Consider the following 118,559-nt stretch of genomic DNA (forward strand, 5'->3'; position numbering starts at 1 on the left):
CATTATAGCAGGCAGCTGAACTGCACAAGCACATTTAGAAATAATTGAGCAGCTCTGTTTGGTACTTCAGAGCTCACAATCTATGTTGGTTCTTTGCTTACTGAGAGTATCAGCTCAATTGAGTGACTTCTGTTATTTAGGTTTCATTCTAGGTGTAGGAGACTTTCATGGAAAATAATAATTGAGAATGGATAGAACTGTAAACCTTTGAGGACTTACTCAATATAGATGATGTCTTTACATAAGTCTGAAACAAAAGCCCAGATACGGCCATCCTATTCGGAGCAGTCTGGCTCCGACTTTGCTCTGTTTACAGTCATTTTTTTTTCTGCTATTTTATGACTGCTAGGTATTATATTATGAATGGACTAGAGAAAGAGAAGTGGGACAGGTGTGGGAAAGACAGAAATACGACTGGGTTAGGAGAGGATTAGGACACGGACTGACCTATCAACACTATAAGCAGTGCAAGGTACTGACCTGTATTGTGAAGAAGTGCCTAAGGAAATCCTCAGATTTCTTGTCCATGTCTGCTTGAAGGTTTGACACATCTACAGCCACCAACCACCAGTGTTTGTACAAGGGGAAAACCCCAGCAAAGAATGACCTGGTTGTAAAAATTAGACTTCTTATGGCCGTGTAGGACAAGTGGCTTAGCCCCCAGAAGGCAGGCTGCAATGGAAATGTGGGGAAGAAAGAAATGTCTCAAATTATTAAAAAAAGGAAAGGTCCAGTTATCCTATGAGTTGCATTTTGTGACTGGTTCTGGGCTCCTCAGTACAAGAGAGATATGGGCGTACTGGAGAGAGTCCAGCAAAAGGCCATGAAGATGATTAAGGGATGAGAGCATCTCTCATATGAGGAAAGGCTCAGAGAGCTGGGACTGTTGAGCCTAGATAAGAGCAGGTTCAAGGGGATCATATCAGTGTATATAAATACCTGAAGGGAGGGTGCAAAAAGGATGGACCCAGGCTCTTTTCAGAGGTGTCTGAACACAGGACAAGAGGCAATGGGCACAAACTGATACAGCGGAGGTTCCCTCTGAACATCAGATAACACTTTTTTACTGTGAGGGTGACTGAGCACTGGCAGAGGCTGCCCAGAGAGGTTGTGGAGTCTCCATCCTTGGAGATATTCAAGGACACGGTCCTGGGCAACCTTCTTTAGGTGACCCTGCTTGAGCAGGGGGTTGGACCAGATGACCTCCAGATGTCCCTTCTAACCTCAACCAGTCTGTGACTCTCTGATTCTGAGATCCACTGCTACCAAGCATGGGGAGCAGTCAGTTTGTTCTGCAGCTTTCCTAACTTTATTTAGGAGTCATGCCACAGAAAGCAGTGAAGTAGATCACAGGTGAGAGAGACCCCAGTTTCTTGAATTTCAAGCTGACAAGGCTTAAGAGCTACGGAGACAAAAGAAACACAGCAACCCTGCAGATGATTAAGGGACAACCCAGATCTGTTATCAAGAGTCTTACACAGTTCTTGCCAGGTGACTGTAAAACATCATTTTGAGATCATTATTTTAGCCTGCTATTCTGAGTAGGACAAATGAAGCTAAAAGTTCAAGGCTGTAAACTTTCTCTAAAGAAATCAATGGGAATGTAGAGTCTATTTACACTAGATATTTATGCAATCCCCATTATGGCAGTATCACTACTCTTCCCAATATTTAATATACTTCTCTTCACAATAATGCTGTAAGGTCAGTGAATCTGAAACTGCACAGTCAAAAATATAAGATTCATGAACCTCAAGAGAAAATGCTGTGATAAGACTCAGTAAATTAATCATGAAGGGTAATCCAGTGATGAGATATCTCCTTGGAAGAAAGCATGCATGATCTCTAGGTCCTGCTTTTAACATTTCAGATCTGCCAATATCACTGAATCCAAATATATTGGGCTGACTGTACATGCACAGATCAGCTGAGCATGTGCCATCAGTTCAACACAGAGCATGACAGGCGTTGTTAGACAGTTACTGAGCTGGTAATATGCACATGTGCAGCTACTGTCTTACGAGTTTTGGTCGTCTGACAACAAGACATTATTTTCCTGCTGTCTGAAACAATAGCAATTACCTGTAAGAACACACTGTTCTGGAAGGCTTAGCAGGTATGTTGTTTGCCTATTTTATCCAATGAGTGATTACATATAAAGTAGATACATAAGCCTGGAAGCACTACTTACTTAGGCATGCACCTAAACAGCTGAACTTACAAGTTAAATAACTAAATGATTTTATGCATCTGACCCTAAAATGACTTACCAAAAGCCACAGAATGAGCAGTCATGTCTCAGTCCTAGGCTCTCGTCTTAGTCTCATGACTGTCTTTTCTGCCTCATTATCTCTCTCTATGGTCTGATTTTTCAAAGAAAGTAACTGCAAATATAGAAGAATAGAAATCCAAGACCGGGCGTGCAAGGCAGAAAAACATCATATGGTGAACATCTCAGCAAGGTTTGAATGTGTTTTTTCATCTTCACGTCCCTGGCTGTAATAGAAATACACTACTAGTAGTTCCCAGTTAAAAGATTTCTCAAAGTGTCTGCCAAACCGCAATGTTACTTGTCTTTCTATGTTATCAAACGAGGATCCAATCCTGAAGCACTTCCAAAATACAAATAATACGTATGTATTTTATATATATACAAATAATAGGTTGTACTTTTCTGAGTGTCCTCACAGGTGTTCCATGAGTGTGAACCACTCACATGAAGAAGGCTTTCGAATCAGATTCATACCTCACAGATTACATTTAAACCAATACTCAGAGAACCATGAGATAATATAATTTGTATTTCATTTTTATTTTGCAGAGGATTTATTTATTAAAAAGTAATCTGTAAGAAAGCTGAGTTTCAGCTTTTGGAAAAGAACAGAAGCAGAGTTAAGCTACATCACATATTCTAGGCTTGAGAACATTTTGCATGGCCATTGAGAGGTCAAGTTCTTTAGAAAGTCCAACACTAATTTCATCACAAAATCCTTTCACAATGCCAATACCAGCATACTTTGGAACTGAAAGGCAAAGCCTTCAGGCAATCCAATTCTGCCAATACAAATGCCTTCCCGAATTTAGTATTAGAGAGAGAGCATCTTCCTGGGCATGAGCTCTGGAGCCTACAGCACCAAGTAGGGAAGGGAGTGGGATGACAACTGGCAGGAGAAAGGTCTGCTGCTGGCACAGATTTCTACATTTGTGGAAATTCAACCCCCACTTTCACCACTGTAGTTCCTGAGAAGCAAAGAGGTAACTTAGAAAATATCAATGCTGGAAAGAAATTCCAAGTGTTAAACTGAAAGTATGCGTAATAACTTCAATTTTATGAGCATGGCCCTGGATGGTGTCATTTTAACATACTTATGCAGATTTGGTGCCCCCTGCTGTCTTTTCTTTTACTGCCAGAGTGACCCATGAAAAACACCAGTCAGTGCTAAATGCACTGAACTGCACAAAACACCCCCAAAGGGCAAATCAAGCGCTCTGCTCAAAAAGGCACATTTAAACTAGAGTGTGAGTCCACAGACTGTTTTGGTGAAGCATCCAGGAGCTGAGAAAAGCAGAGCTGTATGTTGGTAGAGTAATGATCACAAACAGGGGAAAAGCATCGAGTGCACCATGGCCAACGGGAACCACACAGAGACCTGAGCTTCAGCCTTGGCACACCTCCATTGCTTGAAAGCAGGACCACAGAAAAGACTCAGTCTTTTGTGGGGATAAACCCACGTGAAATCCTTGTGGTCTCTCTTTCCTCGCTCAACGCTGGGTCTGCTACATTCCTGCCTCTCACCCCCAGAGAGTTTAAATAGAATCTAAATACGTTAATATTGTGGTAGCACCTAGAGGTCTCAAAAATATTAGTACTAGTGGTACCCCCAGGTACATACTGGGTACATCTGCATAAGCTTTTGTATCAACTACACTGGAAGATGTGCACCAGGAGCATATCCAAGACACCAAGCTCCTTCATGGGACAAGCCTAGAGCTAACCCAAAGTAAAACCCCTCCAATGCACACAGCACAGCTGTCGGGACAGCAGCACAACCTGTTTCTCTCTACAAAGCAAATCTTCTCGGTACTAGTACCAGAGTAAAAAGTAGATGTACCCACATAAAATGAGACTTACCTGCTGAATCTCAATGCTGCTGGGGGTGGTTGTCTAACCTCTCCCTCCCTCTAGCTGCTTGTTCCCAGTCCATCCATTTCATTAGCATCAGCAACTGTCTGGCGGCACACAGGGCTTGCCTAACTTCCAGGTTCAATTAAAAACTAATCTCTCTCCCCTCGCACCCCCACCCCAGGGCTGGTTTTCCATTGGATCAAGTTATTGTATGGTCATGTGGGTGCCTGGTCTGATGTAAGAAGGGGGAGGAACGTCCTTTTGGCAGCAGTACAATCTTAGATTGGCTTAAGCTAATCATGAAACTTCTGGCCTAAATAAAATAAGGGCGTGAGGTGCCAACAGGTGCAATGGCTTGTCCAAAGTAGTAGAGCACATTTCTAGCACAGCATCGTGGTTTAACCCCAGCCAACAACTAAGCACCACACAGCTGCTCACTCACTTCCCCCCCACCCAGTGGGGTGGGGGAGAGAATCAGGAGGAAAAAAAAGTAAAACTCATAGGTTGAGATAAAGACAGTTTAATAGAACAGAAAGGAAGAGAATAATAATGATAATACTAATAATAACAATAATAAAATGGCAATAATAATAAAAGGATTGGAATATACAAAACAAGTGATGCACAATGCAATTGCTCACCACCTGCCAACTGATGCCTAGTTAGTTCCTGAGCAGTGATCCCCCCTGCCAGGCCAACTCCCCCCAGTTTATATACTGGGCATGATGTCACATGGTATGGAATACCCCTTTGGCCAGTTTGGGTCAGCTCTCCTGGCTGTGTCCCCTCCCAGCTTCTTGTTGCCCTTCCAGCCTTCTTGCTGACTGGGCATGAGAAGCTGAAAAATCCTTGACTTAGTCTAAACACTACTTAGCAACAACTGAAAACATCAGTGTGTTATCAACATTCTTCTTGTACTGAACCCAAAACATAACACTATACCAGCTACTAGAAAGAAAATTAACTCTATCCCAGCTGAAACCAGGACACACAGCTGGGTTGAAATCCTGCTATAATCAATGGCAGAGATTTTATATCCCTAATCTTTTTAATTTCTAATTTAATTTTAAAATAAATTTTAAATTTTAATTAATTTTTGAGGAAGAATGTCCGTTTAAGTGATTTTCTACTGTAAATCAACAGTAGGCTAAAACCTGATAATTTTGTCTGTTTATTCTCAAAGACATGTCTTTAAAGGGGCCTTTGTTCAGTAGTCACAGCAATGAATCAGTCAGTCAGTTACTTCCTCCCTTGGCTATCTGTGCCTGAAGATGAAAAAAAACCCATAAAATCTCCACAGAGAAGGGACAGTCCTGTCTTGCTGCAACAGGGGTGTTCGGTGACTGAGACTGGTGCCTGTATTCATGAAAACACTGGTGCCAAGACAGCATTGTGCTGTACTTCAAACAGACATGCAGCAGAGGATGCTTCATCATTTCATATTCTCCTTGTCTTGGAAGGCTTTTAGGACTGACATTGAAACTACGAGTCACCGACTGTTCTGGAAAGGCTTTCTGGTGAACAAGATGAAATTTCTGTCATTTGTAGGGTCTGAGAAGGTTTTTCAACTTCAAGAGAAAAGAATTTATCTAGCTTCTCTGATGCTTATTTATACACACAAGTCCTAAATGGCCATTTTCAACTCTTGAACTCCTGTGACTTAGTGAGATGGTATCATCTGCATTACATCTGCTGTAGCAGTACTTAAACAACCATCCTTTATAAAATCTTGCCCACTCCCACCACCCAGAAATCCTATTTTGTATTTCACACATTTTATTTTTATTCCTCAGCATTCAAAACACCAGAAGGCAGGAGTTGAGCCTGGTAATTATTAAATGTTGCACCCTGATACAAAATCAACTTGCTCACTACATCCTTTATACTTGTTATCTTACTCAGTGTACCGGCTGCAGGGGCTGAGTCTAAAAATGCACTTCTATCTCCTCTGACCGCTGTGTGGGTCAGTGGTCTGTCCTCTTTTCACCTCTTTTCAGGGTGAAACACAACCACACACGGCCATGTCAGGGGTTGTGCAAGATCATGAGGGTGGATCCACTTGTTTTGATCTCCGGACAGAGCATTGTGGCTCGCCCTGCTTCCAGGTTCTGGGGCTGCTCCTGCAGCCGCCTTCTTGCTCTTTTTCCAGTCCTAAGCTCTCTTCTTTCTCCCCCCCTTTTTTTTCCTCCCTGTAATTAATAAATTAATGTGCGCATTGAGCAGCCACCACTTGCAAAGAGCCAGGCTTTGATTCTCTTGAGAGTGAGGAGCTCATTTTTAACTATTGAAATGAACTTAAGTGCTGGAAGAGCTGGTTCGTCCCAGAAGGGTGGTGTGAAGAGGGATGTGCGTGGAGGTTTAAGTCAGAAGGTCTTATTGCTAGACTTCAGGGCACTGGCTAACCCTTAGGGGTGTAGCTTTATTGGGAAAAGTGTATTTTATGATATTTATGTCTGTATCTGAAACGTTTGGTTTTGGTGAGACATCAGAGACACTTCATGAGCCACTGGCATGCTATCATTAAGTATTGGAACACATTTCTTCCAGCTAGCACATATCTGGATCTTCTTTTATCTAAAAATGCAGATTTGCACATTGTGAGCTGTAACTTTCTCCTCATAGGATAAGAAAACACTTTTAGAATAAAGAATACAGAACTGGGCAGCAAAAACCCCAGACTCAGTTCACAATGTAAACAAAAGATCTTGCACTTACTACACTTGTTAGACATCCTGTCTAGAATAGGATGGCAAATTGCCTGAGGCTTTGTTTATGCTGGCTACCAAAAAATTCTATAAACAAAGTAGAAGACAAACTGGTTTCTAACATGATTTGTCCAGTCTGTGAGGACTAGAATCAAAATTTTTAAGGCTAAAAAGCAACAACAACAACAACAAACTAGTGGGAGGATTGAAATGAGCTACATGTGATATAAAAACCAGCCAAGAGCAGGCATCTATGACCCAGAGCCAGAATTCAAGTACTTCAAATATAGAATAAACAGTGGAGGCACACTAAGCAAAACCGAATTTCTGTAGCAAATATCCATATTTCAGGGTTACTTTAAAGAGCAAAAGATCTCTTCACAGTCTCCTTCCAGAGACTAGAGTTCTATGAAGTGTATACATATGTTAGTATATCAGTAAGCACCAGTATATATTCTCATGTTAGAACAACATTATATCACACACTTTTATTCTTACCAGAAGCTGGAAGGCAAAAACACTCTTCATCCTTCAGTTAAGAATACCAGGTGACAATCTATTATGCATTTTATGAAGCATTATTTAATTTTCTTAGGGTGCACCCTTCTATCTGTTTCCATTTATTGTTACCTGTGGAATCTTTAGACTGTAAGCTTTTGAGAGTTAGAACTAACTTTTTCTTTGTGTCCTTGTAAAGATCAGGACAGCAGGGGGTGAAAACAGGACTACTAAATATTACAGGAATCCAAGTAATGATGTATAAAAACTCTGTATTTTTCATGATAAACCAATTTAGCTCCAACAAGTGCAGTTGTTTTAAGTATTTTTATCTTGAATTCAGCATTTAAGGATTTTGGTTATGACAATTAAATATTTCATGTGATCCTTTTAAATATTAAACATTGATGGTCATAAAAAAAAGTGTGAAAAATTTAATATCGATGTTCTTGGAAAGTAATGCTGTAACACAGCCTTTCAGCTTGTGTGTTTGTGTGTCTGTCTGTCTGTCTTGGTTCTTTCCGCACCCTGATAGGAGTGGACTTACCAGAATGTCTCATTGCTCCCTTTCTGGCCACAGTTTCCCTGCGTGGAAACTGGGTAGGGTAGAGATGAATAAATGGTGGGAATTCAGATGTCATCCCAATTCTGGATGTAGACAGGCCACATGCACTCAGGGAGCTGAAGAGCACTCCTGAGGCACACAGTATAGCCGCAGCTATCGCAGCCAAGAAGAGAGCCTTAGGCAATAACTGACTTTGCAGCTCTGTCTAATCTCCAGGTTTGTAAGTGGATGCCTTCTGATGTTGCTCCTTTTGCTGTTTAACTCTTCTTACCTGTAAGAAAAAGCTTCGGTAGCTCCATGAGACATTCCCAAACAATAGATTATAACAATGTATATAACAGGCATGTGCTCCTTGGTCCACTGCAATTACATATTGTGAACTCTGATGGTATTCCTTTATTTAAAACTTGACATCAAGAGTAAATATTTTACGGTCAGTGAACTATAAACAATAGAATTTAACTTGTCGTTTACCAGGTATATGGGACTAAATCTGTATCCAGTGCTCTGTAACAAAATACAGCTCATAAAGTAATATTATGCTTTGGAATATAAATATGATGCATTATACACAGAATATAATTTAATCATTCTTGACTATGGCATAAATGGTTGGAGGTGAATGCCACTTAGACTAATACTAATTACACCTTGCACCTTTACGAACATACTGACCAAAGTACTTATCAACCATGCACACAAGTAATTTGCTCTAAGCCACACAATGAGTCAGTGGCAAACAAAGGAGGGGAAACAAGGTCCCTTTATCTCCCAGACTTCTTCTGAGCCAGCTTCTCGCCAACAAGAATTAAAAGTCATTTCATACTTCATAGCGATAAAGCAACTTGTTGTCAGTCAACTGATGTTTTATCGGAGTTGTAAACTCAGCCTCACAAGGTATTGAAAAGCTTTGTACAAGTAAATACAAATATATATATATTTGTTAAATATGGTAAAACATAAACAAAAGGGATGAAAGTCTTACAACTCCTAAAATAGCTTGGTTTTACTATCTGTACACATTACCGAGGAATAGAGTACTACTCTTAAACTCACACATTTATTCTGTAAACCTCAGTATTTTGTGTAGCTTTAGGTTCACTGCAGTCATTCTGTACTACGTTTTTATGGTTCTTTAAATGACCACTGGGTGTCACAGTTATCAACAGTAAACTCTACACTTGGAGGACTTTTCCAGGTTTGTTTCAAAACAGATTCATGTCACCAGAGATTATACCAATTCCTATACCCATAATATTAATAGCCACTTCCATTCCAAGACGAGGAAATGGTTTCCTCAATAAAAATAAAAATCAGTCAGAGTTAATACAAACTGTGTTCTTTTAGAAACTATAGCAAAATGGAGATTTGTCTTTCAAATTTAGTCTACAGGCAAGATTCTGTCATACTGCACATTTGTGAAGTATTTTCACTGCTAGAGTGGAATGAGGCAATTTTAGACTTCATGGACTTGAGGAATAATTTCCATAGGCTTTCTCTTTCAAAAATTATGTGACAGGATAATCAATGATTTCCTCTCCATTTTTTAAGAAACCCATTCACTCAAAGAAAGTCTAAACATTTTGGCAGCATACATAACACCATAGCCTTATGCATCAGGTCCCAGTTCTCAGAATAGTGCAACTAGCAGAAGAACATGAGTTTTCATGCTTTTTAATTTAAAAGTAAGTTTGTGGTCTTCATCACAGAAAAGAAAATATGACCCCAGTATAATCAGTGCCTCTTCAAGTTCTCAGACAACAGCTTTAAATCATGTGAACTGCTTCATGGTTTTGTTCAGCTGCCAGCTCCAAAGGGAAAAGCCAGTGTTAACCCCACAAAGGACCCCATGAGATGAGGAGTGTATCTGGACGGCTGGTTTCACCCACCCATGTGTATACCTTACACCTGGAGTATTGGAGAGCTGCTCCATACATCCAAAGCACAGGCAGCACCAAGTAAATTATTTGTAATCATACAGGCTATCATACTACACCATTTAAACCACGTAACCGTAGAGCTTCAGTTTAGACTCCATGCACTCTGAACAAATACCGTCAGGAAGGGCTGGTACGGCTATGGACATTTGGGAGAGGACACAGTGGACAGTGAAAGTGTGTCACGACAAGCAGGCTGGTGCTCCTCAGTAGCGGGGGCCACCACAATGTCTGCAGGATGCTGAGGAAGCCTCTCTAGTAGGTGTGCTAAGGGATACCAGTCTGGAGCAGGTGCTGAGATCAGTCAGGGATTCATGTTTGGGATCATTCTGGACAACAGAGGTTTGGGGATCTTTGCCAGGACCTGTAAGATGTGAAGAAGGAAGGAGGAAGGTATTTCCTGGCATATATTGGAGTTTGACATTTGAGGGCTGAATGAAGCAGTGGGGGCCTAATTCTAACTCCGTCCCCCACCAGCTGGGCAACTTGTAGCTGCTGCCACATTACAAGTTTTCTCATGCCCTACTTTTTCTTACCTATCTCTGACTTCAGAAATGAAGAGAACTAAAAATGGAAGCAGAGAACTAACTTAATCCCTGAAAATCAGGCTCAACAGAAGCACCTATGGTTCCTGGCCACAGTTCAGGTGACGGGTGAGATGCAGGCTGAGGCATGGGCAGGTGAGACAGAAATGCCAAACAGGCACTGTCATAAGAGATGTGAAACACATGGCAGGCACCAGCCTCTCTCTTATGCGCTATGTTTAGGGCCCCAAATAGCCTTAAGCAAATCACCCTGCCCTGCCCAGCATTTTCCAATTCCTCCATTTCAGACACTTGCTGTCTGATTGGCTAAAATGACTGTCTCAGCTAGAAATGGTTTTTTTTTTCTTATTTTTTCCTTTAACCTATTTTCATCCAAGTCCAGAGGTACACAAAAAGGCACACTCTGAAGAATGTAAGCATTATGAGATACATAAAAGATGGATGCAGAGAGAAAGAGAATTAAGCTGTTCTTCATGCCAGCACGGCACGATAAGAAGTAATGGGTGTAAACTGCAGGTGGGAGGTTTAGATTAGACATTAGAAATGGCTTTTTAACAGTAGGCATAGTAAAGGACTTGAATAGATTGCTTGAGGAGGCTGTGAAGGATTTAAAAAACAGGTTGGACAAACATTTATCAGGAAACATATTGGTATGCATGTTTGCAGACTGGAGCAAGGAATGGATTGCTCAAAGTCCCTTCCAGTACTGTTTTCCTGTGATTTTATGATGCAAGGACATCTAATGGCCTATCTTCTGCTAGGGATTGGTCTTAAACAAAACTCACAATCTTAAAATACTGCCAGCAAAAAAATAGGAAGGATTTTTTTTTTAATTAACAGTATTCCAATTCCCTCTCTCCTTACTCAAAAAGCCCTCCCACTCTTCAACACATTCAACAGCAAAGCTGAATACAGCCAGTAAAATACTGAAAGCATTATACTAGCAGCACTGATAACACTGTGGCAATAATACAGCAAGTGATCTGAAATCTGTATTGCTTTTGACAAAGTTCTCGCCCCTTAAACCCTTCTCTCCTCCTCCCCACCCCAACACAATACCTAATTTTCTAAATTACTGGAGCTATTATGCACACTTTCATTAACATAGCAGGTGCAGTTATTTAGACCCTTAATGTCCTAGCAGTAGTGTAAGTTGGGAGTGACCCCACTGCAAATTCAGACACAAGAGGTGAATGGTGCTTTAAAATACAGCTGGAAGTCTTCCACTGTACCCAAACAGGACTTGGTCCAGGGTCCTTGTCTGAAAGCTGCTCCCTTGACACAAGTCACTTGAGTTGGAGGAGAAAAGCGTTACAGATTAATTCTGGTTTGTGGAGAAAAGAGGCTCTTTTTTTCCAGCTGACCTTAAAAGCTGCCAGCAAGCATCAGCAACCTATTTGGAAATTTTGGACTGACTCCTCATGTGATTTGACCACAGACTTTTTCTCCCCTTGCTATTATATTATTTCAATGAAGTCAGTTACCAAAAGCTTCTCTGATTCAAATTTATTCTTTCTGCGCTTTCCCTTCACACTACTGTGCCACTCTTTGTCTTCCCTTTCCCCTTCCCATCTCTTCTCAATAATAACTTTCTTTCCAATAGTTCGAAAGACTGATGCCGACATTAAGAAAAAACCTACAGTGGAATCCTCCCTATTCAAACTGTTCTGTTTATGTTACCTTCCCATTTTGTCTCCTCTTTCTAAACTGTAAGCTTACTGAGGCATGGGCAGACATTCATTTTATGCATGTACTAAATAGCTACAAAAATAGGGTTCGTTTTGCCTGGGCCTATAGGGATTACTGGTACATGGATGTTACAAATATTGCATTTATGTACTGTAAGTAATGTAATGTAATGTCGGATTGTGGCTACTACCACGTATCTTCCTAAGGAAACAGAAAAAATAACCTCCAGGAATTCTCCCTGAAATATTACCAAAAAATTATGAAAAACAGGAGATGCAAAAAGGGCAGTATGATACATCATATTGAGAACGCTCCTGTGCTGCTCACAACCCCACATGTCAAACCACACTGACAATTACTGAACACGGGACTGGCCACGGAGCGGGGTCCCACAGTGTTTGTATGGTTTTTGCATCACCTGTGCTACATATTCTGAATAATTTTGGTTTAGCTACCTGACTTATTACTCATATAAACCTATAGTTAAATATAGGATATGACTGCACAGCTCAGCACAGCACTCCTACCAACTAACTCCAAAACAAGGTTCTGTATAGGTGTGTCATCAGGGCACTCCACCCTGGCTAATTAGCACGGCAAGCAGCTGGCAAGGCAGGCTTCGGCGGGAGATCTGCGGCTTCCATAGTCCCAGCCCACAGTCCAGTGTCCCGGCGGGAAGTGGAATGAGGAGTAGGCCAAATGTTAGACCCGTCTCACTTCCGAGACTTTAAGAAATAGCCTTTTGATGTCTATGTAGAACATACGGAGGTAAAGATAAGACCTGTTTCTCTTTTAACTGAGGGACATCTTTAAGAGAGATTCCGCTCCAGCTAGACACAGTTGTCCTTCTTGTTCACAGCCACCTAAATTGCTCTTCTTCCGCAGAGCTACAAGGATGGCATTGTAATCAGAAGTTACAACAAGTTGGTTCTTATGCTGTTGTTGATTAATTACGTCATTCAGTAAATGCCAATTTTTTCAATGGACCCTACCGTGACCTCACACCAATAAGAATTACAAAAAACCTGCACTGAAGCCAGTAGAATTACACAGGTGTAAGCCAGTCTTAAACCAATGTAAATCTCATTTAAGTAAACAAGTAACAGGCCCAATAGATCATCTACCTGAACTTACTAAAATAGAAATCTATACCAAGTATTATTTGGGGTAATCACCACGGGTCACATCCAGTGAACTTCATTCTGATATTACTTATTCTTCCTCACATAAAACTTCTGCAGTGTAAAGAAAGCAGGATTAAGCCAAACAATTCCATGAAATCATTAGCTTCCCACCACAAACACAAATCAGACACGCGTAAGAATAAAAAGCCAGTTTGGCAAGATACCATAATGCCAAGTCAGTTCAGTCAGGTTATAATAATTTCTAATTAACACTCTTCCAAGTTTCAGTGTTATTTATTTGCATGTCAGTGTCACTCAGAACAATACGATACACTTTTCTGCCAATAAAAACCTCTAAAAAAACTGAAAGAAAAATTTGCAGCCTGATCTGTACAAACAGAAATCCGATGTAATGACAAATAAAAATGACAGGTGAACTTGACAACCCTTGATGAAAACACCTTTAGAAATGAGAAAACTGATGTATGTCCACTGATCAAAAAAAGAAAAGCATAAATCAGCGAAGGTTGAATACCACTGAAGACGTGATTTCTGCATCTTATTTTGATTATGTTTATCCATGCAGCAAAACCTCCCCATCTCAGAGGCTTTATATTGCCTTGCCCCTGAAAATGCTCCCTTTTGAAACATGAAGTAATGCTGTTCCCTAAGGATTACAAAGGTCTGACATACAATTCAGCAGGTTGAGCCTTCTAAAAGGCTTCATTTAAAAATTAATTATTTTAATTATGTTTGGAAAATGCCTGATAGTGCAATAACTATGCAATATTATTCAAGAAGACTTGTTTCAAAAGCAAAGTCATGGAAGCAGTACTGTTGACAATCTGAACCTACCTCAACTTATTGTATTCAGAATATCTGTAGCTGAAAAAATTCAGACCAAATATCCATAGGGTTTGTTACATACATTAAATTATTTACAATTTAAATTAATGTTTATAGGTATACACATTATGTAAGTAAAAAGATAGACACCATTAAAGGTGTTAAAAGGCATAGCTAAAATTGTTATTTCTATGACAAACTTTAGAACATACGTAAAGTAGCATAGCCTTATTTTTCACATAATAGTGGGCACGTATTTTGTTAACATTATTAATTAATATTTTTATAACAATATTGATAAAAATATTAATATTTGATCAATTATAAAAGTAAGTTGTACAGTAATATGTAAGACAGATTAAGGATGTTTTAGCATCAAATATCTCATAAGACTTCAATGAAGTCATAATGTGTTAATACCAGACATGTTAAGGTATCTGAATGGTCGTCAAGCTTTTATAACAAGTAAGTAGATGATCCCAAGTCTGTTCTCAATGTTGAAATAATGTTACTAAAGTATTGTCAAAGAAGGCGTTGCAAGTATCTCTTATGGGGTAAGTGACCTTATAAAATTTAAAAATTAATGAAAAATGAATGGGTTTAGTGAACAAAAGGGCATATTTTAGAGTTTTGTTGGGAAAGCTTTATTGCCAAGATGAGATACCTGATACCTGTAATTTTTCTTGTTCTTACTAAGGAAAAGAGATTGCGAGAATATTGAGAAACTGCTGGCAGTTTTGTATATTCAGAATGCTTACTGCATTTAATCAGTAAAGGTTATTAAGCTTTCATCTTGTTTTTTGTTCCTGTGCAAGTATCATAATATTTCCATAATAAGTTTAATAATGTGCATAAGCAACAAAACTAATTGAGCAGCAGTGACCACCCTTTACTATCTAACGAACTGCATATATTAGATTCCTGCTAGGCCCAAGGGTCGGAAGACACATACCCTGAAGAATCAAGAGGATGGCGAGCTCTGGGAGCAGCCTCAAGGTATGAGGTAGTAGGTCTAGATCCTCAGAGATCCCTGAAGGTCATTCTAGGATCTTTCCTGAAGATGTCCTTAGAAACCTGATGCTTCTTTAGGTGATCTGTGAATAATGGCCTCAGCATCCCTTCCTGGCTAGTATTCTCCCGCAGCCGAGTATGAGGAACCATTATGACCTTGCAGACAGATGATGACGGATCACCAAGAAGCGATGTGACAGTATGGATCCAACTTGGCTTCTGAGCTGCATGCAATTCATGGGCCACACGTTGGCCTCCCAGCAATATGGGAGTAGGTGTTCAACTGTCATAACTTACTGTGACTGTCAATGGCACATTGGCATCTTTCACCCATGATGACACTGTTTGCATTTTCAAATCTACCATTACAGTGGTAGAATTTAGGCCAGAATTTACCTCTTTTGACTCTACTCACCTACAAGTTAGTGACGTAGTCTAATGTAGTTGGGCTAGGCCTCCCCCGATGTCAATGCAGAAAGACACCAGAAAGCGATTCACCCCATCCTAAGGTAAGTAACTGGGATGAATCACCTTTGTAGGTGCCTCTATCTGTCCAGAGGAAGCCTGGAAAAATAGCTTGGGCTAAATGCTTAACTTAGAGACATATAAAGTCAGGCTAGGTGAATATCATGAACCATGTTTTTTAAAAACAAAGTTCTATCAAGGTTTCCCTGCTAATACTGTTGTTACAACAATAACAGCAAAGGAGATTTGTCAAGATACCTACTTTGCATTTGTGTCAATGCTCCTGGCAAAATGGAATTTGTTCTCTTCAGCTGTGTCTTTGGCACTACACGTCTTTGATGGTGGACTTCTAACAACACATGGGGATTCTTTTAGCTTCAGGGACAGGAGCCTTTGTTTTTAGGAGAGAAAGCCTGAGCTCATTTCAGAATGTACTGTGAGGTTTTGAGTGGCCACGGCGTGCAATATAGTTAGCTACTTCGAGGTGACAGATTTGTTATAATTCATAATACCAGGTTCCAACTGTGAAAATGCGGCAAATAGTGCTATCCATGGAAGTATGTCTACACGTGCACTGAAATACCTGAAAGACCAAGCCTTTGATCTTAATTTTACAAAACTTCCCTTTCCTCCTTCCAGCTGGAGCTACTTCCCACCATGCCTCCCAGCTCTGAGTGTATCCAGCAGGACACGCTCCTCTCTCAGATGTTCTGAAGAAGTGCTTTTAGATACGAGATGCTTACAAAGAAGGTGTTAGTATTTATAGAAAACTAGGAATTAATTCAAAAATTCTAGAGATGTAATTGAGTATATTGTAACATCTTGTGCTGATGGATAAAAATAGGAATGACAATAAAAAGGGTGTCCTTCCCATTAGTCAAACTGGTAATGAGTAATGTAGACAAATGAATGTCAGTAAAGCCTACCTACCACGCCATGCTTCAGAAACCCTTGTGGCACTCTTCTTTAAGAGAGAAACCACAAAAGCATAAAGGTTTAATCTGCATGTATTTGAAATTACTATATTATTTGTGAGGCAAAGATTCAAATAAGGTATATTGGTCACCCCGAACAAGGGTCAGTAAAAACTACCTCTGCCTATATTCCACAGATTGTACCCTCTTCAAAAAAACAAGTATTTTGGAAAATTTGGGGAATGTTACATTTTCTGCTTGAGAAATTACTTTGATTTTGTACCAAAGACCCAAATACATGAGTCAAAGACAAAAAAATTAAACTATAAGATACCAGGAGCCTTTGGAAAATGATATGAATGAACTCTTCTAGAAATCATAATAAAACATTTAAAGGTCATCAGATCACATGGGTTTAACATCTTACTGCTTGCTGTTAGCTACAGAAGAACTTCTGTCTTGCATGAGTGTCTTTCTGAGAGCTTGAGTGATCAGCCCTCAATACTGTGCAATGCTGTTGTGCCATGACTCTGTTTCCCCCTCCAGCACCTCAGGCCAGTATGGTTCTGGAACAACACTCTTTTTCAAGAGGTATTTTTGTGCTGGGTTACTGGTGGCATCTTGGGTTCCTTATTATGATAGCCATTTGAAACTTCATGAGGTCTTAAGTATACAAGTAAGTGCCAGAGCTGATGTACTGGAAAACAGTTACAAATTAGATGAAATGGTGAAGACTTTTTACTATGTAAATATATGGACCCACATGAAGGAATCTTTTCTTGAATTTTGTGGCGCTCTATTTCTGATGTAAATACTATGCACCAACAAGGATGGAGAAGCTTGTACAGAAAGTTGTATTTTAAGCAAAGATATAGTTGCAACAAAACCTAGTGTTTTCCTTTAAAATAAGGGGCTCTTAAATAGTAGTGTAATGATGTTCTTGTGACACTAACCTTTAATCTCTTGTCCAAAGCAAGTAAGGAGGGTCTGGCAGTTCACTTGTTTTTTTAAACAAGGACTTGGGAAAACCATATATTCCTGATTAAGAAGGGGAAAAAAATTTACTAAGTAATCCCAGGGCTCCAAGGAGCTATTCACAAGCTTAATGTTAAGATGTAATCTGCTGGTGATTACGTAATAATTTCCCCTCTCTGCCCATTCCAGAGTGGATATGAGATACTACAGTCTACATGCCCAGTCTTGAATGTTTAGTTCGAGGTGTAAGAGCTCATTGCAATATAACCCTCCAGAGAAAACAGAAAAAGCAGAGAGAAAGGACTAGCGTACGTGTCATTCTGGGAGAGGCAGGTCCCAGTTCAATGGATAGGCAATAGAAAGTGGTGTGTTACCCCACTCAGGGTTAGGCTCTAGGAGCTATGTGGGAGTTGGCAGACACAATTAACAAGCCTGAAATAACAATTGCCTTGAGACCTAGCAAGAAGTAAAAGGCAGGGGAGCGGCCCTCCAGTAGGAAAACTAAAATAACTGCAACAGTAGGATAAATCTAATCTCACACGAAAACACTGATAACCCATCTGAGACCCGGACATGAAACCAACACGGTAATATTAAGGAACACAGAATACAGGAGGCACTCTAAACAACAGGCTTGGAAAGCCCCATGGGACAAAATCAGTCCTATGCTTTTCTGTGGAATACCTGCCAGCTCCTGCTGCACACAATGGTCAGAAGAGGATTTAGTAAGTGTTAGAGTGAACATTTATGCCTATCAAGATGTGGAGGGTAAAAAAAAGTCCAAGCACACTGTTATTCTGTCTGTTGCAAGTGTGGAAACATTTCTTTGAAGCACTGACACGGTGGCCTACCATCTTTCCAAGTTCTGGCTACACATAACTTCCTAATATATCTGAAAATGACTGATATACCCCAGTATACACAGCCAGATTTTGCAGGCTGATATCTAGGATAGTCCCAGACAGATAAATCATGCATGCAGAGTAAGTCTGACATGTCAGATTCACAGCATATGCAATAATGTCTTGCTGTACACACTCAGAGAAGTTGCACAGTAAGTACCAGTCTGGCATCAGACCTCTTGCACATGCTTTTTTTATCTGCCCATGCCGAGAAGTCTGACTTCTCCCAATACACGGCATCCTGCGCATCCAGAAAGACACCTATGGCAACAGAAACCCAGGGAAAGCCATGTCATGTATGAGAAATTGTATTGACCATATAATAATATGACACACCTTGTTTTAAACAGGACATTCTGTACCTCAGCACTTTCTGACATTTATTTTTCTTACCACGCCATGCTGTGATTGGCCAGGAGAGTGCAGAGGTCAACATCAGTGTATGTACATGAATTTGGCAGACAGAAGACACGGTGTGATTACCTAATATTTAATTAGGTTACAACAATAGCGCTAATGCCCTTATCCTTGCCACATGAGCTCATCTACAAGGCAACGTGATGTCCCCACTGAAGCTTTGGGACATAGTATCAGTAACCCCTGAGACTTGACAATTACTGAGTCACCAATATTGTTCCCCCCACACCACAGGGATTCTTCTAGGAAGTGTATTTATAATCACAGCAAAATTAAAGTTGGGCAAGATCCTTTGCAGGTCACTGGTTCAACCTCCTGCTCCAAACAGGACTATTTTCAAAGCTAAACTAGGTTGCTCAAAACCTTGTCCAGTCTAGTTGTATCTCCATGGATGGAAAGTCCACAGCCACTCTGGGAACGTGTTCCAGTACGTGACCACTCTCACTTTGAACTTTTGTTTTCTTATACACAGTTGGAATTTCTCGGGGTGCAACTTCTCATTTTTGTCTCTTGCCCTGTTGGTGCACATATCAGTGAGAAGCTTTGTGCCATCTTCTCTGTAATTCCCCCCGGGAAGGTGAACACTAATTAGATGCTGCTGTATCCAAACCCACTTCCTCAGCTTCTCCTCGTACATCACATGTTCCAGCCCCTACCACCTTAGCAGCCTCTGCTGAACTGGCTGTTGCTGGAGGACCCAAAACTGGACAGTGGATATCCAGTGTTACCTCACCAGTGCTGCACAGAAATCACATACCTGCTGGGTATATTGGTAATACAGCCCTGTAGGTGTTGAACTCCCATGATGAACTTCTTTTGTCCACCAGGATGGCCAGGCGCTTTTCTGCTGGGCTACTGCCAAGCCAGTTGGCTCTCAGCCTGTAGCGTTGTATGACGATAGTCTGTCCTGCGTTCAGGACTTTGCACTTGTCTCTGTTGACCATCACAAGGTTCGCACTGGCCCATTCCTGCCGCTTGCCAAGGCTACTCTGAATGGCAGCTGTGGCCTCCAGTACGTCAGCTGATCTCCCCAGTCTGGCATGGAGATCAGCTGAAAACTTGCTGAGGGTGCATTCTGTCCCACCCCCTGAGTCATTGATGAACACATCAAACAGGACTTGCTCCAGCATCGAAAACTGATCCCTCCTAACTGGGCATCGGTCAGACTTCAAACCAATGAGGTGCTACCCTTCAAGCCTGGTGGTACAGCCAGTTTCTCACTCACATAATCTGCCCACCCCATCCACACGTCCCCAGTTACAAGGTTACTGAGGAAGACCCTATCAAAAGCCCTAATAAAGTCAAGCTTAATTGGCATACTCTGCTTTCCCCTTGCTTACTAAGCCTGAAGTCAGTGACATTGGGTCAGACACAACTGAACTTAAGGGTGTAACATTTGACTTTCTTCAGTCATCAGCAGTCTTCTGAATGCCACAGCCTTTCAAATGTCATAGGGAGTGAGTACACAATAACACTGGCCAGCTCCCTCAACTCTCAAATGCATTCCATCTGGTCCAGTAGACTTATATATGCCCAGTTTGATTCAGTGGACTTCAACTTGATCCTGTTCTACTGTGGGTAGTCTCACTCTTCCCCAAACTCTGCTACCAGCCATAGAAGCTTGGGACACGTGGAAGGGTTTATTTCCAGTAATGGCCAAGGTGAAGGAGGCCTTGAGCATCTCAGCCTTTTCTTTGACCTTTATCACCAGGTCAATCACCCAATTCTGCAGCAGGCCCACATCTTCCCTTGTCTTCCTTTTGCTGCCAATGTACCTGTAGAAGCCCTTTTTGTTGCTCTTCACGTTCTCTTTCCGTTGCAACTTCGGCCAAGCTTTGGCTTTCCATATTCCACTCCTTTACTAAAATACCGACCATCCTCTGCATGAAGTGATGGAACCACAGCCCGGTGTAATCTGCTTACAAATCCTCCATCTGTTGAATGCTTTCTAGAAATGCTTTTTAAGAAAGGTGGTGGTTTTTCATCCATATCTCAACTTTTGAAAGTTGCAAGCATATGCAGGTGCCTGTTCAAGTGTTTATTTAGCTGGTACTGCGGAAAATGCCATTGTTCTAAATTATTCTTTATTCCTTTGTTCTTTGTTGTTAGTTGGTTTGTTTCCAGTAACCTCAAATTTGGTGCAGAAGAAAAGGAAAAGGAAAAGCATACACACATACACATGATAGGAGGGAATCAAACGATTCATTACCTTCATCATGTGGCTTTGACTGCTAATCCATTTCTCCAGGATTTTCTCTAATATTTTGTAATATTTCAGCTCTGCTGAAGCAGCCTCACATGGTTATCATCAAAAAAACCCAGCCCCTTAGTGAAAGAGTTCCTGCCTATTATTCAGATCTGGACTTCCTGCCCCATTCTCCTCTAAAGCAAAATGAAAAGTGGAAAGAAAAAAAAAAAAAAAAAAAGAGATAAATTAGCCAAAGTTTTATTAGTTCTAGTCAGCCCATAAATGATAAATTCAAGGGTGATTTTTCTCTTTTTAAACTTTCCAGACCTAGAAAAGGGAAGTGTTTCTTGCTGTTCAAGCATTTGTATTTAGTCTAGAATGTCCCAAGACAGTTTTCTTACACAGAAAGATACCACTCGTTCAACATATTCTGCACTTGGTCATTTCATTGGTTGTTTTTGATATGGAGTGATTGGTCTCTTCAGTCTTCTAAACTTTCACAATAACTAAGAAGTGTTTCTGCAACATTTTTCTATGGGTCTATACAATAGAAGTTGTCTGAATTACAACATAGTCAGAATTGTACACATTCTGCATAGCTACGTATCACCTCTCTACTTCAGTAACATGGTTGACATTACAACTGTACTTAAGGTTGCCAAAATTTGTCTTTAATATTCCTCTTCTGGGTGTTTGTAAGTTTGTCAATTTTTATTGCTGAACTGTTGCATTTATTCTCTACTTTTGGGAAACTTTGAAGATGTCTGAATATGATGAATGCATACTTCTGTTATTATAATAAAGTCCTCTGTCACAAGTGAGATGTGTTTTGTATTTACCAGTTGATTTGTCTAATTGCTCAAAAAGCTGCACGCTTATTTGGATTGTCATTAAATCTGCTCTCTCTCATAAGGGTGTGGAATAGAATCAGGATCCAAATCGGGGATCAGCTGATGAAAGACTGCCAAAGCATGGTGCCACTGCCCCTTTCCTGATTCTCTTTTTCCTTGCTGCAGCATAGAGAGGAAGGTCTGCCAGCCACAGACCTGTCTCTCAAGACCCCCTCCTAGTGACTAGGAAAAGCCCAGGTGAAGGAAAAACCTTCCCTATGACTAGGAAAGCCATAGGTGACAAAGGAGGAAAGGAGCAGGAACTGCTCCAGGAACTTTCCACGTGTGGGTTAGGATCTGGCTGAGGCATGATCTTCACACCTGGGACTCTGAATCATTCCCCTTCTACACCTTCATGTCAGCTGGGATCCTGAAAAACTTTCAGATGTCTCATCCCAGCTCCCCCTGGCACAGCAGCCGGGGCCTGTACCATCCCAGCAATACTGAGCTGCTTCTTCCAGCTCTTTGTGTTTTGGCTGGGATATCTCCTCCTGCAAGGAAGGAGATGGAGGGGGGAGGGAGCCAAGAACTTTCACTGCAATTAATGCAGCAATATGTACTTCTTAAAGGTTATCTTTTAGGTTCTTTTCAGCTCCAAACACTACTCTTACTCCCTGAGAGTATTTAATTGAAATGAATGGGGGAAACTGCGAGCCTGTGAGACCCTTCTCTACCACAGATGGGTACATAGAGCTGCTTGCCCACAGATATCGTTCAGCTGCAGGAAAGGGATTCTGCATTTCTTTCATCAGAGATATACTCTCCACAGAGTCATCGAGACAGGGGCTGATGCACGGGAGTGGCAGGCTACATGCAGTTAACAAAAGCAGTGACTGACTCGGGAATGCCAGGCTCTCCAGGTGGTGTGAGAGCAGAGTGGCAGGGCAAGCAGCTGGAGGGACAGTGGCACAAACTGGTATGGCGGGAAGGGGTTTTTACCCCCACCCTGGACACTGAGGCACACGGCAGGAAAGAATGATGGGCAACTTCACCTTCCTGAAAACCCTATCTTGCTCTTTAGGGTTCACTTTCAGGTGCCTTCACAGGGTCTCTGTACTGTTCCTGTCATCTTTTCCCAAATCTTTGAATTATAGATTCAGTGATGGCACCTGGGGAGCGGGAGGACTGAGAAAGAACAACTCAAGAATGCTGAAAAGGCAGAGCGATGGAGATGAGAGGAGCTACGGCAGTGGTGAAGTGGCTACAACACAAGCACTGTGTTCTCTAGCAATGGCTGGTGAGCTAAGGAACACAAAATCCGCACGCTCCTCCCTCCGGAAGACCAATGTTAAATGTAACCCTGTGGCCACACCTGGGCAGCGCTCAGTGACAAAGCTCTTTCCAACCTCTCCCTCTGGTGTAAGAGTGCTTCGGCTGTTACGGGTCAAACACCTTCTGAGGCCTCTAAACAGGGCCAAGGTAGGGTACCTACTTCAATTGGCTAGGCCTCCATGTGGTCTCAACTCCTTCTCTGGTTTCATTCCTTTCATGGATTTTGTCTCTTCACAGACTTCTCCACCGGTCTTGGGCCCATGGTTTCCCTCAGTCAGGCTTCTTCAAAGTTCCATTTGGAAGAAAGCACTGTTGTCCAAACTTACCATTTTAACGTAAGTCAGTTAACATTCAGTGCTCCTAAAACCTCAGCTTCTGAAGGGGAAGATGATGAGATGTTAATCTCAGCTTTCATTAAGAAAAAAAAGGTTTTGTTATTTCCCTTTGGGTTTTGGAGAAAAGCTTGGGAATACCAAAGATGAAAATTCTAGGCTCTAAACCAAAGAACACACAAGGTATTATTTCAAGACGCTGTTTCTAAAGACCAAGATTTCACTCATCTCGTGACTTTTGACCAGAGGCTTGGCTGAGGATTTGAGTTTCCCCTCCATCGCACAGGAGGGGAGAGGAGGGAGACAGCTTGGGGCAGAGACTGGAACCCCCAAAACGCTGTGTCTTCTGACAGCCTGCCCTGACAAGCGTGCCCCAACTCTCCAACACTCCTGGAAGATCTATGGCAAAAACTCCATTTCCCCCCGGCTTCTGTGCCAACGCACGCATTGACTATGAAAGACAAGACCAGCAGCGGGTCTGAACCCTTCCAGTAACCAACCCAGGCAACGACAGGATGTGACTTCATTGAGCATTTATCCTTCTTTTTTTTTTTTAAACCCCCCCCCCCCCCCGATTGCTTCAGGAAACTACCGTAACCCTCCTCTGCCCGGTCACCCCGTTACGGCGACGGCCAGTCCCACCGAGACGTGTCCGGGCGGTGCGCGCCCACCACATGTCGTGCGTGCCCACCGCGCGCACCTTCACACGTCGCCGCCGTCGAGCTCTCGCCCCAGGACTGACAGGTGCTGCCACACGCCGGCCACACGCCCCGGACCCCGGGGTGTCCCCCCGGGCGGGACGCCCTACGGCCCCCCCTCCTCCTCCTCCTCCTCCTCCTCCTCCTCCTCCTCGGCGTCGGCGGACCCCCGCCCCGGAGGCCGGGCGGTCGCAGGAGCGGGGCGGCTCGGCGGTGACCCGGCAGGCCCCGGCGGGGCGTCAGCCGCGACCCCGGGGCCTGCCCCGCCGCCGCCCCCCGGCACCTATAGGGCCCATACCCCACCCCCAGCCCCGGGCGGCGGAAGTGTGTGTAGGGGGCAGTATAGGAATTTCCTGTGACGTCCCGGCCCGGACTCCATTAGGCTGCAGCTGGGCTGAGAGGAGACAAACCCAGCGGGCAGCCAGCGGAGCGGGCCGAGCGCCTGGGGCTGCCGGGCGGGGGCTCAGGGCAGCGGCGGCCGCCATCGCCAGAGGGAGCCCCGAGCGGGCGGCGGCGCTGCCTCCGGGACCCCCGGGGGGCACAGGGCCCCGCTCCGCCTTCCCCTCACCCCCCCCCCCCCCCCCCCCGCCTCCCCCTCCTCGCCCCCCCCGGCTTCCCACCACGGCCGCTCTCGGCGAGGAAACTCTGGCCTCCGCTTCCTCCTCCTCCGACTCGGACACCGGCGGAGCCTCCCCGCCCCCGCGGAAGAAAGCCCGGGCCTCCCCGGCGGCGGCGGTGGAGGGAGCAGGAGAGCCCGGGGCTTCCGCGGGCAGAGCAGGCCTCACCTCGTCCCAGTCCCCCTCGCTCCCCGCCGGGCTCGCCCCCGCCGCCGCCCCGCTCAGAGGCAGCAGCAGCAGCAGCGGCGGTGTCGGCAGCGCCATGCAGGCCAACGGGGCAGGAGGGGGCCAGCAGCAGCAGCAGCAGCAGCCGCCGCAGGGGCCGGCCGGCCCGGAGCTGGGCTGCCTGGGCGCCCAGAACGGCGAGGCCTCGGCGGGCACGGCCGCCGGCGACCAGCTGGCCCACGCCAACGGGCTGCTGCCCTCGGCCAACAGCGGCGGCGGCAGCCCCGGCGGCCTCAGCGTCAACAACGGGGTGCCCGCCGCCGGTGGCCCCGGCCCGGCCGCCGCGGAGCTGGGGGGCAGCGGCGGCGGCGGCGGCAGCGCCCTGAAGAAGAAGAAGCGGCTCTCGCAGTCCGACGAGGACGTGATCCGGCTGATCGGGCAGCACCTCCACGGCCTGGGCCTCAAGTAAGTGGCCGCGGCCGCGGAGGCGGGGAAGGCCGCGGAGGGCGAGGGGGAACGCAGCTGGGGCGGGGGGGGGGGGGGGGGGTGTCCTTCCCCCTGACCGAAGGGCCTGCGTGGGGCCGGGGGAGGCCCCGCACACACGCCCCGCCGTCCTCCTCTCCGTCCGCGGGGAGGGGGCGGCAGGGTCGGGCGTGGGGTCGCAGGAGGCCGGTGGTCCTCGCGGAGGATGGGCAGCCCGAAGGCGGGGGGGGGGGGAGCAGCTGGGGCGGAGGGAGAGGAAGGGACCTCCGGAGAGGGGGGGAGCTGGGTTGGTGGCAAAAATTGCCCTGTCGCAGTCTGGTAGTCCCCGACGAGAAGAGACCAGTGCCTGGGTGCGAGGCAGAGCAGTGGGGCAGGCCCGCTCGCAAAAAAAAAAAAAAAAAAAAAAAAAAAAAAAAAAAAATGGAGGCGGAGATGTGTTTTCCAAGCCTGTGCCGGTCAGCTCGGTGTCTGCGGAGGGACAGGCCGGGAGTTTCCTCTGCCAGGGATGGCAATATGGAAGTCGAGTTGCACACCGATAAGGGTAGATCAATACAAATGTGTTAGTGGGGGAGAAGTTATCTGGTAAACATAATGGAGCCCGCAGCTGGGCGTGGGGGGGCGGCTTTTTGCAGATGAGCTCTAAGATTTGTCTTGTCAGCTCGGAGGAAGCAAGCACAAACTAAACTGCCACTTAAAATAGGCTGTTTGGTTTCACTCTGACAACCTTCGTCCCTGTAAATGGTGAAGGCCTCTGCAGATTTGTGCTGGATGCACGTTTTTGATAATAATGTTATCTGTAGACTAGAAATGAGTATGTTCGCTCTTTCTTAAAATAAGAATAGGGAAAATAATTTCCCAGTGGGGTAGGGGAAGTCTAAGAATTTAACCACAACACTCCCTTTGTGAGTAAAGCTAAAGCCAACACGTCACAATTTTTGAAGGAGGCTAGAGAAGTCCTGTAAAGTCTTCAGGTAGCTACCACAAAAGAAGTCTTCAAAACACTGTGGAATGGGTCAATTACAAAGAACTTGGCACATAAAATAAATTGCCTCTGACACAAGAGGCAGGTTTACAGCAGCAGACAACTCGTGACTGTTCATAGACGACACTACAGTAAATAAGCTATTTTTAGTGTAAAAGGGGGAGGGCTACAGGTTCATGAGTTTGTTTATTTTATTTTAAGGAGTCAGTCTTTTAATGCGTGATGAAGAAGAAAAAGTTAGGCCTGTTGCAGATGTACTAGCTCTCTGTGTTCTTTTATTGGTGGGGGGGGGGGAAGGAGGCAGGGGATAGTAGCCAGTAGCTAACAGCTTTCTAGTCTGTATCTTCCTTCATGAAGTTTATCTTCTGTGCAGGGATGGCTGTTTGTGGTGGCTGGTAAGTCACATAATTCATGGTACTTCAGTGAAGCTTTTGAGCTCATTGACAGCTTGCTTTAGATATAGGTAGCTGTTTACATGTCTCGGGCAACTGAGATGGTCTTTTTGGACAAGCATCTGAATCTGGTCATAGTATTCCTACTTCATTAAAGTTACTTTTAAATATCGTTAACTGTTATCATAGCAGGCGGTATATTTGTGAGGGTAAAACTGGTCGGGTTTTTTTACACTGTATCTCTCCTGCAGCCAGACTGTTGATCTTCTCATGCAAGAGTCAGGATGTCGTTTAGAACATCCTTCTGCTACCAAATTCCGCAATCATGTCATGGAAGGAGAATGGGATAAGGTAACGTAGGGCTTATAGGACTGTATTAACCACTGTTTAAATTTATAGTATCTGTGAGAGAATTCAAAATCCACCCTCCTTATATACTTTTTTGTTTGTGTTTTTTTTTTGTTTTGTTGTTTTTTTTTTTTTTTCTTATGCCAATTTCTGCAGGCTGAGAACGACCTGAATGAACTTAAGGCCTTAGTGCATTCTCCGCATGCAATTGTGGTAAGAGGCACACTTGAACTCTTTCAGAGCTGTATAGTTGGACTAATTGTAGTGGTGTAATCTTTCACTATGGAGTTGGTTGTCCATAGTTCTTGTTTTCTTTTTTGTTTACTTTAAGCAGCTTGCATGCTATCTCAAACATCACACTAATCTGAACTTTTTTTATTCTTTTTTAGAATGTGAGATAGGAAGCCCTAAAGTATTGAGGCTAATATTTGGTGTACTGAATGTTTAAACTTTGCTAAACATACTTAACTGATAAAATATAAATCCTGTAACAGTCCTAAAATAGGTCAGTTTCTGTAGAAACGGCCTATGTTGAATACTAATTTCAAACTTGAAATACTTCTCACAATCTCTGTGTTTATGGGAGTTAGGTTTTCTTGAGGGAAGAGAAGTTTAGAAATAAAATGCAGTAATACTAATGTGGAGTTGGCATTGTAATAACACATTACAGGAATATAGAGGCTGCTATAGACCATGAACAATACTGTTGCTTTTCCAGATGGCTTCTAAAGAGCAAATGCATTTGTATTGCTGTTCGGGATTTTTAGAGCTTTTTCTCTTTGGCTGGCTTTTTTTTAAAGGTGAACCTAGAAATGAAGTGTTGGTAGATCCTGTGACTTGACAATTATGATACGTGTTGTTATGATTTCAGGTACTTTGAGGAAAGTGTTTCTTGGTTTGATTTTTCTATCTCGAGATGAAAATCATTACTTAGCTCTTCAAACAGCTTGTTCTGTTGTGTTTAAACGTTTATTTTAACAAAATGAAGTTAGAACAGCTACTGTCACTTAGCAAGAAAACAGTAGCAAGGCTTTTTGAAGTGTCTGTCTGTGACTGTAAACAATGAAGAATCAGCTGATGGCTGCTTAGCTCCACTTCTAGCTGATTCATTTGTTGTCAAGACAATTTCCTGTCTGGTGGGGGAGGGAGAGAAAGAGAACAGGAAGTGAAGTAGGAAAAACAGATGTTTAGCAAAACATCAGAGGGTACTTGAGAGAAGTTTACATTCTGTTCTATTAATTTGGTCAAAGCTTAGCACCTCTTGGTTAGACTAGTAGTTCACTTTCTCTTTTCTCAAAGACTTGATATACGTAAGATTCACTGTTCAAATAGTTTAGAATGTTGTATGCGGCTTTCAGTAGTTTGTGGAGACTGAAAGTATGAAACCACTGTATGTGAATATAAACAGTCATTTGAAGCAGATTTTCTCATGTTTCTAACTTCTGAAGTTATCAAGTTTCTCTGTAGTATTAAAGTGTTTTACATGTCTGGGAGTCAAGAGGTTTAACTGTGTATTAGCATTGTACTTTTTAGAGAACTTGAGGGAAAAGGGGGACATTTTCCTTCTGTTGTTTTGGAAGGCTCTGAAAGCATGCTGCTCTTTAATGTTGATGTCTAACTGCCTGAATAAAAACTTGGTGCAATAAAATTACTTGGTTTAGACTGCACTTTACCTGAACCAGATATTAACTATTTTCTTTTTAAAGTTGTTCTCCTTTTAAATAAATTTCATGTAATTTAAAACGGGTAACAGTATTAAATGTCTTACATGTGTGTTAGTAAGACAATACTGATTTGCAAGGATAAGTTGAGCTTGTGCGTGTTCCATTGCATGCACACCGTCTCCACCTCCCTCCCTGCCTGGCTTTTTTGTACATGGTTAAGATCATGGGTGGGTATTAGTATAGTCAGCACCTGGAAAACTAGTGAAAGATCATTACAGGTAAGGAGGGATGCTTTATGCTCTGTAGGTAATCCCAGCTGCAACAAAGTCAGAGCTAATGAAGATTATAAATGTCTTGATCAGGGAAAGTCCAAACAAAATGCTGCTGCAGGTAACTCTTTAAAAACAGAAAATTAGATTTCGGGTTTCCTGACTCCTGATTTGTGACTCATACTGTATGACTAGATGTTTCAAAAATGTGTGCATACAAGAAGAATGGGTACCTAAAAGTTTAGATGACACAGGGTATTTAACAAAGTAGGGGGTGTGTGTGTTTGGTGGTTTGTTTTTGGCTTGGTGTTTTTTTTTTTTTTTTTTCTCCTTATAGTTAATATGACCTGGACAAAATAACCAGGATGCATAGCTGCTTTTGAAATGTGTGGTCAGTGAAGGGGATACGTATGTATTTTGAAAATTCTACTCCTGTTTTAATTTCCTTATTTCTGCAAAGTGCTGTAAGTTCTACAGATGAAAACACTAAACATGAAATGGCTGATCTCAATTTGTAAACCTTTGATGCTCTGTGTTGGTATGTTGGGGGGGGTGGCCAGTCTGCTATTTCTATTTGTGTCAACACAACTGAGTGCTATATACTGTGTGATTAGTCATGTTTACTTTTCTAGCATATAAGATACAGCTGTCTTGAGACAATCTGTAGAACTTTATAGTTGATTCAAGCATGTTATTTTCCCTTGACTAACACTTAGAAAATATCAGTTTCAAGCCAGCCTGAGGTTTTGCTTACTTTAGAGCTACTCAAGCATATTATGGCACCTGTCTTGGGTAACTAATTGAACCTAGGAAGAAATCTGGAGACTATTCCTCTATAGTCATCTAGAATATACTTTCAAATTGTCCTCTTTACTTTTTATTTTCGTTTACTTAAATGGGACTTCCCCCCAGTTCTGGAGGTATACAGCCCACAGCAGGCAATACAACAAAAAAAAAAAAGGGATTTGTATCTTGTCGTTTGAGCAAAGTGCTCCACCTGCCTGTATGGTGTCCCTCTTGCTACCAGCATTAAGGGCAGTTCCCTCTTGGAATGAATTACTCTTTAAGTGACAGGATTTGGTACGGTTGAAGTCTTATTAAATTCTATAGGCCAGAGTATTTTCTGCCCTTTACATATCAAATCTTACATTTAAGTTTTGGATGGTTTTTAAGTGCTTTTATCAGTGTTTTACAAGACTCTCAAAGTAATAAAGACTACAAAGTAATGAAAATTGGGGTCCTAGTTCTGCAGGCTATAAACAGATAGCTGCTGTGTTGAGTTCATCTTGAAACATCAGCTGATAATTTCAGCATGTCTTTTAGTTACCTTCTTCATCTTGGAGAAGAGTTGTTTCAGCAGTGTTTACTTACTTTTTTGAACTCTTAGTACAGTAATAAAACTGTTGTGGAGCTTGTTAAGATATGCAGCTCAAAAATAACAATAAATCTAATCCTAAAATTAGGTTATGCATTTTATTCTTTAAACTTCTGAAGATTTGCTACTGTAACCAGTGATCAAAATGGCCCAATTTCTTGACTGTGGTAGGATGCTTGTCCTTCTATTTTCACAGTTGCATTGCTGAGGCTTTCACCTTTTGGTTACCCTAGTGCTGGTGAATCATGGTGCATGCAAAACTTCCTAGAATTTAAGATGCTGCAAGGGGCTTTCCTACTAACAATTAGGATGGTGAAGGAGTAAAGTACTAAACATTCATGTTAGTAATCGAAGGCTGTAGTTTGAAGAAGGCAAAGTGCTAATATTACCTTAAAACAAACACCACCACCACCACCCCCCCTCCGTAAATCTATTAACTCCGTCTTAGTTTTGCCCCAGGGTGATCAGATGTTCAACTTCCACTTAAATAATAGCTTCTAGAAACAGCAAAGTAGTGCGCTTTATCCTCATTCTCTCTATAGAGTTGAAATACAGGATGAGGTGGTGATAACTGAACAAAACCAGCCAGACTGCAGTGCTGAAACTGTTGTATTGGACTCTTCCATGGGTCGTACAGGGTGAAGAATCTTTGCTATAAGCTAAGCAATGGTGGTGTCTGGATTTAAACTGTGCAACAGTGAAGGGTGTAATGATGTTGAATTTCCATTGCAAACACTGAGATGACAACAACAAATCCCAGGCACTTCTGTATGTTGTACATGGTATAATTTGGTTTATGATAATTTTCATTTCCCTTCTTTGGAAGGGAGCTGAAGAATATGGAGAATGAGTAAGCTGTTCTTGTGGGTGCATTGTGTCAGATTAGTTTTATGCTTGTTCTGTTCTATTTAAATAGTGGGGTTTGTCCTTTTACTTTACAGTTGCCAATATTACAAACAGCTCGCTTTCCTTCTAGAAGAGGTTGTTTGGGCTCTAGAAGAGAAGATGTACTCTAAATGGTGTTGTCCACCATAACAAGGTGGTACTGGAAGTAATTAGCAGTACTATTAGTAGGGCATATAAGTAGTTGAGAGAAAATGAAGACAAAATTCAGGTGTTCAGTGAAATCTATTTGTCAGCAAAGTCAATAGTTGCACAAAAATAAGTAGTAGGAGGCTGTGAGCGTCCTGATATAAAAAAATGACTTGAAATATGTCAGTGGAGTGTGACTTTTGCCTTAAGGAGGCTGTATTCATGCCATTGTTTATGTATGCTGTAGGGCAAGTTTTGGAGCAGTTATCAAAATAGCTTAGAAAATCAATTTAATTTCCCTATCAAGACTTTACTCTAGTCCCTGCCTTTTGCTAAAGATAAGTTACAATTTAAAACTGTTTATCTTTGATTCTAATTCTCTGTTATGTTAACAGTAGACTCCTGCATGAAGTGTACAGTACCATGTTATTCTGGCAGCTTTTATATTCCTAATATGCCAAAGTCACACATGGTACTGAATTTTTTTTTTTTTTTTTTTTTGGAAATTATACTTTCTAACCCAAAACTGAAGTTACACCGCTTTGGATAACTTGGCAACAGCATTCTGCATGCTGAACAGCAGTGCTCCTGTAATGCTTCCATAGAATTTTTGGGACTGGCATTACAGAAATTGGGTTTTTTAGGGTTTTCTGCTCTTTTTACTTTTCCCCTTAAAGAAATTAAATTAACATGCCAAGTCCTAAAAGCAGGGAGGGAGAAAGATTTAATTAGATACAGTTACGGTTAGCACATTTAAGGGAAAGATGATACAAATTTAATAAATATTATATTCAGTGAATGGAGAAGGAAGAGTTGGAGGGATTATAGTTTTTATTACAAGCTGGAAATATCAGGCTATTTTTTATCTGGTGGTGATTGTCAGTGGGAGGTGAGCAAAAGGAGTGAAATATGGTATGTGACTTACTACCTGAGCATCTTCATGGGTCCTTGTGAGCACATGCATAGTTGGGAGAGGAAGCTCTTATCCCTCCTGCTGCTAGTATATAAGCAAACAGCATGAGGTCTGCTGGCCTACTGCATGGAACCAGCCACTGAGGTTGTAAATAATTGGGATATATTTCTTTTGGTTTTCTACATGTCAGACACCAAAAAATGTTGTCTCACCTGTAAAAACTCTACAGTGATGCTCTAACAATTCCAAGTTCAAATGAACTAGGGAACTGGATAGGGAATGTAATATGGTTTTGCCTGTCACGTACGTGACAATAGAGTACTACAGACATGAACATAAATCATCTTTACCATGTAATGTTTTATGCTTCACAAAGCTGTGTGGTAAGTGAATAGCACTGTATGTGGAAACTTTATTCTTTTTGAAGAACTGAACATCTCTGGAAGCTAAAACTGCTTTATGTTTTAACTTTAGAATTTATATATAGTAAGCCTTAAACTTTCATGTAAACTTTACTAGGACAGGAGCATCTTAAATTTCCCAATTATCCCTCTACTTAAGGAGGCTAGCAGTGTGTTTGAAACTCAGTAAACATTGACCAAATATGAGCATGAAGATAGTGAGGTGCCTGAGGTCTGACAAAGCAAAGGAAATCGGTGATTGAATTGGTGGGGTCTTCATTAGAAAAGCAAATGTAATTTGCTGCCCATAATGTTCATTCTGTTTCTCACTGATACGTCTAAGAATGTACATTTTCCTCTTTAACGTGATGAGTCTTGTGGACCAGAAATGTCTTTTCTCTCTGATAACTGCTAGCACTAGCAGTAAAGATGTGCAAACACAGAATAGTTGGTTTCATCCAGAAACAATCAAACTGTGTTTCTACAAAATTGGTATTAGAAATTTCTAGGACTTAAGGTTTTTGAATATAGTAAATGAATGCCTGATTTTCTTTTCTTATCCACAGACATTTGTCGTTAGATTAGTAGGCTTGATTATTTTTTTAAAAGAAGACAACCAAAAACTGTAGAAGATGAAAGGAATGCTATGAAATAGCAGTGATTAATTCTGAGAAGTGAAATGATTCCTAAATATAGGAAACTATATTTTTTTTCTGTAATCCTGAAAAATGATACAACACCCAAGGAAAACAACTTAACATGGAACTACAAAACAAAACCTCAGGCAGTGTCAATTTGTTATTGCTCTATGTTATGCAGCTGTGTGATCCATGTCAGCTCCTATGTAAGCAGTATGAAAACTTGTTGAGTTGGCCTGTTGTGTTCTGTGCTGTCATGCAGTCTTAAATATTTGATTAGCTGCTTTTGGGTGGTTTTCTTGATAGAATGTAAGATTGAGAAGCCTGTCTAATTCAGGGTTTGAAGAATGGTGACTGAAAAGGGAGTCAGTATGAAAATGAGACACGTTGAAGGGGGCCCCGATCTGAGAAATGAGGTAGGAAGATACTTGGAGCCCCATAAGGCAGGAATGAAATTCATGGATAACTTAATTGCTGCAATGTTGTTGAAAACCCAGCGAAAAGAGTAATTGAGTAATGAAACATTACATATAGCTGTATTTCTGAAGGGCATAGTAGAATGGTTTCTACTGTTCTGTTTAGGCTCAAACGTTTTCTGAAACTTCAGTCAACCTTTTTCCCCTGACTGCTGCTTTCTGTCATGTCAGAGGATGAAGTTTTTGCTGCTGCAGCAGAAGTACCTGGAATACCTGGAGGATGGCAAGGTCCTGGAGGCACTTCAAGTTCTACGCTGTGAACTGACACCTCTGAAATATAATACAGAACGCATTCATGTCCTCAGTGGGTAAGTGTTTGGACTCTGAGAGCTCTTTCAGTGGAATTTGCTAAGGAATTCTATAGCTTTTGGTAGCTGACATTGTAAAAACTCAAACTGTATTGAAGGTAGTATCCTGTTGATTAATAAGCTGTAGTGACATATGCTAAAATGGTGAGTAAAGACTGTTCAGCAGACAGTGTTCTGTTTCAGATGCTTGAAAAGAACCTGATTATGATTTACTTTTATAGTACTAGAACCCAAATTAATACATGCATATGTATGTCACCTGATTGTGAGAATTATTAGTCTGTTATGTTATAATTGAATAAGTAGGCGAATATAGTCTGGTTTGTTCATAGATGAAAACAAGACATTTCTACCTTCCCTGAAATCTGTTTGTGTTTTGTTTTCTTTTTCTATTGCCAATTTGTAGATGTGTGTTCTGAAGAAGATGCATGTTTGTGTGGAATAGTTCCCTGCCTTTTTTCCTGTCAGTCTCAAGCTTAAGTCACCTGTTTCCAGTTCATTAAGAATGTTATGATATATATTGTGCTTAAAAGTGAAAAGAATGATTCCAGAAAGACTTGGTCTGTTGGTGTGTGTGCACTTTTTTTAAACAGGTATCTGATGTGTAGCCATGCAGAAGACTTGCGTGCAAAAGCAGAGTGGGAAGGGAAAGGAACAGCTTCCAGATCTAAACTTTTGGACAAACTCCAGAGTAAGATGTTCTAGTGTTTAGAATTTATTCCCACCTCTGAAAATCCAGCACATCTTATGACATATCCCAGGGAATTGGTTTTAACTGCATTTGCCGGTGGTTGTTTTTTTATTTCTTGGTTAATGGGGATGCCTTTAGGTGCCTTTACCCTTTGGTATTCTGTGTCTAACCTTTTGCTGTCTCTGATAAACTATTTGTAATAGGAGCTCTTATTTCGTAGCTCTGCTGCATACAGTAATAGTATAACTTGGTGATTAAATGTGTGGTTCAAGGAGGGGCGGGGGTGGTGGTGTTGTAAATGCCAGCTATACTGAGAGGTTGAAACTAAGTGTGGCCTATAACCACTAGTGATACTAGTACTGGTTGATAGTGGTCTCAGACTTTGCTCTGAATTACAGTTTCTCCTCTCTCGTGGCTGGTGTAGTACTATATGTATCAGAGTTGTAAAATTCATGGTATTCTTTATTTTGATAGTGTTAATAGAGAATTCCTTAAATGAACACAGCTGATACTGTTTTATAATTTTACAGATTTTGTTAAATACTGGGTTTTGAGTTAGCTTGTGTAAATGGTGCTTGTTGGCCAGGACAATATATACTGTAACTACAAATACCTTGCATACAACTCTGCTTTCCAGAAGTTCATGCTTCTAATTCCAGATGTATAGCTGTAAATTTGACAAGGTGTGTGCACTCTTTTCCTGTAGCTTTTAAGCTTTATTTACGAAGGTCTCTTCCAGAAACACTCAAATCAAAATGCTCTTACTTGCAACTTGGTTTTGATACTTTTTTTTTTATTTTTTTCTTAATAACTGTTTTAAAGCGTACCTACCCCCATCAGTGATGCTTCCTCCAAGGCGTTTACAGAACCTGCTACGTCAGGCTGTGGAACTACAACGGGACCGGTGCCTATATCATAATACGAAACTAGATAGTAATCTAGATTCTGTCTCGCTGCTAATAGATCATGTTTGTAGTAGGTAAGAAACCCTTGCGACTTTTAATATGGGCAAAAATATCTTTTCTTTGTTTTTTAAAATAATCTAACTGTACCTACTGTTAAAAGGGACATGAAAACTATTCTGAGTTGGTTTAACAGGAGTTGACTGGGATAACTCAGTTCTTATTAAATGAGTAGTGGTGGGGAGTCGAGAAGGTATGTATAAGAGACTTTGGTAGCTGGATATGGGGTAGTGGTATCAGACTGAAGCTTTAAAATTTTAATCAGATGGGTATGAATAGAATATATTACTGTGCTAATCCTTAGCCACTTGTTTCTTGTGATTTTGGACAGCCAGTCTGTTTACATCAACATGGGATTGCTGTGTTTTTTTCACTGGTGAATCACTAGTGCGTTATTTATCCAGACTCTGCCTTCAAGCTTACTGGAATGCAGAAAGCCTACTGAAGCAGACTTCATGAAGTCAGCTTTCAGCTTCAGCTTCTAATAGTGGACAGTGAGGTGCTTTTAGACGCAAAGGTTAAACCAGAGTAGAAGTGTGCAATAGACATTTCTGTTTTACATAATATATGAATGATATAAAGAACTATTTTCTCAGATCTGTAAGGTAGCAGGAATTGAATGTCTCTTATACCTACATATATTAGGTCTTAAGACTGTCTGGATAACTTTTTTAACAAAACCAGTGCTGCTTCTGAATCTTCAGAATGCCATATTTTAGTAGATGTGAAGCAGGAAGATGTTAGTTTTTAACAAATGACTGACTTGAGTGTTTTTTCCTCATCCAGCAAAACTCGGCTAAGGACCTAAAAACTCAGTGTAGCTTTTATGGAAAACTGCTGTGCATGGGGTAATAAGGGAATGAGGGCTAGGACACCTAGAAAATAAGGGCTGTATATGATAGCCTTATATGTTTGTTCATGTAGCAGGCTAACACTTGGGCTTACAGGGGAATTCTTTTCATGTTAATGTTAGCTTGTCTGAGGAAGTTAATTAAATACTGATAAACTTGCTTATAGAAACTTTCTGAACTCAGCTGTTTTGACTTGTGTTCTTGGATTGCTTGGAATGTGTTTTTAAAGATGCAGATTTCCATAGTACTTCACTGTAGCCATTTAAGGTTTTAAAATTAATATCTTCAGCACTTCATGTATTCAAGTAACTTTTTTAGACTATTGTGATGTAGCAAAATTACAAGCTAGACATTAATTCAGCAGTTTTGTGTGTGTGCATGGTAATTTGGCTGTTTCCCATTTGGAGCTATTGGAAATTATTAGATACTGGAATTGTGGCTTCCCTACTTCAGAAGTGAGTCTTAAAATCAGACTAACAGAAAGAGATTTAACTTTAGTCTTTGCACAAGTCCATAAATAACATTGGATGTTCTGTAGGGGGTTTGATGTGATTAATCAAACCCCAAAGAGCATTCAAGCCAACTGTAAAAAGCATGGTTTACTGAAGTTGGCCTAGGTAGAGCTGGATATAAAAGATACTAGATGCAACAAATCTGGACTTGAATTTCACCCATCTGAATCTATTTGCTGACATAAAAGTTTGGCCATAGTTTGGGTTTGTTGGGGTTTTTTTTTTCACCTAATGTGGTACTTCCTAAGCTTGAATATTTAGTATGTATACATACATAAATACTCATGACTAATAAAAAAAAAGGCAAAAAACCCCCACTTCAGAATAAAGGCTTCCATTCTGTCCTCAACTCAACCTATTGTACCTACCTATTGCAGGGGTCTGAGATCAGTATGTGGTGCGCTGTACATGCTGCCATGCTTGGGCATAATGAGGTGAGTTAAAGACAGTGGAAGCCAAATATTGATTAAACTGACAGAAGTAACAGTAGTCTATAGTTTAGACAAGTTCTGTACTACTTAAATGATAGAACACTGACAACTTTACCTTTTTTAGTTGGAACTAATCTGTTTTGGACTTCTGGCAATATTTTGATCAAGCATGCTTGAATTGCACTAATAGGTAAAATGTTTAACTAAAACTTAATCACTTCATAAGAGTGGGAGGTAAGAGGGAGAAACTGCTGGGAATGAAGGTGAGGTATTTCGTCTTACTGTGCCAGAGATTTTGATAACAGAGAATTGATGCTTTTGGGGGTGGTCATTCTTGGTTTTTAGAGCCTTCAGCCTAGTTGGATGTTTTGTTTGGGTTCCCCCTGGAATTCTTTTGTCTTGCTTTCATGTAAATAAACTTTAGTCTGAGTTTACAAACAAACAGTGAAGCCCAAATGAGAGGTGAATGCTGCTGCTTTCTAGGTACTAGCTTAACATGGATTTCTGAAAAAGAATCATTGCAGAAGTTGAGGAATAAATCTGCCATTGTATGTACAGGGAATAAAAAAGTAGCTGTTTGTTTTATTTAGAATTTTGAACTTCTGTAAATACAACAACAGATAACTTTATTAGATACTTTATTTCAGCATGTGAACAGCATGATTCAAGTGTGTTGTGCTGAAGAGAAGAATTTGTAATGAAACACTTCAAAAAAAAGAAGAAAACCCTTTGAGCTACAATAATATCTAATTAGCAAAACCAGAAACGGTTAGACAACTGGTTTGGGTTTCTTGTTTTGAGACTGCTGCTATTTACTTCTGCAGAAGGTTATTTAACGTATGCTTTGCTATCTGTGAAGTTGAATTTGCTGGATTGTATGTTTCATTAGTTAGGTGAAGAGAACTTTTTGTGAGAGTGCTCTGATCTGACTGGATTGTGAATAGTGTAATTCAATATTGGCATATGCCTGCAGCAGCTATATCAACTGTGCCTGTTACCCTTTTTAGGAACCTAAAGGCCTTACTATGAAAACTTTATACTCCAGAATTATACTGCTTGCTTTTCATTTCTACAAAACCTTGGCTGCTTTTCTTAAGCTTTAAAATACAAGAGCTATTGTTCTATAGAGTATTTTTTAAACTGAAATATGCTGAAAACGCTTTCCTGGGACACACTGAGCCCCTTGTACTTTGTGTGAGTTATGGATAAAGACTCTTTCACCTTCTAGAGCAAATTGCTGCTCTGAGGAAAAACATTAACCTATTACAATATGGCTAAATAATAACAAAATGGTCTTCCTGTAGGTACACATATCTGTGTAAGGGCTTGCCTACATTCCTCTAGACTCCAAGGAAAACAAGGTCTTCTTTCATGGGTGGGGCTTTTTACCTTGGGCTCAGTGTTGTTCCAGTGGCAACTAGACAGCTCCTGGTCAGCTTAAAGTAGGAGCAGAACAGACTTGTGTTTCTCTATAAGCAACTAAGTAGACATACCCAAGGAAGCCAACTACAGATATTTATGTATGTACATTTTGTTTATCCTCCTCTACCATAAGACAGGAAACGAGGGGCTGTGTGGTTGTTTAGTGCTGCTCAATAGCCTTTAAGCGTGGACTAGGAAGCATCTTATAGCAAAAGAAAATGGACTGAGGGGGTATAGACACTGTGTTAAGCGGAACTTTTTCTAGCTTCTGGTAAGTAGTAGTTTTTCAGGTATCTGTCAGCCTGGCTGCCACCAAACTGTATTTTTAAACACAAATGTAAAGGAAGTAAGGTGGGGGTTTTTTAGACCAGTTTATCTCCAGTTATAAGTACAGCTGTACATTCATGGAGACTGTCATTGTTACATTAGTACTGTTGTGTCCCATTAGAGTTGTGCTGGTTGCGCTGGGCAACATAAAAACTCGACATAAGACTAAACCACTTAGGATCCCTGCAGTTCAAGAAAAAATGTCTGTGGTTAGAGACTACCCTTTAGTGCATCTGAACAATGAACTTGTAGTTACTCTGGTATTGCTTATAAAAGCAGCCATCTGCTGTAAAAGCCTACATTTACTTTATATTAGCTCTCAAATTCTTATACAGTATGCAAGCTGTAAATAAAATAAAACTTGTCTCCAGTTCTTACCTAACTTAATATTATAACTGTTAGCTTTTCCTCAGTGTGTAACTAGAGTATTAAATGTTAGCTATAGAGAAACATTTAACTCTTCTCCAGTAGTTTATCATATAATATTTTGTTTGCTAAATGCTTAACGTTTTACAAAATAATGTAGATTTTGTGAGGGAGAACAGTTCAAGTTGAAAGCTCATAATGATGTTAGTTATGCTTAGATATTGTACGTGGTATTCTGCAAAGAAAGTGAAAAATGGCACAAAATGAAGGCAAAGAAACATCTAACTTATTGCAAGATCACATTCGAGAAAACAAAATAAGACTTCTTTTACTCAGCTTTTATGTAAGAATCACTTCTAAAGTCTTGGTAAGATATAGCTTAGTGAGTTAGATACTTAGAAAAACCTAACATGTAAATAAAAGATTGCACGTAGGGTTCAAAGAGGTTTGGACTCCAGTATTTTCTATACATCACAGAATTGTATAGTAATAAGCTGTTACACTCTAATGAGGTCAGTTTTATTCCAAGTTATATGAAAGCATAACAAATTATGTGGAAAGAGTGGCATAAGAATAGTTCTGTGTTCTTATGATTAGTTATAATAACTTGGTGGTGTGAGCTTTTTACCAGATAAGGCACTTCATTCTGTACTTATTTGAAGCAGCTATTAATAGAGGAATTTTCTAAGTTGTCTGGTCTTGCATTTAAATAAGTTTGGTTTAGTTTTTACTAGCTTGATTTAAAAAAAAAAAATCTTACCGCTTTCTTATTAATCTGCGAATACATCCCTTTCTTTTCCCAGGAAACAGTTCCCATGCTATACACAGCAGATACTAACGGAGCACTGTAATGAAGTGTGGTTCTGTAAATTCTCCAATGACGGCACTAAACTAGCAACAGGATCTAAGGACACAACTGTTATTATATGGCAGGTTGATCCAGTAAGTGTGCAATGTGTTAAAATGTGTATGACTTGTCTTTCCCTTCCCTCTCTGCTTTTTCTTGCTAGTATGGTTTGAATTTTGTGGGACAGGCTAACATGCGCTGTAGCCTGCTGACTAGGGTATTTCTCTGGGATGTAAAAGACTGAAGATCACAGTCAGTGTAAGTTAGTGAAGGAGGACACTTGAAAACCTGATGCCCAAGTGTAAGGCTTGAACTGTTGGCTGCTTGGGGCAGGAACTTTTTGTGCCCCTAACCAGTACCATGGGGTAGAGCCTGCTGGTGCCCTCCAGGGGAGCTTCTCAGCTTGAAGGCCTTGAGAAGCATTGGGTGAGAGTGGAAGGAGCATGGCAGTGAGGAACCTTTCTTCTAAATCACTTAGAGTACTTCTGACCCATGTATGTGACTAACCCCTTTCTGTTACCTTGTTGCTACTAGTACACTTGGATTTAAATACTCTGTCCACTTCACCATTTAGTACTTTATTTCTGAGTAATAAAATGGTATGTGCTAAACTGAAGTTGTATCAGTATACCACTTCATGCTATTTGCTGTTGTAAGATTTGCCTTGGCTTGAGATGAAGATTTAAACACTTGTCAGAATCCACTGACACATGGAAGTATACCCATCCATTTTCTTACAGACTGCCGTTTTAGGTTTCGATACTGATGTATGGCACTGTTTCTCTTATATGAAATATCCTACAGCTACAAGATTTATCTTTCCTACCCATATCTATTCTTATGTAAATAAAAAGATTGAGCAGTGAATCTAAGACTGTTTTCATTGACTTGTAGAAGTGATATGAAAGTATGTCCGTATAGTTCATAACAACTGAAAACTGTGAATAAACTTGAACATATGCACACAATATTTGAAGTTGTTAATGCCTGTAAAACACTATCAGAAATAAGATTCTTACAGTCTTTTAACCACACAGCTGCAAACTGGTATGCTAAGTGGAATATGAAAGGTTTTTGCAGTTCCATACTGGCTTTCAGTAGGATTTGAGAGCTGAACTTAATCCTTTTCTTCAACTACAGGTTAGGAAGCCATATAATTTGAGTCCTTTAGGCTGTTAAGAAGATGGGAGAACTTAAAACCCTTCTCCATGTGCATAGTTGCTATATGGGCCTTGAACTAACAGCAAGTGCTATGGGTTTTTTCAGGCATAGAACTGTTCTGGTTTGTTTGTAACTGGAGCCAGTGTGCTGTGGGCCAAGAGATGCATAGCAGCATAAGATGACTTCTGTTACTTAGTTAGAAAATTATCTGTATTTTGTTTTGTTTTGTGTGTTTGGTTTTTTTTTTTAACAGAGTAATTCTGAGTAAATTAAGGATCAAATGTTTTTGCTGGTGATTTGTCACTTGATTGTAGAGGCACATCTTTCTTTTATATTGATCGGTTTTTAATGCTCGACATCTTGATTAGCATATTTTATAGTGAATTGTTAGCTAATACCTGGTTAATCAAGCCAAATAAATGTTTTGTGAGTGTTTTAGGCTAACCCTTTTGGCCAAGGGTGGCTAAAGGAACAAAATCTCTAATAAATAGTTAGTGGGAAAGCAGCTTTGTAGAGTTTTATCTTCTGTATTTAAGTACTTAAAAAAAAAAAAAAAAATTGAAACCCTTTCAAGGAGGTGGATGCCTAAATAACATTAGGCCACATAACTGAAATGGTTCACTTTCATATTTGCCAGAGCATGCTTCTTGCATTCCCTGCAGCAGTTGACAGTGTCTTTTGAACCATAAGTTTAATCAGGTTTTCAAGGCTTTGGGTATTTAGAATTATTCTAATCTGTATGTATAAACTATAGGGAAACATCCGTCCGACTGTCTGGGCAAGTGATGGGAGAACACTGTTTTAAATGAACTGTGTTTCTTCTTCCACACACACTTCATTTGTCTGAGAATCCTTCATTTCTCCCTTTCTTTTCTTCATCGCCCCTCTTGAAGTGTAATGATGCTGCTTCTGTGTGTTTTCTTCAGTTCATACCATGAATTTCTTATTTCTTTTTTAAGACCCAGCTACATGCCTAAGCTGTCTTAACCCATGCTTCTGTTTTCAGTTTCATTTGTTCATTTCAAAGTTCTTATGTGGACTCAGCAGCATTAACTAATGTCTTGGGTGAACTAGGTGTGTGTGTGTGAAATGCATTATTTGACTGTTACTAAGTGTGGCAGAATCTCTAGTGCACAAAGGTTAAGCACAGTAGAGGTATCGCCTTGACTGGTATGCATCTTCTTTGGTAGAGCGGTCCTTCTTGTTCCTCACAGAAGCCTTCTTTTTTTCTGCACTTTCTAAAAACTGTTGACAGGTTTTTGGCTTTTCAGCCAAGGAGCTCAGCTACTGTAGACTTAAATTGATACCTGAATAGTTGTTTCTTCTACATAACAAAAATCTGGGAAGCTATATGTAAGGGATAGAAGTGCTGAGATTTCTTGTGGTGGTGGGTGGGAAGCAGATTGACTAAATTTGGGGACATTTTCCTGAAATACCATTGATTGCTGTTTTAGAGCAAAACATGGTGTAGCAGTTTTGCTGTGTTTGGAGAGAAATGAGAGCAGCATGAGAGATAGAAAAAGCCACAAAGTCCTGTCATTAGAAGAGGAATATCCTATGTACCTTGCTCCTCATGAGTCTCAAAGGTGATGCAGGAGTGACAGGCTACTTTAATCCTGATGTAAAAAGAAATCTATCAGTTGCAGGCAAGCTCCAGGATGCAAGATGATGTCAGACATGACTCGGTTTCCTTGCAGATCAGTTTAGCTACAGACACAATAGTGTCTAATGCAGAGCAGGAATAATTAGAATGGAAAAGGGGCCTTGAGGGAGGTCCATTCATTTGCCCCTCTTTGTGCTTTGAAGGTTATTCTTGGCCCACTTGCTTTTGAGGAATTTAGTTGTTCTAGCCAGCAGAACCAACAAAGCTGCAGGCTGGCTGAGAGTCACCAAATCCCTCACAGCTGATCCGAGGAAACAGTCCTTTGTGTCTCTCTCTTCTTCTGTTGACCATGTTCTTTCTGTTTAGAATCAAGAGGTGCTCTGCTGATTAATACTAAAACAAAAGGAGAAGGGACAATTTGAGAAATCAAGCTAGGTTTTCAAATGAGTCGCTCTTTGAAGAGAAGTAGGAGGTATAAACATCCTTCATGCAGCAGGGTGGAAAAAGGGGGAGGGAAGGGAGGGAGGAAAATCTACTTGCCCTTTTCCAAGAGGCTTCACAAAAATTGTCAACAGTTTAACAAGCTTGGTTCTACTTTCTGTATATGCATGTTGTTGTCAAGAGTCAGTGCTAATACTGTATTGAAGCATGTTTCTGTATTTAGGAAGCCAGTGTATGGTTGTTTCACAGTATCTAGCTGTACTATTTATTTTGATAAGCTGCTTGAAAGTCAAGTTCCTCTGACAAGGCAGCAGTAGAACAGTTGTAGCAGATACAAGATACTCTGCGTGAGCGAAGTATGCTTCATTCAGTAAATCTGGCAGAAAAGATGCAACAGCTTGCTGTAAGCAACACTTCTGAAATAAGAACACCTCTCAAGGAAGCTTTTAAAAATATCTTTCTGTAAAACTTCTTTCTTGAGCAGCACATGCAAGATGCACTCAAGTTTATAAAAACATTGGCACTTGGAGGTTTTCCTTTCTCAGCATACATGAAGGTTTTGGTTCTCTGTTTAACCATAACAGGCTTCCAGCATGTCTTTACTTTTAAGAAAGTAACTTAATTCTGTAAAATATGGATAATGGTACTTTTGTATTCTAGTAGATGTAGAGAGAATTGACACTACAGAAAATCTTCTATACTAAAGCAAGCGTAATGTAATGTACAACTCTGCATGCAACAGTATTTTGTGAGTTCCACATTCAGAACCACGGAAGGTTAGAACAAAAATACCTACAAGTGTTCTTGTTTTGCACATTGAAACTTAGAAGCTTTCATTTTATGGTCCTACTCTATAAAGTAGCAACTGCTTTTCCAGTAAGAACCTATTCGTACGTCTTGTAAAAGGCAGGTGCCAAGTTGCATAAAGCAAACTTGCCATGCTGTACTTGGACACACTGTATATGTGAAATCTAGTAGGAGTTCATTTGCATTGTGTCAACAGAACCTCTCTTGTTTCAGGATACTCACCAGCTAAAACTACTTAAGACGTTAGAAGGTCATGCCTATGGTGTCTCTTATATTGCTTGGAGTCCAGATGACAACTATCTTGTTGCCTGTGGCCCAGATGATTGTTCTGAGCTTTGGCTCTGGAATGTACAAGTAAGTGGTGACTAAAGAGTAAAAAAATAAAACTTTGTGGTCAGCATACTGCTTTTGTTTCAATATCTAAATATGTTAGCGTGAAAGAAGTCATTTCTACAAACTTGCTGTGCAAAGGTGTGAAGGTGTGCGTGTAAAGAAGATGCTGATCTCCTCCCTGCCCCCCCCCTCCACAATTTGAAAAAGTGACTATGGCAGCCCACAAATTCTGTACTCAGTTTGTATAGAACTGAAATTAGAGTTCTAACTGTGTGGGACTGTGTAGCAATTCTAGTGTATCTGGTTACTGATCATTTCTGAGAAGGGATGGTGTAAATCCATAGGACCTTAGAGAGCTACTGAAGAGAAGAACAGTAAATTAATCAAGAGAAACAGGACAGAATTATCATCTAAAGGGAGCAATTGCTCATTGAAGGTTTTAACAAGTAGCAAAAGATACAAGCTATTTTTACTTTGTGTAACCCTCCCAGTGATATTAGTGGAAGATCCACAGAGGCTTAAGTTTATGATTTCAGAACTTCATCTTTCAGTCAGACACTAGGGCATTTTTCCATTTCCTCCATGAACTTGAAAATCCTTTTCTGCTGTTGATTTTTATGGGCACTTGAGTTGATATAAAAGCTTCCCCTGCCTCAGTTGTGGGCTGTATAGTCTTTCTTGGGCTGCCATGGACTCTGAACTAATTTAGTTTCCTAAAACAAAAACATATTCCAGGGGTGAAAAGAAGGAACTTTTCTTCTGTTTAATTGACTAAATTGGCTCAGTGAAGAGCACTAGAGCTGGCACAACAGGATGGAGAGAAGCCCTTACTGTTTTGACAGTGGTAAGCCACTCATTGGCACTCTGTCTTGTGAAACAGTAGCATTATAAGCTGGGGATGAAGGCTGAATTTTGGCATGGAGAGCTCCAGCTCAGAGAGGAAAAAGTTCTAAATGCTCTGATACTCCCAACTTTTTGCTGAAATGTATTTATCATCTCTATTTTCTTGTCTCCTCCTGGCTTTCCATGTTTGGCTTTTTTCATTTCATGTTGCTTCTCTCTCTCATGTGTTCTTCCAACTTATTTTAATTCTTTACTTTACTCATAATCTTCCAATTGTCTGATGCACCAACTAGTCCATCCCTCTTGATTTGAGGGACAAAAGAAATTGTCCCAAATCAAGTCCAGGGTCACTGTAGATGCTGAAATAGTTCTGCCTTTTTATTGCATTATTCATAGGTTTGGTTGCTTTTTAATAAATATGTGGAAATATATGTACTTCCAAACACTATGTCAGATAAAGTTATCGATGCCTTTTTGGGAAAGGGTTCTGGTATAAGGCCTTGCTGCCTTTGTTTATTTTCCAGACTGGGGAGCTGAGGACAAAGATGAGCCAATCTCATGAAGACAGTTTAACAAGCGTGGCCTGGAATCCTGATGGGAAGCGTTTTGTAACGGGAGGTCAGCGTGGACAGTTCTATCAGTGTGTAAGTTCTCTGGATCTATCCCATTGAAAACAAAGCAAGAAGTGGAAGTTTTGTCATGGTCAAATCTGAGTTTCATGTTTTTTCATGTGTACGTACACTAAAACTTCCAATCCTTTGTAATTCAAAGCAGCAATACGTTGACACTAGTATTTCAGCAACACTTCTGTATGTAGCAGTTAGAAGGGTTCAAGCATCTTTTGTCTGCCTAAAGGAGGATCTGTGGGCTGGGAATTTTTTTTCTTAGCTGCTCTAGAAAATACACTAATAAACAACAGTGGCTTTGTCCACAAATATTGTGTATTCCATAGAGTTTTGACTGTGTCTTTCATAGTTTTTGCATGCTGTCTTTGCTTAGTGTAAACAGAAATTTGAAACCCTCATTACTTGACTGGTGTTGATTTTGGGTGGTGGTCCACAGTCTCACCCTACTCTTGATTATTTGTCATCTGAATTGGTGCCCAGAGTAATAGTGCAGTATGCAAGCCTCACTCACTGTAAAGGTGAGCTCTGTGATGTGATGTAGATTGCACATCACGTGTGAGAAAATAAGCGATGAAAGGGATTCTCAGCTCTCCAGGACAGATACCTACAAAAGCCCTCGGTTAAGACAATCAAGTCCTAGTTCATTAAGTCTCTTTTACAGGGTAAGATTGCTTTCTGTAGCAATTGTCTGAATAAAAGGTGAAAAAGATACTTGTGTCACACTCCTCAGTCTGAGACTAACAGTTCAATATTTTTTTTTTTCTCCTCATCAGGATTTAGATGGTAATCTCCTTGACTCCTGGGAAGGGGTGAGAGTACAATGCCTTTGGTGCTTGAGTGATGGGAAAACTGTTCTAGCATCGGACACACACCAGCGAATTCGGGGTTATAACTTTGAGGATCTTACAGACAGGAACATGTAACTACCTCTTCCTTTGGTTTTTAATTCCTGGTTCTTAGTGTCAGAAGAAGATTGAGGAAGGGTTTGTGGGGCAGGATAGGAAACAAGTTATTAAAATGCTCTCAGTATTAAAAGGAGAATAACATGGGACAAGAATTAGTGAGTTCCAGTTGCAGCAAAAAGCATTAGATTAATTATTAGAAATAACTTCCAAAGCATTGGAGTAGGTTTCTGGTGGATGTTTTGACATTTCTGTCATCAAGAGTTGCCATCTTCTCAATTCCTGGCATATTTTAGTAGGTCCTGCCTTGAAGTTAGAAGCTGGATTTGAGGTCTGAAGTCCCTTTTGGTCTTGGCATTTGTCATAAGTACAAGCAAACTATTGCAGACCTGGCTTGTATTGACATACGGAGACATACCTAACTTCATAACTGTCTCTCCCTGATAATATTGCAGAGACAGTACATGCTTTTTGTCTTGGTGTTGCATCATTGTTTGGTTAAGCGTACTCTTAACACTGATGTGTCTTATCATTTCAGAGTACAAGAAGATCACCCTATTATGTCGTTTACTATTTCAAAAAACGGCCGTTTAGCTTTGTTAAATGTAGCAACTCAGGTGAGTTGGTGATGATAAACAGAAATGCAAATGCAAATAAATCTGCTTGCAATTGCTACCTGTTTTTAAATATTTTGATGCGAATTGGAATGTTTGATAGTAACCAGTTGTATTTCATGTAATAAGAAGGCCGTAATATTCATAAATATAGCATGGCCTTCTCTGACAAGAAGGCAATCTTATTCTTGAGACCGATTTTTTTGACTGATTTATAGTCAAGAGTTTCATACTTTGAAACATGTACTATTAAATGTTAATATCTGGCTATTGCATTGAGAAGCCAGGTACAGCAAAAATTGTGGCAGGCTGACATGTCGGGGGGTGTGAGCATTAGGTTTTATTTATTCTACTTTTGGAACCTTGGGTAAGAATAGGAGCTTTCAGAATGGAAGGGACCACGAACTGGAAATTTAATCTAGAAATTTGGTGTATCTTTACTGTCTTAATCTAGTAACAGTACTGAAGTTGGCTGAGGTATTGTACTTTCACCACGTTTAATTTTTTTCTGGTGTTTCAAAAGAATGCAATGAATTATGTTTAATGATAAAATAACATTCTTTATACTTCTTACTCCCAGGGAGTTCACTTATGGGACTTACAAGACAGAGTTTTAGTGAGAAAGTATCAAGGTGTTACACAAGGATTTTACACAATTCACTCGTGTTTTGGAGGTCATAATGAAGATTTCATTGCAAGTGGCAGCGAAGGTAACATCATTCCCCATTGTGCAGAAAACTGGAACACTGTATCCTTCCTATATCTTACTTTTATAATGTTGTTAGCAATTGTCATCTATAAAAGCAAGCAACTGGTTCATTAAATAAGTTTGAGGAGCACTGAGATTGTGGCATACTTCAAGAAATAATTGTGTGCCAGCGGAAAGGATCTTTTGAGAGGATGGTAGTAGTAGAAAGCATTAATAACTCTTTTGTGTTGCTTCTCTAAAGCAAAAGCATCTGCACAGTTTTAATTAGAAGTGGGTGGGGTGTTCTTAAGGCTTTTTCTTTTTGTGGTATGATACTTAGGCTTATGTTTTGAATCAAAAATACTTCTGAGAAGTAACAGCTTCATTTGCCTGTTGAGGATATAGGTGTGGTGAGTTTATTTTAATTTCAGTAGAGTTATCATCTTAATTAGGACGGAGTAGTCTCAAATTAAGCAGTTGTTGACATACCCTGGTAGGGTTTCTTGGTGATCAAAGGCTTTGTGGTATGTTTTTATTCAACTGTCTGTGGCAAGAATAGAAATTAGTTAATGGTTTATATCTTGAATTCGTTCAGTTTTGTCACTGATGTAATGCTGTCACCTCCTGTGGAAGTCACTTAAGATTCAAGCCTATGCAGGGCTAAGAATTACACTTGGTATGTGTAAGCAATCACTGTTAGTACTATGTAACTCACAGCTGTTAGGAAATAAGGTTGGCCAGGATACTTATTACTATCCTTTTCTGGAAACTACCAAATATGTCTAAAATAAAAACCAAATTTCACCCTCTGACCAGACCCAGTGGAATATGACTGAAGGACAGCACCTCCAGTCCTCCAATCCAGTGTGAACCTCTTTTCATGGTTGAACAAGGTCCTTGGTTTGAGACCCAAGTACCTGAAAGTTCAGTATTTGTGTTGAGCCATGCTGATGTGCATGTGTAGGTGTACATACTACAGTGCACCAGTCCTTTTTTTTTCGCTGTTTTTATTTATTCTTTGTTATCTTCATTGCCTAAAAATTACTGAGCAGTGGTTGAAACTGATGGCACTCTATTTAATAGATTTGGCCTGTCTGAAGCTGTTGCCTCTCTGTGCTGGATTGTCGCAAATGTGGTTACTGAGAAAGTCTATGTACAAAACAAATAACATCACATTGTCAAAGCCTTTTTAAAAAAAATAATAGATTGATTATGTTGTCACAACCTCTTAAAGTATGTTGTCAGCTAGATAGGCTTTTTTCAAACACTTGCATCAGTAAGAAGAAAATGGAGGTCTCTTTCTGAGATGGAAATTGACTGCTGCCTTTATCTAGCTAACTTGTTTTTTCCAAAACAAAATACAGGCATTCTGACAAGCACCAAAATACTGGTTTGTGTTTAGGCTTTGATTCTCCCAGACAGCAGAGGCTTGCGTGTCCAGTGTTTAAGCAGAGAGTGAATTGTGTTGTTTGATGAATAGCGTGGATATGTAGTCTCTTGAAATCGTAAGTGGAATGTAAACACAACCAGAACATTTGCATCAATACAAGTATATATAAAGGTGGTACACTCAAATGAGCTGATTCAACAGAAGACAATTCAATTATCACATGGTTCCATGATGCTATTCTAGCAGGTAGGTCAGAGAGCGAGTTTGTTTTGTGAGGGGCTGGGAAGAGGAATAGAGGAAGATTGGTTTGTTTGCTAAGCCTTCAGAATGACATCTGCACTAAAACCTTTCAAATAGATTAAAATACTTTAATTTGATATGTTAGACCTAAATACTAGGCTTTTGAGTAATACTAGTAATAAATACTTGTTCAGTTTGTATAGCTCTGTTTCTAGGAATGTCTTTGGAATATTCCAGAGGACAATCCACAGACTTGTTAAAGGCTGCTAGTCTACAGTTGGCAGGGGCGGGGTGGGGGGAAACAAACACCTGTAGTAATTTATTCTTAAATATGGTCGGTTATAAAGCAGTAACACTTCTCTAAAAATTGCAGTGGAGTATCTGACCAGTTCACTATTCTATTTCTAGCATGTTACTAGAAGTAATTAAAAGCTTCCTATCACAAAGTAAGATCTGTAGCATTGTTTATTGCATCTACTTTAATATGTACAAATTCATATCTTTAAATACCATACAAGAATTAATTGTTGCCAAAGACAGTAATAGCTCACAATTTGAGACATTAAGCTTCGTTGCCCTCTCCCATTTGCTCTGTTTGCACTTTCACTGGAATGTTTTACATCTTTAGTATCAAGATGTATTTCATAAACTGTAGAGCTGTGATCTTATCTAGTACTCATCAACAGGTGGTAGTTGAAAATATTCTGCCTTGGTACTCATGACTTTATAATGCATATACTAATCTGTAAATACAATTGTTGGAGGGGAAAAAAAAATCTGCAAGACTTCCTTTTGAATAAGATTACAACTCTATATCTTTAATTTAAGACCAGCTTGGTTTTTCTCTTTAGTCATGTATTGGCTTATTTACATTGTAGTCAAACGTTTTTCTTCAAATACCAAGCTTAGTAGACTTGCAAGTGTTAAAAGGGAATGTTTGTCTTAGTGCAAGAGCTTTACCCATATTCTTTTGATCACTTTTAGAAGAAAAATGTTGTTAGTGCTATTGCACATTCAGCAGACATGGGTTTTAGACATGGGTTTGACAACATTAATGGGTTTTTTAGTTGCTGAGAGCTTGTGTGAAAGTGCTATTTGATATGACAAATTGGTCTGTGCAGAGCACTGTTTCTCACTATGTTTTTTTTGAACACATATTTTATTTAGATCACAAAGTATATATTTGGCACAAGCGTAGTGAGCTGCCAATTGCGGAGCTGACGGGGCACACACGTACTGTTAATTGTGTGAGCTGGAACCCGCAGATTCCATCCATGATGGCCAGCGCATCTGATGATGGCACTGTTAGAATATGGGGACCAGCGCCTTTCGTAGACAACCAGGATATTGAAGGTAAAAAACAGAGCGTGTGTGTGTCTGTTTTCTAATTACTAAAAGCTTACATCAAAGGGAGTTGGTTTGGTGGATTTTCTTTACCATAAATAGGATAGAAAAGTGCTTTTAACTCTTGGGTTAGAATAATTCGTTTTACTAAAAAAGAAGTTACTGGGTTTTTATGCATGGCTGTTGATTTTTATCTAAGTTATTTATATTTGTGAATAAAAAGGAAACAACTGGTACTTCCAAAATGATATTCAAATTTCTGACATAGCCCTATAGAAAACTGTGGTGTCACTAAGACCTCAGGATTATATTAATTTATTTATGTAGACTTCTTAAAAATCTTGCCTCCAATTGCTTGAGGCTTAATAACATACAATGTTATTAAAATTTAAATAATGCATTCTGACCACACTGCAAATTGAATAATGGTATTATAGTGCTTACAAAGGGAATCTCCAAAGTCTGGAGAGAGTGAAGTTTCGCACCATAAAATCTGTATGCAATCGATGCTTTCCTAACCATCCGCAATCATCTGTGTCCAAGAGAGACACACAGTGCAACTTTTTTCGCTGCCAAAATGCACAGTTGCTCCCAATCCTTCTTGCCTCCCCCCCCCAGAACTGTTAACAAGATGACCAGTGGGGGTTGTTCTGCAGTTTATAGGCTTCTGTCATTACACATTCAACCTTGTGGTAAAGATTTACAGTAGACATTAAAATTAAATACAGTATATCCCATTGCCACAGGACCTCGTGTCTAGTATGTGTGAACACGAGTTCAAGGGGAACCTGGACAAAGTAATGAAAGAGAAACCCATTGAGTGCTGCTAGATAAGTAAACACCTCTAGTTCAGAATGTCCCTTAGGTGAAAATGGCTGAAAGTTGGAAGGATATTAGGAGGAAGAATTACCTCCTCTCCCCGCTCCTGTGCTTTCTGATGCATCTGCTTCTGGTCTTGGACTAGGTGGACCAGCTTGGCCAATCTCCTGTTTGTAATGCCTTGAATGCACCATAAGGACTCACAGCCTATCCTCCAGTTGGTTTTACTTGTGGTTTTGTTTGTTTTTCTCCAATTAGCTGCTTGCTCACTCTTTCTTACTTCCTCCAGAAGATGAGCTAGTAAATGCCATAAAAATAAAAAAAATAGAAAATTAATTTCTCACAGCAGTGCTTCCACAAGAGGTGTAGGTGCATGGAATAATACCTAACACCTTAGGAATCTTAAATGGATGACAGACAGCTCTGTAATTAGCACACTCCCCCGGGACTTGAATGCAAATGTGTGTTATTTCTTTTTGGAAGAGATGCTTTTTGAGTACCAACACCTAACGTGCTAGATTAATCTCTAAATTAATATGAATAATGAATCTAAAATAAGTAATTTTTAGCATGGGATTTAGCTACAGCATAAGATCCACTAACTAATGCATGTTCAGTAAAACTGTAAATACACTGTATTAATGACCTTATAGAAATATTAACTATTGATAAGATCTTCAAGATGTGATTTCTTTCTCTTTTGTTTTTGCTCAGAGGAATGCAGTAGCATGGATAGTTGATGGCGAATTTGGAGGAGACGACTTCAGTTTAACTTAATTAGTCGTATTTTAAATGGCTTGGGATTTGGTGCAAACAAACATGATTGATAGCTGGACAGACATGCTCGTCATGAAAAAGAACCATTTCTGAAGCCCGGTTGGGGCCAAACATTTACCACCTTGCTTCATAGTAACCAGTCGAGATGAAGCACGTCGTTAGAACGTTGTTGGACACCGTGTTGAAATTACCCCCCCATCGGTTGTGAAGAACTGTGCTACATTCAGGCTAACCATTGAACTCAGTATATATATTTTTCCCCCCTGCCTTTTTGTCTGGCAGGCTACTGTTCTTGTTGCTCTTCTGTGTAATGAAGTTTAAATGCTTGTTTGGAACACTTTATTTAACAGTTTAGAAGGCTTGATAGAAAGAGTGCTTTAGTCTGAAGAGTATACATTGGATAGGAAAGTATTTCCTTCTCTTGTTTCTCAAGTCTCTCTCCGCCTTACTTAGCTTGAGATCTTTGCAGCTTGGTTCATGGATTCTAGCCTTGCCCGTTGCGCAGTATATATAAATTGAGATGATAAACCAATGAACTATGTCAAAAGCACTCTCAGTATCACATTTGACAAAAAGTTTTGTACTTTTCACATAGCTCGTTGCCCTGCAAAGGGGTTAACAGCACAATTTTTTAAAAATAAATTATTTATAGGATTAAAATGACTTCATTTGTATACATTTGGAATTAAAACAATGCAGGAAGTGTTGTGAAACACGGTATCACTGATGCTTTTCCGGAGTGTCTTGAGACCCAATCAAAAGCAGTGGCTGGAAGGAGCTTTACATAGGCAGTGAAGCTTGTTTTTCATGGAGGAACTCACTGTTCATCTTAACAGATAAGCTTTATTACTTAGAAAAAAAAAATCGTTCAAGTGTGCACCACCAGACTAAGTTTAAACAAGACAAGGTCTTTTTGGTTTTTTTAATTACATAAATATATGCAGCAATGCTGGTGTAAAAGGTAGACTACACCTCGAGGGAAGAATGTGTTGAAAGTCCTTTCTTCACAAAGTCAACATTTTGTAAAAACAATTAACATACAAAGCATAATTAAACACTTGTATTATGATGGAAATTTTTCTTTATTTGATAAACAAAGGTGTATAGAGTTTCTTTTTGAGAATATACTTCTAAGTTTGCAGATTTAAATGCCTCTGCCAGACCTTGTTGCAAGCTGGTGCTGTGAACATCTAGACAAATCTAGGAATAGTTCCACTAATACCCCATGTTAAGAAAAGAGAAAGACATTTATAATTTAAGTATTTATTCTTTTTGATGTAAACAGATGGCTTGGCATCTCTGTGCTTCTGCACTACACACAAATTCATTATGGGATGGCACTGGATTCCCTATTGCCACCTTGGGTGGAAAGGTAATGTTGGTACTGCTGTAAAGTAAAGAGGGAGCAGGGAAGGGCATGTCACCAAGAACGGATGTGAACAAAGTGTGGACTTCATCCTTTAATGAGATAATAATCTAGTGTCCTTATTAGTCATGTGTGGAAGAAGGGTGGGGGAAAGTTTGCCAGAGTTCCTGGGAGAAGCATAGCCACTTTGATGAATGGGAATGTGGTGTTTAACATAAACAGTCCCTTTTTTCTTTCCCAGAAAAACAAAGTGAAGCTTAGCAGGTTAGATTTTTTTTTTTTTCCTAGATTCCAGGCATCAGGTGGTGGGGGTTTTTCTCGCCTTGTGTGTAAAGTTAAACATGATTTAAGATTCTGATACTTTGGTTGAGACCAGCCCTGAATCTGACATACTCCTCTTTTAGTACCTCCAAAATGAAGTAGGAACTTAACATTCTTATCTTCAGTCTAGTACATTTGTCTTAAAATTAAGGTGAATTTGTTTGATAGCAATTACTGTTCCACAGTACTGGGAATACATGGGTAAACTTATGACTACAAATCAGTTCCTTCTTCCATTAGCTAGTTCTAGAGGAAACTGTGTCTCTTCCTAGTTACAGACAGTGTAAGATTAGTCAGTCTTGTTCCTGTGGCATCGGTGTTGCAGGGAAACAGACAATTTCCTGAGGTCAAATTTGACTAAGCTAAACCTTTGGGTTTTAAATAAAAATTAAGTATCTAAATTGTAAACAGTGTTTTATATGTTCAAAACATGGTATAATTCATAAGCAATACCAGTATGTGAGTCTTTGGAAGCTACCCTAGTATTGTCTTACTCTGGAACTTACATTTTCAAACAAAACATTATTTAGGGAGAGTAAAGAGAATAATCCTGGTTTTAATATCTCTTAAAGTCTCATACAATGGTCTGGCACTACTTGCTTACCTCATACTCATGGGACTTCAGTGGGAACTTTAGGCAGGGGGTGAAGGCTGGATCAAATCTCAAGTTTAGATTTAAAGTCTCATATGGACTTCAGCAGGCATTTTTAATGTGGTGGCCGTATCTAAACAAAGTGAGACTCCTTAACCTGGTACAAACTGTGCATGGGCTGATGCCTACTTTCTGCTGCAATGCATTGTAATTAGAAATTTAAACTTAGTACTTTTACCAAAATACTGCCCCTCCGTTCTGGGGTTTCTCTTCTGGACTTGGTTTGTACCTCTAAAATACACTTCAGGTATTTAGAAGCAGAGTTAGGGAGCAGCACATGTTCTGATATCTCCACTTTAGTTTTGTGGTGCAACTATGCAATGTAAAGGAAAGCTCCATAGAGGTGGCACTGTGTCCAGAGTGTCTCAGTAACGGCATATTGCATAGCTGTCTGCTGCTCATGGGTGATGAGCAGAGATGAGAGAAAGGTGAGGGTAATCTTCATTTTGCCACACTACTTGGTCCCACAGTAAACTGACATTATAGATCTAGTGGTAATGACTACCATTCCAACCTGTAGATCAAAGAGGAACCTGAACTATTTCTACCATGTCACGTATTCACAATATGTGAATTGAAAAGTACCAATACTTTTTGTACACTGACTATAAAATGAGGCTATGGGGGGGGAAAAACCAAATAAGTTTGCTCATTTGCAACACGTTGATTTCCATGTGCTTAAAAATGTTCATAGGCTGGAGTCTAAGGCTGGAACAAGTACACACCCACAATACATCACTGTATTTCTAGTCAGCAGACCTGTGGTTTTAGAGAGGAAAATACTGTAAGCATGTACTCCTTTTGTAACTTTCTCTGGTCAACTGTTGGCTTAAAATATTCACAGTAGCCCCAGGTTACTGTCAAGGCAGATCTTTAAAAAAATTATGCTGAAGCATTTTATTATCTGAATGTTCTTTAGCTGTTCAGGTAAGTAATTTTCAAGGCACAATGGAGCACAAAAGGGAAAATGCTAGATCTGTCCTTGTTTTGGAGGGGAGGGTAGTGGGGGGAAATGACACCTTTGTTTTAAATTCCCTCTGTCTTCTAAAGTTCTCCAACTTTAAAGTAACTTCTTTTTATGATTAGAGCAAAGATGCAAGCTAGAAATCTGTCCTGATCTTGCCAGTTACTTCTCAACTTGGCTTCAAACAGGTAATGTTTAATAAAACACAGTATATTGTTGGGAGTTTGTGTCTAGCTGTATACTTTTACACTGCTGTGATACTCCCACCCAAAATCAGTTTTGAAGGCTTCCTTAGCAGGAAACTGTGACTCCTACAATTAGCTGTAGTTTGAGGGGAGGTGTTCTAGACCCAAATGGGGAGGGAGGTAGAGAAAGATGGATGGGATGGATGTAAAAAGCAGGATTTACTGACCAACAGACAAACTACTGTAACTCAAGGGGGAGGAGGAAAAATGCACTTTCAATAGTTTGTCCATATTTTTAGCTACAAAATAAACTTGTATCTAATTTTTTTTGAGACAACTATTAAGAGGAACACCCATCCCGTAAATGGCTAATGCTCCTTTTGACCTCCTCCTGTCTTTTCCACATTGGCTTAAGTCCATTTTCAGCTGCCATACTTAATTTTGAAAACTACTTTTAATGATGTTTAGAAAGAAAAAAAATCATTAACTCTGACACTTTTTAAAACAGGGTGGACTTAATTGAAGTGTGCAGTGTTGAACTACTGCTGCAGTAGCTGCCTCTAGTTGTCGAAATAAACTGTAGACAAGTTTTCTGTCTATTAATCCAGATAATCTGGATTCAATAAAACGTCTGTGAGAGTGTTGCTCCCATCTGGTATGAATGTGTGTGTGCATGTGTTCCATGAACAGACAGAGAACCAAATGTTCTAGGTACTTGTCATGTCTTATTGCATACTTTAAGTCGTGTGTATGTGAAGTGTCCTTTGACCGGAAGGTTTTGGTTAATATCAGTATATTTTTATAAATTTGAAATTCATTGTGCCCCATCTTTTTTCTTAAACATTTTTCATTGTTAGGGTATATGTGCTAGATTTGAATCTTTAACATTTTTAGGCACAGATGGAAAAGTTATTGGCTCCTTGAAAACTTATGGGACAAAATGGATCCTCAAAGCATGTATGTACTTACAAACCAAGCTGTAGAGATCAAGAAAAGAACTTTATTGTTGATCTCAAGATTTCTAAATTGTCAAGATTTATATGGAGTTGTGGTGGAACTAGTTAACACTTAGAGCTTTTGGTATGTAATGACTATTTGCTATGGACTGATATTAAATGTTTCAAAGGATTGCGTTCTTAAACTTTCTGGATTTTTGTTACTCCTCGGATTATATTAAGTAGTTAAAAATTTCTTTGCTATATTACATTAAAAACATAAGAACTTTGGGTCTCGTATTTATTTTCACTTGTTTTACTAATTATTTACAGAACACCGTTTTAACTTTTTTATTTTATAAACGTGTAGTATTTTAAACATATCTTTAAAAATTGTTCAATTGGAACTACATTAATTTCTGATTTGTTTTTATTAGGATTTTTAAAAAAAAAAATACACTTTTTCCATGTTGGTGCACAGCACTTAACAGAAATGTTTGTATTCCCTTTCTTTCAATTCAATAAACAGAATAAATAACTGGAATGAATAGTTCTTAGTTTCCCTAACTTCACTTATGACTGACTTGGATGTTAATTTCTTGATCATTAATTATAGATTTCTTCCATATTTGTAGTATTTCACTTCCTTGCTAGGAAAATTAATTTGTGGCAATTTAGCTGCAGCTGAATTCAGTGTTGTGTGCAGGCTTTCCAGTTTTTTATGTTTGGCTCTAATCTACCTCACGCTTGTGTTTTCACTGTACCTTTAGCAGTTGACTTGCCTGTGTCTCGTTCTGTGCTTATCTAACTTGTTGAACATCTGCTCCTTTGAGGCTCCATGAACACCTCGATTCCTTAATGCTGGAGCTTGCTTAAATACCGGACATGGGTTGCTTTAGGTGATTGGTGGGTTTTGTGGGGTTTTTTGATACTTCATGTTAAGAAGGTGCTCCTGAAGTACTTGCATCTGCTGCTTAGACTTCTCTTAAACTGGAGATCAGGGACCTCCAGACTTCTATCTGAAGTTGACCTAAGCAGCTTTTGTGGCTGAGAGCTCTCAAAGCTACTTCTCAACTGTTGCCTTTGTTCCCTCCAACTAAGCCTACATTCTTGTCCCTCTTCCCTGTGCCTTAAAACAGGACCTCATCTTTGTCCTGCATTTTAGGCATTTTTTCATTTGGCTCTAGCTAATGTTCTGTTAAACAAAAAGCTGTGCCTAAATTTGCCCTCCCCTTCCTGTAGCTTTTCCAAACTCAAACCTTTTGCTGAAGTGCATTCAATTTTTTAATTCTTTGAGCTTCTATATTGATTAGAAGAGGTCTTTACTCCCTCTAGTAGCACCTTTGTATTAACTTTATTCCCTCTCTTACAGTTTAAGCAGTGTATAGATAATTACGGCTTAAATGCAGCTGCAAACAGAAGGGGCATGCCTTACTCGTTTCCATGTGCTGCTTCCCTTGGGTACTAGGATTTGCAGGAGGGTTGATAGATTGTAGAACCACTTCAGCCATAAATGATCCACACAGCAGATAAAGTAAGTTAGTTTTTTGGCTCGGTTTGTTACTGTGCTTCATCTGCTGTCCTGTGTCTGCCTTTAACTGGTGGGAAGAATGCAAGAGAAGCAGGTATATGATTTCTATTGAACTGAAATTTCAGCATATGTAAGATTTAAAATTAATTGTAATTTTTTTTTTAAACCTTTCAGGTTATTTAAAAGAAATTATGTAAGGAACCTGATAGTAGATGAGCATTTCATAATGAGCTTAAATCCAAACTCTGCCTGAGGCTGGGTGCTTCTCCAGAGGGGCAGTTTCTGGTTTACTCTGTCACTTTACACCTTGGCCTATGCTTTCCATGCTGCCTGATGCATCCCTCTGCTACTTTGCATGTGTTGCACATGCTTAGGGTATCAACTCATTACAGAAAGATGGCAGCCTTCAAAAGACCTATAATGGTCTGAAGAGTAATCACTGAAGTTGGTATGTCTCCAATGTTTCTGCCAAAGATAAGGTGGTTAATATACTGATAACTGCATGGTGGTCCATATAGCCCAAATTTTTGTATCACTACCTCTAATCGCATCATTACCATATCCTTAGAGGCAAAAATGGTCTGGTCTTAGCATTTGTACAAAATCCTAGAGAGTTTCTTGTGAGAAAAAGCTAATAAAGCTATGCTGCTACTGAACAGATAAATATTTGCTTCCATGGGCTTATCAGGGTTTCAGATTGGTTGTTAACCTGCATGTAGAACTGTTCTTAGGACTACTAGTCATACTATTAATCCCACTGATTTACTGTGTTCCATAATACAGAACTATTTCAGAAAGAAACAGTAATTTACTAAGATGAGGCGATAAGTATATTCTTTAATAAAACAGGCTAAATAACCAACAGTCTTTAGCTAATGATTTATTAGGGGAAAACATGCTATTGTACATATTTTAATTAATCCCCCTCAAGTGCAGTACTGTAACAGCCACCTAATGTCTCTGAAAACTGTTGAATGACTAGTATCTTAGCAAGTTGACCAGGCTCTAGCCTGTGGGTGAGGAAAAGAGCTTGATAACTTTTTTTAAAAGTTAGAATCCCTATAGGCCAGGGATTTTCATAGATAATTTCATCAGCTTTCTATAAATCATAGCTAATCATTTGAAGGAAAAGCTAATGGTCCCCTCATGAAGTTATACTTGGATACCTCAGTTCCAAAGGGAAATACATTCTGGTGAGTGACTAGGACAGAATCTGTTTATCATAGTGATAAAGTTAAGTGAATTTTTATTTAAAATCAGTCTAAAGTTTGCAATTGTCTTAAATTCTGTATAGTAAGTTTGGATTTAAATTGTGCTGTTCTCCCTTGATGGAGACCCAGAAAATAGGGAGTTTGTTTTGATTCTTACTACTATGAAATTTCTGTGCATCTCCCATGAGATAGATGACTGTAGGATCCCTATTTCCAGCTAATGAACTACATTTTAGCAATTACAAATACATTTTCCCTATTGCCAACACTGAGCTCTGTGAAGATCTCTGTTAAGGCAGGAAATCACCCTGTACAGTAAGGAAGGCTTCAAAATTACCAGTGCAATTACTCAGAATTGTAGTCTCTGGAACATGCTACTGAGGTTTTTACAACTATTATAACAAGTTGTTAGCTATGAAGGAACAGAGAATTTATTTATATAAACAAGTGGGGTGGGAAGTTTGCATTCATATAAAAAATTAGTATTTGACAACCACCACTTAGAACACAGATCTGGGTTTTTTGTTTTTTTTTTTTCTTTTTGTTGGCCTATCATGGTTAATAATTCACTCTTGAGGAAGGAAGTGGGGAGGAATCCACAATAACATACCTCTAGGCCAGGGATATAAATTAAGACAGATGCTACTCCCATGTTTTTTTTGTTTCCCAGATATGTTCTTTTCCCTTACCCTTCCCTGTCCTGCTCCCTTCTCTGAAGAAACACTTCCCTCAGTAGAGGAGAATAGAAGCCTTTCATAGTGAGTGATAAATTTTACCAATTCCATTAGGGAAGGGGTCTACCCTATCTAATCTCATCACTGTAATTCCAAGATGCTGGTAGTTAGAAATCATTGAAGACAATGTATCTTACAACCATTCTCATTAATAATAAGCTCTTATCACAAAAATCATGTCTTTAGTATAAGATACAAAATTGCTTGTTTAAGTGGTGGACTTACAGATTAACGATTACGTTTCTCAGTGTGAAACATCATTAATGAAAGTTATCTACTGTTAGTGCTATGGCAAGGACTTAAGCAGCTTACTAACACTGCTCTTTCTTCTAATAAATAACACCCAAAATATGTGTAGTATGGGTTTTTTCACATACAAATAAGATAATTTAATTGCCTACCATATAAGCTGCTGCAAAAGTTGCTGACTTTCCTTTCTTCTAGTTTTATTTGCTCTCCTTTTTCTAGACCTACATCCTGTCTGGGTTTCAGCTTTATAAGGCAATACTTTCTGTAGTTTGACTTTTGTGGTGTTGAGTAGTCAGTGGCATGCAGCTGCAGTAGCTGTTTCCTTAGCTATTTTTTAATTAGCATAATTTTCAGCACTCTTTCATCTTTGCAACAGCTGAACTTGGGACTCCATCCGTCATAATTTTAAAGCCAAACTTTTCCTAGAACAAACATTGAACACAAGGTATCTAGAGAAATCAAGCTTCAGTGTTGCCTTTTCACTGCTGGCCATGAAAACAATCTGTTAACTACAGCTGTACACCAAAGAAAAGTAGTTACAAAGGAAAACTTCCTAAGTTTTAGGACTTAAAAAATACAGTTCTGTAATCAAGTGTTTCACTTGATGTGTTCGTTTCAAAAAACCTGTTTCTGTGCACATATAAAAAATTTAAGGACAGTTATTGGACAGTGAGGGTACAAACTTGGGTTTATAATACTTATCACTGATGCAAAAGCTGCACAAAAAGAACTTAAGTTTGCTGGTGTTTTTAAAGCAAAGTCACACCAGAATTAGATATGGAAATAGCAGGTTCATGGGGTAGTGACTGCAGATAGCCTTTTGCTCTGTAACCAACTCCAGCCCTGGTGCAATATGATGTTTACTTTGTATGGAGGTCTATAATGTATTTCAATAACAAAACAGGAGTTAAAGGGAAAAAGCAAGTATTAATCATGTTTCTTATCTGTTTTTCAGTCTTACACATAAGTGCCACTTTCACCAAAGGGACCTTAATCCATCCAAACACAAGACTTCATATAGGTTATTGGAGGGAGGGATGGAAAGGGAGAAAAGCATAACTTTTATTCCATTGCTTTTTAGCTGGAAAAAACACTGACACAAAGATGCAAGCTGTGCTACGGTTCCACTTTAAAATCTATATTCCAAGTGCTGCTTCAGACTACGCTCTAATAGGACAGCTTGACAGCCAGAGGCACATCCTGACACCTTTCAGTAAGAAGCAGACATGATTGCTGCATTTAAATTTGTTCTGGAACTACCATATTACCAGCCCACACTGCTGAAATGAGTTTCCCTTCTGACCATTTAATTCCTATGAGATCAGTTCTGTAAGCAAGGATTTCATCTTACAGAAGCAGCAGCTCCAGCAGTTTGGGTTGTAAAGGAACAAAAACAACTGCTACACAGATCCAATGTCTTTTGAAAATATTTTATGTTAAAAATACAGAAAAATACTTCTTGTTCAAAGAGGAAAAATATACTGCATGACAACACTTATCTAGGTTTGTTCGGAAGGTGTCTGTGGCTCTGCAACCAGTCACTGGAGTGATGACCCAATTTGGCAGCTAATGGTTCTTTTTCAACTTCTCAATCGTTTATCAAAGCCAGAATCATACTGTGACAAAACAGAAAACATGATACCAGTGGATTACTGAAGCATGTGCAAGTAGGAACAGCTATCGTTTTCATGAGAGAACTGCACTTGATTCTGAAATAGAAAGTCAAAGCAACCATGTTATGTGCTTTGCTTATAAAGACAAGGACTGCAGAAGTAATACTGCAGCAGAAGAACAGTAGTTCTTCCATCTTGTAGTTAGTGGCCCCATCACAGAACTCATCTGCAACTTAGCCAGATCAACTTTATTTTCTAAAACAGAACTTGAAAAATAAACTTGGTCCTCAAGATTATTTCCATTCTAAATAGGCCACTTATTCTAGGTGCTGAAATCATGTAACTCTCTATATTGTAAAGTGGTTTTGAGATTAAGGAGTAGTCTGAGTTTCCAAATAATGTTTGATGAGAAAGAATAAAGGCATATAATGAGCCCGCAGATAGCTGTCAAAATATATTATTGAGGCTTAGCAGGATGCAAAAGGTAACATATGAATACCAGCAATTACACTAGCAGAATAGAGGAGATAAAAATAGCTGGCAAACAATTCCTTTGTTCCTTGGGAACAATTTTTCAAACTAACCTGTAAAGGTACATGAAGAAACAGAGCAGATGAAAGCCTAGTTTAATCATGGCTTCCTTCATGTGCGATTTCAGTTGTCCTCGGTTATGGATCTCTGTGGGATCAAATACCCCCATGTTTCCACTTGGCACCATAATGTACCTGAAAGTTTAAGAACAAAACAAAAACAAAACCAGAAGCATAGTCATCAAAACATTAGGGAGTGTTGGGAAGGGGAGGGGGAAAGCTTGCACAGAAGGGACTTTCATCTACAGACACATTTCACAATTCAACATAAGTAAGCTCTCTTTTAATTCTGTTTCAGTTTCAGGATATTGCGTGTATCTCTGCCACTACAACCCATGAACAAAGAATAAGAGGACAAGAAGTACTAAAAGCATCAGCCCAGCTTCCCATGTATAAATGGGAGAATTTTCAGGTAATAGCCAATTCCAGTTCATTTTAATTGCTGTTCATGGTTACTCAGTGTTGCGAAGGAAACATCCACCCACAGTGGAAAGATGCATTAGATGAAAGGGACTAGAAAAGAATTAATTTAGATAAGAATTAGTGATTTATTTACCAAAAAAACCCATATAGATAATCACAAACTCCAGTGGACAAAATGAGATAGCATAAGACAAGACAAAGGATCTGCGTATTATTCCCATCTTTGTCACAACCATCCTGCGTTATCTCAGCAGAGACACTGAGGCTGACGGGATGAGAGATTGGGCAGAACTGAAGTAGTTATGTACTGCTGTCCGAACCCAAATAAGAACAAAAGCTGAGTGAAACAAAGCGAAACATAAGCAAAAGGAATAATAAAACCAGCAAAACGAATGTTTATGTCCTGTGAAAATTCAACAAGCAGCACATTGTTTTGTCGTAAGCATCTCCCAAGAAAGCAAATGCAACCATATGAAGTTCTCACTCCATCTGAGCTTAGTATAGTACAGTATTGTTATTTCACTTAAATGTCACACAGGCTCTACCTTCCTGGAATAATACTCTTTCTACACTGGAATTTAACTCCCCATCTTACACCTGGAGCAGAAGCCAGGTCTCAGAACAGAACACTTTTGGATTTTCTTTATATACTTGAAGAATGGCACCACTTGTACTCCAAAAGGCACTCCCCCACCTCTTACAGCATTCATTATTGTGCTGGTTTCAGCTGGGATAGAGTTAATCTTCTTCATAGTAGCTAGAATGGGGCTATGTTTTGGATTTGTGCTGGAAACAGTGCTGATAACACAGGGATGTTTTAGTTATCGCTGAGCAGTGCTTACCCAGAGCCAAGGCCTTTTCTGCTCCTCACCCCACCCCACCAGTGAGGAGGCTGGGGGGGCACAAGGAGTTGGGAGGGGACACAGCCGGGACAGCTGACCCCGACTGACCCAAGGGATGTCCCAGACCATACGATGTCATGCTCAGCAGATAAAGCTGGGGGAAGAAGAATGAAGGGGGGGATGTTGGGAGCGTCTTCCCACGTCACCATTACATGTGCTGGAGCCCTGCTTTCCTGGAGATGGCTGAACACCTGCCTGCCCATGGGAAGTGGTGAATGAATTCCTGGTTTTGCTTTGCTTGCGTGCGCGGGTTTTGCTTTACCTATTAAACTGTCTTTATCTCAGCCCATGAGTTTTCTCACTTTTACCCTTCCAATTCTCTCCCCCATCCCACTGGGACAGGGAGAGAGCAAGCAGCTGCGTGGAGCTTAGCTGCTGGCTGGGGTTAAACCACAACAATTTTAATAATAGGAGGGGAAGTAAGGGAACAAGAAACAAGGATGTTTTCTAGCAGGAGACGAAAAAAAAAAGTTAAGACCACAGTATTTGTCTGTCTTTCACACAGGCATTAAAAAACACTGCAGCATATTTGACTAAGAAAGACAATTATGTCCCATTAAAAATAGTTCACGTGAAATACTTACAATTTGAAATTCTCTTCTAAATTTGAAGTTTTAAGCGATTGTTCTATTTTTAGTATTACAACACAAATGATTGTCCATTTACTGGGAATGTAATGCATTTTATTGGAATAAAAGGAAGAACACAAGTTTCCTGTACTAATTTATCCTAGAAATATAGTGCATAGTTTCCTTATATCTCTAGGATATGAATGTCATAAAGGTAGTATTTATTAATTTTGCATTTTAAGAAGAATGATAACACTTAAATGATGCAACTTAATTGCGGAACCTGGGACATAGGTTTTCGAAGAGGCCCACAAGCTTTTATTATACATCTAAGGAACTGTAGTCACGGACACAGCAATGCTAGATGCTGACAAACCCAACTCAAGCCAGTTGTCATACTCTAAACAGGAAAAAACTTCTGCAGCAAAGCCACACAGAACAAGAAAACTGCCAGCTTTAATGAACATACACACTAGTGCCTCCAGTAGCTCCATTCAGTGGAAGCTGTGCCACAGCAACAGGGCACTTCCCTCCAGATTAGACAATTTTGTAAAGGATGTGGAAGTCCCGGTAAGAATTTTCATTGTATTTTAAAGATTTTTTTTTTTTTTTTTTTTCTACTTGTTCAGTTTTAAGAGGGGTATGATCTACTTAAAGACATGGCAAGAATCACATCATTTGGACGTATTGTCTCAAGCAGGTCTATACAACAAAGAAGAAAGGGAAATGTTCAACTTTTTTTTTTTTTTTTAAGAGTTGCTTTCATTTTGCCTACTCACATTCAAAATTTCCTTTGTAATTCTTGCTTCTTTTACATAGTAGCAGGTCTAAGAAATATTTAAGAACTAAAAAAAACCCCTATTTTGAAATATGATTATATTTCAAGTAAGCTGCTTTAATATCTAGTTTTAAAGCAAGGATAATGTGAGACAGTCTAGTTTTGTCTCACATTCTCTTGTTTTAAAACTAGTTATTCAAGCAGCTTATTTGCTATGGCTCACTGGAGATTACTGAAATCATTGAGACAATTAGTAAATTAAGCCAGCACTGCCTGTAACTGCCATTTACTCATCAAGATTAAGCAGGTTTTGAAGGAAAGATAATAAGGGGAAGGGATGATTATCCTACCTTTCTCTCTATTATCACTTAGATATACTACAAAGCACAGACTTCTTCAATCTCAACACAATTATTTTTATTTCTGTACTCATCTTGGAGTAGAATGATAATCTTAAACCTTTCTGAATTCATGTGCAGCAACATTTACTCCAGAAATTGGTTACTGAAACTCTGTAACATATGAAGAAAAATTCAAACACATTCAGCTGATGCTAAAAGTTTGCAGCTCATGATAATGGGTTCACACTTCATCTGTTCCCACTTAATCCTAGTTTAGTAACTGACACCTTCTCCTCTCTTCAGTGTATTCAAACTACTTTACAGTCCACCAGTTTTCTGACTACCATACCTTTTGTCCATTGATCATTGAGTCAAATGTAAGTTCTATCCCAAAACATCAGATTTCCTTTATAATGCTAAACAACTCTCTTGCTTTCGCAGACCTCTAACTCCTTCACTACAGATAGGATAGTCCAGGCTATTGATGTGGGTGAAACTCCTCGATCCTCAGGAAGAAGGTAGGATTAGTAATACAAGCTTAACGTTTTGACTTCTTTTGGCAGGACAGGCAAAGTATCATATTGTCATATTCATTTACTGCTGACACCACAAATCTAAAATTGAGGAAACAATCCTGGATTTTAGGATATTCAGAATGTCTACCCCACGTATGACAAATATAAAATGAGAGCTGTCAATTCAACACAGCAGTCAAAGCTTACTGCCTGAAGTGTGGAAATGGAAATAATTGTATCTTTTTGAATTCTCTCTGACCAGGTTTAGAAGGGAAGGCAAGTGGCTACTTTAAACATTAACATAAGTAAGCAGAAAGAAGCAGCAAAGGGGTAACCAGTACAAGAAATCTTCAAAGCTTCAAAGAAAATGCATTCTTTCTCTAGCGTCTCTGTAGAAACAGTCTAGCCTAAATGAAACATCAAATGCAAATTCCATACTTGCCAGCAGATACCAAAGGGAATACTGGTCATTTTATGCAACGGTGTATAATACAGCACTTACAGGTGGCCAAACAAAACTATCCCTATGTGTGTGCATTTAAGCACTCAAGTTACACTGTCTCATACTACTCCAGCTCAGAAACATCTGAAGGCTTTGCTAGCAGTTTTGTAGAAAACAAGGGTGATAAATGCATGGTTATTTTGCCCAAGAACAACAAAGTTATCAGTAAAGGGATCCTCAGCTTCTTTTTAATGAGAGCTATGAAACCTCTTGTTTAATTTTAACAGCAACTCCACCTATCCCTGCAAATAGTTAGCCCTAGCAGGTTCAGGCAAACAAGAATTACAGCCAACTTTTCATACCTGTATGTTTAAACATTCGGTCTTTTGGACTTCCCATAGTATAGTGATTAGAGACAATTTGTGACAAATCCACACCCAGTTTTCATTAGCATAACACCTGCAAAGGTTCAATTCTCTGCACATCAAATGATACAAAATAAAAAGAACATTTTTGCACCGACAGTCCCAATGTTGCCACATGGAAATCCCTACTGGTAAGTAAACCATTTCAAAGCAGTGGACAGCCCAGTATACAAAGACCAGTAACACTGACAGCTGTCATAAGATGAAAAGTCTGCAAACCTTTCCAAATACAAAGAGGCAAGATGGGGGACCAAAAACAACACAAATAAGGGAGAGAGACAAGACAGTAAATGAAGGAGGGCATGGGGGATAACAGCACAAACATGGAGGATAACAAAAGGCTGAAGAGAATAACTTTTTATTCTCCCAAATCCTCCCCAACCATCACCCATGCTGACCTAAGTATTTTTACGTGGATATCACTATCAGACATACAGGCACAGCATGAAAAACATTAACAACTATGTTTGCAGTACTACTTCACAATCCCAATTAACATACTATTATTTCCTGTGAACTTGGGAATGACTCACAAATCAAGGTTCCTGGGCACTAGAAAGAATGCAAGGAAAGGCCAAAAGTTTCATATCCTTTACACTGTTGGGTTTCTTGTAATTTTAATTGCAAGGAGAGGAGAGTTTTATGTTAGTTAGATCCATGAAGACAGTTAGCAGCTCAAGAACGTAACTGAAACATCTCATCATGACACATTATTTATCTTCATACTACACTTAAAGCTAAACTAGTAACAGTGGGGAAAAAAAAAGCACACAAACCCCTTTGCACTTACCGATATATATTCCATGTTGCTACTGGCAAATTAAGGAGAAAGATGAACCAGTGCAATGAAATAAGCATTAATACCGTTACAACAGCATGGCCAATCACCTCAGGGACCACCCACTGTAAAAAGGGAAGAAAAGAAAAGAGTTATATGCACAAATGTAAATTCCTTTCTGAAAGAGAGATCTATATAGAGTTATCATCTGATTTTAATCATGTAAAACTCAGACAGAAAATTCATACCAGAAGCATGCAATTTCATCACAACGCGGGGAAATTAAGACCTTCGGACAGATTCCACGTAAGCAAGCCAGAAATCAGGCCCTAAGATATTACAACAGAGGTACTTTATCCAAGTATTACAAGAATTTCTAGAGAGAAGCACAGCAGCTGTTTGAACACAGCTATATTACACAAGCACTTAAGAAAGCAAGTTAAGAAAGTATACAGCGCTCATTTGAAATCACTGCAGAGAACAGTGGATTTAGGAATGAGAGAAGCAGATAATTAAAATCTGCACAAACACAGGACAAACACCCTTAGGCTTGGAACAGACAAGAAAGTTGATCAATATGAAAACTGGCATAGTTAAATTGGGTCAGCCCCTAGCATTAACACATTTTTGGCTTGATAGTATCCTGTAGCATTCTCTCTTACATTAAGAAAGAAAATAGCTTTAAATCAAAGTGAACACCCATGCGGAAAGGCCACACTGATGTAATGAAATCAGTTTTAAGCAGATTTGTTTAAAATAGTACTTTTCCTTCTCATAGTAAAACTCTCTACTGTTCAAGAGAGGTTAGAAATTATACAGGAGCATCAGAGAAAGTTGCTATAAAGATCTGAACAGTCACGAGTAGACAACCTTGGCGTGGCACACCTACAAGAACGAAAGCACAGAACTCAAGAGCTCTGCGAAGAGTTAAGCCTTAGTCCCAGGAATTCAGAGTAGCAGCCCATCTCAGAGTCAGAAGAACAGCCTTTTGTGACTGAATTTGCTCAAAGACGGGTATCCGAAAAAGACAAGCAGACTGAAATAAAGGATACATGCAAAATATCACCAGTCAAGGCCATTCAGATATACATTACACCCCTGTTATTTGTGATGTTAAGATGAAGGACTGTTTTCTTAAACCACATTAAATGCAAAGAAGAATAATTTACTTTATTGAGTTTTGAGCAGCATGATCTAGCATTAATGTAGTCACATTCCAAATCTGATAGTGTAATTATCTGGAGTCCAAGATAAGGAAAAATTGTATGGTAACTCAGAATACACAAAGCTTTATTTTTATCCAATAAGTTGGGGACAGCACTCTGCTCTCAGTGTAGACTGTCTTGTTCTATAGCTGATCTGCCAAAGGCACGTTTCAATTATTTACAACTCATTCCTACTTTAGGGAGAAAGTTAGGCCAGGTTTTATCTCAGGCCAAGTGATTTTATGATGTTTTTCCAACGGCAACTGTTGCACAAGTGCTAAAGTTCAGTTCAACACTTAGACCAGGGAGGCAAACTCGGTATTTTTAGTATCAGAATTATTACTACAGCACTTGAAGCCAGAACTTAAAAGGAAGAAAAAGTTAATGCACTTTTTAAACTCTCCTCACAATAAAGCTAAACAGTGCAGTTTTAAGAAGTGGATCTACTTTTTTTACATTTACAGCAACATTGGATTGATTCGTACTTTGCTAGGAAATAAGAGGGTAACATCATTAGCAAATGAACTTTCAGCAACTGAAACATGAAGATTGCAGACAGAAAAGTCCTTTCAAAAAAGGCTGAGGATGCACGTGTGCACATCATCATGCTATGTCCTGTAAAGCTCATACTCCTTTTCTCCAAGGAAAAGAAAAAGCATGAGATTTTTTCCTATCCCTAAAAAAGTCCTTTCATTTTTCAACAAATAGCCTATCCTTCTAGGATTAATTTCTTTCAAGTGCTTCTGTATTTCTTTTCTGTTAGGAGAACTGGCTAGATTCTGAAACAGCACCAGGATTTGAAAGAGTGCGAGAGCCCATTCTCTTTTATTCAGAAGAATAAGAAAAGGAAGCCAAATGAGTGCTTTTACATTCTAACAATGCCAGAGCAGCGAAGACTGCAGGCAAGTTTGTAACAAAGAATATGGAAATTCTGTTTGTCAGGGAACTCAGTCTCCCAGCTACCAGCTCACACCTGAAGTAAGAGTCAGGTATCCTTACAATTAAAAGGCTATCGCGTGGCCACATTTTTTGAGGCCTGGCTAGTTTCTGAGGGGGTGAAGCATGCTTCGACACCCCTTCCTCTACACCAATGCCGAGCACACGCTGCTTCTGCCGAAGGACCGTGTATTTTCCATGGCACCGGCCGCACACGCCCGTGGCAGCCTGCAGCCCCCCGAGCTCCACCGCCCGGAGGAACGAACGTATTTCGGGCACCGAATCATCCCCCGCCAGCGGCCATTACCCGGCACAGGCCCTCACGCCCCGCCGCTCTCAACCCACCGCCAACCCGGCGGCCCCGGCCCCACTCGCCCGCCCGCCCTCAGCGGCGCCTCAACGGGCCCGGCCCACCTCGGTCCCGCCAGGCGCGGGCACCGCCTCAACCCTACCCACCCCGGGCACCCCCCCCAGCCGAAGGATACGAAGTAGACGGAGAGGAAGATGAGGGCGCAGCAGTCAATCAGCGAGAAAATGAAGACCACCGACTCCATCCCGCCACGGCCGCCGCCCTCCCGGCTGCCGTACGCCCTGACTTCCCCCGCCCCCGACCGGGCAGGGCCGCCCCGCCCCGCCGCGCGGCATGCTGGGAAATGGAGTCCCCGCGGCAGCCGGCTCCGGAGCCTCCTCAGGGGTGACAGCCGGGGCACGTCCCTGCTCTTCGCGAGGGCGCTGCCGTGGCGGTGCCGGGGACCCCGCGCAGCCCTCACCGAGGCGGGGAGGGGCTCTATTTTGAAGCTTAATCAGCGGCCCGGCGCGTCAGAGGCGGGAGAAGGGAGCGCGCCCACAGCAAGGCCCCGCCGCCGGTCCAGGCGGGCAGTTCGAAGGGGGCTGGCGGCGGTGCCGCCGCCGCCGCTGCTGCTGAGGCGCCCGGCCGCTGCCTGCGCGCAATTCCCGCCCGGCCGCTGCCTTGCGCGTAGTTCCCGCCCGGCCGCCCCGCGCAGGCGAAGCGGTAGGACAGCCCCCGGGCCGGCGGGGAGGCCCTCGGCCGGGGAGGGCGGCGAGCCGCCATGCGGAGCCGGCCGGGACGCTTCGTGGACCCGCGGCTGAAGCAGCGCGTTAAGCAGGTACCCGCCGCGGGCAGGCAGCGGCGGCCGGCCGGCGGCCCTCGTCCCCGCGGGGCGGTCAGCCGGTGGCGGTGGGAGGCACGGCGGGGGCTGGCGTTTCCCCCTTCTCGCTGAAAGGGGCCTTGAGCATCCGGGCCGCTGAGGTGCGGGAGGGAACGGCAGCGAGGACCAGAACCCGGCCTGGTCTCTCAGGACGTTAAGGCGGCCTCTGAAAAGGTCTTTTTCTTAAATTTTATTTTACTTTTTTTTGTTTGTTTTGTTATTTTCTTCCGTCCTCTTCGGTACTTCCAATCCTGAACCTGGGTGCTATTTCAAGTGTGAATTGAATAGTAAAAAAAACCCTAAAACTCACACTTTGGGCAGATGTAGGCAAATTGGAAGTGTTTACGTTTGGAAACGTGTGCATCGGTTAATTAAATGTGTGAAGAAAGGGAAAAAATGTGATTATTTCCATAATGTACGTGTGAAGAGTGGGGAGAACAGTGATTCCTTCAGGTGGCTTAGTGCTGTGTTATATTTTATGAATATTTATGGTGACTTTGCAAATTAAGCACCATTTTTCTGTGTCTGTGTAGAAGTATACTCCGCTTCTAATTCCTAAAAATGTGAGCGGCTCCTTGAGAGAGCTTGGTTATTTTCCTTTGCAAGGTCTTGATTATTATGAAATGAAAGAGCCAGCTGGATTTATGGTAGGCTTGATATTTTCTGCAGGTCAGTAGCTGCCCATGGGTGATGTAGTGTAACATCATGTTAAAAAAAAATTCTGTATTCAATTTTAAGCAATTTGATTGTTTTACATAGAGATACTAATTTAAATGAGATTTTGAAATTCTCCTTGTTGTGACATTTGTGATACTATATCTTTTAGGGATATTCTTCCTCTCTGTTTTCTTTTTTTAAGAAGGAATCCACCAGTACTGTATTGAAGCTCCTTCTCACTCCTAATTTGGAGAGTGGGGGAAGAAAGGAAATGGAGTACAGTTGTACCTGAAATTTAGTACATTTTCTCACACTTGAATAATTGTGGTTTGAAAATGGGTTAGATCAGCTGCTGTCAGAGAAATAAAAAAAGGCTTGATAGAATTCACTTTCATTTATATAGTTTTCTATAGTATTCTTTGAAGCATCTTGCAAAGATTAAAGTTCTTATTATGACAGTAATAATCTACTGTCATACAAATGTACTGTCTACAATCCATACTGATTGATGTAGATTGTTTCATTTTTAAGGTAGGAGATCTAAAACAAGGTGGTTAACTGAGAGAAACCAAGAACTTTAGAAGGATTGACAGTAAGATGGTGTGTGGGTTACAAAGTCATCTTTCTTAATAAAAACAATGGAGTTGCACTGGCAGAAATCACCGAAGCACCAAAATGCTTTTCCCCAGGAAACGTAGCTAGCTCGTTATCTGTGTCTTAATAAGCGTTTCCCATTTCATTGGGAAATACTGTCTAGTGTGTTCCAAGGCAGTTCAAAGCTGTTTCTGATTTTCATTTTGACTTCTAAGAAGGGTAGAGTTTGAAATAGGCATATTTGATCTAGCTGTTCTGGTGAAGTGATTGACAAAGATTTTATTCGCTGCTTTCTTCATTTCAGTATCTTGCAAGTAGTAAATGTGGCCAGTATGTTGACATTGGAATTCTAGCATCTGATTTGCAGAAAACCTACAGGTGAGCAAAGATTTGTATTCTTATATTCTACATTCAAAATATGGACTATATTATCTTGTTACTTTGCATTTGTGTCTTTTTAATCAAAATTTTAGTTTTCTTTATGTTAACTTTATTACCGATTGTTGAGGTTGGTTGAAACAATAAGATCATTTCCACTCCAGTGTTTTCCTCTGCTGATATATCTAGTAACTGATATTTTATTAATGCATTGGCATTGCAAGATCTAGTTGCGGTTCATTTTTTTGTGGGTTGCTTTTTTTAATTAAACAGCTACAGACGCATTACATGTTGGTCCTTAACGCAGTGAGCTTAAAATACGAGGGAAAATAACACTTCAGTGCAGGCAGCTGGGGGAGATAGAGGATTCAGTAAGACACTAAGTCTTGCTCAGTTGCTCAGCAGGACGGTCAGTCTTACCTAATTATTTTTAGGTTGTTACGCTTTTCTGGGTGGGGAGCAAGTCTGTGTTTCTGCAGATCATTGGTGGGTGTTGGGGGTTAACGAAGGTGGAGAAGTATATTCATTCATGTTCGCGTGTTCTATTTATTTGTGCCTTGTTAGAGAAAGGGAGCCAAAACCCTTGCTTAGGATGCTTACAGATCTTGGGTTTTTGTTTTGTTTTTCCTCTGTCAGCTATTGTATAAAAGCAAATAAATAAAATATACCCTCAGTAAGTGAAAGTAAAAGGTTGATGATTTTTGTTTGCATTTAAGGATGCTCATTGAATCAGGTTTTCTCATACTGACCATTATTAATTAGCACAGTTATTCCTCACTGGACTGTCGTTTCTAGACTGTAGTCCTGTGTCCATATGTTCTTGTTTGAATAAAAATTTAAAAATGGGTCATGGTGTGAAATAGAATCCAGTGTGTTCATTTGAACATTGCTGCTTCTCTATATCTACAGTTAAAGAGGACCTTAATAATTTTTATTAAAGGTCCCTTTAGAGACCAGTGTAGTTTAGTGGCTTTGCTTCATCCCAATGATTGAGCTATTCCAGGCTTAAGAAAAAACAATCACATTCTCACATATTTTTTTTTTTTAATAAGAACTTGTGTAGAAGCTCAGGTATCAATTTACAATGTATTTTTTCCACTGAGAATGACAGTATGTTGAGGGAAAAAGTAGTTGGTGTAACCTCTTTATTTTGTTTTTTCAGTGCAGAATATGGACGAAGAAAAAGAAATGCTTTTAGAATACAAGTTGAAAAAGGTAGTTCTGTTAGCATTATGTCTAAGACGGGGAATTTTTTGTTTATGCTTTGGCTGTTTTCTTAACCTGTTTGAACTTTTTCTTTCAGTGTTTGGAATAATCAGTAATGAAAAAGAACACGAAGATTTAGCAGTTTTAGAAGCTGAACATGTGGCAAAAAGAGCAAGACAACAAGAGAAAAATGAGTAAGAAGAATTTTTACCATTAGATTACTTCAATAATGCCTTTAGTATTATAATTTTTTTAAAGCTTTCTGTCTTCATATTAAATTTTGGTAGTTTCAAGATTACAGATAGATCCTTGATTTCCCGTAGGCTTGTCTTCATCAGAAGTTACCTGTAGTTAATGGAAGCACTTTTTTCACTGAAGACAAATAGATACTAGAGCCAATCATGATTTCTCTGTTATGGGGAACATACAGCCCTGAATTAGTGGATATCCTTGGGGCTTCCTTGATAGTTTTTCAAGGCCCCAGTCCTCATGTGATTCAGTTACTTTGTTTTGTTTTGTTCTTAATCTTTCTTGGGGGTGAGAGATACTAGCTAAAACCGAGAGATAAGACTACAGGACAGGCTGTTCAGAGTAAATCACTGTTGGCTATGAGATTGGAATTAAGATCTCCTGACTCCTAACCCAGTGCATAGTCTCACGGATCATTCTGGTTTCTCTAACCTGTGATAGATATTAAGGGTCTCGTGGGAAATAGGACATTGTTGTCAGAAGGACTAGTCTAGTTCAGCAGTGGTTTGCTACTACTTCCCTTGTGCTAGCATTGGTGATTGTGTGATCTCTCAGTGAACTGAATCAGATTGATCCTACATCACTTTTTTTTTAGGACTGTCTTCAGCCAGGTTGCCAGATTAATCCAACTTGTCACAGACTTGGAAAGGATGCATTTTTTAACTCTGCAAAGGAGTAAACTTAGAGCATGCGAGTCAGGAATTTTTCTCCAGTCTTAGGCTACATATCATGGTTGTGGGGAACCTCGTTGTGGAAATTGCATTTGTTTTGTTTTGTGGATGTCTCGCAGTTCTGCTCTGATACATTAATAGTTTTTGTCTTCCTTCCATGTAAAGGACTACAGGAAGTGCCACAGATGACTCTGATTATGATGATTATCCAGAAGATCTAGTAAGTTGGATTTTATTATGATCATTTGTGTTTGTATAACACATGATTCTATGTGGTGAAATTCCAATGCACTTGGAGAGTTTAAAAGTGGAGGTAGAGATGAGTTATAGTCAGAGTTGGTAATTCCAACTGAGAATCTGTAGAGCTAAAAGGAGGCTATTTTCTGAAGAAAAAGGAAGAACCTGTGGTAGGGAATCAATTTGAGGAAAGCACACTGGGGGCCTGAAAGACATGGCATTCAAATGAATGAAATGATTGGAGGAACTGACATACCTGACTGGTACTAAAAGAGGTGACTGTCAATTAGCAGGGGTCCTTTCAGGGTAAATCGCAAAGGCTGTTGCCTCCTTAACCAGCAGATGTAGTTTTGTATGCAGTCATTTGATTTGTAGAGGAGTGGGTTGGAAGATGCATGACTACTTTCTCCAGCAGGGATAATGCTAAATGATGTTTATGAAATAGTTTTCATTGGCCTCTTAATATAAATACTCCAAGTTGTAACCTGTACACTTTCTTTTAAAATACATGAATCTGCAGTCTACAAATCATATGAACAGTTCCCTGCTGAGCTTGTACAAGAAAGGAAATCCTGATTCTGTTCCAACCACTCCAAAAAATGAACCAATGGAAACCCCCCCTCCTGTGCGAACGGCACCTCAAACAAGCACCCTCTCACCAGGAACAAGAGTTGAAACACGCATCTCTGAAGGGGGCTGGTTCATTGATAAAACTCCGTGTGGAAAAGACTTTTTCATTGACCTTTCTGAGGATGGAGAAGGAGATGAAAAGAAGCTGATTTCTGAGGTATTGTGTTTTACAAACCCAATGTGATTTAAGTAGCAAGTATGAATATAATTCCCTGTGTAATTTGACAGGCTTTTAAAGGGTGATACTAAGACCAAAAGGACTGTCTGTCTTTCTCTCTGGATTTTTAAAATATATTATTTTTATTACAAACATGCATGCTGTGTTTAAAGATAGTGAACATGTTAGATAGAAAGGGAAGATTGACCAGTGGAGTACTTGTTTTTAGCTTGGTTTCTGAAGAATGAAGGGCTTAGCCCATTGTTCTGCCATGTCAGAAGTGATTTTTGAACCTTCTGGCCTGTTTCAAGCATGTTTGTATGGGAGGTAAAAAGTCACAAAATCATGAATTTCTTCCACATTTTTTGAGGAAGATGTAGTGCTCAGTATTAGGGAGATCCAGATTAGTGCCCATACTGGGAGAAAGGTAAGTGGAACTTAGCTGTTAGTTATTCTGTTTGCTAGTGACCAGCCTAACTAGTCAGGAAGCATGTGGCTTGCTATAGCCATAACATGTGGTCTCCCTTAGCCAGTGGTTAAGTGCTTAGTGAGCCTGGGGAAAGCTGAAGTTTTTTGGATGGACAAGGGTTGGGGAAATTGAAAGGAAATTGCATTAACTTACAAAGCAGTTAAAAATAGGTCCTACTCCCCATCCAGATATATTGCCCACTTTGTGATACTCTCCTCCCCGCCCCAGTTTTTCTTATTTAATAAAAAACAACTTTCTTTAGCTATTGAAAGCTTTCCATTTATCTGTGGGAGATTACACTTATGTTGTTTGGCTGACCAGACGTTTTGGCAGGACGCTCTTTTTTTATGTGAAGGAAGAACTACATTTACATCTACCTTTCTGATTACACAAAATGCTTACTGAATAGGCAGATTTGACAAATCATCCCTTTATCCTAGCAGTACTTCATCCTCTTATATAGAGAAATTGAATAAAAGGGAGATGTTCAAATTGTAAAAAGTTTGCAATACTGTATTGTAAACAAACACAACTTTCACCATTGAACCTCTTTTTATTTCTTTTCTCCTGTATTAGTCCTTTTCTTACATGCAGTTAACTTGTGTCAGCACTGAATAATATTTTCTTACAGCCACTCGTGAGTTACTAGTAATAAAAATTGTTTCCATTGGAGTAAATACATTCATACGGTTTTATTCATCCCCAAAGTGGATTGCTCTATGGTGTGCAAATAACTGGTGCCTGATTTTGGTTAGTGGTGTTGGGGTTTGGGGGAGCGGGGTTGTTTGGGATTTTTTTTGCTTCAAAGTATGTGATCTTAGCAAAAAAATTACTGGTGTAATTAACCCTTTTAAAAAAAAAAGGCAAATCCTAAGTAAAAAGGCTTTTCTACAAAAAGAAGGGGTTAAATTCCTGCTCGCTTGTCTTTATTCATATGATGTGTGTAAGTTAAACATCATAGACACTGACACATTTTGTTCTTTTAAGTATTTGCAGAAATTCACTGACTTGGAAAGTTTTGTGTATATAATTCTGGTTTTATGCCCTTAGAAATCAACAGAATTTTCTGTCTTGGAGGGTGAAAGAAAGAAGACAAAGGGTAAGAGAGCAAAAAGAAAAAAAGAAGAATTTCCAGATGTAGATGGAGAAATTGATTCCATCTTACTTAAAGAGAAAGGTGAGAAGTTATTTTTGGTGTGCTGCTCCAAACAAAGAGATGGTACTTGACCGTGGAATCCATTACCAGAGAAGTGTTTTCTGAGGTGTAGAGAAGTGACCTCAAGCATTTTGTTAAGAAATTTAGCCTTAATGTTGTACTAAAAAAAATTCCAGTCCTATGCATACTACCAAAAAATACTACTCCATGTGCTTAACTAACTGTTTAGGCTGAATACTTTTTTGTTCAGTGTTAGCAACTATTATTATGCTGTGTCTAAATTTGCATGACTTTTCCTCCTTAACAGTTAGAAGTAAGGGACCAGAGCTTTACCGCCCTTCAGTGAAGTTTGAGAATGTAGGAGGCAATGATGAAACTTTAAAGGTTAGTTAAAATTTTATTTGTGGGATACAGAATGGAGTGAATAAAATGTTGCATGAAAAATAACAAAGAAGAAATCTGGCAGAATTCATGTGCATGGCACTGAGAATAGCTGCTTATACTAACAGCAACAAAATTTTGTTGTTTTTTTTCCTTTGATTAATCTTTCTGAAAGCAGTCACTGAAATTATATTAATAAACAGAACTTGCTTTATTTTGGCCTGTCTACAATATTAGCAATCTATAATACTAATTTCTGCAATTTAAATGGAGGTCTCTCTTGTTCTCAACAGGAAATATGCAAGATGCTCATTCATGTCCGTCATCCTGAAGTCTATAACCACTTAGGTGTGGTTCCACCTCGCGGTTTTCTTTTACATGGACCACCAGGATGTGGAAAAACACTACTTGCACAGGCAATTGCTGGGGTGAGATAGATTTAGATTTACAGTTTCTTCTTTTTCTGAATTATATTTAGAGAGAGAAAAAAAAAATCCTCCTTCATGATAGACTAGATCTTTCCTCTTTTTTAATCTCTTTTTTCTCCTTCCTATCTTAGTCTAAAATATATTCATCTTCACTTCCTTTGTTTATATTCCATCTGAATCTGTACTTGATAGAACCTCATATATGAAGAGGGGACATAGTGACAGGATTTTGTTTGACTTAATTGTTTTGAGGCATTCCCAGGACAGCAATGTAGGCACGGGTATTGAGAAGGCTATAAATGGAAGACACTTTTGGTTAAATTTACCACAGTGTTTTAAGTCTGGATTCAACCTTACCATCTTTTACGAGGCATTACATTGATTCTGTTGGGTGGCATCTGTTAAACAGTGATTTCTGAATTCCAAAACTGGATGTTGTCATATGCTCTGAAATCATGTTTGACACAGGCAAGGCATTACTGGTGTTAGTAGTTTGGTGTGTGGTGAGGCTGCTGTGCTGCTATGTGCCTGTTTTGGTTATAAATCTAGTGGCTATTTAGGGCTATTCAGTGATAACCATGGATGTTTCTTTTTCTTTAGTACAGTTGTTCCTTAAATGTCACAGATTATAACCTTAAATTTACATACATGTGAATTATGAACTTTTGTAGTGCAGATTTTATCTTTGAAAGAAAATACTGATGTTTATTCCTTAAAAGTTGATTAGAACCTTCTGACACTGTGTTTCAAATGTTTTAATTAAAAAGATTTGGGTTTTTTCTTTTTAATGCCTTACTGTAAAAAGGTACCCATTGAATGAATCTGTGATATTTAATACTTCAGAGGGTATTTGTATCCTGGAAGCATACTAAATTTGGGGAAGAAACATGACACAAGTAAAAAATTTTCAGAGATGAGATAAATTCAATGACTACTCCCTAAATTATTTTTCTTAAATAAGACATTTTCAGTAGTGCTATTTAAGGCAAATTATCTGCTCCAAGGCCCAGGTAGTGCCTCTGGTAGCCTTGATTTGTATAAACTAGGATTTTATTATTTTTTTTTTAATATGTAGTTCAAAAAGCTTGAAATAGTCTGCAACTACATGTAGCACTACTGTGCTACAGTCTATTAAAGTTACAATTTTATTTATTTAATTTTAATAGCAGAAAACCTTGAGTGTGAGCTTTACACTTATCTTACTGTACAGTCCTGCTCAGATGCTTCTGGAGCAAGACTAAGGGAACCAAACCTGTTGGGGATCTCTTTCACACTGCTAAGCGATGCTTTGTTACAGATGGAGAAAGACAATTTTCTCAAAAAGGGAGCCCAAGCATGAACTGAAATATATGTGTTGTGAAGGATTGGGTTGGGGACTGTATTGGGTGGGTCTGTGTGGCAAGGTTTTGGTAGCGGGGGCGTTACAGGGGTGGCTTCTGTGAGTAGCTGCTGGAAGCTTCCCCTATGTCTGCCAGAGCCAATGCCAGGCGGCTCCGAGACGGACCTGCCGCTGGCCAAGGCCGAGCCCATCAGCGACAGTGGTAGCACCTCTGGGAAAACATATTTAAGAAGGGAAAAAAAAGCTGCTGCGGCACAGAAACTGCAGCTGGAGAGAGGAGTGAGAACATGTCAAACAACCCTGCAGACCCCCAGGTCAGTGCAGAAGGAGGGGAGGAGGTGCTCCAGGCGTTGGAGCAGAGATTCCCCTGCAGCCCGTGGTGAAGACCATGGTGAAGCAGGCTGTCCCCTGCAGCCCAGGGAGCTCCACGGTGGAGCAGATCTCCACCTGCAGCCCGGGGAGGACCCCATGCTGGAGCAGGTGGGTTCCCAAAGGAGACTGTGACCCCGTGGGAAGCCCGCACTGGAGCAGGCTCCTGGGAGGACCTGCGGATCTGTGGAGAGAGGAGCCCACGCTGGAGCAGGTTTTCTGGCAGGACTTGTGACCCCGTGGGGGACCCACGCTGGAGCAGTGTGCTCCTGAAGGACTGCACCCTGTGGAAGGGACCCATGCTGGAACATTTTGTGAAGAACTGCAGCCCGTGGGAAGGACCCACATGGGAGAAGTTCATGGAGAACTGTCTCCCGTTGGAGGGACCCCATGTTGGAGCAGGGGAAGAGTGTGAGGAGTCCTTCCCCTGAAGAGGAAGGAGTGGCAGAGGCAACATGTGATGAAATGACCATAACCCTCATTCCCTGTCCCCCTGTGCAGCTGGTGGGGGGAGAGGTAGAGAATTCAGGAGTGAAGCTGTGCCCGGGAAGAAGGGAGGGGTGGAGGGAAGGTGTTCTGAGATTTGGTTTTATTTCTCACTACCCTACTCTGGTTTGATAGGCAATAAATTAAGTTAATTTTCCCCAAGTCAAGTCTGTTTTGCCTGTGACAGTAATTGGCTGAGTGATCTCTCCCTGTCCTTATCTCAACCCACGAGCCTTTTGTTATATTTTCTCTTCCCTGTCTAGCTGAGGTGGGGGAGTGACAGAGTGGCTGCGTGGTGCTTTGTTGCTGGCTGGGGTTAAAACACGACAGGGACTAAGGCGGAAAGCTATTTGGCAGTGCAGTCATTCTCTAACTGAATTAGGGAAACCTGGGTTTTTGTATCCATTTCTGTTCACTTAACCAAATGTCTCAGACCCATTTTAAGTTGGAGTATGCTACTTATCTTTTTAAAAATCTCTTTAAGATTTAGTCTTGATTTCATAATCTTTGGGTATAAAAGATGTCTTATTGGAAAATATTTGTCCTCTAGGACAGCCAGCATTTCTAACCTCTGGGTATATCATACAGTATTTCTTGTCTCTTTCAGGAACTTGAGCTCCCGATGCTGAAAGTGGCAGCAACAGAGATGGTGTCTGGAGTGTCAGGGGAATCTGAGCAGAAACTGAGAGAATTGTTTCAGCAGGCTGTGGTGAGAACGCCTGTTGGAAATAACACTGTGAATTGTTTGTCCTTTTCTTTGTAAAGATTCATACTTTGTTGCTGTGGTTTGAATTTGAGTGAATATTAGTGAGTGAATCTTTATACTGCTGCACACAAGTCATAGTGTCTCCCCTTCTGTGACCAGAATTCCATTGTACTAAGTGTCATGCTGTCATAGAGCACAAAGATTACTATTCTGAAATCTTAACAAAAGATAGTTCGTCGTATCAATGTAAAGAGAGCAACATACATTATTTACCTATTTGGAGCTGCTTGGCTTGATATATAAAAATAAAAAAAGATGTAAGAGCCGTTCACTGTGCTTTTTTGTTACAGGGGTTTTTTTCTGGTTTTGTATGGCATGGAATTTGAGTGAATGCGAGAGACTTAAGCCTTTGGGGGTTTAGGTATAAAGTAAGAGATTTGGGACAAACATCATAAGAACAGGAGTCAAGTTACAGTTGAAGTCTTGCTTTGCTGTGACCTCCAGACTTAGTAAGAAGCAAAGAGAACCAGACAGGTTGAGATAATTTTACTTTAAACAAATGCAGATTTTTCTTTTTTTAGTGTGTGGTTAACGTTTTACTTCATGAGGACAGTTTTCTGTTCCTGACCTCTGAGAATGTTCTGGTTTTCCAACTTTATTCCATTTTTCTACTGTCCCCCACAACTGTATATAGGTGTTTAGAGTATGTTCCTGTAAAAAAGAATGCTAAACAGTGCAAAAAGATTGATTGTGAAACTGTTAGATTATTATGTTTCCAGTTCATACTACATTTTAATTTTTAGAAAGTCTTGTTAAGATGTTGTTTAGAATAAAATTAAATAAGTGATTGCACAGAGTTTTTAGAAATTACATATCTTCTGTATGTATAGTGATTGAGGGGAGGTTGCTATAAAAGTTATTTTTGAAGAAATTAAATGTATTGCATAAAATACATTTAAAAATAAATTCTGTTGCCTTTCTTATAGTCCCTCGCATTCACTTAAGTAGCTTTTGCACTTGGTTTTTGTACCAATTTTTGTGTAGGGAAAAAAAGATGTAGTTCCACCATACCTTATGCATGTACTGTGGAATCTTTATAGCTTAGTTGCATTTTTTCCCCTCTATCGGATAGTAGAAAAGTGAATGACAACTAGATGGCGCAGTTGCTACCTAATAACACAGAATGCGTGGGTTTTAAAATACTGGTTTTTTTAGATGATTCTAGTAATTTTTTGAAGATGATTCTAGTGTTTTCCTTGAGTATTCCTTTGCACTACTAGTGCTTTTTGAGAATATTAGTAACCTTATGTCAGTTAAACACTATTCTATTAGTTACAGTAGTTATTCTGTATTAGTGTTGACTTTTTATGAACATGAAGTACATGGAATTTTAGAACACTTGTAGAAGTTGATCATTGCTCATTTTTACTCTTTGAACATGGTCAGGCTGTGCAGTAATCTTGAAGTTGGCAGATCATTTTTCATGACCACCTACTGCTCCTTTTGTTTCATTATGTGTGTCAATAATACTAGCTCTTGGAATTCCACAGCTCTAATGTCACTAACAAAACAAACAAAAAAGCAAATCAGACCTTTCTTGCCTGATTTTCTTTTTTGGACTTAAGCAAGTAAGCAGTCACAATGGAATATTTATGGAAATCATAAAGGTACATTTAAATCTTAAACAATATATAGAGACATTTTGAATCTCATGCCTTAATTATTTCACAGCCTCAGTTCAGCAGAGTTTCATAGTCTGGTGGCTCTCCAGATACTCAATAAGAACAACAGAATTGTTCCTGGACAGGTCAATTGTGCAGCAGACTTAGAGTAATAATTATAGAACAGAAAATCTGAAAAAATTATTTCTTTCTTGTAATACACTATGTCAGTATAATTTTGTAATTATTAATATTTCATGTTCCTAGTCCAGTGCACCATGTGTCCTTTTCATTGACGAGATTGATGCAATCACCCCAAAAAGAGAAGTTGCATCGAAGGACATGGAGCGGAGAATTGTTGCTCAATTCCTAACTTGTATGGATGGTCAGTTTCAGGAACATCTGTGCTAAGCTAAACTTTCTAATTATCAGGCTTACTGTCTGCTTTTCTTCAGTAGTGACTCATGGTTACTTTAGTGGAGATAGTGGTAATAATTTTTCATATTTTGGCACCGTTTACCTGGCAGGTGGTGGGAAGATTCTAATAAATTTGAGGGGATGTTACTACATTATTTTCACAGTGGTCTGTACAGCATTATATATGCCTGTCTGTTGTGTAAACAGATAAAATGGGAAAATGTGTCAAATGTAATTTGAAATGCTTATTTTTGTTTGATTGCACAAAATGCAAATTCTAGGTAGTGGAAATAAGGATGAACAGCAGTTTAGTATGAGTGTTGGTTAGTTTATCTCTGCTGTTCTGACTGCTATTGTGTGCTACAAAAACGGAGTCATGTAGATATCAGATCAAAGTTGAGACAGTGAGTATAAGTACTAACTTCCTTCCTTCCTTCCTTTAGATTTGAATAACGTGGCTGCCACTACCCAGGTCCTTGTTATTGGAGCAACTAACAGACCTGACTCATTGGACCCTGCACTGAGACGAGCTGGGAGATTTGATAGAGAAATTTGTTTAGGGATCCCAGATGAAGCAGCAAGAGAAAAGTATGTGTTATAAAGTTTAAACTTCTTTTTGTTGAATTAATAACTAAGGAAACAATGTGTAAGTTAACATACAAATTAAGAAAAAGTGCTTTATTATGTTTAGTCCTATTTCTGCCTATACACACCTATGGATCAGCACACACTGAGAAGTGCAGAAGCCATTAAGTGTACATCTACTCTTTGTCTTGGTAGCTGTGTCTACATTTGGGGTGGTTTCCTTTCTTGTGTGCCAATCTGCTTTTAGCATTATGTTAATGGGTTTTCAAGTGCCTTAACAGTATAGATGATGGAATTAAATATGTCTTTTCTGTTGTTCCAGGAGGTTAACGTTCTGTCTTCCGTGCTCCTTATGTAATTATTAAATTAGGAACATAAATTAATTATAGCCTGTTTGTTAGTCCTCTCAAGCACATACCTTAAGCAACAGGCCTGGAGTCTTCCATTCCATTCCTTGTGGAAATACACCAGTCCAGGCATTAAGCTGAGCTGCAGTCATCCTGTTTTGTGTAATTGGCCCTTCTTACTCCAAAGATCCGTGATTGTCAGATGAAATTAAAAAAAAAAAAAATTTATATTTTTTATTTTTTAATTAAAAAGGAACTGTTACTCATTTCCACAACAGCAGAAAACACAGGAAGGAAAGTTTGAAAACAGCTGTGGCTTATCTTGTTACAGGAAGGAAAGAAAGGTTCTAGCTCAATTAATCTTATTTCTAAGTTGAAAAAGCAGACTATTCTGCTTGCAGCATTGCTCACTTTATGTTGTCAGCACTACTGGCCATTATTCCACCCTTTCCCACACACCCCACTTCTGGCCATGCTTCCACTTTTTTTTTTTTTTTTTTTTTTTTTTTTTTGGTCTTCTTCCTCCAGATCTACAGCCCTGTAGTAATTATGTTCCTCTTGGTTGTAGGAAAATATGCAAGTAGAGGTAGAACTAAAGAGTTGACTGATGAGAGTTCTGATTCTATGACATTTCTTAGGTTCATGTTAAAAATACAATATTCCCAGAAACAGCACTATTTCAAAGGATAGGAGTTGTGAATGGGAGAGCCATCATAGTGTGTAGAGACTGTTCACAAGTTAGAGTGTAGTCACATTCGTTCATATTGTTTTGTACAATTGTATGTATTTGTGTTCCTGGAGGTGTAGGCTTCCAGGAACTGTTGATTTTTATTTTCTTTTTTAAATTATCCCCTCCCCGCCCTGCCCCCCCTGCCGCTTTTCTGTTTTGTTCTGGGTTTGGGGTGGTTTTTGTTGGGGGATTTTTTCCTTTTTTTAAAATAAAAGGATCATATAGAAACAGAAGTCCTTATAGTGTGCTGATTTACCACATAATAAATCAGTCTTGCTGAAGGCATGATTTGAACTGCTTAGCTGTGGTTCTACAGCCTTAGGGGGGTGGAGTAGGATGAGGAGGTGTACTTGGAGATCTTGCTTTACTTGCAGTGTTTTCTTGTGCATGTAAAACACATGAAGGAAAATAATATATGTAGGACACAAATTCGGAACGAGCCATTTACAGTTCTTAACTTTTTATACTTTAAGTCACTTGATTAGCTACAGTTGTCAGGCAGGTTGAAAAATTCTTGAAACCAAGCTAGTATCACTAATAAAGATTAAATGAGAGATGATGGAACTTGTTAGTGGGGGAGGCGAACAGATGAAATGTATTATAATTGCAGAGTTTTGAATAGTTTAGTAACTTGTTCTTTTCATAACTTTTCTGTAATTACATTACTTGATCTGGAAATAATTTAAACTAGTTTTCATTGCAACTAGAAAGTATGTTAATGATCTTCACTTCTTTGGTTTGTGCTGCCTTTTTAAAATATTTTCCCAATGAAGTGATGTTTTGCTGTTTTTAAGCAAGTTGATTTGATCCCTCTGCTCAGAGTTCAGCGCCAGTATTTGTGTGGTGACATTGGCTTTTGTCTTTTTTTTTTTTTTTTTTTTTTTTTTTTTTTTTTTGACTATTCATGTAGTTTTCAGTTGTTCTTGGCTTAGAATAACAGCAGGAAGTCTTGGTGGTGGACCTTGAAGGAGGTTTTTAAAGCTTCAGCCTTGATACAGAGTGAAAAAACTCCATTAAAAAAAAAGAGTGTGAAGCATAGCACTTTGCTGTCAGTTACATAGAGCTGTTTTGTATTAGTGATGGAACTGCATAGGTAGGTATAACTTCACCTTTTGAATGAGGATGAGGTAACACACAAGGTGTACAGATAAGCTGTGTGTTGCCTATTGGAAATTTTACTGGGGACGCAGGAAATACCTCCAGTTATATTCCACTGACAATAGTAGGGGAAAGATACTAAAGATTAAAAGACAGAGCTCCTCACACAGTCTGATTTCATTAGCTCCTTGCAGAATAGTTTGTTGTAGGTATTCTTCAATAAATAAATAAAAGTGGGATGGAACAGAAAATGCAGACTAAGGTTGTTAGGAATGCAAGGTTAAATATTTCAATGGATAACTTGTGTGCATCTCTGTGGTACACTCTGAGATCTACTCTGTCAATTTTGAATCATAAACTAAGTTTTAAAGAATCTATAATATTTCGATCCACCAAAACTAGCTTTTACCCACTGATTGACATTGCCTGGCTGATGCTGTTGATTTTCCCTTTTAGAAACTGAAAGGAAATACATAGCATAGTTTTGTGGGTTTCAGTGTTGATTGCTTCCTAGTTTAATGAAAACTGTTCCCACTGTAGTACTTCAGTTCATGTGGACTGAAAGAGACCTTAAATCAGTGCTGTTTGTTTTCATATGAAAATAAAAAAAGCCACAGCTTCATCTTTATTTTCTTGTTCTTCCTCTCCCTACTCGATTAGAATTCTTCAGACTTTGTGTCGAAAACTTAAGCTCCCAGAGTCCTTTGATTTTCATCATTTAGCACGGCTGACTCCAGGCTACGTGGGTGCTGATTTGATGGCACTTTGTCGTGAGGCAGCTATGTGCACAGTGAACAGGGTCCTGATAAAATCTGAGAAGCAGAAAAGAAAACACATACATGCTGGAGAAAACACAGCTGAAGAAGGCATAGGAATAGGAACAGACATCCTGGTGGGAGAAGATACCAGACAACTAGAACTTCTTCCTAAGGTATTTGTTCCTTAAGTACGTGTGTCTAATATCTTAAGAATTGAGCCATTTTATAGTTGTGAAAGTCATTCCTCATAAATCCTTAAACATCTATGGCCAATGTAATATTAAATTTAGATTTAGATATATTGGCTCCTAGAACCAGAAGCTTCACTCCTAATGACCCATATGAGTCTGAATAAGTGGCTCCCAAAACCCACACCTTCAAAAATTGTGTTAATGTTTTATACAAGGTGTGGGTTTTTTCCTTGGGTTTTTCATTGTTGTTGTTGTTTGTGTTGTTTTGTTTTCTAGCAGACCATTGATTAAAATAGTGGCTATATCTCTCTTCAAAAGTGTATCAACTGTAAGAGAACTGTAAGAATATCAGACTTGCACTGAGTTTTTACCAAGCTGTTTGCTGTGCCCTCAGTGAAATATCTATTGTGATGCCTGGGGCTCTTCCCCGACCTGGTATAGTTAGTTAGCCAAAGTCTAGAAGTATTTATACAGTCTACATTTTCCCTCCAGCTGTGTGATTGTTTGGGGTAAACCACATGTGGTGTCTAGCACCTATAGCAAGTTTGAGGAAGATGTATCTATCCAGTAGAAAAGTTGGGTTAGCAATGTGACTTGAGCTGCAGAGAAAGTATCTGTTAATGTGCAGTACAGCTAGAACTCTGTTGCAGAAAATGGCATTTCCAGTGCCGGAATTATTCTGTGGCCCAAGCAACACACTGATCAGTGAACCAGAACATCTTTATTATATAGAAATTCTTGGCCCTACTTCTCAAAATTTGGGGTGTGTGTGCGCCTTCATTCTGAGTAGGCTTCCTAAAGATTTGTCTGGAGAAGTAAAACAAAGGGGTTTTATATCCACATTGTACTCAGATTCTGGTTTTAGAAGGACTGTCAAAGAAAACTGTTATTGTAATTAACAAAAAACAGTGTAAAAAGCTGTAGTAAGCCTTCGTATTAGAGTAACTTAATCATACTGCATACCTCCCAGTGTTTCCTGGGGCCTGACGTAGCCAAAAGAAAGTGGGGAGGGTCAGGTAGTTGCAGTTTTTATCAACATCACCATGATCAAAGGGGTTATTGAGGAGGAGGAAGTCTAATCTTAACAGAGCCATGTTTTGATAGCTGGCAAGAGGTTGACATAGTCTCTAATACAGGGTATTGCCATTAAAACCACTCTATTATGTTTATAATGGAAAAATAAACATACAAAACCTTTAAAAATAATTCACACAATTCAAGTAAACAAACCCAGTGGTCTCGGCTATTTCAGAGCTTCTCTTAGTGATTCTGTTAAGCCCTCCCTCCTCTTCTTAAAAGGAGTATCAGGCACTATAAACACTTTTCTTTCTTTGTGGTCAGTTGTAGAGCTATCTTAGTTGCAACAAATAGGAAGTGATACTTTTCCCATATACTGCTGTAGGAATAATGTGGAAACTTTAAGAGAGTTTTTACCTCCTTCCCCCCCCCCCCCCCCCCCCATCTTATAATGAAAATCCTGGTATAGTTTTACTTGTGGTGCGGTATCAATTTGCTTTGATACTGCCTTTCCATATTAGAACTGGGATGTATTTATGTTGTGAAAGTATAAAGTTCTTTGATCAAGTATTTTCTCAGATAGTTTCCCCAATAAGGAACTGATTGGGGAAATTGGAACATACCTGCCTGGGGTGCCGTGGTCTGCAAGATAGGACAGTCCTGAAAAGCATTACACTGTATGTCTATTCTGTTTGCCCAAACTTTACCAGAGCCTGGTTACAAAACCAGGTCTAATCAGCCTGAGGACATGAGTTGATGATTTGAAATCAGATTATGCTAAATAAAAGTGTATAATCTAAAAGTATGTGTTAAGAGTTTTAAAGGTTTATACGTAACTGAATGTTCTACTAATTGCTGAAATTGTGCTGTTCAGCTGTGTTGTTCACTTTCTCTTGAGAGCAATTTCATATTAAAAACAGAATCATTACATGTAATTAATACATATTTTGGAAATTTCAGCATGGAAAGAACTTTCTCCTAATCAGTGTGGGAGAAGCAGTAGGAAGAATTTGAACACAAAATACATGTACTATCTCTGTTTCTCTAGTATCTAAATCAAGATTGTAGTCTGTCAGCTCAGTGCTTTCACAAGTGTTAAATGTACATAGTGCTTTCCTGGAATTTTACCATTAATGTTAATTGTTAATGTTATTTTTAATGTTGTTTTACATATTTTATGTGTATTGTACATAATATTTTGTTTCATAGTAATTAATATTACAGTTGAAGAAAGTATTGCTTTGAAAAAGCCCTTAAAAAAATGGTTCTTAAAACCTAATCCAGTGCATAATCTTTTTCTCTCCCTTTCTGTGTACCCTAAGGATGAATTGCAGAGACTTTTGGATTTGCTGAAGAAGCAAGACCCCTTGCCTGAGGAGCAGCTGCAGAAGCTGTGCATTGAGATGAATGATTTTATTGTTGCACTGTCATCAGTGCAACCCTCTGCCAAGAGAGAAGGCTTTGTCACAATTCCTGATGTGACATGGGCAGATATTGGAGCCCTGGAGGATGTTCGGGAGGAGCTGACTATGGCAATATTAGTATGTCTTAACCTTACTTTCAAGGATTTTTTGCATTTCCTCCTATGCAGGAAATAAAACTATGCTTGTTTGGTTTTTAATATTTATTTAAGGTATAGTGTGCTACCCATGAGTTGTAACATGCTACAAACTAGAAATTTTGCAACATCTTCATTTAAAATAGTCAAGACTTCTATAATTTGCTTTCAGATTTTTTACAAGTCTGGTGCATGTATTTAACATTTCACTTATTGTAGTCATGCTTTCAGTTTTCAGTATGTTCGTTATTGCTGAATCTTAAGTATTCCACAAGTTTTGTACCAATAACCTTAGTTACACAACTGCCACACAAAGAATTGGAGACTATTTAACTGGAAGGTTAGCAGTCTCGCTGCCAGTCAGAGGGATATTTAACACCTTAAGATGAGAACTTAGGTAAATAAGGTAATTGCATCTGAATAATACTAGTCTCCCATTTTGGGGTACTTATCAGTGCAAGATAATAAGATGCTGATTGACTGTTTATTCTTTCAGCCTGTAAAAAACTGGAATAAATAACTTGCTTATGAATGATTTTTCATCTAACTGTAACTGAAAAGTTTCGTGTTAGCTTTTTGTCACAGATAACTATGATAATTTCTTTTATAGGCACCTGTGCGAAACCCAGAGCAGTTTAAAGCTCTGGGCCTGACGACTCCAGCTGGTGTCCTGCTTGCAGGGCCTCCTGGGTGTGGCAAAACACTGTTAGCTAAGGTAATACATTTTCTAAACACGTTTAAAAATACTGAAGAATCTTCTTGAAGTGGATGTTTTTGTAGGAATGACTGAGTCTGGATGATACTGCCAGAAGTTGGGCTTTTGCACCTCTTCTCATCAGAAAATTAAATTTGGGCCTCTGTGCTAAAGTTATTTGACTTTCTTATTATAAAGTTACAATTTTCCTTGAATTGAGAGGAAATTACTGCAGAAGTTGAAGGACTGAAGTTGGTTAAGAAGAAAGTAGCAAAGATGGAAAGAAACTCTATTAGATAACCATTTCTATGGAATATTTCACTGGAACTGAATTATACATTTGGAAGTAGTCTACACTCTATTATATTTACCTTACTGAAAATACTTCTGCTTTACTTCTGCTTTCCTCGAGCATTTCAGTTCTTGTGGCCTCCCCATGTAAATGTACATAATCATGCAAGTTTCCAGGTTGTCACTCATCTTTGTCTTTAAATGCTTTTACGTAGTTTAATATCTCTTTAACTCCCACTAAATATCGAGAATTCTTCAGCTAATGTGGGGGAGGGGGGTGGGGTGTAAATCTGGACACTGCCTCATTAGAGAGAGAACACCTTGCTAAATTCCCTGCCCCCCTCCCACTCTTAATTCCACATAATTACACTTTGTACTGTTTTCTGTATTTTACAAACAGTTGCTAACTGTGTTCCTTCCCTTAAGTTTGTTTATTGCTCCATGGACAGATCCAAAGAAAACATGAAAAATGTGTTTTATATATACATCTGTCTTTCCTGTTTTGATAGGCTGTGGCAAATGAGTCTGGACTGAACTTCATATCTGTGAAAGGTCCTGAACTGCTAAATATGGTATGCACTAATCATTGTGCTTTTGTTATTTATGGAATTCTTGTCCAAACTGTGGGGCAAGCAAAATTCCTGTTAATTACGTAACTGATACTGGTGGAACTGAAGTTGACTCATTTAACCTCTGCTTAAAGTTTTTAGCAGTGAAGTTGTTCATGTGAAAAGGGAAAAAGCTATCCGGGTAGTTTAAGTATATATCTTAGTTTAAATTACCTGGCAGATGGAGCCTCCTTGACTGAAGTAGGATTTCTGAATGACCAACTACATGCGTCATTGCTTTTATGTAGACTGGAAAAAGAACAAAAGTTCAAATCTACAGTGAGAACAATTGGTGATCAGTAACTGCAAATCAGCAGCTTTCACTAAGCAAAATAAAATTTTCAACTTTCACATTCAGAAATGTGTTCTGTCAGTCATTTTAGCTTCTTAATGGAAGTTTGAAACCTTGGAAAGCAATGTGGTTTTTTAGTTGATCAGAGTGATTTTTAAAGATTTTAAATGTTAACAGATAAAAGTGCTGTAGTCTGAGTTTTTGAAGTACTGGACTTAGAAGTGTTGTGATATAACTTCAGTCTCTTTTAGAGTTAAAAGAATGTGTTGAACTGAGCAAGATGGCTGCAGCCCATATCTCGTAAGACCATGGCAGTTATCTGTTTATCAATAATGTGGAAGCTGGTATTTGATTATTTTTTTCCCAGACATTTTTTTTAATGTGTACTTCAAGTACTGATACAGGCAGGAAATACAACTCTTAAGTTAATTAGGAGCCCTACTTCCTTGTGGAGTAAAGAGAAAATGTCTGGCTGTGATTCAGAGACTGTGTTAAGACATAAATTGTATCAAAACATGTTTGTTTGGAAAAAATGAAGTGTTTGCATTTACAACTTGGCAACCCCCGCCCCTGCAATTTGCCATTCAAAGTGAAATTCTGGCTTACTTTTCAGTTCCCTGCTGTCAACCCCCTGTCTTCAGGCAACTAGTATATGAACTTCAGATGTTCGTTGTGTTCAAATTGCTCACTGGGTTTGTTTATGAACAGTTGATGAACAACAGCGTCCTTAATGAAGATTGTATTTGTTAATTCTCATCAGTGGAATGATGGCAAGTTAGATTTATTCCCCAGAAAGTAGGAATTCTATTAAATTCTGAATGTACTGCAAACTGTCAAAAGTGAGCTAGTGACAACTAGTTCCCATGTAAGTCTTGATCAGTAAGGAAGTAGAGATAACAGACTGTTATCAGAAGTAAACTGCTTAACAAGTTGTACTTCTCCATTGCAAAGCACCTCAAATACTGTTTAAAACTGTGATTATTTTTTTTTTTAAGCAAAATCTTCATGACTTACATTGTTTCACTGTGATTTGTCATTTGTTTTAGTATGTTGGTGAAAGTGAACGTGCTGTACGTCAGGTATTCCAGCGTGCCAGGAATTCAGCCCCCTGTGTTATATTTTTTGATGAAGTTGATGCTTTGTGCCCTCGGAGGTCTGACCATGAAGTGAGTCTAGCTTTACAATATCTCCATAAATAATCTCAGTTGCAGCTTTTGTGGCATTGTGCTAGTAACAGAAGTACCTGGAAGGGTACTACGTTCAGTATCTCCCAAGAAAAACAATCTGATAGGCTTTTTCATATTTGAGGAAAAATACGTTTGTCAAATTTTATAAAGCTTAATACTTTTTTTAGTATGCATGTGTAGAAAAAAATATCCAGAGAATGTGTGTATAACCACCAACTTGGCTGTGTAGAGCCGTAGGAAAAGATGGAGTGCAGTTTAATACCACGTTTAATTTATGGCCAAATCCTGGCACCTGTATGCAACTGTAATGCTTGCATGAAGTATGTACTTATTTGAATAACGTGAGCTGGGTCATGAAAATATTTGAGGCAGGAGCATAAGTGGAATACATTAGCCTTCAGAGCTATTCCACCTGTGAAGTTTTCTCTGCCTTGATTTTTGTTGTTGTTTTGGAATACGAACTACCTACATCTAGGATTAACTTCTGCTTTTGGGGGGGGGCAATATTAGCGCAAACTATTAGTGTGTTGAAAGGAAAGCTGCTCTGTTTTTTATGTAGAGGAAGTGCCTCTGTTTTATGATACTGTACTGGTGCATATATGTTGATGGTTGAAAGAAAAGATGCTTTTTTTTCAACAGACAAGTTGAGTACAGTACGGTTCAGGTATTGCCATCAATGACTTTAACAGAAGGACTGCTGTAGTTCTAGTTCATAGGAGAGAGGAAGTTTGATCAACTGTTTCTGAATTGTACCTTGTCTTCTGAATTTGCATACTTCACTTCCTATGAAAGATAGCCAAGCTGAAAAGTTCATACTTGACTTCTTGAATGTCCTGAGGTGGTGGTTCCCACAGAGCCATAAAAGGTGTCCAATACTAGGCACCACAGTACGCATAGATGGTAGCCAAGGAGAGGCAACAAGTCTGCTTTGGCCTCACTATATTTCACTTCTGTGGTGGCAGCAGCAGGCAGCAACTTGGTGCCTAGAAGCCCACCCCTGCTCTTCACAGCCTCATTTAACTGTGTAGAGGTACTGTCTGGGCAGGACACTGGTGACTTTATTACTCAGGCTGTGATACTGGTGACAATCCTTGGGATTCATAACTGAAACTCAGGGGCGTTTGGTGTTTCCACTGGCTCTTTGAGACCTATGTGCATTTTCACCGCATCTTCTAATTTTCCATATATAGATTTATATTTTTGTATGTTTAAAATAAAACGGTAACACTTAGAACAACATTCTTCAAAATCATCAAGCAGTTTTACTGCATAATTGAACTCTTGTTCTCCAGTTCCTCTGCTTTCTCTCTGTCTCCCCACCTCTAGAATGAAATTCAGATTAAGGTATTGAGTTTGGTTATAGGATATCACTACTATGGAGTTAACATTTAACTCTGAGTAGCTCACCTGCTGAATCTGTTGTTTCAGAGGTTTCAATATTTGGAGAGACATCCACCCCCCCCCCCCCCAAAAAAAAAAAACAAAAAACACCAAAAAAACCACCAAAACCCAAACCACCTGAATATTGAGAAGTTTTGGGTGTTCTTGTTGAGATAGATGAGAGAATAATTAGTATAAATACCTATATGTACTTCTTTGAGTCCTTCATTTTTAATGGGAGAGAAGATGTTTGCCACATGTTAAAGTGTGTGGCAGGTGTATAGGTAGCATGAATTTGAGGTGGAACTGTGCTAAGAATATGGGAGTAGAAATCCAGAATGCAGCTACATTGAACGTGTGAAAAAGAAACTTTTTTTGTTGAGTAGTATTTCGGAGCAGGGAGTTAGTAGATCTTTTGTTTCTTTTACTTTGAAATATTCACATTCCCACTGTTTCCTCAATTTTGTTGACAAGTTTCTCCTTTTAAAGTCAGGAGCCAGTGTCCGAGTAGTTAACCAGTTACTCACAGAGATGGATGGTCTGGAGAATCGTCAGCAGGTTTTCATTATGGCTGCCACAAACAGGCCTGGTAAGGACCCCAAAATCATGAACAAGAGAAATTGGACATCCTTGGTTCTCTTGTAATGAAATCGTGTGTTCTTACGTATTTGAATTCTATAACTAACCTTGTTCTGTAGTTAAAATTACGGTGTCTCCTCAAATTCAAACCTTTTCTGAGAAATTAATCTGTTCCACATTCTTGTGACAGCGTGAGATGAGGCAACCTCTTTAAAATGTGTCTTAATTAGCACCTGATACCATTGCTGTAAAATGCTTTGAAAGACTTTGACTTAATTGGACTTTAGATTATGTCCTTGGAACATGAAAGAACAAAAAAGAACTGAAACATAAATTATATATTTTTTGCTGTTTGCATTGATTTTCTATCCAAAGCAACCTTATAGTTTTCTGCTATTTTTAATTTTTTTGCCTTGAGACATCTGTCTCATGTGAAATCATTTTTCCATTTGCTTATCTTTTGCTTCCTGGGTTTCATGTTCTGAACTCAGTTCCCTCAGCCTGAAGTTATTCTGCTGTTCCCTCATGTTCTGTCAAGCTTTGATATTGACAGCTGTCTGTGCTCCCTTGCTGGCTTTTCAATTTTTGGTAGCTTTTGCAGTTCCTGCAGCATCTTCGTAGTTAATAAGCTAAACACTGACATCTGCTTTGTAATCATCATGTGGTTTACAACCAACTTTCTGCCTCTTTTCTTCGTAATACAAAAAAAAAAAAAGAAGTCTTGTGTTTTGTACATACCAAGAAACTTGTCTTTTCCTGAATTTGAACTCCATCTAGATGCTGAGCGTTAGAAGGAAAGGAATTTGTTCTCAATATAGAAACATATGCGTATGAAGATTTTGCACTTCCTTGGTTATAAGCATTGTCTGAATATTGCAACTGAAATTAATTACAGGGTTACTAGTCTATCTTGGTAAAACCATACTGGTGTAGATACCAGAATTTTGGAAAGAACCTTTGCGCCTAGAGCATGTATTTGGCAAATTACTGGTAACAACAAGACACAGTTAGTTGATTCATACCTGCATGTATTAAGTATGGACAAGATGTAGAATTCTGATAAGAAATGGCTTAACAGGGAAAAATAGTAGCATAGCTACTTTGATAGTAGCATAGCTACTTTGGATATAAACTGGAAGATGAGAAAGTTAAAGACTTGACAGATTGCTTGGGTCCTATAGATTAAGGAAAATTTGGTCTGAAATCACCTAAAATAGGCAACTATTTTTTTTTTTCCAACGGTCAAAAAATTCAAAGATTTTGAGGAAAATTTTCCTCTCCTTTGAATTCTTTGCACCGTGAGAGACTATCAAGCCTTCTACATGGTGAAGTATGGCAGTAGATGCTTAAATCTATATCTGCTTGTAGAAATTCTTTGATTTAAAGTGGTAAGTTTTCCTGGCATGAGCTTGATGATTCTGACCTATTTAATCTAATGTAGAAAAGAGAATAAGGTTATGCAATGTAGCACATCTATATATAGGTACAGTTGGATGTACCAAGAGTGTTAGTACTAGTGTCATCAAGTTGCCTTAGGAAAGAGATCTCTTGCTAAATTAGTTATGCTAGTGCAAGTATTTATATCAAGCAGCCTTTTTTGTTAGTGTTTCTCAGGGGCTTCGTATCTAATTGCTGATGACAGTAAAATCGTCATTATCTCTGACTGGTAGTGTGGGGTGTGAATTCCAACACCGTTGAAGTTGAGGAAACATCCAGCTTGACTTCCTGCAGTGCCACCTCAGGTGTACCACAGGTATACATGGGACGAATACTTTTAGGGCCAGTGTGTGTATGTGGCACTGTTCTGAGGTAACGCCTCCTCTCGTAGATCTCATTTTCATGCATAGATGAAATAGACAGCTGTGCAGTTGTTAATCCATCTCTTTATAAGCCTTATACTGCATGAAGTTTTATCATTATGTTGGTATAAAGTACCTCTGTAATGGTTTGGGGATTTTTTTTTTTTTTTTTTTTTTTTCCAGTTTAAAAAAGTCACTGTTGCCTTGTTGAGCTGCAGTGGTAAATGTACTGTTTTACTATACTGGAATAGTTAAAATTACAAAACTTTCCTGGGTAATGAAGGCTGAACTAATATTTGAGGGAAGCTGGGAAATTTGTAAGGCATGAACTCAGCAGTGTATTACTAGCCAGTGACATGGATGAAAAAAGTGAATTTGAGGTAAAATGCCAAACGTAAAGATAATGCAAAGGCAGGCATAACAAATGTAATCATCAAATTGAAGAGTATAAATGTATCTGCAAATTCTGTAAATGGAAATGAATGGTATCTTGATAAAGGAGTTGTTTTGCCAACACGATAAAATAATTTTTTCTGAACAGCAAAGCTTGATACATCCAACTTTTGCTAGAGGAGGCAGTTATTTATACAGTTTGGATCTCTTGCTTCAGAAGGATATCAGCTGTGTGTATGAATAATGCTTTGGATAGGTTTAGACTACAAACTTTTGCTGTGATATTTGCATTTGTCAGTGTGAAGAAATAGAGTTTCCAATTGATGCAGCTTTTATCAGAACAACTTTTACTGAAGCTGTAGTTAAATTGGGGAAACTGATTTTCCTCGTGTAGTTTATTTACCGTTTATGGGGCTTAGGAAGAGGCAGTGTTCACCAAACTAAATTTTGCTAGCATGGTCTGGGTAATTAATAGGAGCACACTGCCGGTAGAGAACAGTGAAGTCTGTGCTAGTAAAGCTCTCTTAATGCCATAAGAGCAAAATGTCCAAGCAGGGACCTGTGGGAGAACCATAGCTTATACTGGCTAGTATATTTAAATGATTCCCACAAACAATAAAAGTTGTGGTGCCTGAAAAGCTCTTGTGCTTATAAGTCTGACATTTGTATGAAAGATTTTTCTGTCATAGTTATCTTGAATAGAGGTGCTTGGAAGTTGTGTAATATAAATCTAAATAATAGAACTTCCTGGAATCTTCCACTGGGCCAGTATTGTGAAGTGTGAGATCTCATCTTTTTTTAATCCATGTTAGTATAATTTAATGGAAGAGAAAATGGCTTTTCAAGATGCTTAATTTCTAGAGTGGTTGCATGCATTCTAGCTTTTACAGTTGGTTGCTGGTACTGTTCATGACTGTTAGTGTATGTTGAGAGCATTGTAGTGTCAGAGACCATCATGCCGAAAGAAGAGTCTTCTCTCCTAAAAACATCATTATTATAAAGAATAATAGTACTAGCACTAAGGTAGCAGTGGCTCAAACAGTTTTGGCATCAAGGTATGTTCCTGGCACAATTGTTCCAGTGAGGTGTTAGCACCTGTGACAAGGTATTATTGTGAAATGGTGGTGTTTTATATAACCCGTGGCTGAAGACTGCCAAATTCTTTTTTTTATAATAGCCTTTAAGGACTTGGAACACTCTAATTCCCATTTTGCCAACAGGGCAGGCACAATAGATTGGTTCCTTTGTTTATCATATACAGTCTGCAAGTGGTAATTCTTATTCTGGCAGTGCTGAAATAAGCCTTTGATCTGTCCTTAAAAGCAGGATATTTGAATGTTTTTTGCACTTACTCAGTGACTTTGAAAGTCCTCTATAGATCTTTCTTGACTACTGCTAAATTAGCAGGGATGCAGTATTCCCAACTCAATCTCTTTCCACCTAAATGCAGAACCAATGTCAAACTTTGTCTGAAAAGGACTAAACTTTTAAAGCACTCAATGTCATTAAAAAGGGGGGGGGGGGGGGGGGGGGGGAGGCAGAAGTGTCATGTCCTGCTAGAAACTTTATGGGTCAGAATAATTATATTATTTTTCAGTCTACTTCCTTCCCAAAATCCAAGACTAAATACTTAAAAAACAATCAAGCACTACTGTTAACTAAGGTCTGTAATCTCCCACAATTTTCTAGTTACCAGTGTGAGTTTCAGTATTGGATACTGCTGCTTTCTGCTCTTGTCTTACTTCCCCAGGCTGTGAACATTCATAAACTCTTTAGAGAAATGCTGACCAAGGCATCAGCAGCATTTTCCATGGGATCTAAGGAACTGTATGTAACCTGAGGAAACAGACAAGAAATCAGTGAAACACTACAAACTGATAGTGATTTAAGGTTGACATAAACTGTGATGATGTCTTTGCTTTTATTCATGGGGTTTTTTCCTAGCTTTTTAAAATTCTTGCAAAATTTCCCTTCGACTGTTATCTTAGAGCATGGTCCTAGTTTCAGTGAGTTCTATTTTTCTTTAGCAAGTTTATGTTAGTTTTGTAGAGCTATTCACCTGAACCACATGTTTTGAAACACAGTAAAAAAAAATAATCTTCAGTCTCTGACAATAGTTACAGTTTTGGTTTGTGTTTTTTGTTTGTTATGTTTATACATGTTGCTGAATTAAAGGCAAGATAAGATCTAAGAAAAGCACCTAATATGTGAGGCATAGAACAATTTCTTTCATGATAGTTCTAATTCACACAAATTATACTTCTGCATTTCACCAGTCCTTGAATGTTATCTGTCTTTTACAGTAACTTTAGTGAGTTTGTTTGTTGTGTAGGGAGCAAATTTGTTAACTGCAGTGTTCATCTGGACAGTGTTCACCTTTTAGGGCTTCTGAGCCTTCCTTCCAGAACGTCACAAATGTGGGGGCCTAGATCTTGTATGCTTCAAATATAATTTTAAAAAGCTGTAGTGAGTATAGGAGAAGTTTGATGGACTCAGCACAATAGTCGTTGTTGCTGGTATGCACTGAACTTTCATAAACATTGTTGACTCCTGTACAGTTGAGATAAGACATGAATAATCAACTGGAAATTAGTGTGAGGCTAATAGATTTTATTATAGGACAAAAGAATGTCACATTATAGGGATACATGTAAAGATACTTTCAATAGAATTTAATGAAGAGGATAGAATTTTGTAGTTTGGAGAGCAGTATAGCAAACTGAAATATTACATAATTCTCTAGAGGCTAGTGCCTGTTTTAACCTTTAAAAACATAGCAAGGAATGGATGTACTCTAAATGTCTTAATATGTAATTTTGCCAAATTATTTGGAAAATGGTACTACTGTCTTCTGTCGACATAGTCAACACCATTGACTACATCAGAAAGCCAAGGCAGAAAATTAACTAGACATTTCTTTTAATAGAAGTATATTCTCTCTGTGAGACAACTGCTTGGAAAAGAAATGCTCTGTGTTATCACGTTTCCATGTTTCACTTTCAAACTTCAGAGGTAATGATAGGCTTTGAAAGAGGTTTCTATGATAACTACCTTAATTTCATTAAAATGTTAAATGTAGCTAAAATTAGTTGACTCTGTTTAGATAAGTTTTGAGATAATAGATATGGAGAGAACATTATGATTTATCAGGATGGAATGCTTTGAAATTCCTGAAAGGGGAGCATTATTCAATTCTTTTAAACAGATATGAAATGCATCTAATGAGTGAGTTTGACCAATGAGTAAATACTAATTTTTCGTGTTATGTGACTTGGATTTTCAAGAACTTCAGGCCCACCCAGGTCTGAATCAGCAGAGTGAAGTGAAGTGACTCGTAAGGAGATGGGGAGTGTAGATCTATGTGTTAAACTTTGGTATGGTCTTATTGTAAACCACCATCACTGCAGCTATTGAATTAGTACAAGTTGTGGTAACTCTTTGAATGTGGGCAATGTAATCTTTTATATACAAACAGATGAATTAATCTTTAGACTGTATCGCTAACTTTGTATCATTGGACAGATAGCGTGGCAAGTGCCGTGCTCTCAGCATGCAAAACAGAAATAGTATTTTCCATATCAAGCTTAGTATTTTTAAAGAGCTTTTCAAACTTTAGAATGGGGAAGTTATCAAGTGCATGGTGTTCTAATGCAATCCCTATTGAGAGTATTTATTTTGATGTTTGTAATTGATCTGTTGAGTGAACTTTGTCATCTCATCTTAATAATGTGGCAAGACTTCCGTCCACAGAGACACAAAACCAGGAAAGTGCGCTTGTGCCAAAAGCAAGATAAAGTATCATGTAGCACTATGACACTATGCACACACATATAAGAAAGATGTTTTTGTCTGGGCCTGCCATGGCAGGGATTCTGTTTAACTTTTGGTTCATCTGCTCTGGATTAAATTAATACATCAAGTTCTTCCTTTTTTTCTCACCATTCTTGTTGCATTCACAATAGCTGATTTTTGCCTACATAGATGCCTCTGGCCATGACTGCTGTATCTTGGGAAAAAGATTTGCTTTTGTCCAAGAAAAAGACAGTGGAACAATTTTTAATGTATGCATCTCATTCTACTTTTTGTCCTTGTGTGTGACACCTTGAGGTGAGAGAAACTTGAACAAAACTATGCACATCTTTAAAAAGTGAATCAAGACTACCTTGTGGTAGGATTGGGTAGTTAGAGTCTTGACAGAGTTAAGCAAACTTTTTTCATTTGCAAAAAAGGGATAGCTGTGCTTCTGTGCCACTGTTCTGGGGTTTGGGTGGTGGGTTTTTTGTTTTGTTTTCTTTTCTTTTAAACATCTGTACAGTAGGGATTAACCACTTAACTTTTCTCAGTTCTTCACCTTTAATATACATGAATGCATGTAGTTTGTCTGCTAGCTACATTTTGTGAGGAGGATGTAAGGATTGTAAGGGTGTTGACAGCTTCATTTAGAGTCCTTGATAGTTTCCAGCTTAAGACTTAGGTGTAACTTTGAACTGTTATTTTTGGATAGCTTGCAATAGCTACTTACCACATCTATATAACTTACAGACTTCAAAAAAGTACAGTTTTCTTTGTATCTTCTGTGGGTGCTTTTGTGACTTTGCTGTTCACATTACTGTAGTATGTAGGATATCATAGAATCATTTAGGTTGGAAAAGATCTTTAAGATCAGTTCCAACCCTTAACCTAACACTGCCAAGTCCACCACTAAACCATGTCCCTAAGTGCCACGTCTACATGTCTTTTAAATACTTCCAGGGATGATGACTCAAAAGAATTCCTTAGTGAAATAGAGCAATACTGTCATCGGTTTGGATAGATGGGGAAATGGGGCATCAAGAAGCATTTGGATACATAATCCAGGCAGTTTCTGCTGAAATACAGACAGGAATTGAGGTCTTTCCCAGGTTATATGCCCTCTTTGTATCTCTTGTTACACCAATATTCGTTAGTATTTATATCCTGACTTACTGTTTGTGGAAGTTCAGTATTGAAGCCTGTAGTGCTAAAAGGCTGCTAGACATTTCTATTACATTTAAGCTTTGAATGGTTTTCTAGAAACGTTTGCAATGATTTTTGGTTTCTTAGTTCTCCACATGTAATAAAATTTGGAGTCTGTAGTTCTTCCTGGGAGACAAATTCTGTACTTTGCAGCTGCATATTGTGGTTTCATGGGTTTCCTATTTTACCACTTAGAAAATTAATAGGTAGTAGAAATGCAAATGTCCAGTAAAATTAAGTTTAGATACTGATGCTTATGATTGGCCCTGTGTACTTGTTATTCTTAATTTATCACTGTGCCTTTCAAGCAGATTTGCAACAGTTAATATGGGTAGAGTTCCTTCCAACAGAACAAACTAGAAGCATTTTTTTCCCTTGTTATGAATTAATGTGGAATTCCTCACTTGACCATGCTAGGTATGACAGTAAAAATGTTCTAGTACTGTATTGCTAAAGATAGAGTTGTCTTCATTTGTGAAGAGATGAAACTAGTATTTATGAGCCACCTTTGAGCAGATGCGGCTTAACTGTACTGGGCAATAGAGGCTCCTACCTGACAGAGATGAAACTATTTCAGTCAGCTATTTTAATGCTCAGAGCTTCATGGCACAAATGCTTCTTTGAATCTTGGTACGAGTATGCATGTATTCCTTCTTGTCTGTACACTTTCCTAAGGGTGTATCTCATTTCAGGATAATTTTTTCTTTTTTTCTATTTTTTTTCCCCTCCCTAAGATATAATTGACCCAGCTATCCTGCGTCCTGGTAGACTGGATAAAACACTCTATGTGGGTTTGCCACCACCTGAAGATCGACTTGCTATTTTAAAGACCATCACCAAAGTGAGTATTTGGAAATAAATCCTTATCTTGAAGCTCAGTGGAATGATTTAAGATAAATTAAATTTTACAGAGAATTGCATAATCCTGTCTCATGAAACACTTTCAGATATTACATGAGGTCATAAAAATAAACCATCAGCCACATTTGCTGTTAAATTTGCTCTGAGACTGCAAGGGCTTGATAGATCTTGAGTGAAACAAACCTGTTAAACATAGAAGCTGCTGCCTTTACAGTCACAGTTTGAACAGATTTAATTAAAAGATTCCTATCTGTGTGAGTAATGGGCCTAGAAGTGGTTTGTAAGCTTTTGGGGGGGTGGGTTTCCACACATTCACCAAAATGATTCACAATCTCCAGCTGTGTTTGCTCAACAGTAATTGTGACACTTAATTGCCTTTAGGATTAAAGGAAGCTTGTGATGATAGAGGTTGTAGGTCAAAGTAAATGTGAAAATGTAAAATACCTGCCCTCGTCGGTCCTCCCTGTGGTTAATGGCACATTCTGCCATTTCAGAGATTTGGATTATAGAATTCTATTTGAGTATTTCTCTTAAGTACGGTACAGCAGTAATCAAGGCCTTAAAAAAAGAACATACAAAGCATTATGAATTACTCAGATATTTCCTACTTTTTCCAGTAGATCAACATTGATTGTTAAGAGCAGGTGTTCTATCAAGCTGCAAAGGAGACCAAGTCTTCAGTATAGAGAAAAGATAGCACTGTATTATGGAAAGTGTGGCAAAAATTATTTAGCAAATTTGTAAAAAGATAATTCAGACTTGCATAAGCATAAAGTTGTGGTGTACACAATAGTTAATCCATAGGAGAATTCAGAAAGTGAGAACTCATTCAAGCATGTTCCTTCATGCCAAAATGATTGTTCAAAAGTCAGACTCATTACAAATTCAGGATGGTAGACTTTCCTTCACTTGTTCTATGCATTACTTCATGGAGGAAAAAAAGTAAGTATGCCCCCATTTGCTATGAGCAGTAGAACAATTTATTGTTTCTAAGTTTTATAAAAATAGTTCAGTTAAAACTTTTTACAACCCTGTTCTTAAAGATGGTTGCTGTTTGAAAGACCTAGAGGGAATTTGAGTGTAACATCCATGAGTCATTTTTCAAACATACTGTAAGGAATTATGTTTTTTATTTTACCAAATTTATTTTTAAAGATAACTCAAAGTGTTCTTTAAAAATTGGGGTTATATGATTGTTCTGACTTAATACAACCAACCTTGTTCTTCTGGAAGAAGTGGGTAGTAAGGGTCTAGTCTAGTGACTGTCTAATCAGAGCAGAAGGATTCTGGTACAGAGTTTACATCTGCTCTGTTTTTTAACGTACAGGTGTTGAGCCTTGCTCTACCTAATTTTTGCCAGAAAATCTTTGGAGATTTGTAACTGTCTCAAGTGCTCTCACTGTAATTAGTGGTGTAGGAAAATAGTGCAGCAAAGCTTGGTGCAAGACTTCATGGGAGGGGAAGGTGGTATTAAACAAACTGATTTGTCTCACACTGTCATAGATTTCACTTGCTAACGCTCGTCACAGCCACATATAGTCACCAAGATGCATGCATCCAAGTGGTAGGGCCAGGATCACTTGTGTTGAACAGTGAGGATAAGAAACTCTGTGTTGAGGCCTCATTTCATCTCTTGGCTTCCCCTTGACTGGCAATGACAAACTGGTTGTTAGAGAGAACTGTTTTCTGGATTCCCTTTAAGAATTAAACAGTTCAGAATCATGCTTACTTCAGCTGCCATAAATCTTGGGCGAGGTTGCGGAAAAGTGTCTTTACTCCCTCCTTCTGGGAATCTTTGTGGCTACAGTCTATCTTCCTATTGGGATAACACCAAGAGGAGTGGCACACTGGATGTGCTAACCTTGTCATTATCCTGTTATCAGAGTGTATTTGTCTTCTCCTGACAAGCCATCTTTGCTGTGCCCTTACCTGATTATGGGTCTTTTTGTGATGTAAGCAATGCATTGCATAGTGTTTACCAGCTTGGTTCCTGTGGATCCTGTCCTTAGTTATCGGGGCATGTTATTTTTGGAATGCCAGATACTTCCATGCATACTTAATTCATACTAGTCTTAATATTTTGGTTACAAATCTTTGTAGTGAATGAGGTGTTAAGTCTTTAATGGATTTTTTTTTTCTCAGTTCTTAATTAAGAGGCCAGCAGAAATGAGATACAAACACTCTCAGTCTTTTCCTTTCGTGTTTCCATGTTCATTCCATGAGGAGAGGAGGCTGGTGCTGTTCTCACTTTACTACTTCTGCAGTCACCAGAGTTCTCGTAAAGCTAGGCAAAGATTTGTTTCTAGTGCTAAGAACAAGAAATAGGTTGTTACTTTCTTTAAAAATGTATGGGAGTTATCTGCAAGAAGAACTTGGAATATGGAGAGAGGAAAATATGTTAAATTAACTGAAATGCCTTTTTTTTTTTTTTTTTTTTTTTTTTTTTTTTTTGTCAGACTTCATCCATGCATTCTAGGTAAGGAAATTTGAAAAATCTGTGTACAGCAACACTTGGTTAAATATGTGCTCAGGGCTAGATAAAACAAAATGTTTGGTGCAGATGTGGGTGGCTTCTGGGTGATGGTATGCATTCCCAGAAATCTCCAAGGAATACATGTACAAGATGTAGAAACTGCGAGTTGTTGCTAAGGGAAAACATGGATGCTTACAAAGGCAGCATGAGGAGTAGAAAAGGGAGTTAGGGGGAGGAATATGTTGTAAGGAAGACAGACAGCTTGAACGTAGGTTGAAGGCTTGTTGTGAAAGAGTTTTATTTCAGTTAACTTGTACAAATCAGTCATTTTCAAATTGCATATTAATTATGTAAGAGAAGCATGTCTTCACATGTTCAAGTTACTAGTGTACTTACATTCCTGCAAGCTGTATCAAGCTTCTCTGGTGCACATACTGCTGAGCTTGTCTCCAGAGTAGGCAGATCATCCCACTCAAAAAATGGCCAACATATGTTGCTACTCAAAGCAATAGGTAAAACATTTATTTTTAGCAGAGGAGGTGTCTCTCTGGCTTGCAGTCTTGTACAACAATTACTAAAATCCCATATGAAATTGTATGAGGCTTCCTTGTTTCCAGGTTGAAGTCTCTGCTTTCAAGATGTTTCAAAATCAGGCTGTTCCTTTGTCTTTCTGTTGGTTTTTGGTTTTGGTTGGTTGGTTTGGGGTGGGTTTTTTTTTCCCCTTTCTAACTGGTATTCTACCAAAGATTCATCCAAGATTGCTCCCTTACTCTGCCTAGTCCTTGATTATTCTACTGTCTGTTAAGTATTCAAGGGTTTTAACTTGCCAGTTACTATACATTTTATTTTTTTCTCTTGAAGGTATTGTAGATATGTGGTATGTTAGTTCACCTGAAGAAGTCAGAAAAGAATTATAAGAATTTGTACTTTTCTGTCAAATGAGTTTCTAGCAGAAATACATCAATTGTACCAAAAAAATGCCCTTTCATTTCTAAACTCAGATATTGTTTGATACTGTAGACATCTAGAATCTCTGTACTACCAAGATACTACTTTACTGTTGTCTAAGGGTAATAGGGAGATCTCCATGCTTACAGTGTTTGAAAATTTTGTGGGCTAGTTTCAAATATAATTTATAGTGTTCAATATTTTTTGCTGTCGGAGATGCAAGAATAATAACAAAAGAAACCACTTCTGGGATCTTTGTGGAGGAAGCAGTAATAATATGGAAGAGTAGTGTCAAAAGTCTACAGGAGTATCTACAGTATATGTAAACTTTTATGAAATCCAGAATGGAAAACTACTAAGTTTGAAAATGTATGTCTAGAACATAAAAGATATGTAATTAATTCAGTCTTAAAAGTGAGATAAGACTAAATCTACATGCTTATTGCTTAGCTATTTGATTTCAACACATAGTAAAACTAGAGGAAGTTCAGCTAAACAATGCTGTTGATGTAACCAGCTACTTAAGGCCTGTCCACATATGGAACAGTGTCAGTGTTACATTGCCCTGTGACAGGCTGGCCATCATTTTGTTAGAGAAAATCTAATCTGTTGATGGGAAGTTAAAATTTAGCATTACTTATTATTTCATAATTAAATGTTTTTAAGGCTGGTTGTCCTTCTTGCTGGTTTGAGATTAAAAATGTTAATATTTGTGGATATTTCAGGGAATTTGTCAGACCCCTATATGATTCCTGATTGGTGAAACTTAAACACTTTGGGGAAGGCATGTGTAAAAAAAAAAAAAAAAAAAAAAAAAAAAAAAAAAAAAGAAAGAAATACCACCAAAAACCAAACAAAAACCCCACAAACAAACAAACAAAAAAAAACTACAAAAAAACAACTTTTCTTATCTTTCTCTTTTTATTATCTCAACTCCTTTAGGATGGCACCCGGCCTCCACTAGATATTGATGTAAGCCTTGAAGAAATTGCTTACAGTCAACATTGTGATTGTTATACGTGAGTAGCTTCTAGTTTTGACTTGAATATTTGATGTGCCGTGCCAACAGTCTTCTGATGTGTGATAATGTGTGTTATGTTGTTATTATTAAGAGGACCTCTTAACTTTCAGGGTTTATAAGCCTTTTCCCTTATGCTATTTTTCTTGCTTTCACTTGTGCTTTTTTCCAAGGAGTTGGTAGGAATATAGGGCAAATATGCTAAAGTCTCTTTCACCTGGAAGAGCCCTCTTGGCTTTGCGTGGTTTTATTTTACAATTCTTGCATAAACTGAGGATAAAAGAGCCCTCTTTAAGTTGTGGACCATATACAATGATGATGAAAGCAAATTGGTTAAACAACCATAACCAACTTGTTCTGTCACACAGTTGAAAGCAGCGTGTTTGACAAAGTAATGAGGGCCTATTTCAACTTGTGCTTTGGGAATACCAAGGTGTGTTTTTTTAGGAAAGCTTGATGGCCATATCCGTCAGAATAATTTGCAGTTGCGTTGTACAAAACTTTAAAAAGTTTTAATCTATTAAATGATTTATTAAGAGTTAATGATTTTCTGGAGTTCACAAAAGATAAAGTTTACGACAGGCTGCTTGTCACAATATTGCTTTTGAATCTTAGAAATGGAAGCTATCACCAGTAATGATTTTTACTTTGTCATTGTTTCATATTTGGGAAAGATGAGTACTTTTTCTTTGCCCCTTTCACTCACTGTCTTTTTTTTGGGGGGGTGGGGAGTGTTTGGTTTTTATGTTTGTTTGTTTGGGTTTGTTTGTATTTTGTATTTTGTTTGTTGTTTTGGGATTGGGGTTTTTTTTGTTTGTGGGGTGGGTTTTTGTGGGTTTTGTTGGTTGGTTGGGTTTTGGTTTTGTTTTTTAAATACAGCAGTATTCCTAGCACCCCAAAATGAAACATAGGGAGTTAATTGTGAAAATTTTCTTTGGTTCAATGACTTGTACCACTTTTCACAAGCCTTCAAAGTTCAACAGCTGGAAACTGGAAACAAATATTTAGAAAGACTGATCTGATCATGTTTTGTGGATACTGTTATTTTAAGAGCATGTTAAGTTAACTGTTGATGCAGCTTTGAGCAAGGCAGCTCCCTTTTGTAATAATGGGTGATTCCATTTGAATCTTTCGTAAGACTGATAAAAAAAAAAAGTATCAAGTTCCCACCAAGTGGCACAATATTAATCAATCCTTTGGCATTTTTAAGGATGCTGGGGGGGGGGGGGGCGTTGCCTCTCCCCTTGCCTCTCATTTATTTGATTTTAATCTGTGGCTAAAATCTGGAGGACATTACTCCATAATGAACGTTGCAGCAGTGGGTTGTCCTCGGACCTCTTTCCAATGTTCTTACGATGAACCTTTATGACAGCACAACCAGTCTCTTACCATCATTTATAGTTTCTTGCCTTTCTATATGCCACTAGCTAAAGACGAGAGAAATTTATCCTAAAATAACCTATTCTGTTTGTATCTGTAGAGGGGCAGACCTTTCTGCTCTAGTGCGTGAGGCTTCAATTTGCGCCTTGAGACAGGAAATGGCCCTGTGGAATACTCAAAGCAAGAAAGGTAAGAAAGCTTTACAAAAACCTTAACTGAACAGTGAGAAGATAAATGGAATGTAAAGTATTTAAGGTAGTTCAAGACAAGCATAAAGGTGTACATGCCGTACATAAATGATTGATGACTTCTAAGCCAAACAAAAATTAAGTCAGATTTGTTTCAAGAACACATAAGCATCTTTGAAGTATACGTAGGGGAGAGTACAGGAAAAAATGGTTATGCTGGAGGTTCAGCATAAAATTTTTTTCTAAAAGAATTGAACCTTGTAACCTTAAAGAAAAGTTTATGTTAAATGGTAGTATAAACTGACAATTTATGTACTAGACTGAATATGTCTTTGCCAGATTTCCATATCACTATCAAAGACTAATTATACTGACTTATTTGCAGATATGAGTACAGTTGTAACTGCACACATACTGATCACATACCTTTGGTACAAAATTGTACTGTGTAACTGAATCCATGCACCTAGTAGTAATAGCACTAGGACAATCTGAGTGCCATTTTTGATCTTAGGTGTTTAGCTCATCAGTGGCTCTTGGCAGGACTTTAACAGGGAGTTATAAATTCTTTCAAGTACAATGTCTGCCCTTTCCATATGTCTCTGCACTTCTAAGTTGTATTTTCCTGGTTTTTAAATTATTCTTTTTTTTTCTGTGCAGATAAGAAAACGTAATTGGAAATTGAAACTCTTTTATGTAAAATGTGTGTGTATCTAGACTTTTTCTAGTAATTCTGTTTGTTATTCTACTCTTAAGTCAAAATGCAAAGCTAAGATGGAATTGTGACTTTTCAGATGATGTCCTTGGAAAAGATATTAGGCTTTCATTATGCCTCTGATTTCTGAGAACCACGCTGGAATTTTAATGGCTTTGAATCATTCTTTTTGATCTAGTACATAACTAGTCCCATCTGTTTTTTAACAGTAGGTTAACAGAGCAGAATGTTTGTATTTCTTGTTTTGAGGGAACTAGCATGTTCATTGGGGCAGGGGATGGAGAAACAAACTATAAAAACCTTCACTGTTGTATGACTTGGTTACCCATTTTCTTTGCTGTAGATGGAGAAAGCTCTTGATTTGAGATGGAAATTTCTGAATTTGTCCTGTTTGTTTTTATAATTACCCAGAATAGACCAGGCTCTATTCAAAGATGCTCATCACTTGAATTCAGCCTTCACATATAGGACTGCAGCCTGAGCACTTATTATATGGATGTGTTGGCAGCCAGCAAGTCCATAATATATGCATAGCTTGATTGGCATGTTTATAGCAGCTGCTTGTTTGGGATGTCCTTGGGTTTAGATTTCCAAGATGTCAGCCCTGGCTGGTATGAAAGTGTATAAGGTGGTTTCTGATTTGAGACCTTGTTCATTTATATCTTCAAAAGGGTAGTGTGTGTACACAGACTGGAGAATTTCACCTTTCAGTGTTACCACAGGACAAGCACAACTGACTCCCTATGCTCTGTACATGACTGTAGATGTGTGCTTTGTGTCTTCATCAGTCACTTTGGAATCAGCTGGCTGAGATCAGTGCTGCTCCTTTCTATTCTGTAGAAACTCTGTTGTAACTTCCTTGTTATACCTGGTATTCTCCCTCTGGAATAAATTCAGGGGTGTGTTTTTCTTAACACTCAACAGTGGTTTGCTTGAAGGGCCTTTTTTATAGTGAAATGGAAAGATATCCTTTTTGTGATATTTCTTATAAGAATCCACAAATTTTACTTCCAACTTGTAACAGTCCTAGGAGAGCTGATTATGTTAGTCACTGCAGTCTGGGAGTTGCCAGATATTGTGGTTTGTCTGGGGGAAGAAGGGGGAATCTTAACAAAGATTGGGCAGACTTTCAGTTTTATGAGGTCCCTCTGGAGTTCCTCATCATTGGCCCAGCATTTGACTGCCCAGAAGAGTTCAATATCATTTGCAAACTTGGAGTTTCCACTTCTGGGTCCTGTTTTCAAACCACTGATGAAGATGCTGCATAAAACAGATTTCAGCCCTGATGCCAGAGTGGGGCCCTACTGCTGCCTGTTCCCAATCCTGAAAACTGACCATTAAGCCTTACGCTCTATTTCATATCCTTTAATCAGCTTTCAGTCCACCAAAGAATCTATTCTACAATTCTTTGGAGTTCCCAGTCCTTTGGTGGGTGTAACAAGTTACACGATTTAACCAGCAGTTCTGTGGTCTTATAGACAAGTTCCTTTAGAACCTTTGAGTGAACACCATCTGGTCCTGGTGACTTACTGTTAACACTTCAGCTGACCTATTTTAGTTTAATGCTTCCTGTATATTTATTTCAAATAGATCCAGTTACAAAGAATGTATAGGGTATGAGACTCTCTTGACACTTTCAGCTGCAAAGACAAATGCAGAGATTTCATTGACCTTCTAAACTATGACCTTATACCTGAGTGTCCCTTTTTGGATTTTTTTTTTTTTGAGATAGCCAGTGACCCCATAGCACCTGCATAGTCTGTAAAGCTGATCTTCTTAAGCAAAGAGTCTATGAGACTTCTTGTTACAGCAGTTAAAAGCGAGTGTGGTTTAACAAGTGAGATTAATTAAAGATTTTGTGGTTGAATTTGAAAAGCAAGATCTGGTTCTTGTTTGATACTTTCAAATTAAGAGGAAAGGGAACCAGCTATCCTTAACTTACCTACGTAAATAGGAAAAAAACAATTTGATGACTCAATCTTAATTTGGTTTCTGTGAAAGACCCAACTTGAACTCTTTTTTCTTACTACAAGTAGTGTTTCCTTAAGGAAATAAGTTAAAATGCTCATATTTTAAATTTACATCTTCATTTATACTGGTATAACTTTATATGGTAATGGGAATCTTGAATAAGAGCTTCAGAGAATTGAGATGAGAGAGCAGCAAGGTTGTATGTTTAGTTTAGTGAACTTTAACCTTCATCTTTACTTTAAAGCAAGTAATAATAATTGTAGACTATTTGCTGTTCTGTTTTATACCTTAAACAAGTTCTCATCTTTAATTTAGTGCCTTCTATCTGCTATGTAGTCTTTCGCTGTATCAGCAGATTTTCGTTAAACTCAGACATCAAATATATTAATGAGGAATCTTAACAGTTTCTTCATGTCAGCACATCCCATTTCACCTTACAAAGATGTATGCAAAGGTAGTGGCAGTACATATCTGTGGAAGAAAAAGTGTCTTAATGAAATACACTTTAAAAAATGCACCAAATTGACTCTAAAGACATACTTTTTGTACCTCTATCTTATCTGATACCTGTGCATAATGTTAGCATTGTAATGAATCTGTATAGGATTGGTATCTTTGGATTCTTAACTCTAGATTAAACAAGGCACTTGATTGTGAGAGCAAAGGAATCCATGATTTATTTGAGGTATGCTTACATTTTAGCATACTAAAAAAAACCTGTTCAAAAGGTTGGGATTAGGAATAATTACTGTGGATAGCTGCATTAAGGTCAAAAAGGCAATTTGCATAAACTTTAACAGAGGGAGTTGTAAAAGTGAAAGCTTTCATCACTTCTGGGTAATGCTGGACAAGGCAATGATATGAAGTCAATTGTTTAGGAATTGAGCATCCTGCAGTAGAATTGGAATGATAACAAAATGCTTTCTAGGTACTTACTAAATAACACTCTGTAGGGAAGCTTAATATTAAATATGTATAGAAAATAAAGGCCAGAACTGGAAGCAGCAAGATTTGAGGCATTCACTTCCAGAATGGTCAAGGGACTTGAATTCTAACTGGATTTGATGTAAGCTGCAGTGAACTTGGCATCTTTGAGAATGAAATTCTCAATCTGCAGGTGGAAACACTAATACCTAAAATTAACTTTCAGAAACAAGTAAGTATTCTTTGGCTTAGAGGGATTAAGATCTTGCCAAAGATCATAGACAGTAGGCTACATAAAGTACAAGAGTTCAGGTGTTCCTAACACTACTGAATTAGATCTCATCCAACTGACTAGCACATACAGTTAGTTAGGTTTAATGAATGCTGCCTTGAAATACATGCAACAATCATTTGATTGTCACTTGCCTGCAATTTTATTAACTTATTGTGCTTTGTTCTTTAAGGAGAAATCAAGATCTCCCGTAAACACTTTGAAGAAGCTTTTAGGAAAGTGAAATCTTCAGTATCAAAAAAGGTAAGGTAAGCTGCAAGTATGCAAGACTCACTACTCCCCTAGAAAGGACACTCTTTTTATGCTGGAGACTGGTGGGAATAGTTAAGGTTGCACTATACTTGCATGTGTTTCAAACTGACACTACCTGTTTCTGCATTAAGCAAACCTGATGTTTTTTACAAGGTCAGAAATTAAAGTCTCCCTTTTCAGCTGCAGATGATGCATTGCATGTAGATTGATTACGATGCTATCAGTGTTATCTCTTAGTATGGCACCTTGGACTTCTCATTGACATTCCCAGATTAGTTACTGACCTGACCTTAACATCTTATGTCCGTGGAATTTTCAGTTAAAACTTGAGGCCTTTAGAGTATACCACACCTTGCCACTACCTTTTTTCCCCCCTAGATGGATGTGACACCCAAAGATGCTCAACCATTTCTGTTAACGTGCAAAAGGCAGCATTTTGAGATAGGACATAAAATGCACTTTACCATCTTAGTTATTTCTTATCACTGTTTTCATTATTTGTATTTATCAAGGAAGTTTGTGTTAAAGGTTTCCTTATGACCTGTTCTTTAATAACTGAAAGCTGTTCAATCATCTTACTGTGACTGAGAAGTTTATATATAGAGGAATTGTTATTGCTGCAGAGCTTTTGCATATAGGTCTCTGTGTTGCCAAGAGTGTACTGCAGCCAAAATACATTAATATATTCACTTTGAACACTAGCCAGAGAGAAGTTAACTAGTTAACTATTTCCTTTCATTATTATTGTATGGTGATGGTCAGTGATCTTTGGCTCCAAGACCCTTTAAAGATGGTATTGGTGGTTGTTTTCTTCCCCTCTGCTAATTATTAAGCAAACGGTTCAGAAGCAACAGCCACAAAAACTTAAAACATCCCCTCTAACATGACAATCACTGCTAAGTGTTCGTACGTACTCTTCTGGTTCTTAAGAGTTAACCAGAAATGTCATTCTGCATCTCAAAGGCAGCTTAAATGTCACATGTCTCAGAGCCCTATATTTCAGTTATATCCATCTGAAGAATTTTGTTAGGTATTTTGAAATATCTTTTGGAGTACAAGAAACTCAACTCCCATTTCCAGATGCTACTTCTTATCTGCTACACAAATTCAAGCTGACAAAAACTCTCTGCATACCTTCTTATGAATACTGGAAAATAAAAAAGCTGCATCTCACTGATTTAGTGCTTCTAACTCTCTTCCTTTTCCTTCCCATACACATCTCAGTTCCATTAACTTGCTTTTGGTTTAATTGGTTGACTCGAGACAAACCAAAGTAAGTTGTTCTTAAAACTATGGACAGACCACCTTCTGAAGCCAGTTATTTCAGTGGAATTTAACATCTTTAACCATTCTGTTCCTGAAAACTGTTATTTTGAGTGATTCATGAAAAGGATTAAGGAACTAGCAAAAGAAGATCTTGTCAGTTCATTTTGGCAGAACTAGGTGAGGGAGTAAAGTATCAATTCAGCAGTTCCCCTAGTAAAGAGGGCAGTATCTTCTTAGTGAAGCTGCAATCTGAACGCAGCATGGCAATATTAAGTCTAAGAACTGTGCCAAAGGCTTCTCTTAACTACATATCATTGGTGACTGTCACTGGAGAACCTCATTTATGAGCCAGGGTAGTGGGCTATTGCCTTTAGTTTTTTGTCTGTAAATGTTTTAAAATATAGCTAGTGGCTCATATAGCTGGTTTAATAAAGTGAAAGTCACTTGTAAAAGTGACATATAAAGTCACTTTTAAACATTGCATGACTTTTTACCATTGTCTGAAGTATTTTTTCCTCTCATCTTGGCACTCTTAGGATCAAATAATGTATGAAGAACTGCATCAGTCACTGTGCAGGTGACACATTTGGACAATTCCCAAGAGAGACTTATTCTACGTTGGTGGAGAGTTTTGTAACACCTGTGCCTGATTTCAAGAGAAAGGTTTGAAAGAAGCTGTACTAAATCTCTCAACTTTTTAAACTGTACCTGAAAAAAGGTCATCATAACCTACTGCTCTAAACCATCCTTAATTTAACTACTTGCAGAATAAAAGATACAATACACACTTCCTGCTTATCACCATTTACATTTTAAAAATTAATGCTTTTAGTGCTAAAGAGCTAATACCATTCTGAGCATTTCATGCCCTTAATCAGAAATCCCTCAGAGGCAGACAGGCTAACCCTTCAAAGTGTTTACACTGCTCAAAGAGCTGTTTTCAACCATACATGAAAACAGCCATGTTTTCAAGAACGATGACTCTGGAAGAATCACTGGGAGAAGACAGCTGTGAAAGTAGACTGGGAAAGTGCTGCACTGTATGTTATCATACCATTAATCATGCCTTTCCCAAATACAGTGACACATTATGGTTGTGCCAGCACCGGTTCTCCAAGCTTCTAACAGCTTCCCTTCACTTTATCAAAAGAAACTATCCACAGATGGCAAGATGTCTTAAAGTTATCTAGGAGAGAGTAAAGTTTGGAAATCCGAGAAGTGCTATGGTATTGTGATTTAACAGCCACTTAAGAAACATTTGAAACAGTAAGTTATCTAACAAGCTGGTTCTCAATTTTTTTTTTTTTTTAACAAATCTGCAACAACAAAAAATTCTATTATGGATTTGAATTTCTTAACTCACATGTTTTGATATTGGGGGGGGGGGGGAAGTTAAATACAAGAAATTCCATCTTGGAAAGAGGGTCATAACTTTCAGCATCAGCAAACTGGGAAGTATCTGAGTTAAGACAAAACAGTGAAATGTGACAGACACCGAGCAACTAATTTCTGAAACCTACAAGCCTTCATGGATTTTTTTACCACTGTCATCATTCTACAAAGTTCTTTAAGGATTAATGTCAGTTCCTATCTTTGATCAGTCTTATTCCTTTTAAAAGCACTGCAAGCATCAGTCAAGGATCAGAAAAGGAAATGGATGATTTCTGCTAGCAAGTTTCATAGAAAGTCTTTTAAGTTTGATAACACCAAACTTTAAATAATTTTTAAAGTAATGAAATTTCCATGTAAAAAACAGTAAAATAGTTTTTGTAAGCAATATTTATTCTGTAAGCATCCCCCCTACTTTAACATTTAAGATGGTGGAGATCATTTAATCTCCTACTCAAATCATAACTTGTTTAAACAAATTGCCACGCTTTACTAGATGTGACCTTGAACAACCTGATCTAACTTTAACTGACCTTGCCTTGAGAGGGAATAGTGCCTTACATCTTAGGAGTCTTCTCTGAATTGCCATCTGACAAAAGATTTTGTACATTTTTCCCCAAAGGTAAACGTGGAAGGCTATTACAAATAACTAATCACAACACACTTGGGTTTTAGAAATACTGACACTCAGGGCAGCTTGTACTTACCACTGTGATTTTTGCACAACATGGTATGATACTCCCTCCCTCTTCTAGGGAAGCCTGAGACTCAGTGACTCAGGTTGTGGGCCATATGACTAACAAATGAAGTCCCTGCATATAAAGCAGAAGATGATGTGTCCGCTTGTAATTGTAAATCAGGCTTGGAGCTTCAGAAATTACTGTGATTCCCAGAAATCCAAGATGAAGGATCATCATTTTATCTCAGAGTAGTTTCATCTGTGGATGTTCATTACTGTGAGGCAATGCAATTAGTACATATCAGTTAAGTGACTAATTTTAACATAAAATCTTATCTAGATGTCATGTACAGAGCTATATAAGAACTACCCGTTACATGAACTTTTTCCTGTTTTAGCTCTAAATCTACAACTTTACAGTTTTTTTACCACCTTTCTTAAAGGTTTCTGCTTTATAGGAAGCTACAACTGTGAAAGTAAGCTGTGAACTCTTTCAGTACAATAATACACTCAATTCACTTCAGTGTTTGAGAGTTGACCAATGAAAAAAGAATCAAGCAGGAGCCCCATGAAAACAGTATATGATACCTCAGTTATCAATTTTGAAACTGTCACCCATTCTACTTTTAGATATGGTAATTCTAAAGGCCATTGCTGTTTTTACCTGCCTGTGGCATGCATTGGTTTCAAAACAAACTATATATAAAAACTCAAATCAGGAATTAAGAGGTCTGATACACTTAAGTAATACTGTTTAGAAATATCTGTCATCCTTTCTTGGGAAAAAAACTGTGGCAAGTAAGCCACTCTATAGTTGAAAATAACCATGTGACCAATTTCTCCTTTATGGATATATAGAGGAAAATCCTGCTACCATACTTAAGGATAGCTGCAGTTGATGAGCTTATGAAGGAGTAAAGTCCTTAAGCCCTGGCATACTCACCTAAGAATTTTCTCCTCCTTCCCTCTTATGATGGTATTATTCCTCTGTATATATGGAACAAGAAAGCAAGGTAGGACTTGCAAGGCAAGACCAAGGAGGAAATACTGTTCAAGTAGTAATAACAACATAGTCTTGTCAAGAGTTCTAACATAAAACATATGTTTAATATACAAGGTGTCTGATGATCGTTCTTCTTAACATGTGCGGAAGTGGGGTGCAGGAGGGTTTGAATTTACAAGAAAATCTGAAGTTGAAAGGCAGAAAAAGCCAGATCAGTCAAGTGTCCATATCATGTTTGCTTACCTTGTCTGGGCTGCATGTGCGTCAAGGAACAGACAAGGGTAGGCAACTGAACTCTATTTGACTGTTCGCACAAGGAAGTGCTGTACCTACACTGCTACTTTTTCTTGGGGGAAATTCTGCTTAGGCTATAGTACTTACCACTAAAAAAATAACTTGATAAGAAATTAAATGCAAGAACCCTTGTAATTGTACACGGAAGAGGGAATGCTTTAAGGAACAGGCCCTTTCATGCAATAGAGACCACTATGTTCTACATATGCAGCTACCACCC

The 118,559-nt window shown here is 39.0% G+C and overlaps 3 protein-coding genes and 2 long non-coding RNA genes across 8 annotated transcripts; 2 read left to right on the top strand and 3 right to left on the bottom strand.

Moving 5' to 3' along the window:
• The first annotated feature begins 24,458 nt into the window (after positions 1 to 24,458).
• On the top strand, positions 24,459 to 57,871 carry WDR26 (WD repeat domain 26). 2 transcript variants are annotated; one of them, XM_030034555.2, is made up of 15 exons: positions 24,459 to 25,346; positions 26,990 to 27,089; positions 27,243 to 27,299; positions 34,026 to 34,162; positions 34,756 to 34,853; positions 35,676 to 35,832; positions 37,556 to 37,612; positions 40,528 to 40,666; positions 44,797 to 44,937; positions 46,284 to 46,403; positions 47,159 to 47,304; positions 47,826 to 47,904; positions 48,482 to 48,611; positions 51,387 to 51,572; positions 53,097 to 57,871. In XM_030034555.2, the coding sequence occupies exons 1-15, from the start codon at positions 24,979 to 24,981 to the stop codon at positions 53,120 to 53,122; spliced, it is 1,941 nt and encodes a 646-aa protein (XP_029890415.1). In that variant the 5' UTR covers positions 24,459 to 24,978; the 3' UTR covers positions 53,123 to 57,871. The 2 variants fall into 2 exon arrangements, with proteins under 2 accessions (XP_029890415.1, XP_029890416.1); XM_030034556.2 differs by lacking the exon at positions 37,556 to 37,612 and having other exon boundaries at positions 24,462 to 25,346.
• On the bottom strand, positions 43,523 to 44,920 carry LOC121233738. The gene is made up of 2 exons (XR_005933806.1): positions 44,806 to 44,920; positions 43,523 to 43,728 (listed from the first exon to the last, which is right to left on the bottom strand). It is a non-coding gene; the product is annotated as an uncharacterized LOC121233738 (long non-coding RNA).
• A 4,850-nt stretch (positions 57,872 to 62,721) lies between the features above and the next one.
• CNIH4 (cornichon family AMPA receptor auxiliary protein 4) lies at positions 62,722 to 71,453 on the bottom strand. The gene is made up of 5 exons (XM_030034559.2): positions 71,310 to 71,453; positions 69,853 to 69,921; positions 68,696 to 68,808; positions 63,505 to 63,645; positions 62,722 to 62,923 (listed from the first exon to the last, which is right to left on the bottom strand). Exons 1-5 carry the CDS (start codon positions 71,376 to 71,378, stop codon positions 62,896 to 62,898), a joined length of 420 nt encoding a protein of 139 aa, XP_029890419.1. The 5' UTR covers positions 71,379 to 71,453; the 3' UTR covers positions 62,722 to 62,895.
• A 43-nt stretch (positions 71,454 to 71,496) lies between these two features.
• NVL (nuclear VCP like) lies at positions 71,497 to 115,761 on the top strand. 3 transcript variants are annotated; one of them, XM_030034552.2, is made up of 23 exons: positions 71,497 to 71,951; positions 73,549 to 73,622; positions 74,785 to 74,837; positions 74,926 to 75,022; positions 75,914 to 75,968; positions 76,506 to 76,772; positions 78,292 to 78,418; positions 78,705 to 78,781; positions 79,072 to 79,206; positions 82,008 to 82,109; positions 84,035 to 84,152; positions 84,628 to 84,772; positions 87,605 to 87,875; positions 90,233 to 90,451; positions 91,079 to 91,183; positions 91,963 to 92,025; positions 93,400 to 93,519; positions 95,410 to 95,509; positions 103,421 to 103,527; positions 107,911 to 107,987; positions 109,467 to 109,555; positions 113,629 to 113,699; positions 115,511 to 115,761. In XM_030034552.2, exons 1-23 carry the CDS (start codon positions 71,895 to 71,897, stop codon positions 115,553 to 115,555), a joined length of 2,574 nt encoding a protein of 857 aa, XP_029890412.1. In that variant the 5' UTR covers positions 71,497 to 71,894; the 3' UTR covers positions 115,556 to 115,761. The 3 variants fall into 3 exon arrangements, with proteins under 3 accessions (XP_029890412.1, XP_029890414.1, XP_029890413.1); XM_030034553.2 differs by lacking the exon at positions 71,497 to 71,951 and having other exon boundaries at positions 73,553 to 73,622; positions 74,790 to 74,837; XM_030034554.1 differs by lacking the exons at positions 95,410 to 95,509; positions 107,911 to 107,987; positions 109,467 to 109,555; positions 113,629 to 113,699; positions 115,511 to 115,761 and having other exon boundaries at positions 103,421 to 103,528.
• LOC121233739 lies at positions 106,290 to 108,783 on the bottom strand. The gene is made up of 2 exons (XR_005933807.1): positions 107,824 to 108,783; positions 106,290 to 107,741 (listed from the first exon to the last, which is right to left on the bottom strand). It is a non-coding gene; the product is annotated as an uncharacterized LOC121233739 (long non-coding RNA).
• Positions 115,762 to 118,559: the final 2,798 nt, after the last annotated feature.

This window comes from Aquila chrysaetos, chromosome 13 (genome assembly GCF_900496995.4).
Source record: "Aquila chrysaetos chrysaetos chromosome 13, bAquChr1.4, whole genome shotgun sequence".
Lineage (NCBI taxonomy): Eukaryota > Metazoa > Chordata > Aves > Accipitriformes > Accipitridae > Aquila > Aquila chrysaetos.

Bases quoted from the DNA above. Each gene is read 5' to 3' on its own strand.
- WDR26 (XM_030034555.2), top strand. From the start codon at position 24,979: ATGCAGGCCAACGGGGCAGGAGGGGGCCAGCAGCAGCAGCAGCAGCAG. The intron at 27,300-34,025 runs GTAAGAGGCACA...CTGTCATGTCAG, and splicing joins ATTCTCCGCATGCAATTGTG to AGGATGAAGTTTTTGCTGCT. The intron at 48,612-51,386 runs GTAACATCATTC...TATTTTATTTAG, and splicing joins CATTGCAAGTGGCAGCGAAG to ATCACAAAGTATATATTTGG.
- CNIH4 (XM_030034559.2), bottom strand. From the start codon at position 71,378: ATGGAGTCGGTGGTCTTCATTTTCTCGCTGATTGACTGCTGCGCCCTC. The intron at 68,809-69,852 runs GTAAATTATTCT...CCCTTTTTACAG, and splicing joins GCTGCTCAAAACTCAATAAA to TGGGTGGTCCCTGAGGTGAT. The intron at 62,924-63,504 runs GTTAGTTTGAAA...GTTTTGTCACAG, and splicing joins TTCTTCATGTACCTTTACAG to TATGATTCTGGCTTTGATAA.
- NVL (XM_030034552.2), top strand. From the start codon at position 71,895: ATGCGGAGCCGGCCGGGACGCTTCGTGGACCCGCGGCTGAAGCAGCGC. The intron at 91,184-91,962 runs GTAATACATTTT...CTGTTTTGATAG, and splicing joins GCAAAACACTGTTAGCTAAG to GCTGTGGCAAATGAGTCTGG. The intron at 92,026-93,399 runs GTATGCACTAAT...CATTTGTTTTAG, and splicing joins GTCCTGAACTGCTAAATATG to TATGTTGGTGAAAGTGAACG.